We start from the raw sequence: 144,179 nt of genomic DNA, 5'->3' as shown, positions 1-144,179 counted from the left end.
GTTTTCTGGGATTCAAAGGGCATAATCCACATTGACTACCTTGAAAAAGGAAAAACAATCACGGGACAGTATTGTGCTAATTTATTAGACAGTTTTAATGCAAAATTAAGAGAAAAACGACCCCATTTGTCCAAGAAAAAAGTGCTGTTCCATCACGATAACGCTCCAGCTCACGCATCTGCAATTGCAACCATGAAATTGCTTGAATTAAGCTATGAATTGGTTTCTCATCCACCATGTTCCCCAGACTTGGCCCCCAGTGACTTTTTTCTGTTTCCAAATTTAAAAAAAGGGCTTAGTGGAAGGAGATTTTACTCAAATGATGAGATCATTAATGCCACAAATGAGTATTTTGATGACCTTCAGGCATCTTTTTTTTTTGACGGGTTAGAAAAGTTGGAACATTGTTAGAAAAAATGTATAGCTGTGAAAGGAGATTATGTGGAAAAATAAATTGCATTTTGGTTTTTATTTTGATTTTTTCATTTAAAAGTCACGGAATTATCAAACCACCCTCGTATATAATAATAATAATAATAAAAAAAGTGAAAAATATTGAAAAGACCACACCAAAAGCCCATAGATGCGCAACACAGCAAAACTAAAAAGCCAAGTAAATAAAAAATTAAGCAAACAGAATTTCAAACATTAAACAAATTCTATATAATTAATGATGATAAAAAGGAAAATTGCAAACAGCTATTAAATAGGAAAAGATAAAGTATGAATCCAGAGCTCATCAGCCGTGGAGGATTCATTAATTATGGTCAAAAGACCAAAAATTTAACTATGAACTAAAAGAGAATGTTTAAGCTCCAGTACATGCAATATAGAATAACATCGGGCAAAAGCACCACTTGCTAAACTAAAAACAATAAACTAAAGCTCAAACCTAAAACTAAAAGCAGGGGGTTTCGCCTCGACTAATTAGGAAAACAAGTTCCGATAATCAGCCATCCACGGGACAGTACCTGCCTATAACAAAATTATCTTACCTTGAAATCCATATAAAAGAGCCAATTCCATTGTTCAACATGATAAAAATCCTTTCCAGTTGTCAACGTAAAAATAAAATCATATCCAGAAGATCAATCCAGAGACATACCAGTCGCCTGTTTCCCACGTGTAAAATTCATCCACCCCGGTGATTCATAAAAAATGGTTTGTCACAGTTGTATCATACATTTACACAGTTAAACAGTTTCAAAAGAAGCGAAACGCTCATCAAAGGCTATACTTAAGCAAATGTTTTCAACCAGATTTTTAGGAAAGTTATTATTGAAAATATATATATATACACATAATGTGTGTGTGTTTAAACATCAATAAACAACAAGCAGAAAAGGTTACAAAACAGATAAATGACATAGATGAAGCCAGAACTCCTCAGCAGTGGAAGCTTCATACTACAGTCAAAAGACCAAAAAATTATACTGTAACGGATTCAGTGCGACTTCCACTTTCTTGAAATGAAGACACAGTTCTTGATAAAAACACAGGAAATTTATTTACACTATGTACAGGAAAGATCTTCAACAACTGCTAAATTATTCATCAGTAATTAAGCAATTATCACACAACACCGTAAACTCAACGTTTACACACGTATTTACTTCCAAATACGAAAACAACACAGCGAAATGCCTCGCTATAAACAGAGCAAATACACACTCAGCACAAATCTGAATCGAAACTCCACTGTTTATCCATCGCTAACGGCTTTTATACACCGAAAAGAATTTTCCACAACATTCTTACCTCTTCGCGAAATGCGTAGACCGTTATCAAAGTTTATCAACGAACAAAAAGGAAATAGAGGGGTCGTATACTTTAGCCATATGAAAAAGGGGTTGTATATTCATTACGGGAAACTATTTACAGGTTACGTTACTACAATAATTACTATTTACAGGATTTGTAACATTGCCCCCTTCCTAAGGACTGCACGTCCCGGGCAGTACAATCCCCGGAAAGGGTGTCGAACTTCTATCACAAGTTTACAAATATTCACATTAATAACTAACAGATACAGAAAACACAATAATAACAAGAAATATTACTAAACATTAAAAGCAAAAATTATCTACAACTTTTATGTTATCAACCATGGTTGTTTACGTAGTACTCATGAACTATGGCCATAGTATGGGGCTAACCGATCATAATGTACAACCCTAGGTTTTGCATTAGGTGATTTTTGGATCCTCACTACGACGTCATTTACTCGTTTAAGGACTTTGTAGGGTCCATCCCAATGCAACTGCAATTTGGGTGACAGACCTTTCCGTCGGATGGGATTCCATAACCAAACCTTGTCGCCTTCGTTGAATTCATGTCCAGTAGACCTTGTGTCGTATCGGGTCTTCATCTTCTCCGCCGCGATGTTGATTCGCTCTCGTGCGAAGTTATGAACGTCTTCCAACCGGGCCTGGAGATCCTGGATGTACTCCTCAGGCGATGCAGGCGCATCCGGAGGACGACCGAAGACGAGATCACAAGGTAGCCGAAGCTCTCGTCCGAAGAGCATCTGAGATGGGGCATATCCGATAGTCTCGTGGACAGCACTGCGGTAGGCCAGCAGGAACAAAGGTAGCTTCTTGTCCCAATCCTGTTGATTTCTGGATACCATAAGCGAGAGATTATTTAGGATCGTGCGGTTAAATCTCTCCACCATGCCGTCCGATTGTGGGTGTAGTGGTGTTGTCCTAGTTTTCTCAATTCCGAAAATTTGACATAGGCCCTTAAACACAGCAGAGATGAAATTCCTCCCTTGATCGGAATGAATCTGCAAAGGTGTTCCATATCTCGAGATCCAGTGTTGGACCAGAGTCTCTGCTACGGTGGTAGCCTCTTGATCTGGAATGGGATATGCTTCCGGCCATTTGGTGTAGTAGTCGATGGAAACAAGAATGTATTTGTTCCCATCAGCAGTACTTGGTAGAGGACCCAGGATGTCAATCCCAATTCGTTCGAAAGGAGCTCCAACGTTGTACAGATGTAGCTTCCCTCTGCTTCTCTTCTTCGGTCCTTTACGAGCAGCACAGGCGTCACAAGAATGGCACCACTTCTCCACGTCATCCTTCGCCTTACTCCAGAAGAAGCGCTCCCGAACTTTATTGAGGGTTTTCAAGACACCAAAATGTCCTCCAGTCGCACTACTATGTATTTCTTTCAGAACATCTGAAATCCTTGATCGGGGAAGTAGTAACTGCCACCTAGACGTTTAGCCGTCATCAGATTCCCATTTTCGGTGTAGCACGCCGTTCCGTAAATGGAGCGAGTTCCATAAAGCCCAGTATCTTTTTGTTGCAGGACTAAAGATGGAAACGTCCTGCCAGCTAGGGCATCGACTGTCACTTTCCATGAACTCCAAAATTGGTTTTATGTCAGGGTCTTCAAGTTGATCTTTTCGAACTTGGTCGTCACTCCATGAATCAGGTTCTGATGATATTGGAGTCACTGTCACCTGATAGGCGATAGGGCTAGTCGCTCCATACTGTTTCTCGATTCGGGAACAATAGTGGCAGTTCTCAGGACAGGGTCTCCTTGATAAAGCGTCAGCATTACCGTGAGATAACCCTTTTCGATGCTTGATCTCCATGTCATATTCCTGGAGCCGCTGTATCCATCTGGCTATCTGGCCTTCCAGATTTTTGAAGTTCAAAAGCCAAGTTAATGAGGCATGATCTGTCCGAAGCAGAAATTTTCGGCCGTAGAGGTAATGATGGAAGTGTTCTACAGCTTTCACTATGGCCAGTAACTCCTTTCTGGTGACGCAGTAATTTCACTCCGACTTTGATAAGCATTTGCTCCAATAAGCGATGACATGTTCATTTCCGTCAATTTCTTGGGATAAAACAGCTCCGATGCCCTCGTTGCTCGCATCAGTGTCCAGGATGAAGGATTTTTCAGGCTGAGGATAGGCGAGGATAGGCATTGATGTTAAAGCCTCCTTCAGTCGTAGAAATGCATCTTCGCATTCTTTGGACCATTCGAACTTCTGCTTGCTCTCCGTCAGCTTATGCAAAGGTCGTGCAATGTTGGAAAAACCCTTTACAAACTTCCTGTAGTAGGTGCAGAGCCCCAGGAAACTTCGCAGCTGATGGATGTTTTCGGGACGACTCCAACTCTTGACAGCAGATACCTTCTCTGGATCGGTTTGTACACCCTCAGAAGAGATGATGTGACCAAGGTAGTTCACTTCCCGGCGGAACAAATTACATTTGGACGGGCTTAACTTCAGATTGGTTTCCTTAAGCTTTTGCAGCACCTTCCTAAGATTTGCCAGATGTTCTTCGAAGCTGCGTCCCACGATGATGATATCGTCTAAGTAGACCAGACAGGATTCGTAAGAAAGTCCTCTTAACACCGTCTCCATAAGACGCTCGAACGTAGCTGGTGCATTGCAGAGGCCGAAGGGCATCACTTTAAACTGCCATAAGCCTTGTCCAGTTGCAAACGCTGTCTTCTCTCGGTCATCAGGGTGTATCTCAACCTGCCAGTAGCCGCTCTTCAAGTCCAGGGTCGAAAACCACTTGTGTCCGGACAGAGTGTCCAAGGTGTCGTCTATCCGTGGAAGAGGGTAACTGTCTTTCTTGGTGATTTCATTCAGCCGTCGGTAATCGACACAAAATCTGGTGGAGCCATCTTTCTTTCGGACCAAGACGATGGGAGACACCCAAGGACTGGATGAAGGTTCGATTACATCGTTCTCCTTCATCTCTTTCAGGAGGGTCTCAACCTCTTCCTTCTTGGCGAACGGTAGTCGTCTTGGATGCTGTTTAATAGGGGGGTGTTCTCCAGTGTAGATCCTATGCTGCGTTAAATTCGTACGGCCAACATCCTCCGATGTAGATGAAAACAGATGCTTGAAGTCGTCCACCAATTGTTCTGCAGCAGTTCTTTGATCCTTCGATAAGGGTGCACTCCCAATTAACTTCGATGTCAAGGACTCAGAAGACACAGTCTCGGGGGAATTGATTATTCTAATGATGCAGTTTACTGGAGTACAAGTTGCTAACACTTCACCTTTCCGGATATTCCTTGGCCTTTCACTCACGTTGGCGACTCTCACAGGAATTACACCCTTAGAAAGGTCCACAAGCGTAGATGCTACCAGCACTCCTTTTGGGCTATTGCTTAAGTTGGGGTATTCAATGAGTCCAAATCGAAAACTATTGCTTTCTTCAATGGAGCCAGGTATTAATGATTCTGACCTTGAGGGAATCGATAAATCTGTTTGGGCTATTATTTGATGAGCGGATTTTACATCACTTTCTGCGGGGAAAACGGCTATGTCTTCTCTCATCGAGTGCAGCTCATTTGTCTTGAAGTCGAGGTTGAAGTCATACTTCTTTAAAAAGTCCAATCCGAGAATGAAGGGGTCTGTGATAGCAGCAACGAATGCCGTATGATGGTAAGTGGCATTTCCAAACACAATTTCTAAGTTTACTTTACCTTCAATTTCGATCTTGTCACCTGTCACAGTTTGGAGGGTAACGCAGGGGGGCGTCCATAGAATGTTGAGTCCAAATTGACGAGCCACATCTGTTCTAATGATTGTAACATTGGCTCCAGTGTCAATAATCAGTTCGCAGGAAAACCCGTTTACGTATGCGTAAACAAACAGTCCATTACTGCCGCCACTCGTTGATGAAATCTGGAAAACTTTAAGATGGGGCTCATTCCAATTTGGCGACCTCCGCCCCGCGAGATTGCCATGGCTTAGTTTTCCTGGACCTGGGAGGGAGAGGTGCTCTTCCCTCTGGTTTCTTGGCGAGCTTCACAGTTTCTTCGTAAGTGACCCTCGCCGCCACATTTCCAGCACTTAAGTGATTGTCCATTTTGGTACTTGGGAGCCGAAGTCCTTTTGAGGATTCCTGCAATTTCTTTTATTTGCTTTTCCAGTTCAGCAAAGCGTGACGAAACCGGATCAGGCTCATCAGTTTTCACGCCGCGGATTGAATGGCGATCCTTGCGGGTTGCTTGCTGGGCGGCCTCCAACTTCATCGCATACACAACAGCAGAACTCAGGTCTTTGACATCCGCCATCCGTAGAGCTTTCTGGATTTCCGGATCTCGAACCCCGTCGATGTAGTAGTTGAGTGCCAGGTTGTCTCGAACATCCGCAGGACAGTCGCAAAAAGCAAGATGAGACAGTCTCTCGACGTCCGCCGCTAGCTCTTGCAGGGTTTCCCCGGTTTTCTAGAAACGGGACTTCAACTGGAGTCGGCTGAAATCTTTCTGGCACTTCTCACCGAAGCGAAGCTCCAACGCAGATGTGAGGGCGGCGAAATCCAGGCGCTGGCTGTCCGGAAGGGTCTGATGAATGTCCGCTGCGTCACCTCTCAGGGATGCTGCAAGATGACAGGCCTGGGTAGCAGAGTCCCATCCGTTCGCTTCCGCCACTATCATGAATTGGGTCTTGTATACCTGGCACGAACTTTTCCCATCAAATGTGGCCAGTTTAATGGACGGTCGAGCAACAGATGTGGGAGCGCCAAACTGTACAGAACTGCTTTCCGCGGTTGCCAATCTCCGTTCCATGTCTTTAATTATTTCTTCCTTAAATGAAGTAAATTTCTTGTCTTCTTCTTCCAACTTATTTTCCACATTCGCGATACGCTCTTCCACAGTATCAAATTTTTCTTCCAGAGCATCAACTTTATCTCCCATGGCGGTTAGTTGATTCTCCATCATGGTTTTCATCAACGTTAGGTCACTTTTTATTTCATTTTGACTTGTAGTAATTTTAGCAGTTAAATCACTATTTAACTGTTCTTGGTTAGTCGCCAATTCATTTTTTAATTGTTCTTGGTTAGTCGCCATATCATTTTTTACAGAGTTGATTGCGTCAAGAAGTTGTTTTAATTGTTCATCCATTGCGCGAGTAATCACCATAAAAATAAAGTCCAAATTCAAAAAGTCTTTATGAAAAAATGTCCGAAGTCACACTTACTCCAAGAAAGTCCAGAAGAAGCCCCACGTTGGGCGCCAAATTGTAACGGATTCAGTGCGACTTCCACTTTCTTGAAATGAAGACACAGTTCTTGATAAAAACACAGGAAATTGAAATTTATTTACACTTTGTACAATAAAGATCTTCAACAACTGCTAAATTATTCATCAGTAATTAAGCAATTATCACACAACACCGTAAACTCAACGTTTACACACGTATTTACTTCCAAATACGAAAACAACACAGCGAAATGCCTCGCTATAAACAGAGCAAATACACACTCAGCACAAATCTGAATCGAAACTCCACTGTTTATCCATCGCTAACGGCTTTTATACACCGAAAAGAATTTTCCACAACATTCTTACCTCTTTGCGAAATGCGTAGACCGTTATCAAAGTTTATCAACGAACAAAAAGGAAATAGAGGGGTCGTATACTTTAGCCATATGAAAAAGGGGTTGTATATTCATTACGGGAAACTATTTACAGGTTACGTTACTGCAATAATTACTATTTACAGGATTTGTAACAATACTAAAACTAAATGTAGGATGTCCAGTTCTATAAAAGATAGCATTCAGGAATACATTGGGCTAAATGCGCCACATGTGAAAAATGAATGCAGATTTCTGGAACTGAGACCTAAATCTATACACTGGGGGTCTCGTCTTGGTTATTAGAAGCAAAATTCTATGAATAATAACCCTCCACCGTACCGCCAACAAAAATCAAGTCTTACCTATGTGTTCAGTGCAAACTCAAATCCGTGATCGTCATGTCAATATTCGTGCCGGTCGATAAAAGTAAAACAAAACCATTCAAAATAAATAAAAAATAAGTAAGAAAGATAATTCGTTAAAAGCAGGTTCATAAATCATGCAGAGTCAACCTAAAAACAAATTTCAAAAGACATCATCAACTGAAGTCCACATGTGTGGTTATTTATTTATTTATTACTTATTTATTTACTTACTATTTATTTTTTTTATAGATTTTGAATGGTTTTGTTTTTCTTTAATCAACTTGCACGAATACTGACATAATGATCAAGGATTTGAGTTTGTACCGGACATCAAAATTTAAATTAAAAAAAAAAGTCTAGTATTGGTCACATTGTTGGGATTAGGATCACTTTAATTGTAACTCTTTTCAGGTTATCCAAAAATGCCCCAATTCATCAGATCTTGACTTTTGGGAATCTTTCCATATTTTGAGGAACAGTTCTAACTTAATTAATGATCTTAAAACAGTTCCGTATTTTTCCAATGTCTGGCTTCCATATCTTTAACGCTGTTCTTCTGCATTCATTTTTTCTATTTTGCATACTTCTTTATTTTTATTCTTCGATTCATTTTTATTTATCTTGCTTTGTTTATTTTTAACTTTATTGTCATCCGTTGACATTTCCCCCCTTTTCTTCTATTTAACTTTTTTTTTTCCTCTTCTGAAATTTTTTTTTTTTGTTTATTTCATTTCCTGATGTTTTTTCTTCCATTCAGCTTTTCCTTTCTTGTGGTTCACAGTTATTGACATTTCCTTTTTGTTTCAGCTTTGGCTTAATCTTTGTCCAATTGAATTCTTTCTTTCGGCTTCACTGTGCCTGTGAGAGATCTCCTGCCCCTTGTTTGCATTCCTATTGGTTATTTATTGGTTTATAATTTTTTCATTGGTTGATCTGCTATTTTTTTTATCTTTTAAGCTGTTTGATTACCTGCTCTTGGCTTTTGTTGGATGTCTTTTCATCCATAAGCTCATTACTTTTGCATTGAAAAAGGCGTTGCTTGTAACACTAAAACAGGTGTCTGCTGTAATTTGCAATTTGTGCTTTTTGACTTTGTTATTTCTAACTTTACTTTTCAGCACAAATGTATTTATATATCTTACACAGGTAAGACTTCTGATTTTTACTGTCCGTACGGCGGAGGGTTGTTATTATAAACTTTGGCTTCTAATAACAGAGACCCCCCCCCCACCCCCAGTGTATAGATTTAGGTCTCAGTTCCAGAAATCTGCATTCATTTTTCACATGTGGTGTGTTTAGCCCAATGTATTCCTGAAGCTAGCTTTTTCGAAACTGGAAATTCTACATTTAGTTTTAGTATAATTTTTTGGTCTTTTGACCATAGGATGAAGCTTCCACTGCTGAGGAGTTCTGGCTTCATCTATGTCATTTATCTGTTTTGTAACTTTAAGTTACAAAGTTAAACTTTGTCTGCTTATTGTTTATTGATGTTTATATTTATCTGGCTTATTTGTTTGACTGCTTTGCACATCTTTGGGCTTGTAATTTATTCTATTCTATTTTTTTCCTCAATATTATGTTTTTAATATATATATATATATTTATTATATATATATATATATATATATATATATATATATATATATATATATATATATATATATATATATATATACTTGTAATCTGACCAATCAACAAAATAGCTGGCCGTTTTGACCTTTTTTTGTTGAGTTTAGAAACAGCTTCAAGTAGGCAATTATGTTGGGTATTAATGCAGGGCCGAATTTAGCTTCATGCTGCCCCTAGGCAAATTTGAAATGATTTAAATCTTCCACCCCCTCCATTTGAGTAATTTTAATTTATCCAAGATCAATTTAAATGCTGAAAAGCATTTATTTTCAGGAGGCTTTCATTTTTATGAACCCATCTTAATCAAGAAAATTTAAGACTCACGAAATATATTCAAACACATTATAATCAAATTTTGATTCTGTTGATAGTAAATTCACAAAATATTCAAAATGCGAAATCACCAATAGCTTTATTTTCATGAAAACATATGTACTCTTTATACTTCTTATAGTCATGTAGTATGCACCCCATGTTTTTCCTTTTAAATATTGCAAGTATTTCCATTGCTATTAAAATTTGCAATCAGGAACTTTTTAGGCAATCTGTAAGGCATGTTGAATCTCCATGGAGCTTTAAATCAACACAAAATTAACACAAGACTTAGAGAGTTTTTTTTCATTCTTTTTAGTTCAATTCAAAAGCGTGATGAATTCAAAAACTATATTACAATTTTATTCTGCCTTTTAGTACTTGCGTGTCTGAAATTTTGCATTCAATTTTAAACACTTTCATAAAACAGTGCGGATGGCATTTAAATTGGCAAAAGCAGAATTTAGTTCATTTTTTCGTTAACAAAGTTACTAAACAAAATTAACTGAGCAATAAAAAACACCGTAATTTCAAAATAATTCGGTTTACTTCCTCTTTTTTTCAATATTCAAATACATACATTAAAATTATCAAATTGTGGCATTGTAAAGCGTCATTTATAGTAAATAAACAATGCATATTAAAAATTAAAAAAATATTTTGATTCATTCTACAAATAAATGATTTCTACAAATAAATGGACAAAACAGTATTTAAGCTTTGGAGTAGGTTTCAGCTTACTTACTGAACGGAAGTAATAATCCCAAGTTCAATTCTTAAAACATTCTTTTTCAATTCTTAAAACATTCAAGTAATGTTTTATGATGAACACTCCTAAGGGTAAAAGAGGAATTAAATGCTCATTTTGAATGCAGAAGGAGATAATGGTCACTCAGCCCTTCCAGTGCTACAAAAGTCAGAAAATTTTCTTCAATATGTTTAATTTGTCTCTTTAAACAGAAAGGGTACCTTCATATGTCTGAGTTAGAACATGTATATGGATTTGCAGATACCTGTCATGAAACAGACTTAACTGAAAAGAATTGCCTTGATACTACATTCATTCCCCCCCCCCCTCCTAACTTATCTACTTGAGTTATTGAATCTTTGCCAATTTCCTCTGTAACTGTTAACTTTAACATGAAATGAATGTATAAACATGTAAGGTCAAAAGAGTACCATCATTGCGTCACATAGGTTCATTTTTCCCTTAATGGAATTGTAGTTTGTTCTTTTTTACTCTAGAATTGCTTAACATGATTGGAAAAAAATGTATATACAGTCAAACCCCGCTATAGTGAACCCGATATAGCAGTGGCGCAGCCAGAAAATTTTCTGGGAGGGGTTTTCAAAATCAAAAATTGTTGCTTTCTTTCCCATTCATTTACAATGCATAATCAAGGGCGCCCATATAGGGGGTAGGGGGGCTCAAGCCCCCCTTAGAAATGAGAACTTCCTTGCTTTTAATACTTTTTTCTTTGCAAAAATGTATAAAAATTTCTTTTCCAGCCATTAATGACTAATATGAGCCAATAATGAATAAATTATAAAAAAAATGTCAAGTTTTAACATCTTTAATCTGTACTAAAATCGGTTTCCACAGGGAAAATATTCTGCTAAACCAATGGGAAAATTTTTGAGCCCCCCCCCCCCCCTTAAAAGTTTGCATATGGGTGCCCTTGTGCGTAATTATTCAATATCAAAGAATTTCTACAGATTAGTAATTATTCATTCTAAGTAACTTCTTAAAAACAATTAATAATTCGTATTGATGTCACTATGAAACGAAGAAAGTGGGAAAAACACAGAATATTTATTATTAGTTTTACTTTAATCTTATATTCATTTTTTGCGTGTTTTTCCTGAGATCACCTAAAAGCTCCTCCTAAAATACATTCATGTATTTTTGAATGTCAAATGCTAGCTAATAACGGTTTCGATCTTTCGATGAGAATTGGTTAAGAGCCTCAGAAAATCGGGTGCGGTAGGCTTCCTCTCACTAAATGTCCCTAAAAAGGAGTTGTGCAGAGATGGAAGTGCTGAGGGACCATGATACTCTGTAGAGCTTTATTGACACCATTTTAGCTATCTTATACCAGGGGGGACGTGGGGGTGCTTATCATGAAATACAACTTTTATATTTAAGAACTGAAAAGTAATTTCTGACTGCTTCCCGATTATTAAAAACAGTAAAATATTTTGTTGAAACCTATTCCGCTTGGAAAAGCTCAAATACTCTGCTTTTTCCCTTGATCTTAATGGAGGAAATGAATGTACTTTTCCCCAAATGTAGTTTTAACCCCAAAACCCCTCCCGTGGCTGCACCACTGCGATATAGCGATTCTCCGGTTGTAGCGCACCTTTTGAATGGTCCAAACTGAAGTCCTATTTCATTAATGGAATATCAAACACTTCTCAAATGCTAGAAAATCGGCTATAGCGATCCAAAATTTTCAAAAATTTCATGGTCTGGTAAAAAAAGTAACAAAGATATTTTATCATTCGTTAACTTACCTGACTTACAAAATGGGTTCACTTCAAACAAATTTTATTGGTCAGAATTTTTGACTTTGAACATGTGCGAAGAAGCTTTCTGGTTTCATGAGCTTCAGTATTTTCTGATCGATCCAAAACCTCTTCACAAGAACAACTTCACTGTGAATTCCATTTTTTAACCGACTTCAAAAAGGAGGCGGTTATCAATTCATACCGTATGTATGTTTTTTTTTTGTTTGTCCACTCATAGGGTCTCACCTAGTGAACCGATTTTGATGATTCTTTTTTTAATGGATAGGGGATGGCTCAACTTAGGTCCCATTACTTTGTTTGACCATATTTGTTTTTTAGAAAAAAAGTTATGGGCAAAAAACAGTAAATTTTATGCAATTTCCCTATTAAATGATTTTGTAGCGAAGTTCGCACTTTTCATCCGTGGATAACGGTGGCTCAGTGGTAGAATTCTCGCCTCCCACACGAGCGACCCGGGTTCAAATCCCGACTAGGACAAAGTGGATTTTACTAAAATTTTGTTTCTACTGTATCCCGTATTTTCTCGAATCTTCTATTAATTTCTGTATCTTTCCAAGTCTGGAAAGTTCCAGCACTTTCTCAAGTTGTATATCAGGAGATGTAACGTTCATTCGTGGTTCTGAATAAAGATCTCGAGTTGAGACTAACGAGTATTCGCTTCATTTGGCTTTCACATTGTCTTCGCTATCTTCATCTACGCGACAATAGGAAACTCATTGTTATAAAAGTTTGGTGCCATCTAACATTAATAGTAATTGTAATGATAATTTTGAATGAAGGCTTCTCTGAAGCAAGCATCAAATTTCTTCAAAGGATATTTCGATAATGGGGAATCTGGCGCTGTCGTCTCATTTTTGGCGTAAATAATTTTATTTTAGTAACCCTATGTGAATTATCAAAATCTTCCTTTCTTCAGTGCTATTGCTCCATAGTAGGGGTAAACCTAACCTGGAAGCGAGGTGATGCAGTGATTAGGATCTGCTTAGCCTTCACAATGCTACCATTAGGTTTGACTCAACTACTCTAGTATTTTTATCGTTATCATCTATGCCGATAACAGATGATCGGGACTGAGTAAGAAAATACAGGATTGCATCATGAACAACTTAGATGCTTTGGAACATAAATTAGTTAGGAAAAACGTAATACTTAAATGGTTATAATTAAATTAAATACGCATGATTTCCAGAGAGGAACAAAGATAAGTTTTTAGTGCCAATCGCTTAAAGTTTAACGCGTGTCAATAGTTTTTTTTTTTTAGTATGGAGCATTTTTAAGAAAAAAATAAGGCGAAGTTTCGTGATGGTAACTTCTTATTATTTCTGAAATACCTACATTTACACTAAAAAGAATGAAATAAAAAAATTTTGAAAAAAAAATAGAACCGACTTCAAAATTGCTCTAAAAAGTGAAAAAAAATTTTATTCTTTAAACACCATCGATAATGCTTTTAAACATAATTTTTGAAGTTGGCGCAAAAACGATAGATGAAATCATTCACAGCCATAACTCAAACACAACTATAAATTTAACCAGGACCAGTTTCTTCACTATCACATACATTATGCATTGATGACAACATATTTGAATAGCGGTATAAATGTTTCGTTCGTAACTTTGGATGCTTTTCTGAAAAAAAATATGAACGAAGCATGGTTACACTAGATTTTACGTTTTGTTTTTGCGCCAACTTCAAAAATTATGTTTAAAAGCATTATCGATGGTGTTTAAAGAATAAAATTATTTTTCACTTTTTAGAGCAATTTTGAAGTCGGTTCTATTTTGTTTTTCAAAATTTTTTTATTGATATTGATGAAGGAACAGAAGATCCTGAACCTTCAATTTCAGCTCCAAATGCAGCTGTCATTTTTTTTTTCTAATTTTATTTTTGCAACTATTTTTAGATCTACATGTTGTGGACTTGTTTTCAGTAGCTGAATAACAAATTGGCGAAATACATTTAAAATCAAAATGCTTGCAATCGAAAATAACATTTTTCTTCTATGTTATAGAATTCTTTTTCCAAAAAGGTAAATTTTTAGTTAGCTTATTATTGAGCACAGTATAATTAATTATTTTCACTTTATAGTATATTTTAAGTAGTAATAGATACATCATGTAATTAGAATGTCCATTATGCAAGTAATTGAGTGAATTCAGACTTTTGAAAAAGCGGATGTAGTGAACTATCGGCTATAGCGAACTTCCAAATCGGTCAGTTGATGGTTTGTTATAACGGGGCTTGAGTGTATTAATACTTACAACAGTTCTTTACCTCAGGGCCATACTAAGGTAAGTTCAAACATGTTGATTTTCAGATTATTAACTGTTGCTTTTCACTGTCTGCAGAATCTTATTCTGTTTTAAGCCATAACGGCGTAAATCTATAATAAATGTTCCTTTATAATTATTTACCTGTGTCATATGAGTGCAAGCCCCAACTTTTATATGCACCAGAAAAAACGTTTTTACATTGTCCTGTAAAGTAGTGATAATGAGACTTACATAAGTCTAATTTTGAGGTATGCATTTGTCAAAACACACCTTATCTTTAATAAACAATAGCATTGTGATATTGTTATTTTTCCCAATAGGTTTCAGAAGTAACTGACATTGTTGATGGCTCAGGCTTAAATATTTACAATTTGTATTCTGATTGTGCTCAATCATCTGAAAAAGTTTCCAGATACTCTACCGACAAAAGAAACTTACTTCGCATGTTACCTAAATCTGAAAATGTATGTTGCGTTTTATTTGTTTCTTTTCTTTTATAATGTATAAACAAAAGTTTGAAAATTAATACCTTAAAAAATGTAAATAAACTATTAAAAATGTAAGTAACAGGGTGGTTCAAAAAAAAAAAAACTTTTTTCGGCTCGAGTCCAGGACACCCCTCATTTTTTTAGACTTACTAATAGTATTATGCTGTAAAAGTTTTAGCTTCTTATGCAAATTTTAAGAAGGTGCTCCATGACCCCTCAATTTAACATTAGCCGTACCATAAAAAATGTCATACATTTAGAAAAATTTAATTTTCCAGCTGTTTTTGAGCAATCACGATTGCTTATTGTTCTCACTTGACAGTCCTTGATGTTCCGGTTCCTTTTTCAGCTTGGACCAGGCCTGCAGCACCACCGTCCACCGGCGGCGGCGCGGCTGGTCCTGAGCACATGCTCATACACAGTCGCCTACGCGCGCACGCCTTTACACACATATACACGCCTATGTGCACACACGTAAGCCTACACACACACGCACACAACTATATACACGTAAGCACCCAGGAGGAGGGACATGCTTGGGCGGGGAAGCCATTTCTAGAAACAATAACTCTAACCAGTAGAGTCTTGTCACAACTCGTGATTGCGAAAAACATAATTTGAATTCAAAGTTTCGGAATTCAAATTAGAGTTAATTTTTTTTTTGTAAATAATTATTTTATTTTCAATGTATTATGCGTATTACTAGTGTACGTTATAATAGGTAGCATTGTTTTTTCAGCTCAATGTATTTTTTTAACCTGCCCTCCCCATACTAATGAAGATTGGGGGAGGGGGTTGAGCACCCTTTTTCAGTTGAAATAGAAAGTATAAAATTCTTCCAGTATATTACTATTCACAAGTCTAAAAAAATTGAGAGGTGTCCTGTTATCTAGGAGAAACTTTTTTTTACATGTATTTTTGAACCACCCTAGTAAGTTAATAACTTGAATGAGTTTTTAAAAAATGCAATTATATGAACCTGATTTTCTCAAGAACTCAAAAACGATTTATATCCTGTCCGAGAAATTTCTTATTAACTTTATTTATTTTATGTCATGTGTAGAGCAGACATCTCAAACTTATTGCTTGTGAATAAGCTTATACTTTTTTTCTGATCTTATGGGGGTTAAGCAGATAATTATTTTCACACAGATTAAGAACAAAAGACACTTGTGATGAAGTTCAAAGCATGTGAAAATCGGTGAATTTGACTCACTTCCCATTTTTAAGCAATTTTAAAGTGACTGAAAAACTTTTAAATGAAAGGAAAAGTTGAGAGGATTGGGACAAATTTCACAACTTACTTTTTACTTAACTAGATTAGACTGCTGAAGGTAGTGTTTATGAAAATCTAAATAGATTTTATTGGACATTTAGAAATAAAAACTTTTTGTCCCTCACATCTTTTAGACAAGTAAGTGTGTTGTCATAAGATTGTAGGGAGCAGGGGCGGACTGGTCAGGTCGGCTAGTCGGGGATCCCCGACTGGGCCAACCGCCTAGTGGGCCACTTCAAGCAATTTTTTTTTTAACTTAATACATTTAAATTCAAGCCTAACATTTTTCAAAGTGTTAAAATGATTTAAAAAAAGCATGTAATTTGCTTACTCGATGTGAAAAAAGCGTTTGGAAACAGGTTTACTTTTTTTCCATCCTAAGCAGGGAAAAAGTAAAGAACCGAAGTCCACACGTGCGAATGCTTTCCTCTCTTATCAACTTTCTGTCTAGTTTTTAGAGATCTGGGGCCCATGGCTCCTACATTGAGGAAACGGGAAGGGGCCAGAGAAATTGGGGTCGGACGCAAAGGGTACAGGACGAAAAAAGAGCGTTAAAAAAATTATATTTGTACGTCTATTAACAGAAATTTAATGGGCCTGCACTATCAGACAAAGCGGCTCCGGCCCTGCTATAAATTATACATGAGCAAGGACGTGAACAAAGGGGGGAGGGAGAGGAGGGACACTTGTTGGCCCGGTTCCGAGCCTGAAGGGGGCCCGAGATTTTCAAATGAGGGATGAAATATATGTAGGGACGTAGGGGTAAATAATATGGAGTGGCCCCCCCTGTAAAAGTCATTCGTGACGGGCACAAAAATTTCTATGCACGCCCCTGTACATGAAATCCTTTGAATATCAAAAAACTGCCTGAAATGAGCAAAGCTTCTCTCCCTACTCTCTATCAATTTTCGTTAAACAAGCCAACTTCATAAGGGGCGTAATGTACTGAAATCCCCAATTAGAGACCCCAGCTGAAGAAGTGTTGAAATGTTACATGAACTGGCTTTGTCCCTCCAATTTTTTAAGTTCAAAATTAACGATAGATCAAAAAATCATATAATTGATTGATTCACATGTTTATTGAACAAAAAATTGATTTAATAAGAGTGGATTTTATGTTTTTCTCAAAGTTATCTATACTACTATTAGAAAGATGAAAGATTGTTTATATATATATATATATATATATGTATATATATATATATATATATATATATTTATATATATATTTATATATATTCACACAAACAGTCAAAATACAAATGAAAAACCAAATGAAAAAAGCGAGAACATCAAAATGGAAAATGGAAAAGGTGAACCCAGGACCAACAGTTTCTCAAGGGGGGGATTGGTCCTAAAGTTCACAAGGCCCTTTCTGTCTAGCAAGAGGGAAGGTCCCAATAGCTTGCTACCCTCCCCGAGAGCCTTAGAAGAGAAAGGAATCAGATAACATACCTTAAGATAAAAGAGCAGAAGAAAGTTCCGGAGTGCATCCAAACAGAATGAGCACATTGAAATCAAAATTGACCTGCACGTGCCAGGCAAAGATGCAGTTAGGACACGGCAGCAGCGGGACATGGAGTTGAAAACCGTGGAGTTGAAAAAACCTGGAGTATAGTAAAGCCGAGGAGAGAAAAAACAAAAATTGGATCGGAAATTACATCAGAAATATTCAGGATAGCTCCTGGCAGACCTTCATAGCTTAGGTGACCTTACTGCAATAATACAATTGCGCTATACTTCACTCTGCTAGGCAATTCCCTACTTTTCTAATGTAGCTTAAATAAAAAGATTGAGGGACTTTATTATAGTCTAAAATGCTTTTCATTAAATTAAGATTTTTAGAAACAAAATCATTTCTGTTGCAGATAGTTTTAATTCTGTTAATTTCATTAATCAAGGTATTACGAAAAACTTTAATAGAAATATTTGAATCCCATGAAATCAAACGATTAACATGAAATTGAAAGACATTCGTTTATCAAAAAGATCAATATGCACAGAATTATCCGAAAGAGAAATATTTAGATCCAGGAAATCAGATTGATTGATATTATTATTGGTGTGGATAAGTTCTAATTCGGGAGGATAAATACTTTTGGAATCATTAAAAAAGTTGTGATAATTGAAAATAATGAAGTCATTGACGTATCTGAAAGCCCTAGGAATGGATAAGGTGAAGTTTTTTTCAAAGTGGTGTAAGTACGGGTTGGCTAATACTGAAGAGAACTTAGATCCCTGAGGAATACCGTTGACTTGCAGAAAGCAATGTTCAGCGTGTTGCTGGAGTCATAAAAGTATGACAATCAGTACAAAAGTACCGTACATAACAACATTTGATCCCCGCTCAAATCATCTGAGTCTTGGCGCCACTGGCAAGAAGACGTTGAGGATTATCAAACTAATCAGTAAACTATTAAAGGAAAAGATGGTCGAATTTGTAGAAGACATATCTTATCTCCGTCCAGATAAATCACAACAGGATGTACACCAAAGATCAGTGGATGATTGTTATCCTTGGCTGAAAGAACAAATCATGCAGTATATGAAGGTCATTAAAGGTACGCGTGGAAAAATAGTTAATGAAACCAATGCTCAGCTAGAAAGCGAAATTATCGTTTAAATGTTTTCGTTCAAAAGATCGAACCGCTAATCGATCGGAGTTTGTTTCGCTCGTTATTCAACTGGGTTACGGTTATGTAGTCGTTTGGCGATAAACAATAGGGTTGTAGGATTATTATATTCAAAGCTACTGTTAACATACTTCAATGTATTTTTTGTTTATTTGGCTAAAAATTTTAAATTGCAAAGAATTGTTTATAAGTTTTTCTTTAAAGGGTGTTTTAGCATTTTAGTCGAAGAAAATGATTATTTTACACCAAGGGTTGGGTTTTCGTTTATTCAAGGGATATTGTTTCTTTTTCCAGTTTTCTAAACGATAGATTTTCGATAGTTAAATGGTGGATTTTCGTACTTTATCTAAATTTGCGTTTTCAAAACTGCAATATCAAAAAATTTCTAGGCGCAGCCTCCGAATCCTGATCTATCTCCTAACGTCCTTCAGGATAGCCTGAGATGCGTTTTTTGCCTTTCAGTTACGAATATTTTAAGGAACGTGTTGGTGTCCCCAAACCCCTAGCTCATCAATGTTACTACTCAAAATGACCTGAAATTGCATCTTTAAGATTTTAATTTCAAAAAACTTCGTGGGATTTCCGCAAATCTTCCCTTTTCCTCTCAGTTAGCGTCTCCAAGCTAGCACAAAAGTTACATTTCCAATTTTAAAAAGTTCATTGGAGAGGGCCTGAAAGCCCCAATTTCGAGCATTTTTGAAAGCCTCACCCCAAATTTGAAAAATTTTCTGAAGCGAGAATCTTGAGCCTTGTGTTTACTTTTGGGGCAGCAAGACTTCCCCCAAATCTGCAGTTCTGTTTTTCAAGCTTTAATGTAGAAAAATTTAAAGAAAGATCCCAAGAATTTTTCCTAATTCATTAATGTTACCAAAGGTTGACTGAAATTGCATTTTTGAAGAACTAAACTATGAAAATTTTGCAGAGAGAGTCCTCGTGACATCACCATTTCCTTAAATTCATTGCCCACTGATAGCTTACAATTTTGTCCCCCCCCCCCTCTTTCCTTTGTTGTAAGTATAGAAGTCCATCTTTCCTTCAAATTTATAAATAGCATTTAAAACAATCTCAGTATTTTTCTTATCTTACACTTTATAAATTCAACCTTTTTTTTTTTTTTTTTTTGAAATTAAAACTTGGAATGGCCAAAGTTAGCCATTCTACCCCTGGTAGGGAGTAAATAGCAGGAAAAAAACCGTCTAGAATGTTACAAAATTTTATGTAAAATATTAAGTGCACTTTTATATTTTCTCCTGAAATGCAATGAATGTAGTTTAATTATGGTAATGTTAATTGGATAGTAGACCCTCATTAATCTTTTAAGCACTGTTGTTTGCGGAGATCTTGTGGGAAACTCTTTTTGCTTGAAAATTTCTTGTAAAGAGGAACTTTTCTTTTGAGAGGAATGATTATTGCCATTGTTTAGAAGAACTTAAAATAAATAAAAATAATGATAGTTATCTTCATAAAATGTAAAGAAAAAAATACTGCTCTAACTGCCTTCAACAATTTTGGTATAGATTTTGGAAATTTACTTCCGATCTTTCATTTTATCTAACTACTAAAAATGCAAGGTTGGTATAAAAACCAGTGTTTTGGGGGGGGATGGTTTTTTGACCCCCCCCCAAAAAACCGTTTTCTAAAACCAGGTTTTTGGTTTAAACCTTTTTTTTTTGAGTTTTTTAACTACAGTGAAACCCCTCTATTATGGACACTAACGGGACAAACTTTTTTGTCCGTAAGAGAGGGGTGTCCGCTTTACAGAGGTTTTTTTAATTTAATTAACTTTAGTTATTTGTTTATGTTTTTTGAAATCTTAAATGAAATATGTGTGAATTCTACTCTTTCATATGCATAGATTTTTTTCAATTTACTAGTTTTTACCAACATATACATAATAAACAATTATTTTATCAGGTTAAATTCAAATATTACAGTTTTGCTCACTCAAAGAGATTTAAATAACAGGTTCGCATAAAAATTACATACCTAATTTGTACTTTTAAAAAATTGTTCGATTGATGTCTGTTGATATGTTTTGATCGATGAAAGTCTTTCATTTTCGAAATGTATCTTAAGTTCTTGTACCAAGTCTAGTCCTTTAGGATCGTTGTGTTTAATTGAAAATTCCCTGAGTCCATCTAATACGCTTAAAGCTTCGTTAACATTTTTAATTGTTTTAACGTCTTCTTTTACGGACAGTTCATCTTCATCGTCATCCTCAACTGTATGATCTTCGTTAATTTCGCGCACTATGCTTGCAATTTCTGTTTCGCTTTCTTCAGTGAAAACTTGGTCGTCGATGGGAGCATAGTCTTCAGCGGTCACATTTGTGAACCCTGCTTGTTGCATTAACGACTGCAAATCGAATCCATCATTGTCACAATCAACTTCGTTGTCAATTTCCTCTGTGGCAGATCCTTTTTTGAATCCAACGCGATTAAAGCAACTTACTATTGTTTCTTTTTTAACTTCCTTCCATGCGTGCTTAACCCAGCTGATTGCATCTAACACATCAATTGTTTTGGAAAGTTTGCTACTTGTTTTAGTTTCTTCCATTTTATTGATTAAATGCTTCATAACTAGTTATCTGTATTGAATTTTAAATGCTTGAATTATCCCAGCATCCATAGGTTGGCATTTCGATGTTGTGTTTGCTGGCAAGAAGACTATTTCTATATTTTTCAAGTGAAAGTCTTTGGGATGGGAGGGTGCGTTGTCCATAAAAATAACAATATGCCTTTTTTCTCTCCCCAACTTCTTATCAAAAGTTACAAGCCAATCAGATATGACACTGGTTGTCATCCACGCTCTTCTATTTGAATACCAGTCTACAGGTAATTTTTTTATATCCAGTCCTTTAAAACACCGAGATCTGGCTGCTTTTCCGATGACAACTGGTTTTAATTTTGTACCATCCATGCTGGCACCCAACAAAACTGTTAAGCGTTCTTTGGAGATTTTGCCTCCAGAGCAGTTTTCTTTCCGTAAAGTTAAGGTTTTATCTGGCAGAGCTCTATAAAACAAACCGGTCTCATCAATGTTATAAATGTCACATGGCTCGTAATTTTCAATCAAACTAGGCACTTTCTCAAACCATTTCTCGCAAACGTCAGCATCCACATCCATGGATTCACCACATATTTTTTTAAAAACAATATCATGTCTCGTTCGAAAACGATCTAACCATCCATTGGAAGCTTTGAAATTTTCTATACCCATTTCAGTAGCTGCTTCTTTCGCCTTTTCTTGTAAAATAGGGCCAGAAATCGGAATATTTTTGCTTCTTGCGGACACAAACCATTTAAACACAATTTCATCCACTGCAAGGGCATTACTTTTAGGAAAATCTTTTTTATTCTCTTGGTTTCCATTTATGAACCATTCTTTCTTAAACTTCTCTTTTCCTTTTAAAATACAGCAAATTTGTGTGCGTCCCACACCAAACTTTTCAGCAATGTTCCCTATTCCAATTTTATTTTTTTCTGCGAAATCTATAACTTCAATTTTTTCTTTAAGAGAAAGAGTACGACGCTGACGATGAGTATTCAGAGCCATTTCAATGAGAACGATGAAACAACTGAATGCTTTTACCCTTAAGTTTACTTTATGATATTGCATTGGCTTTACTTTTACTCTCTATAAAATATTTTTGTTAGATGGCGCGTCAACTCGGCTCCACTTAGACACAACACGCCTGCTTGTTAGTCATCTGAAAAGGAACAAGGCAACGGGGGAGGGTGGGGGTATACAGACAGAAACTTGCAGAATAATCATTTTCTCTTTTCTTTTCTTTTCTTTTTGACGATTTGATGATGTTTTTTGGAATGAAAAATGCATTTCGGTGTCAAGCTGAAATTTTTTTGCTACGCAGTAGATGCAAAGTAAAATTGCAAAGAAATATTTTTTTTATCTCCGTATAAGCTGGTCGACTTTGCATTAAATGAAGCCTTTCAATGGAGTAGCTATTTAATTCTCAAGTTTTAAATACTGTCCGCAAAAAAGGATATATCAATGTAAATGACTTCGAAAAGGGTGTCCGTGTCCGTATTTGAAGGTGTCCGTACGAGAGAGGTTCTTTATACATTAGGTTTAATGTCTCTCTGCCGGGGAATTAAAAACTGTCCGCATAAGAGGGGTGTCCGCATTAAAGGGGTGTCCGTTAGGAGGGGTTTCACTGTATTTGTAAGAAAAACAATTTTATTTTAGGAAAATCTTAAAGATTTTATGAATTAATTGTTACGGAATGTTTATTATTCATATTTGTACCTAATTTCTTTGTAATTAACCCATTAAGCGCCAAGTCTCCCATTTTGGGAACCTTCAATTAAGATTTTTTTCTTCATCAAGTAATTAAGATATCATTTTGAATTTTTTTACAATGAATGATAGAGAACCAAACTTTATTGGTATTTTTTTTTCAAAAAGGTTTGGAATGTGAATTCTTTTTTAAAAAAATTTTAAATTTTGCAAAAATTTCTTGTTTTTGCATTACACGAGAAAAAAAAATCCCTAAAAATAATTAATGTGAATGCAGGAAATTAGAAACATGGAATATAAAGCTCAATAGACCTTTTTTCAAATCACAACAAACAAGGGCCAAGGAAAATAATTTAAAGGAGTTTTATGGGACTTCATTTACTGAAGTCCCAAAATGGGAGACTTGGCGTGTTCTGATTAGCAGAGCAAGTCATGCTTAGTAGAAATTGTCTTCACCTATTTTGCATGAATGAACTCTACCCTTTTTTTCCTGTTGAAGCCACAGCCCCCTTTGTATTTTCTCATTGTAAGCACTCTTTTGTTGTTCAAGGTCAAGAGCAAGTGCTTTTATCAAAACAAGTGACATTCTTTTAGAAGAAAGTTCTGGAAAAACATGGGTGCCAATCCTCCCTAAGGAGGATGACGCATCTCTCTGAATTTCTACAGATCACAAAAGAGATTCCTGCAAAAGGAGCGCCATGCTCTCCTCCCCTTGAGGGCTCCCCTTTCGATAAGGGAAATTGAATTTCAACAGAGAAATTTCTTCACTTTTTTTTTTTTTAAATCAAAAATGTCGTTAGAGTTTTTGACTTTGCTACGAGCTTCAAGCAATATTAAAAGAATATATTTAAGCATAAAACAAGAAGATGAGTGCAGTATCAACTTATTTGTGAATTGCCAAATTTTGTTTAGTAGTTGAGAGAAAAAAACTTCAATGAAAATCGCTTAGATCACTGATAATGCGATAACTCTCAATTTATATTTTTACAATTTATTGTAATTTGTAGGATGAAATCGGAGAAATTATGACCGTTGATAATTCCTCAATGTGAAACATGCTGGACATTTATCTCTAGAAACATTATGATGATGCATAAATCATGTCATCAAAACATGCTGTGAAACAACTGAAATGTTGACTAAAAAAACCCTTGTCTATAATGACACAAATGCACCGTCAGGGAGCCCAAAAATATCTTAGTTCCATTTTATATAGTGCTTTGGGTCATTGTCATTTACCATTGCTCAATCTCAGACATTGTTAATAGAAAAACCTACCTCTTGTCTTTTTGTGTATGAAAATCCTAAGGCTTTTTGCTAAAAGGTAGTAAAATGTGTGGGAGAAGTTTCATTTTGTATAAAAATGTATAAGAAGAATGAAACAAGAAAACCCAGACGTTTAGGAGAAACAATGAAATTTTTCAAAAAAAAAACACATTTTTGGTTTAAGTCTCGGTTTAAACCAAACAACCCTGTAAAAATGTTTCAAGTAATGAATAAATGTGTATAGATAATTTGACTAAAATGATCTACAATTGTTAAAACTGCCATAGGTGTTTTTTAATTACTTTTCTTACAGCTACGAAAAGTAAAAGATGACCCACCTTGTATTGATTCTTCTAATTTAAGAAAGTATCTTAATCAGATGTCTGTACGCCAAGCTCTTCACATTCCGTCTAAAGTTCAAGATTGGGAGATTTGCAGGTTTTTATGTCTCTTTTTATTTCTTAATTATGGGCTATCATGTGCATAAGCATTAAGGTCATGCAAAAAACTGCTTACTGATTACTGATAAAAATGTTTTGCATTTTAGAATACCCACATATATCTGCTTATATTGCACACCTAATACTAACACAGCTTCTAGTCAAAAATTGTCGATTTTGAGTTGTGTACATATCCCTGGTGCTTTTTTGTTAGTTCTATTAAAATGCAAGACAACCACAAACAAAAAAATATTTTTTAACCTCATTTTTGAAATGTGTCAGTGTTACTATAAGAATTAAAGCTAAGGCACATTACATTTAAATAAATTTTTCTCGAAAAGTAGTTTTTGCAAATGTGGCTGCATTGTAGCATTTTTTACAATTGTGCCCCCCCCCAATAAGGTCGCACCCCCCTAAATTCTATAAAGACCCCCTAAATCTGGAACCTCCCCAAAAAAGCAAAAAAAAAAAAAAAAATACTCTTTAACCCTCCCCCTCTAAAAATTTTAATGGTGAAGTCTGCACCATGATCCCCTTAAGGTGGGCACTCCTGCTTTTCCAGTTATAAAACCATACATTAATTTATTTTGAAACTATAAGAATGAACTCATAAAATGTTTGAAGTGCTTAGAATCTGCAAAATGTAACTGAAATATTATTTCAAATAAATCAACAGTTACAGTGATTCCATTGTGTCTTGGTTTACAAGAAACAAGATACATTTTGTGTACTCAAGGACAAAGAAAATGATAAGACATTTTAAAATTTATTCTGAAAAATAAGTTTTTAAAAGACTTTATGAGTAATCATTTTGATTTTACTTTTACTGAATGTTTTTATATCATGTAATGAAATGATACCTATTTTTGCAGTACAGATGTTGAAATTGGATACAAACGATTGTATGATACAATGAGACCTCAAGTGTTGGAATTAATCGGGTCTGGTAAACTAAGGGGCCTTATTTACAATGGTGATGTAGATATGGCATGCAACTTTTTAGGCGATGAATGGTTTGCTAACAACCTTGGTTTGAAGGTAAATGATTTTTATTTATTTGTGTTTTGTTTCTTGACAAAATAAAACTACTTTTCATGTTTTTCCCTTTGTTAACACAAGGAATGTTGTATGAAAGTTGTCTCATGGGTAATCTCATGCGAATCATCTCATAACTGTACTACTATTAAATGTTGTAGCGGAAACAGCACTGCAATGAACAGAGTGTTGGGGAAATGGGTGCACCCCAACTTTATTTTCAACATTTAGTTATGATTGAATGTTTGCTGTACAATTACCTCAAAGCAGTTTTCAAAGCAGTTCGTTGGCAAATTTCTGCCCAGGCAGTTTAAACCACCGGTGGAAACCAGTTAAAACTGGCTTGGTAAAAACCACTTTCTGCAACATTTGCGGCAGAAACTGGAAAAAACTCACAAAATGACATAAAATAAATAATTGATGTACAGAAGAAAATGCATGGAAACAATAATCAATTGTTTACCAAAGCACAATTTAATTACAATATTATCAGAATTCAAAATCAAATGTTACAATGTTTTAACTCTGCAATAGCCTCTTTGAAAAGGTGGTTTCAAAAATTTAACAGTATCTTAATTTATTATGCACAAATGAGAAACTTTAGAATATTCTTGCAACAGAAGAGCTAGCAGGCAATGCATTAAGGAACAAGCAATATTTTCAAAACTTTCATCTATTGTAATTTTTTTAAAAACTGGTCTACCATGTAGTAATTGGGTTAGTGGGAAAAAAAATTTGACTGGAAAAACAAGTTTCAGGAAATAGGGATAGTTTGTTTTGCAAAGCTGTGATACTTGGTACAAAATCTAGGTTAATATTGGCAAGTAAAATTCTGCCACTTTCTTCTAGAAGTACATGATAATTTCAATCACAAGCAATTTAGATGAAACATATTAGCAAATTATAATCAGTAATGCCTGTTTAATTTTGTATGTCACTCCTCTTTCCTAAGAACCCATAAGATTTTCGTTCCATTATTAGATTAATCCAAATGTTACAAGCATCTGCATTCTGCAATTAAAAAGTTCTCTTCCTGAACTAAATCAAGAAAACTAGCAATGGATTTTATTTTTTCCCAATGATGAAATGAAGTTAATTTTTTAAGTTTACCTAAAGAAATATCATTTAGTAATTACTTGAATTATTAAAAGTGCTTTTTAGTTTTTGCCAATTTCTGCTGGTTTTTACCGATTGTAACCAGTTTTTGCCACTGGCAGGGGAAAAACTAGTTTCTGCCGGCAGAAAACCAACCCTGCCTCAAAGTCTTAGAAATTATTAAAATCAGTTATACACCATCTATACAGCTGAGGCATTTATCTTGTTGTTCATAACACAGCTGAGTTCATTTACCTTGAAGGCTGAGAAGTCATAAACATCAACAGAACACCATCCATGTTGTAACACAGCTGATTTCTATACTATGTTCTTGTTGATGTTTTGTGGCAAAACATCTTTGACTCCTTGAAACTTTACAAAACATCTGTGAGAACTAAGAGCAAAATTCAGCTGTGTTACAACATGAATGGTATTCTGCCAATGTTTATGACTTCAAGGTAACAGTGTATAACAAACATTCAACCATGACTAACATAACATTGAAAATAAAGCTGGAATACGCTTACTTCAGGGACCACTCCGTACGTCGCAGGTTCTTCAAAGTCTGCAGGCTATTTCTTAGTTGGGGTAAAAAGATAGCAAAAAATTTTGAAGGAAAAAATCTAATTTCAGCAAAGATTTATTCGTCATTTTCTGGAATAAAATCCAGAAACAGCTTGTACTTGTAGTTTTTGTTTAGCATCTTATTTTTAAGCTTTTCCCAACCTGATTTAGATTTTACGTTCAATTTTAACATCAGTTTATCTTACAGACTCTCTTTGGATTTTTTTATCTTTATGGCAGACTATTAAAAAACATTCTGCTGCTGAGAGCATGCATATAACCTTACACTGAACTTATGCTTGATGAAAATATTTGTTTTGAACAATATGATAATCTTGTATTCAAATCTTATTAATAGATTTTTGAATTTGGTTTGAAGATGTTTGCTAAACTGCATCACTGTTCGGTATTTTGTTAGAGCAAAAATGATCTTTTTTGTATGATACTATAAATATTTACATTCATTTTAATTTTTGTTTCTAGGTGAAACAGAAATATCAAATTTGGAAATTTAATAACCAAGTTGCTGGGTTTGTGAAGTATTATGATAAACTTTCCTTCCTAACTATTAGGGTAAGATCTTTTATTCAATAGACTATTAGCTTAACAGTTAAAAATGTAATTGAGGACTAGAATGCAGATTTTTCTGAAAAATCGGAAAAAATACGATTTTTTAAAATTTTTGGTCCCCAATTTCTTATTTTTTCTGTTTTTTCCTCTCAAAACTTCATCCTCGTAATATTTGCCAAAAACGTATGTTCTGGAATCATGCCAACAACGTCAAACACGTGCTGAGCCGAAAGTTGTATGCTTCGTTTGAGATTTCAATCTTTTTACATCTGCAAGTATTTCAATTATTTTTAATGTTGGATGGTTTTTTACTATATGCTACTTTATATCTGCTTATTTTATTCATCATTTTAATAATATTTTTATCACTTTAATTTATCTTGGAAAAAATGCAAAAGTTAATCAAAAAATGTGACTTAGCACCTTAGAATTTTATTGAAACTTGGCATGGTTACTTTTTTTGTGTATTTGAGAAAGTGTAAAAACTATTTATGGTGAATCTCAAATGGTTCAGGCTTTACAGCCTGTTAAACATTTTGAGATTTCATGATTAAATAAGGCAGCTGCAAGTCGTTCTTTTGATTTCGAAATCATATTAGGAAGTTTTTAACAACAAATTTTGGGTTCCAATGCAAGGAAAATTTTAACCAATCGTTTATGTACATATTTATTTATTTTCAATTCTTACTATGAAAAGTATGTTCTACCACATAAAGAAATTAGGTAATTCTCTCTGTTGTAAATTTTTATTTTACAAATAGACCTAATTTTAAAATTCATGTTCTCACTCATTTAGCACTATAAACTAAAATAATTTTCTCCAAAAAATATGAAAAGTTGACACTATTGTGTGATGCAGCCAAGATTGCCCTTTGGCTCCCCCAACCCTTTGTTCAAGAACTCAGGGGTTAGAAATTGTTGCCTCTTTTTCAAAATTCAGATTTGTTCAGGAATAAATACTCTTGCATGAAATGGTACAATGCAACAAATTGTACAAAATCATAACTTATACTTAATTAAATACATGTTACATTTAAAACTGGTAAATTAGCCATTTTATGTTGAATTTTTGAATATCATGGCTTCCAGGCTCTATTTTGATGCAGTTTTGTATATCATCCCTTATACGAAATTTTTTTGGATTCCCTCCTTTTTGCTCTCTGATCACTCTCATCCCTGATAAAGCTAGTTGATAAAATTAGAATTTTTTAGTAGCTTAATTTTTAGTGCTATTTGTTTTTAGAGGGAAATTTCAACAGAGTGGACTGAAAGTTTTTTTACCTCGTCACTTCCTCATCAGCCACTACTGAGTACCTATTTAAAAAATTTTATTGCTATTGATTTGTAAGTATTTAGATATAGTTGAAGTCTAATAAGCCTAATCTCAATTCTGATAATTGTATAAAAGTAAATGGCCAGTTTGGTAAAACACGTCACTCCCTCACAATCACTCTCTCTTATTCCATCATAAGTGAGAAAGAGCTGTAACTTATGAAGAAGTCATGAAATTAAGTTATTATTTATGGGATTAAAATAAATTGTTTCTGCTATAAAATAAATGCTAATCAACAGATCAACCTTGCAACCATTTTCACTTAGGTAAAGGTTATAGGCATCATATAATAGGTTTCATTCCCTCACTTATATATATATATATATATATATATATATATATATATATATATATATATATATATATATATATATATATATATATATATATATATATATATATATATATATATATATATATATAAGGGTGGTCCTTATTTTTGAAGTTGTAAATATTTTACATGATGCCCCTTCAATTTGTTCCATTATACAAATAAATGATCCATGCAAAATTTTAAGTCAATCCATGAATATTAACACGTGCCCCTAGGGCCCCCTTTTTTGAGTTTCAAAGAAAAAATTGCGGATTTTCTCATTTTTATGTAAAAATATTCCTAGGTTTCATGTTTAAAGTAATTTTGAACCTCAATAGATGTTGCTACTTCCAGATAAACCATTCTCTCACTTTCATTTGTCTGTAAAATTTTACATATTACATAGGGTACATGTACACCAATGGCTTTGGGACAGGCATACCGCTATTCGAGCTCGTTTCAAACCAAGAGGTGGGGGAACACTTCTTTCCACCAAGATGCACACAAGGGATTCTAAAGGCCATTAATGAATGATTTTTGACATCAAATTGCCTCCGCCAGGCTTTGGGGGTGTTCATTTGGAAAATTTTCTGTGTATGTAAAAGGTGTGGCAAATAGGGTCACTAGGTTTCCATGCTATAAATATAAGTAATGACAATTATATTTTAATTCGCTGTTCTTTAGTTATATACTTAAATATTTATACATTCTTATATATAATTCAAATTTTGAAAAATCCTCGATTACCCTACCATAAAGATAAATTTTATTTTCCATACCAAAAATATAAATTTAAAAAAAATTCCAGATCGGAATAATGTAAAAATCAATACTTTAAACTGTCTTCTATTTCAGTACATAGTCCTTTATTATCATCAAATTCCTCTTGCAATTCACAAGATTTAGAAACTGAAATGGGTATCTATCCTAATCTGTTGAACCTTTTTTCTATATCTGGTCTAACACAACGCAAAACAGCTTGACAACTATTGATATCTGCTCGCATTTCATAAATATTAGACAAATGCCATATTAGGGACAAAGACGCTGCTCATTTATTAACAGCCAATGTAGATGCAGTAAATTTAAATCCAAATAACCTTATGATCAATCGTACATCCCTTAAGAGAGCAAGAAAAAGTCTTCGAGAGGTAAAATCAGATTTCATGAATTTAAATTAAGATTTTTTAGTTATTCCCTGGGATACAGAGCTACATTCAGATGTAACTGAAAAAAAAAAAAAAAAACGCCGATAGGCTTAGCATGATAGCTTCTGATCCCAATGTTGAAGTTACTCAGAATTTTTGAGATATTTCTTCAGTTGTATATGATATCTTAGATGATTGCTCTTTATTGCTAACTGTTCAAGCTGTAGTGTTTTATATAGCGGCTTACAATACCGGTCGTATAAATTGTGCATGTAATTTTTTAGAGCAAAAGCTGAGCGGTGATATATTGCATTTGTATTGTATTATTTAAGCGCTTTAAAGCGCTTACCACTTAAATTCTAAAAGAAGAATTTGATGACATATTATTGTTCGTAGAAAGCGGAATTAAGAAATATTACAGAGAATTCTCATAACGTGTAATAATATTGCTTGGTTAAGTCCTCCCTCCTACAGGGATATGTTTTCGGCAACCTGGAGCTTATCTGTGAGCCAGATGGGTGGCAAAAGGAATTTATTGTTTGAATATTTATATATTTAGGAAACAATTTAAATTGACCTTACATGAAGAGAATGTCCGTAAATGCTGTTTTACAGTTAAATATTGTATGAAGATATAGTTTTTCGCAGCAACCCATTGTAGACCTTTTAAATTAATATAAAGTCTAGTGTCTAAAAACCTGCAGGGTACAAAATGATGACAAACATGCAGCAGAAGTAGTGATTGAAAAATTCATAAATCACTTATGGTACATAGGGGATGAACTAGTAGCTTTGTCCGTATTGGATGAAGGAATTAACTTTGAAGATAGCAAAAGAATACTTCAAAAAAAAAAAAAAAATGCTTGCTGAATAGGAAGACGTGTCTGATGACTGTATAAAAAATTTCAGATAACAGTAGATGATTTGGAATATTTTCTTAGTAAAGTTCTTCCTGTTTATAAAATCAATTACAAGTCAATAAAACTGTTTGATAAGTTACAAACACCAAAAGATGTTTTCTTATTTGATCCTGATTCATGGCAAAATGAAGGAAGCTATTTAAAGGGAAGAGATATCGTTAAAACGTTGAAAGTTGTGAATGATACAACTGAAAGAGGAACACAATTAATAGAAGAATTTCACAATCAATTTACCAAATATGAGTCACAAAAGCAATTTAGTATTTTACAGACAGTCCAAGACTATCGGGGAAAAAAATGCACACGATTGAGATACATTGAGAAAAGCGTACAATTAAGGTCAAGTTTCTAAAGCACTATTTCATTCTTATTCAATGTAAAATCTTTAGACGATATGAAGTAGTTAAAACGATTAATTTTAGTGCTACCTCGCTGTAAAAATATTTTGCAAACGTAGGAGAAACGATGTACAGGGTCTGAAGTAAAAACTCGAAGATTTGTGGGAAAATTATCAAAAGTGTTAAAGTTCAACGTCCTAGGGGCACGTGTTATTATTGACCGATCAAGTTCAAATTTTGCACCGATTACTTTTTATTATAGTGTCACAAAACTAGGGGGCGTCACTTGTTGAATTCCGAAATTTTTTTTTCCCATATAAATAAGGACCACCCTAATATATATATATATATATATATATATATATATATATATATAATAATGACTTTATTTTTGCTGGCGGTACGATGGAGGGACATTATTGATAGCCTTGGCTTCTAATGTCCAAGACGAAACTCCAGTGCTTAATTTTAAGTCTTAGTTTTAAAAATCTGCATTCATTTTTCACATGTGGTGCGTTTTGCCCGATGTAATCCTGAATGTTGATTTTTTCAGAACTGGACATCCTATTATCAGTTTTAGTATAATTTTTTTTGGTCTTTCGACCATAGGATGCAGCAGACGCCTTCAAATTGATGAAGCACACAATGAAACACCTGCAGCTGTTGACCACTGTGCTGCCAATTCAGCTTCACGAAGGTTGACGATTCTGCCCCATTCAAACTCCGAATCTTGCTCAAATTTCGCTTTCTTTCATCAAAGAGGCATAGTAAAGATTCAGTTAACATTTACTCTAGCATATAACCTCCAATAATCAAATAAGCCTCGCTACAGCCATCGATTTATATTCGGTTCGATCCGCCATTCAAAGGGCGCTGCTCAGGATACGCATGCACTACCGGTCTGCAACTCTAATCATTTGCATATCATGCCCTACTTTATATTTCCTGCAATTTTCACAAACAGGAGTGTATATATATATATTTATTTATTTATTTGAAAAAGTAGAGAGAGAGATAGAGAGGAAAAAATGTGCAAAAAATAAATATGATTGATCATGGCCAATAATTTCTCATAAAAAATAAATCATGTTTTTACAAAGTTGATAGAAATAATTTTCTTAACTCTTATTTGACCTATTTGGAGAAAACTATCCATATGCTTAATTAGGATTTGAAACCTGTACTTTGAAATGTTTACCCAAATTAGGTGAACTTTAGATATGCTGGTTTTTAAGAATAAAGATAAAAATGTGGAGAATATACGCCATTGAATGCAAAGGTTTTAATATGGGAGTGGGCAAAAGGTTAAAAATAATAAAATAATACTACTCCCTTTAAACATAAATCTGGGGGGGGGGGGGGGGGAATCTCCTTTCCACTCAAAAGTTCGAAATTTAGCACCTGAGTATGTTGTTCATGTTTGATGCTATAGTATGCAATTTAAAATTTTAATGAGAGTTTTATATTTTCTGCATTTCAAATATAGTTGTGTGAATTTGAATCATTAATCAATAACTTTCCAAAGTTATTCAGGTAATATTTCAATGTATGCATTTCATTATTTAATTAATTAATTTTTCAGGGATCTGGTCATATGGTACCGCAAGACAAACCAGGACCGGCCTTTAAAATGATTTCAAGTTTCTTGAGTAATACGCCCTTTTAAAATGTAAGATATAAGAAAATATTGCCTCTTAAAACTTTAATCCAAGTACAGTAATAACTATATGCTGGTTTTGTTTGTCATATATTTTACTGTCAGTGCAATATGAATGACTTAACATTTAAACATTTATGTTCTTGTTATTCTATGCTACATTTTGAATTTTTCTCTTTATAGCTGTCTGGAGTATAGATAGATTTTCTGCTACTTAAAAGATGCACATTGAAAAACCAGTGAGATTTCTGAAACTGAACCTTAATTTTAACTGTTATTGCTGTCTTTTTAATAAAAATATAATTTTATTGGCAAATCTTTTTTTTTTTTTGTGTTGTTTCATTATCTATCAGTGTACATTTAATACTGTGAATTTAGAACGTATGGCATACTTTCAGAATAAATAAATTTAAAAGAGAGAGAGAGAGAGAACAAGTCAAATTACCCATTGATAGTCACTTAAAAATAAGTGGCAAATGTAGTGCTTTTCTGTGATGAAGCTGAAATTCTCTACTAGCCCTTTTTAGGCAGATTATTCCAGGGTTGAGCGTGCATGGAAAAGCTGACATAGTATATATATATTTATAGATATTTTTTTGTTGCAAAAGCACTTGATCCTTCATACGCCTTCACGTATCGCAGATTTATGAGATAGGAGCTAAAAATTGAATTAAAGAAACTGATAACAAATTTTAAAATCTATAAAACTAAAATAATCAACACAAAAAAGAAATATACAATGATTCAAAAGAAAAAAACATTAAATGCAAAATAATTCAGTCACTAAATGTCGGCATCATCTCCCTAGAACGCCAATATGGGTGGCAAAGATTTTCTTTGTTCAGAGGAGAAAAATTGAGTAGATGTTCTTTGTCCATCTCTATATTTTCATTGCATAAAGTGAAGTTGGAACTATTATACATGCTAATGCAATGCAGTTGTTTAGCAAGGCAATTGTGACTAGTTTCCAAACGAAATGTTGCAACTGCAACAGATCTAGGAGAATCTGGAATTTTGAAAATAGTCTTCCTCTATTCCTTTTTTAAAATTTCTTCATAAAATTTGGTGTTGTAATTTTTCTCTGTAGTATTTTCAATTATTCTTTCCATTGATTTGAATGATACTTTGCAACGATTTGATTGCAAAATGTTTGTTCCTTTTTTTGCTATTTTATCAGCGCATTCATTTCCAGTACTTCCAACATGGGATGGAATCCATTGTAAGATTCCCTTTCAACTCAAGAGTCAAAGATTTTGTCTACATGATTCAATACGTTTCGGATCTGGTATATGAATGGCCGAAAAGGAGTCAGAAAGCATCACAATGTCTTTGAATTTAATCTCTCTTCTAAGTATTTGTTCAGTTGTAATTCTAATTGCCTTTGTCTCTCCATCAAAATTGGTTTGGAATTTACCGAGAGAAGTATAGAATGAAAATAATTTTGAATGCATACCAGCACACACACACACCAACCCCATCTATCGTCTAATGCAGCTGCTTTCATTTCACAATCCACTGATGATGACTTTATCATCTTATGCATCAAATTCTGTTCAATTCTGATTGATTCAAGTTGCATGGGGTTGGAAAGTTTCAGTAGTTTTTCTTTAGGTACATTCAGGAGAATATAGTCTGATTTCAATTTATAAGCCTTCTGTAACAAACTTTCCTGTGTGTGCTTCTAGGCTTTGTGATGTTATAGTTTCTCCATAGATCAGTTGATGGTAACCTGATTAGTTTTTCATACAATATTAAAGCTCTTTCCTGAATTATTACTTTTATCTTATTAAGGGTTTAACATATAAGTTGTATGTCTGATTTAAGGTATCTCGACCACATCCCCAATCTGCTCCTGCTAGTCTTTTAGCTATTGTTAATCTTGTTTGAGCTCTTTGAACTAAATCATCAATATATTTTTTGCAAAACAGCTTTTTATCAAATAAGTAGATTGCTTCACCTGTCTTGTTTATATTACTGCCATTGTATATTAAATTCATCTCGGTTGGCGACTTAAGGTAAAAGTCTGGTACACGATCTTCTCCAAATTGACTTCCATTTGATTATCTGTAGACTATATATATAAAGATTTTAGTGCTTTATTGATTCTATTTGTTATTTTGTTCATATTTTTTGCTGGAGCTTATGTTCATATAACTGGGTCATCAGCTTAAAGAGCACATTCTCTGCCCTCCATGCTTTTTATTGTTTCTGGGAGATCATTTTTATATGCATTAAAAAGACTTGTACTAGTTACACCTCCCTGCTGTAGACCACAATGAGTCTGTTTATATATAGATGTTTCTGATCCATAACAAACAGCATAAAATCAGGTGGTTAATGGTATTAACCACCTGAACATATTACCCCCGATTCCAAGATTTTTTAGTTTAAAAATCAAGTCTATAAAAACAGCGATTAAATTTTCACTTCCAAACTATTTTAAATTGTCTGCGATAGCCTTATGACTTGTTGCAGGGCCGGCTTTACAAATTCTGCCGCCCAAGGCAATATTGTCAAGTGCCGCCCCCTCCCCCATTAAATAATAAAAATAAAAACAATGTAAAATAATACAATAATAACATAAAAATAATAGTAATGGTTTCAAAATTAAAGTGAGCTCCCAGTTGAATTCCAAAGTGGGCTTTGCATATCTAAGCACTGGTACACACTTAAAATTATCTTTTTTAGCATTAAAGTAGTGCACCTTAAGACACTGAAACACATATTAATATTTTTAAAAGACTTAAATCACGCAATTTACTGCCTTTAAAGTTAAATTGAATTACTATATAAATTCCAAACAAGGTTTGCATATTCAAGCACTGGTACACACTCTATATTATTTTTTTAGCATTGAAGCAGTTAATTTTATGGCACTGAAACAGACATGTATTCATAAAAAAACCATTTCAATTTTGAAATTTGCCACCCCTAAAATCTGCCGCCCTAGGGGGCCGCCTAAGTGGTGTATCCCTAGGGCCGGGCCTGACTTGTTGATTAGTTGAATGGTGGTGGCACTATAGTGAAAGAAAGTTGTTTCAGTTAGTTTTTTTTTTTTAAAGATATTTGGAATGCAATTTAAACAGATTAAACATTTCAAAAAAAAAAAAAAAAAAAACTTAAATACTTACTGATAGTTAATTAACCTAAATCCGACAACCACAGACTTTGCCGAATTTCCTATCCCTGCCAAAAGTTTTTACATTGCGCATGAAAAAACCTTTGAACGATTGCCTTTATGGATGTTTAAAAAAGTTATGAACTTTGACATAATTACAGGATAAACTCGCTTAAATTTCAGCACCTTAGTCCAAAAAAACGATGCTTAATGCAGCAGATTCACACTTTACCGTGAAATAAGAATTCCACAAATTTTCCCGATCTGTACTCGAAAATTTGGACATTTTTCAGATTTTAGCTCAATCCTTTTAACTAAAAACTAAAGATGTAAAACACATTCTGGCATAATTTTATACTTTCTTCCCATTAGTTAAAAAAGACATAAATTACAGTAGAAGCTAAACTGTGCAAAAAAGGCGGGACAAGCCGATTATGAATTCATGAATTTTTTACATAGTTGATCTTTTGGGAAAAAAAAGCTTGTTTAATAATGCTACCAGAAATTCAAAAGGAAAATTTTGTTTCTATTCTAAACACATTTCCAATCATTTCAAAGAAAGTTCCAAGCATTTTATTTTCCTCCTTTTCAAAATAGTTTATTTTCTGTAAAATGTTGTAAAGTAAAAAAAAAAAACACACACACACACACACATACATACCCAGATACCTGCCAAGTCAGATAAAAATATAAAGTATTTGCGCACGCAACTCAAAAGTATCTGCAAGCTAATCATTGTCTATCATGTAAAAAAAAAACACCATATGCACAGCACTTGCTGTACCCAACGCATTGGCAATTTATGAACTTTTCTTCTCATAAGTGCCGTGGCGTTTACGTCCGAAAAAACGGTATAGTTTTGGAATCCTTCTGTGCATTGGGCTTTTAAGGGACCAAAAGCAGATGGGGGACTTGCTCCTAGTGGTATCTCTCATCTTCATAAATAACGCTTTTTCTACTAGATTTATTGCACTTGTTTTTGTCTCCTCCCTCAACAGAGCATTTCCAAGAAGCAGCGAGATGCTAATTTTTCCTTCATTCTCAGAAATTTGGGTATTCTATTAAAGTATTGATTTCTTGACTTAACAGCTTAAGAAATGAAAGGTCCCCCCAATTTATGATCTGCAGTGGAGATATAATTCCCAAAAATATGTCAGCTTATGAATGCAACAATAGCTGCTAAAAGAAGCTTAGTTTTTAAAATGTTGAAATTTAGCTTAGGTCTTTGCATCCATAAGCTCACATAATTGGCAGGAAAATTAGCTCCTTGTAACCTCAAAGCGTATACCTGCAAGCATTTATTTCTTATTAAAATTCTTTTTTAATTTAGAATTCGGACAATCCCCCCCCCTTTTTTTGAGCAATCACGATTGCTTATTGCTTTCATTTGACCGTCCTTGATGTCCGGTTCCTTCTTCAGAATGGACCAGGGGCCTCTGCAGCACCGCCGTCCGATGGAGGACGAAGCTGCTCCTCTGGTCCTAGCCTCCACTAACAACACTGTCCACCAGTCCACCAAAATCCCCTCCTCCTAGGTAGTGGCGTCCATGTCCTGCATACATACACACACGTCTACACACAAAGAAGTCCTTACACACTTACACACACATAACCGGCCAGGAGGAGGGGTAGGCTTGGGAGGACATGAGCCGTTTCTCGAAACAATAGCCTCCAATGAGTAGAGTTTTGTCGCAACTTGTGATTGCGAAAAACATAATTTGAATTCAAAGTGTCAGAATTCAAATTAGATGCACACACACACACACATATATATATATATAATTAATATGTATATATTTTTTTATGTGATAGACAATGATTAGCTTGCAGATGCTTTTGAGTTCCGTGCGCAGATACTTTATATTTTCATCTGACTCTGCAGGTATCTGGGTATGTGTGGTGGATCTGTTTGGCTATTTGACAGCGACAGGTATTTGTGCTTGTCAACTGTAATTAATCATTAATATGAAGTCAAACAGATTTTTTTTTCACGTAGTTTGAATTCAACTGTTAAAATCATTAGTTTGAATTTCAATTGAATAAGTTACAAAATGAGATACTTTTTTTACAGTACATTAGTAAGTTTTCTTCACCATAAAAATAAATTTTTGTTGCACACAATAAGTTATTAATTTTTCTTGAAATCAACATAAATAAATTTAGAACAATCTCCGGATAGAGTTACTTCTTCTTTTTTTTAAATAGTTCTATAAATCATTATTATTATTCAAAATCTTCCCAAAATAACTGGCAAACCGTAGTTCGTAAGCAAAATTATTCAATAGATGGCAGCACTAATGACTCCTTTTAGAAAGTTATGAAAATATTTATAAACGAAATTACATTTTTTTAGCAAGTGCTCTGTGTTAAAGAGCTATTCGCAACTCCAGAGCTCGAATACGCTACCTTGCGGTGATTAACAACACTAAAGAAAAAGGTAAAACATTCCATTTAACGTGTTTCCTTTGAGGTAAACTACAGGCTTCAGACAGCTTGAGGTGTAGAGTAATTTCAGAAGAATAGAAAAGAAAGCTTTCCACAAACACGATGAAAAATTACTGTCATTCACTAAGCGTCAAAGCAAGTTATAAGTTACAGCATTTGTTTGTTTTACCTGTTTCATCCGTTATTAGACAGTGGCTGCATCGCTCCCTATAGTTCATTGGAGTTGCGAATGGACTCCTTTTCAAAAGTCATTTATTGCTAGTAAAAATATCAAATTCCCCTCTTTAACGAAGGAAAGTTATCTTTCCTCCGTTAACAACAGTTACTTCGGTTGCGTTCGACGAAACTCACAGGTTTACCGGTAAGTAACTGGTTACTAACCGAAGCGTTCTATGATCAACCGGTTACCGCAGCGGCTACCATTCTAAGCAGTTGATTGGTTGATTGGAGCGCGTGATCATTAGCTGTCACGTGGTTAACTAACCGGTCGCTCTCGGTCGAGCTCGTCGAACGCAACCTTCGTAAGGATTTTAGAACAGTCTACGCTGAATATGTTTTTCTTTCACATTTAACATAGTTTGGCAACACCTTGTAGGTAAACCTAAATAAGTTAGGAAATCGGTCAATGCAGGAACGATTCTGACAGATAAACGAGAGGCAACCCTATATTTTGGCGCGAAATTATACCATTCTCAGACTTGGCGACAAGGATTCTTCCTGTACCTCGTGCGTGGTTTCACACAATTTTAAAACCATAACCCTATAAATAGATTTTTGGCGAACTTTTATTTTTTATTGTTCAAATTCTTAACGTTCTTTCTGGATTTTTCAATCTGTTCTGCGATAAATATTTTCAAGAAAATTTATTTGCATCCCAAGTAGCATTTTATCTTGGCTCAATATTGGCGTGAGATTGTTCACGTTGGCAACGTCTTGGCCAATATTGGCACGATTTTTGCAATATTAAGCCAATATTGGCTTCCCATTGTATTAACAATATTGTTCTTAGATTGGCAGATAATCTTGAACCAATATTGGCGTCTCATTGCATTAACAATATTGTACTTAGATTGGCACACAATCTTGTCCCAATATTGGCTTAACAATGCGCAACCATTATTGTATTTAGGCTGTGAGACAATATTGGCGAAAAATTGGTCGAATTATGGAAAGCCAATATTGGGCGGAAGATGGCTCTTTGATGTTCAACCGATTTTGAAACAAATCTGAAAAATGATTCATTTTCCTAAGTGAGCAATTAAACACTGAGTCTGATTACCTGAAACTCCACAAACTGTTTTTAAGCTAAGACAAATTTTGAACGTAGAGAGAGTCCTCAAAAATTGGAGCTATTTGAGTTCACTTTAAACGCTTTTGTAATTTTTTAAAACCCGGCGAAAAAGAAACTTCAACTTTGTCTGCTCTGCACATTTTGTGTTTTGTTGCTCTTCCTCGCCGCTGCACATGGTAAATGCTTTTGTCCGAATATCGGAGATATTTTCCTCAAAATTTTATTGTTGCCTTCATTTCTTAAATGATGTTTTATCATTTTCATCAGTGAATTTTTTTTTAACTATGTCTAATCCACTCTAAAATTTTAAAAAGCGAAAGAGAAAAGCGTTATTGGAGCAACTCAATGAGAAAGCTTTCTTTTGCAGTGATGAACTTTGTCTTCCAAAATAAAAGTAATGAAATAAGGCAAAAATTTTTTTGAAGAAATATTAAATACTGAATAAAATTCTGGATAGATATCCAACGTTGAAGAAATTGCTGAAACGATGTGAAGCAGTGAAAATTTTGGATCGACATTGTGTTTTCAAAACTCGAAATCATAATCGAACAGTGACATTCTAAATTGCGTCAAACATTGAGAATTCTGAACTAACATTTGAAACTGGAGTAAATTCTGGATCATATTTGACTTTGAAAACACTGGATCAATATATAAAGATTCCAGGAGTTTTATTTTCATGATTCTAAAGTGAGAATGTATCATGAGACAAACTTTCCGTGAAAATTCAAATTTCTACTGGAAAACTGCATTCCTTTTCACAGTGCTCTATAACACCTAAACTTATTGACAATAATCTAGTAAACTTTTAGAAGTCTGAATGCAAAATCTGAAAGAAGATTTTACGGACTAGTTTTATGCTACCAAGTTCATTTCTCTACACGGATTTGCGTTTTGATGATCATAAGACTTTTGCTCATTACGGAATGAGAATTATGTTCCATAGTCTATTTTCAGCTGAGCATGTACGATTAGATGGCAGTTAAGGTAGTGTAAACTATTTAGCGTCAAACATTGTTACGGAAATATTTGAAGTTCTATCTGATAAAGTTGTTCACGAAATGTATCCGAAATCGAATAAAACCAACATGCTTTGATTAACTATGATTTTACACCAGTGTTGAATTTTTTGTGCCAAACCCTTATTTTCTAATGACATGTCAGGAATCTCTTGAATATACGTTCAACACTATGACATTTTTCATATTTCAAGTTAGAACTTTTTTCTAGAAATTTCGTAGGTTTTTTAATTGTTTCTACATGCATAAGTATTGAGCAAAAAAAATGGCTCAATCATCTAGAAAATCTGAACTTTTATTGATAAATGTTGTGCAAGTAATACGTCCAACACCGTGGAATTGTCCATTTGCTTTACAAATAATTCTATTTATACTGTTGCCTGTAACAAACTGTTCTAGTGAATGTTCCTTTTCAACCTTATAAATTGTTTCACTTCATCTCTTTTGCACAAAAAAATTAAGTGTTCATACTCTTTCATCTATTAAAAGTAGATTAAAATTTAATAATGTTGAAGATTTTGGAAATTTAAAGGTGAGGGGAAAAACATGTAAAGTAAGCCATAAGTTCTTTTGCATTATGTATGGAATATTTTTTATTTGTTTAGAAATAAAAATGAATGTATTTATTTTTTATAAAAACTAAGACAATACAGGGCTAAAAAGTGATGTCAGAAGTTAAGCCAAAATGCAAAGGGTTTAATAATCATTTTCAACTTTTTAAATTTTCCTTTCATTATGGTAAATGGAAGTACTTTTTTATGTGTTTTAGTTTTCAAACATATGTACTAGACTGACTGCTTGTCCATAATTTCACTGAAATAAGTGCAACCTATATTTGCATCAATAATAAATGATTTTCAGATTATTCAGTGTTCATTGTCACCTACATTACATCCATTTTAAAAAAGAAAAACTTAACAACTTTGTTTGCAGTACACTCAAACCTGTTTGTGTGGGATCCTTTTTCTTTGTGGTACATGAAAATTTCAATCAAATTGTGACTCAATTGACTAACTTGTCTATAAAACAAGTGCTCGGTAGTATTTTTAAGTGATGAATCATTCTCTGATGTATATTTTAAAAGCGGATTTAAATGGTTGGCGAGATTCAAAGTAGTTGCAAATGCAGAGCTGTCTTCAGGGTCCCATCTAACTGGTTAAGCCACAAAAAGTGGTAGGTACGGGGGAACTCTGGAGTGAAAAGTGTCTTGAATTTGTTTAAAGAAGAAATTCCTACAGTTGTTTCGTAAGTTTTGGGTTATTTTCAAGTGAGACTGTGTTACGAAAGCATTTTTTTGTAGCTAATAGTGAAGTTTTGAGTGAATTTTTTTATGCGGTCCCTATCCACCACACAAAACTAGGTTTGAGTGTAGTTTGTTTCCACATTTATTATAATGAATGCCAATTTTGTGAAATAGATCTTATTATTTTTCTTTGACAATAATTGTTAGTTCATTATTGAATACTTTTTGTTTATGTGAAAATATTAGACATATGCTGGAGTATTTGATAAAGAAATTTTAAAGATCTACTTACTTTATTTACATAAACATGGTCAAACATTTTACTGGAGGAGTTAATTCTTGCAAAATTAAGTTGCTATTTCTGAACTATCCGAGTCACAGAAAAAGGTACTTAAAAATGATGTTCATATTTAATTTTTTTAAATAGGAATAAAAATTCCTACCATTAATTGTTCAATATTGCAAAATAACTTTACTAATCAGTTATTTCAAATTAAAAAGTTTATTATTATTTTGAATGACAATGAAAACGATCAAGCAAAGATTTTGAGCAACTTTTGCACTGTACTTCAATTACATTTACTTTCTGTGCAACCGTAGAATTGCAATGAAACCAAATGTGTACAAATTTTCTATTTGTTCGTCGAGGGAGAATTAACTCTAATCTGAATTCTGCTCAGGAACTTTTGTAACTAATATTTAGCAATGTTAGTAAGTTTTGAGCAGAATTCGGAAATATCCGATATTTTCAATTAGCACAAATTAAAGTCTTTAAAATAGTAAATGCTTCCTCAAATCACTCTTTATTTTCTTATGTTATTATTACAATATGTAGAATTAAAATTAAGTTTTCTTTTTATTATATTTCATTTTACATTTTCATCAATTTTTATGGAGTTAGCATTGACTGTTTCATTTTTCTTCTGTTAGCTACTTTTACAGTTATATGATTCAAAAATAAAATATACATTAATTGGTGCACAGTCATAAGAAATTCTCTTTTTTTTCTGACCAACATTTAATAACTAGGCACTTTTAGTATGAATTAAATTGATAATGTTGTGAGATTTTGGGCTGTTCTGCTGTGGTCTGAGTGTTGTTACCACAAACGTTTCAACTGCATCTGCGGCAGTCATCTTCAGTGTTTACGTGGTCGAAGCTTCCAGGAAAGCGACTTTTAATTCCTTCTTCCTTTTCGTTTGAAATTGTTGGAATCCTAACAATTTCAGTCCTGGTTAAACTTTAACAGCTACGTACACTGCTGGCCACACGAAATGCAACACCAAGAAGGATAGTAGTCAGAGTGAAATGAAATTTTATACACGTGATGGCAACCTTACTATCAGAAAGTGATTACAAAATGAGAACAAATTGATCATTTATTACTGGAAAAATCCCAAATGAATGGAGGTTTAAGTCTCCTGTCGAGCTACCTATTGCGTGAATGTACGAGGTAATACAGTCAAACATTGAAGCATATCAGTCTTGTAGGATATCCTACTACACAGGTACTAGAAATGTGCACCTAATTCCATCAAGCTCATAGCCTACGCAATTTACCATCTCAAGTGATCCCAGATATGCTCAATTTGTGACAAAATAGGGTGACGCACTGGACATAGAAAGTGGAAAAAGAAGTCCTCTCACACCCTTGCTGTGTGTGATCAAGCAGTGTCTTCCTGGGAGCCCCGCCATGAGTGCCAACACATGTGACTGAATAATGATATTAACGCAGTTTGGTGTCATGGGGACCGCAGGGTGACCTGTCGTAGTGCTGTGGATCAATATTAGAAGTGACTATGTTTTGTACATGATTGCAACCCATAAAGGCATCCCAGCTGTGGGTGGGGTATGCCGCTGAAAAGCAAAAGCATTATTTGGTAGTTCACAACGTGTTCTCCATAACCTTACAAAAATGTTTATTTTGCGAAATTCGATCTGGATTCATCGCTATGAGAGCAATCAGGAACCATTCAGTTGCTAGCAAATCGATTTGAACTCGAACCTACTCCAAGTGTATGCGACCCTAACAAAGCCTGCTTTTTAAGAGCACACCACATCGACAGCTGTAGTGATGCTATGGGGTGCTATATTGTGTGTGGGACAGGATCACCTCCAACATTGATTCACTGCACTATCACAACCTAATGGTATATTTTTGTCATGTGTTGAGACTCGTGTTCAATAGGGCAATGCACCGTCACACACAGCAGGGAGGGGGGGGGGGTTCCTCTCCCACATTATCACCTTTTCTGACCTGCGTGATGTTATGATTTGTCGCAAATTGAGCATATCTGGAATGACTTGACGGTAAATTGAACAATCTATGAGTTTGATTGAATTAGTAGTGCTTTACATTAACTGATAGGAATTGACCTATTACATCATATGAGACTAGTATACCTCAATGTTCGACTGTACAGTGTTGTACATTCAAGCTAGAGTTTATTCAACAGGGTACTTAAACCTTCAATCATTTGGGATTTTTCCAGTAATAAATGTTTATTTTCATTTTGTAATCAATGTTGCCATCAAGTGTAAAATTTTGTATCATTCTGACTGCACCTTCTTGATGTCGCATTTTATGTAGACAGTAGTGTATATAACAATAACAATAATGGAAGCCACTATTTAACCAATATTGGCTTAAAATCGGCATGCAATAATGGCTCAAGAGTGTGATTGCAATATTGGCCAATATTGTCAAAATGTATCCCCTCCGTGCTTCAGCCAATATTGTGAGCCACTATTTAGCCAACGTAACGCCAATATTGGCGTTAGATCGGCATGCAATAATGGCTTAAGATTGCAATAGCAATATTGGCCGATATTGTTAAAATGTATCCCCTACGAGCTTCAGCCAATATTGGGTGTAAATCGTACGCCAACATTCAGCCAACCAAGTACAATATTGCGCCAAGATTCAATGCTACTTGGGATATGTCTATTTCAGTAGGATACTGTAGTAACAAAGGTTATTTAAATCATTTATGTGGAATTAGGTTAAGGAAAAGTGTCCAGTCAATGTTGTTAAGTTCGTTTTTTTTCATCGAATTGAAAAACTGATATTTATTCAAATTCACTCACAGAACAAGATAAATAAAATGTGTACTCACAGTTTATATCAGATATTTTTGATGTTACGCTGTTGCGGATGACGATTCCAAATGATGAATTACGCAAATAAAAAAAATACACCTAACAAACTGTTTGTTTTGCCCAAAATGAACACATGGAACGCAATGTTTTAGTTTTGTCGGCAGTTTTGTAAATCTCCGCAAGGTAGCGTATTCGCGCGCTGGAGTTGCGAATAATAAGTGATTTGTTTTTATTATGATGAGATTTTTACAATTAAATAGCATGAAAGTAAGTGAAACATTTTCTTGGATGTGAATATATTAAGTTGTATCTTTTTTGTTTTGTTTTTTTTTTATTTTAAAAAAAGAGCATGTTCCTTTATTTATGCTTGCAACCGTCATGCAATTAAAAGCTTGTATTTGAAGATTTATTATGGCTAAGCCTTAGGTTTTTTTCTAGATTACCATCCTGTGCATCTGCACTTTCTATCCAGAGCATTTATATTTATTTATGCCGTAATTAGACGTTTTTCAGATATCTAATCTAATATTGGGAATTGTTGTTAGACGTTAGCTTGCATAGGTGTGCATTAAAGAAACGTTTCTCGTGTGCTTGCGATTTTTGCTTTTCTTCCCCCCTTAAATAATTGAAACTATTAAGCTTCTTTTATTTCCCGCCTAAATTAACGTTCATTTGTTTCAGGCGTCCTTAAGGATTCTTCCTGTAAGCGTGCATATATTCACATCTTTAAACGTTTATCCTTTGTGAAACATTTAGTTGTTTCCTTTTCCTTACAAAATTGATGCTACTGAGTTACTTAATTATCTTAAATTAACATTCATTTTTCTCAGACGTGTTGACTTTTGTCAGAATTGTTCCTGTCAGCCTTTAGCGTGTATAGATCTGCGTCAAAGAGAAATCTGTTATCGTGAGTAAATTGTTTAATTTCCTTGATTAAGTAAAACCATTTTGATATATAATTAATTTATTTACTGCCAGAATTAGATTTATTCCTGTCACCTATTCTTAAGGACAGATTCCTCCCGTTAGCGTGCAAAGATGTGCTTTTAATGAACGCTATTGTATATAGTAGTGTATAGCATTTTTGTTCCTTGAACAATTAGGAATATTTAGCAGCAAATTTAATTTTCTGCCAAAATTAACTTTCTTTCAGATAGATCTAGTCTTAAGTAAGGGTTCTTTCTGTCTCCTGTGGTTGAGCATCAAATGACTTCATTCTGACATTTATTTTCTTTTCCTATTGCATAGTTGAAACTATTTAGCTGTTCTATTTCCTGGCAAAATATTTCTTTCAAAAATTAACTCTAAAAGGATTCTTCCTGTTAAGATTACTTCTTCAGCCATCATATCTTTTCTTCTTGTTGAATATTCACCCTCTTAGCCTTCCTGGATGTGCTAAAAATGAACATTTATTAATTTTCATATTCTTGGTGTCAGAAATCAGTATGCTGTTTAATTTACTGTCAAAATTCATGCATTTTAGGTATTATTCTTATCCAGCATAATAGAGGTGTAACAAATGTTTATTATGAGCAAAATAATTATTTCCTAATCCTTAAATAATTGAAACTATTTAGCTGTTTAATTAATTACTTAAAATTATATGCCAGGTTTTTAATCTTTACTTAACTTTTAGCTTTGTCCAACAACAAATGAAAGATTTTTGTAGTTTTGCTAAGAGCTAAATTATTTAAGCATGAAACACTATTCTATTAAATTAGTAGAGTACCTGGTACCTTTGTCAATAACACCTGAAGTATAAGTTCACCTTTCAGTGAGCACCATTGTTGGAGCAATGAATGAAATCTTTGAGATTGTGGGTTTTTCACCGATCTGTCATCAGTTCCAAGTTCATCTGATGCACAAAATTCCTGTGGACATGTGGATAAAAATGTTTATTTCAGTGTGCCCAAAGTTTAATGTTCAATATGTATTGTGATTACCAAGATGTCAATTGTTTGATCCTGAATAGCAAGAAGATGGATGATTTCATGTAAACTTAAAGCACAATACTAGTTGAATTTAGACCTTGCATGACAGTTACTTTATTAAAGTCTGCTGCAAAGTCCTAATTTTGCTGGTAATAATGCTTTAACTGGACCTTTCAATGAGCAAGAACAACCATTATAATCTTTGAAATGGTGGGTCTATGCTTTGCAGACAGAAATCAGTTTTTAAGTTCATCTGAACCACAAACTTCCTGTGGATATAAGTATAAAAATAATTATTTCAATGTGCCCAAAGTTGAATGTCCAATTTGTATTGTGAATTATGAATGCATTTTTCGTTTATTAATGTATCTATTTTTTAGAAGGGTTCCATGTTAGTTTACCAAGATGTCAATTGTTTGATCCTGAATAGCGAGAAGATGGATGATTTCATGGAAACGTAAAGCACAACACTAGTTGAATTTGGACCTTGCATGACAGTTACTTTATTAAAGTCTGCTGCAAAGTCCTATTTTTGCTGGTAATAATGCTTTAACTGGACCTTTCAATGAGCAAGAACAACCATTAGAATCTTTGGAATGGTGGGTCTATGCTTTGCAGACAGAAATCAGTTTTTAAGTTCATCTGAACCACAAACTTCCTGTGGATATAAGTATAAAAATAATTATTTCAATGTGCCCAAAGTTGAATGTCCAATTTGTATTGTGAATTATGAATGCATTTTTCGTTTATTAATGTATCTATTTTTTAGAAGGGTTCCATGTTAGTTTACCAAGATGTCAATTGTTTGATCCTGAATAGCGAGAAGATGCAATGATTTCATGGAAACGTAAAGCACAACACTAGTTGAATTTGGACCTTGCATGACAGTTACTTTATTAAAGTCTGCTGCAAAGTCCTATTTTTGCTGGTAATAATGCTTTAACTGGACCTTTCAATGAGCAAGAACAACCATTAGAATCTTTGGAATGGTGGGTCTATGCTTTGCAGACAGAAATCAGTTTTTAAGTTCATCTGAACCACAAACTTCCTGTGGATATAAGTATAAAAATAATTATTTCAATGTGCCCAAAGTTGAATGTCCAATTTGTATTGTGAATTAGGAATGCATTTTTCGTTTATTAATGTATCTATTTTTTAGAAGGGTTCCATGTTAGTTTACCAAGATGTCAATTGTTTGATCCTGAATAGCAAGAAGATGGATGATTTCATGGAAACTGTTGTATCCTTCCTTATTCATCTTAGTTGGAAGGTGGTGTGTGGGTTTACTTAAGTAACGAACATCGAAACCGCTTACGAACTACACCTACTTTTACTGGCACAAGCACACAAAATTACATAAATCTTAACAAAAAGTGAAAGCACCCTTCATCCTCAGTTACAGTTAGATCGCGATCCAGTTTACATTCTCATACAGTCACAGTTAAAGTTAATAGCATTAAGACACTACATCCCTCCCCCCAAAGTCCTTATAACTACAGATCAAGTCTCTTTGGAGGCTTTCTGATTCGAGTTGACCGTCGAAGCACTGGAGTTAGTTCAGCAGCTGGCAAGGGCTTGGGATCTGGAGCAGCTGTAGGCATTATTGTCTTTCTGGACGGACTTTTTGGATCGGGGTACACCACAGGTGAGTTTGAACAAACATTGGAGCTAGCGGGTTCATCAGAATCTCGGGAAGCCTCGCAAACGGACTCCCTATTTGGCTCGGATTGAACCGTGGACGATTCCTGTACCCTGTATCTAGGGACTGTACTCTGTGACGTCTCGGACTCGGATACTGCAGTGTTGCGTATCTGGTCGATGTGTCTCTTCCATAACTGTCCGTTAACATCTATGGTGTAATGCAGGTGACCATCTCTACTGACGACTGTACCGAATTTCCACCTTCTATCTCCTTGGCGATAATTCCGTACAGCGACTCGATCACCGGTATTGAAAAATCGATCTCTGAAACAAATATCTTTTTTTCGTCTTAGATCTATCTGGTGTCGAACATCGGGTATGAGCAGATCAATTAATGTCCTTATCTCTCTCTTCATAAACATGAATGATGGGCTTTGTTGGGTAGTCATGTTTGGAGCTTTGCGATATTGCATTAAAAACGTGTTTATTTTTTGACGAAGGGAACCTGGGAAGTCAGACATCGCCCTTAGCGATTGTTTAACGGTATATACATACCTCTCTGCCTGACCATTACTAGATGGCTTATAAGGAGCACAAGTTTTATGTACAATACCATTGCCTTTCAGGAATTTTTCAAACTCTTCTGATTTAAGCTGCGGTCCATTATCACTGACAAGGGTAATGGGTAACCCATATCTCGAAAAACACTCTCTTAGGCATTCGTTGGTGTTTGCAGAAGTAATTTTCTTCATAGGAAATACTTCAAGCCATTTGGAGTACGCGTCCACTACGATAAATAACATGTGTTCGAAGATTGGGCCAGCAAAATCTATATGAATTCTCTAACAGGGTGCACTTGGATATTCCCAGTAGTGTGTTTTAACTTTTGGGGGATCAGCTTTATGCTTTGCACATTCTGTGCAGCTTCTTACCATCTCTTCAATATCCTTGTCAATATTCTTCCAATAGATGTATGAGCGGGCTATGCCCTTCATTTTCACCATACCCAGATGGCCTGTGTGGAGATCTTCAAGTACTCTTCTTTGGTAGCATTTTGGAATGCACACCCTGGATCCACGTAAGATGCATTCATCTTCTACAGCAAACTGGGCAGTGTCATCTCCCTTCCCTCTTACATGTTTCCCTGATTTTAAGGCATGATAGATGGGCTTTAGCTCTTCATCAAGCTTGGATTCTCCAGCAAGATCCTTTGAAGTAATTGGCAAAGTCTCAATTTGGCACATTTGAAACATAGATATTTCATCTCTCAGATCTAAATCTTCTGATTTTAAAGGAAGTCGTGATAAGAAGTCTGCATTACCATGCTCAGCAGTGTTCCGATATATAATGTCAAATTGGTACGCTTGTAAAAATAATGCATAATGCAATAATCTTGTTGCTGACAATACAGGAAGACCTTTTTTGCAACTAAATATGGCAACAAGAGGTTTATGATCAGTGACCAGAGTAAATCTTCTACCTTTTAAGTATAAATAAAATTTTTTTATTCCCCAAATAATTCCCAAGGCTTCCTTATCTATTTGAGAATATCGCTGCTCCGTTGGGGTCAATGTTCGAGATGCAAATGCAATAGGATGTTCAGATCCGTCGGGAAATTGGTGCGCAAGGACGGCGCCTAAGCCAACAGGTGAAGCATCTGTTGACAAGATAACTGGTAAGCTAGGATCGTAATGAGCAAGGACTCTGTCCGAACATATTTCTTTCTTGATTTTATCGAATGCTTCAGAACATTCCGCATCCCAATTCCATTGAACCCCCTTACGGGTCAATTGATGCAACGGATATGCCAATGTTGCAATATCTTTCGAGAATCGACCATAAAAATTTACAAGTCCCATAAACGACTGAATCTCTTGAACATTTTGGGGAGTTTTTGCCTTCATAATAGCTAAAATTTTGTCATCTGTTTTTGACAAGCCCTGAGCATTGATTTTGAACCCGAGGAATTGTATTTCACTTTGAAAAAATTTGCTTTTTTTATTATTTAACTTTAGGCCATGTAGTCGACATCTTTCAAAGAATTTTTCTAACTTTTCGCAATGGGTTTCTATATCGGGCGTAGCAATGCGAGCATCATCAAAAAATACTTTTACCCCATCTAAATCCTTAAATACAGATTCAATGTAGCGCTGCCATACCGCTGGTGCGGCATTCACCCCATACATTAAACGTTTACAAATGTAGAGGCCTTTGTGAGTGCTTATTGTGAGGAGTTTTTGACTCTCTTCGTGCATTTCCATCTGCAGATAAGCTTGACTAAAGTCAATTTTAGAAAAAACTCTACCCCCACTGAGTGATGAAAAAATTTCCTCTACTCGCGGCAAGGGGTATTGCTGGACTTTAAGATTTTTATTCAGCGTGACTGAATAATCAGCACATAATCGTATGCTGCCATCTGCCTTAACAATTGGTACTATTGGGGTCGCCCAGTCACTTGTTTCTGTTTTTTCTATAATGCCTTCCCTCTCAAGTCTATCGATTTCTTCTTCAAATTTATTCTTAAGAGCGAAAGGTACAACGCGTTGTCTGCAAAAAATAGGTTTTGCATCCGGCTGCAGCTCTAATTTGCATTTATAATTCTTTATTTTCCCAACACTCGAATCATCAAAAATATCTGCATACTTGTTAAAAAGTAATTTTAAACGATCATTTTCAGCTCCAGTTGTTTTGACATGTTTGATGCCTGCCCAGTCAATATTAATTTTGTGTAACCATTCTCGACCAAAGATTGTGTCTAAATCTTGTTCTACTAAGTAAAGATTTAATTCCTGTTGCTGATTATGATATTTAACATCTACTGTTACGTATCCCAGAGGTACAAGAGAATTTCCATTGTACGTCTTAAAAACTAAATTAGTAGGAGAAAGTTCCTTTCCAGAAATTTTCCGGAATTTTTTTATGCTCTTGACTGATACAGTTCCCCGTGTCCAGTTCCATCTGCACTGGTGTATCATCAATGGAAACCGAAATCATTATTGGAGGTTGTTTTGGTTCCTCCTTTAAGTTTGACTTTAGTGTCACTTCGTACATGGGTACGCTATTTATATTGTTTTCCCCCACTTGCTTCTGTTTTACAAAATTCTTTTTGGTTTTGGGTGTTCTCTGGGCAGCAAAACAAGCTACTTTAATATGCCCTGTTTTCCCACAAAAAAGACATTTTGCAGTCTTAAATTTGCATAAATTCGGAGAATGATCCTTCGAAAGGCATCTATAGCACGGTTTTTCAATTTTCACTGCCGAGTTTTGAACTTTCGTTTTGTTTACGGGCTGTTTCGTATAACTTTTATTTGAATGTATTACGTTCAATTTCGTACCAATAATAGCATTTGAGCTTTGAGAAGCTTTTTCCATAGCCGAAGCAATAGCTAATGTTTTAGATAATTCCAAATCATCTTCTTCGAACAGTCTATCTAAGGTTGTTCTATCCCGTAACCCACTTACGAAAACGTCTCGGAGCATTGTATTTAACATGTTTTTATCATAATTACAAGGTACCGCTAGCGATCTTAATTCCGCTATGTAAGCACTTATGCTTCCCCTTCCTGTTGTTTTCTGTTTAAGAACATATGTCTGCTTGGAATTATGAGCGGTTTAGGATTTAGATGTTCCTTAAGAATATCAATAAGAGTATCGAAATCTTTTTCAGCAGGATTTTCTGGAGCAAGCAAATTTTTTAGCAAATTATACAACTTAGCCGATAGGCTAGAAATCAAGGTTTTACCTCTTTTAATTTCCGCAACATTCTGAATATCTAAAAATGCTTTAAAGCGCTCAATAAATGAATCAAATGATTCTGACGTTTCGTCATATTTATCAAACTGAACACCAGTTACTTTCGATTTTGAATCTGGTTGTTCTTTCGTTTGTAAAGCTTCCATAATCATTTTATTTTGCTCAATTAATTGCTGAACTAGTTGCTCCATGACAGATTTTTCTCAATTAGAAATATATCAGAATTAATAATTCCTACCTTGAGCTGTCTTCAGTTTAATAAACCTAATCCTTACTTGATTTCGCACTCTTTATACTCTCAAACATCGTCGCCAGTTGTTGTATCCTTCCTTATTCATCTTAGTTGGAAGGTGGTGCGTGGGTTTACTTAAGTAACGAACATCGAAACCGCTTACGAACTACACCTACTTTTACTGGCACAAGAACACAAAATTACATACATCTTAACAAAAAGTGAAAGCACCCTTCATCCTCAGTTACAGTTAGATCTCGATCCAGTTTACATTCTCATACAGTCACAGTTAAAGTTAATAGCATTAAGACACTACAGAAACGTAAAGCACAACACTAGTTGAATTTGGACCTTGCATGACAGTTACTTTATTAAAGTCTGCTGTGAAGTCCTAATTTTGCTGGCAATAATGCTTTAAAACCGATTTGTTAAAATTCAAGTGCATTCAACATCATTCATATAGTGTACTGTAAATATATGATTCCTGTGGCTGAGGTAATAAAAAGCATTTACGGAATTAATATAAGGGGATATTGTCCCTTAATTTGTGACTAAAACCCTCTTTATGAATGCTAACATTTTTTTAGGCTAATTTTCCCTCAAGATAAAAAGTTTGGTTTGAACATATTTACTCTATCGCAGATATATTTTATTTCTGGTACAATTATTATGCTTAGAATTGTAACACAGCCGGCTTAAAAAAAAATCTGTGTATTCTATTTTAGAACAAATTCTTGCTGTTATCACACTAAGAATGAATACGCTTCTCTAAGTTATTCCTGTAGTTAGTTCAGTAGTAAAGTTTCATCAATGTCAAAAGAAAAATATTTACAAAACGTTCTTTGGCATGCTGGCATTAAAACTTGGAGATCACTATCTGTAATTTTATCGTGTAAGAAATTAGGGGTATGAGGAAAGTAGAAATTAAGCAAATGTTCAAGTTAGGGGAATCAAAAGAAAATGAGAATTGAATCAACATTGCATTTTAAATAAAAGGTATCAGCAAAACTGAAGTGTATATTAGTAGTGGTATATATGCTTATATGTTATTGATATGTTTCAAAAATCACATCAAAGCAATGACATATATAGTTCTTTCAATTATGTACTTAAATATTACATTTCAGAGCTATACTTAAAAGAGAAAATGATTATCTTTCTTTGGGTCAAATATATTTTTCTTGTACTTTAATTTATTGTTTTTTACAAAAGCACTATATTAGTACTAATGGTAAAAATAATATACACAGTTTGGTAACAAGTTTAGCACGATAGTCATTTCGGCATATATTTTCCGTGGGGATTTAAAAAATATCATTCTTTCAATTTAACAGAGGAGTTATTTTAAGCTATATTCATATTTCTATGTCAAGAACATTTGAGCAATAGCATTAAAAATATTCGCACCATGTTGAATGTAAGTGCTGAAAACAAATGTGGAGACATTCCTCAATTTATCATACTAACAAATTTTTACGAATGTTTTATTCTGGATTTGGTTACATGCTGTAATTGTAGGCTTTTTAATAATTGTTTTACAATGTGAGCTATATCCAGGGCTGATCCTAGGGTGTCGGCCGCCCGTGTGCAAAGACCTAATGTGCCGCCCCTGAAGAGCAATTTGCATGTTTTTGACTAATACTTATAAATATACGCCCATATAAATATTTCTTCAAATTTCTGTATCAAGTTCTAATTGAAAAAAAAAAAAAAAAAAACGCAGAAGAAGGATGAATTTATGTAAAAAGTTAGAAACTCCTTAGGAACAATTTATATCTTTGAAGAAAGTAATAGGTTCCGAAATTTACTAGTCGTAAAAACGTATTTTAGAGTCTGTCTTTGGTGACATCAGTTGAAGGGGGGGGGGGGATCGCCCCCAAAAAATATACAAAACTGGCGTATGAAAAATAGCTGTAATTAATCTTTGGTTGTGTTTGGTTGCAAGGACAAAAGAGTCGGGAACATTCAAGGTCCATGAAGAAATTTTCAATATTGACGTCAAAAATTGCAATTTTAGGAAATTTTTCGAGACTTGAGGGGAGAGTAATGTTGGAGGTCTTTCCTGAAATTCTTTCAAAATTGATCTCAAATTGCAGCTTTTTTTTTTTGGGACCTTAGTTTAGGAAGGATCGGCGCTCTTCCCGAAAATTTTCTGAAACAGAAGTTTTAAACATGCAATTTCAGATTATCATTGTTGAAATTGCTGGAGGGAGGAATAGTCGGTCGTCTAATATCGAAAGTTTTCGAAATTGAAGCTTAAAACTCAAATTTAGGCTGTCTTTGGTGACGTTAGGGGGTCTGGCATCTTTCCTCCGGTAATTTATCGGCACTATTGTTTCAAAATCACATTTTTTTTCTAGATTTGGACACGATAGGGGAAACAAGAAAGTATTCCGAAGTGAAATATTTTTTCGGAATTAAAATCAATTTTTCCCTATTTTTGTGAGTTAAGGGTTTTGGGGCTCTAAAAAGAGCAATTTTGTGCTATCTTTAGTGACGTTAAGGAAACCGGAAAGCTTCAGTCGATCTTTCTGAATATTATTCGATATTAATATCTGAAAAATACAACTAAAGACTTTTCTCCACCTCATACCTCGGCGATTGATGGGGGATGCCGGATGCCCAAGCGCCGTGAAAATTTACATAAGCCATCCTGAATTTTTTAGAAATGGAAGTTCCAAAATCATATTTTAGGCATTGTTTGATAACGATGGGACAAAGAGCGGCCGGGGGTTCAGTGTGCCCTCAAGAATTGTTTTTTGAAACTGAAGTTAATTTCAGGCTAGATTAGGCAGGAAGGGTTTGGTGACCCCTCGGAACCGTCTAAAATCAAATTTTGAGCTATAGTGATTACGTTGGAGAAAAGGGGGATCCGGGATATTTCCCCCAAAGTTCGTCGAAACTGATGATTGAAAAACGCAATTTTAGTTTGTTTTTGAATAAGTTAAGTGAGAAAGGGTGGGATTAGGGGCCTCTCTAGAGACGCTAATTCAGACTATCTTTGGTAGTAATGTTAGAGAATGGATTTCAAGGCACTCTACAGCAAAAATTTCGAAAAAGAAATTCGAAAAATGCTATTGATCAATTTTTGATGACGTTAGAGAGGGCTGTCTTCAGAAAAGACATTTTGGAGCCATCATTTTTAGGCTATGTTTGTTTACATTAAGGTAGAAAGGGTGAATAAGAGATTTAATTGGATCTTTAAAATAGGTGGTTCAACCAGCGAAATTTTCCGAAATTCAAGTCCTAAAAACGCAGTTTGAAGCCTTCTTTACAGGGTTGGCCGCATCGGACCCAATTGGGTTGGACCCAATGGGTTTTTTTTTTGAAAAAAAAAAAAACATTTAAAAAACCCATTGTTTAGCCCACTTTTGTTTTTTTTAAATTTCCGAGAAGTTTTTTAAAACTCTTAATTAATTTAAATACCTTCACGATTTAAATTTCTTTTTTATTTGTTCTTCACCACAGCCAATGGACATAAAAAATGAATTTTGAACTTTAATAGTATTTCTTAACTCTTTACAGCATTAAAAAAATACTTCAAAGATTTTAAATAAATATATTTAACTTTTTTCTTTAACCCCTGGTCAATAAATAACTCAAATTATCTTGACTAAGTCCTGTCACGTGTGATTTTCTCAATATTTGTAGATTGTACGGAGGAAACTACTGTAGCTAAAAGGCTTTCATGTGAATTATTTTCTGCAAACCAACAAGTCGCAAATCTCGAATAAACAAGATATATTTTTTAGAAATCAACAGGTTTCACAAACGACAGAAAACAGAATACGATGTACAGTATTTTCATTGTTTTCCGAAAAAGTTTAATATTTCTTACTCTGTACACAGAAATAGAAAAACAGGTAACATAAAATTCAAAGAAATGTCTTGATTAAGCTGAAATTCAGTAAAAAGGGATTTAAACTACTTGAGGTTCAACAGTAGTTTTACATAAAAAAATGAAATACAATACTTACGCTACTATATATACTTACGCTACAATATGCTACAAGTACCCCACATTTTCCCTAAAAAAAGACAAAAAACCCTCACTTCGTTTTTTTAAAAAAAAACCAGCTTTAGTTGGGTTTTTTTGGGTTTTATTTAAAAAAACCCAAAAAACACTGGGTCCGTGGGCTTAAAAAAAAATATAAAAAAAAACCCGGGTTTTACCAACCCTGCTTCTTTAGTCTCGTCAAGACATCCTTTTGATCTTCGTTTCGGAGCCACACTTAAAATTTGTAACCCGGGGCAAAGACCCTGTCCTCCTACCTGATCTGAAACTGGGCAGCTAATTCGTGATTTTGATTAGAAAAAATTGCTGTAATGGGAGGAAATTAAAAATTTTAGTTCGTTGATTATATATGTTTGACTCTCAGGGGAGTTGCAATTTTCCATTGTCCCCTCCAATCTCCACGCATCCACGACTGCTGAACACAGATCCATGCCTGATTACCAGTTCTGTCACAAATTTTGCAACCAAATGAAGCATGTGTGTAAAGAATTGATATTAATGGATAATGGAGCAACACAATGTGCTCTAACATTCCATTTTTCTTAATACGCTATGCTGTTCGAAAATTGGCACTTACTTTGATAATTGAACATTTGAAATTCAGCATATTTATTCGACTTATTATGTTATCTTGTGAGAAATTCTTGAGGAATTTTGCTTGATTAAAAGAACTGTATGATGCGGCCTGCGGCCGCCCCTTGCTTTGGCCGCCCTTGTGCAGTGGCGGATCCAGCCGATCATTTTGGGAGGGGCCATCCAAAATTTTTGAACAAGCTCTCGAGAAACTTTATTAAAATGAATGATTCTAAAGGGAGAGAGAGGGTGTGTGTTTGGAATCCCCCCTTTCCAGAAATATTTTACCTAAGAGGCTCTAAAAATCTAATTTTAAGCTATTTTCGCGAGGATTACAGAAAGCGATGGCGTATTCGTGAGCTCTCTCTTCGAAAAACTTCAAAATTTAAGCCATAAATACGCAAATTTAGGCTCTCATTGGTCTCGTGAGCAATAGGTGACTCTGAGGAAAACAGCATTTAGAGAACGTCCAAGCGTCTAAAGTTGGAATCAATATATGATGTAAACGAAGGAGCACTATTGGGAATAAAAGTTCTTTTTCGAGAAGAGAGAGATATAATTTCTCTCCTAATTAAGGCTGAAATTTCTTTTAATGTAAAAAACATGTCTTAAATTTTGTTATTTTCTCATAATATTTTCATTTTTTTCCTTTAAAAAAATCCTACAATCACAAGGCTTTGGGAGGGGCCATGGACCCCATGGCCCCCCTCTAGATCCGCCCCTGCCCTTGTGCGGTGCACACTCTGCACACCTGCTAGGATCGGCCCTGGCTATATCTTACATTAAAATAAATGAATTATTTCCTTTTTGCTTCTGTTTTTTAGTGTTAGCATTTTAACAACACACATTACAATTATAAGTGGGTAAATTTTGCTTCTAAATTAAAATAAAACCACAGTATTATATTTTGCATAAGCTTCACACTTAGCAGGGTTTATTTTATAATACAATCAAAAGTAATTGCCGTTCGAATTTAACAAATTTATTGTAGTGCATTCATCCCTCGCACAACACGGTTTCGATATTACACGGTACGAAACTTGAATTTAATACTTCATGGTTTTCATATAGCACGAATTATCTTTAATAAAGAAGAAATTTCTTTTTTGTTTAATACATTCTGTTAATGTTTGATAACTCTAATGAGGTTTTACTTTTTTTTTTTTTCATGAAACTTGGTTTCGATATAATATGGTAGACATCCCTTAATTTACATTATTTCTTAGTCTCGTCTAACATGGTTTGGATACGACACGATTCATATTGACATGATTTTTACTATGTGCATGATTAATTAGTGTAAAAAATAAGGTAATAAGTTTAAAAAAGACTCGTATAACACGATTTCGATACTACACGGAACGAATAAGAGAGACGCTTGTATATTTACAAGAACATTATTCAGCTTAATAAATTACATAGTTTTATTAAGAATCATTATTTAACTTTATGTTTCACATAGAGTTTCATTAAGAGTTGGTCAAATTTTAATCCATTCAGAATTCTTTTATGTATTATATAAAACACACTACTAGGAAAATTCATTTCTATTTTAAACAAGTGTTATGGTTTTTTTTTCTCCTTAATCCGTTTGCTATATGAACATTTTTCTGTATTAAACTTTTTTTTTTAATTACTTAAAAGTCATAATTTTTTCAATAAAGGCTGTTTTGAGTGTACAAACATCTGACAGGCTCGTCATTTCAAAAAGAACCAAAGGAACGATGGGAAAAATACTCAGTTTCTACTGCAGGAGAAAATCAAGAGTAGGGAATTTTTAAACGGGGAGGGGGGGGGGTGCACCCTCGGTCACGTTAATTTAATGTCTGTTAATCATAGAGTAGGAGAGGATAGGATTTTTTTTTTAGTTTGTCACTTTGAACATACATTTGCCATTTGTATACTTATATGCGCATGTTATATGAATTGGGCTAAGTAAATAACTTAATGAAGTAGTTACTTGCTCCTTGCCTTTTCGCTGCAATAAATTAATAAATACTAGTTTAACGTAACAAATTAGTGGGTAGCCTTAAGTCAGGTGGGTTTGCGTTTTCCCTGAAGTGGAAGGGAGGAAAAATTCCTAACATATTCTCTATTAGGGGAGAGCACAACCAGAAATATTTTTCTGCGGTTCTTCATTTTGAAATTTTACATGTAGGGGGGGGGGGATTGTACGCTCAAAAGGAATTGACTCGGGGGAAAACAACGAAAAACACTCCCGCTTGCCACTTATAACTAATAAAAAGCATTATTTTTCCAAAGCAAGGGGAACTTTCGACCTTCCCCCCTTTCGTCCACATGGGGGGGGGGGGGCAAGTAGGGTTCAATCCCCACCTTGGAAATTAAAACTTCTTTGCTTTTAGTACTTTTTTTCTAGCAAGAAAGTAAAAACATTTCTCCGTTCAATATATTGAATAAATCTTACTAATATTATATATGCGAAAGTTTGTCTGTATGGATGCATGGATGGATGTATGGATGTTTGTTACTCTTTCACGCAAAAACTACTGAACGGATTTTGATGAAACTTTACAATAATATAGCTTATGCATCAGAATAACACATAGGGTAGTTTTCGTCCCGTTATGGGGGGCAAAACCCCCTAAGGGGGCAATAAGACACAATTTTTGTATAAATTCTCTAATATTGGGATGAAAAAATACTTGCACATATTTACATTATATGTCCATCGAAAGCTCTGATTTTTCTGCTGAAGATGGCACCTGTTCGAAATTTCTAAGTAGAATAAAAAATGAGTTATGAGCGAGTTCTTTTTAGATCCATGTTCGAAGGCTTTCCTCAACTCAATACAGTATTTAGTGTATCATCTCAACTCCCAGTCGACAGCGACAATTGTTGTATTGTTGACTTTCTTTGCTTTTCGTGATTGTTCAAGGCTTTTCTCAAGTCAAATCTTGAAGTAAGAGTTTTGCACAAGATTGGCAAATAATACATGATTTGGCTGATGATTTTCCATTTAAACGGAACTTTAATGTAATTAATGGTTTTTATTATTATTTATGCTGATTGAACACTTACTCATTATCCAAACAACCAGCAGATCGCCAAAAGTTTTGCAGAAAGATTTCCGTAGCTGATGCATTTGGCAGTTTTTTCAACGTTGCTGTTTTTGAAGCCGAAGACTACGTCATAATGTTTCTCAGCTTTCACCATGTAAACAAAATATCGCCAATCAAAGAATTTTCAAAAGACTTTTTTTACTGTGTTAAATAATCCAGCAACTAAATTAGGCAAATCCATAAACAGCACAAAAACTTCCATTAATTTTCCTTTTAGCACAATTTCAAACAATCACCAAATTTTATTACTTATTTTGGTAACATTTCGGATGAAACCGTTTAGCGCCATTTTATGGTGACCAAAAATATCTCAGCATCTGGCGACGATATCTCTGTAACGAAAATTAATATCATATCGTTTTACAAACTAAGGAAAGAATGGGGGAGCATCATCGAAGGTACCCCGAAACGACTTTCGCAAATTCGGTAAAATCGCACCAAGAGCCACAATGATTGAAATTTCCCGAAATAACTAAAGCAATTATAAAGGGATTACGAGCGCAGCTACTTTTTTTTAATCACTTCGTACTTCATTAGCCATACAGAGAAGGTTTTAGACTCCATGTTAAAAAAAAAGTATCAACAGATTAATCTTTTTAAACATGAGAAGATTAATTTCATGTTTTTTAAATTTGTATATGCTTAAATATAGTGCTTTCGTTTCTAAATCAATACTACTTTGTTCTTTATACTTATTGCTATTTTAGTTTTATGGGTAAGGAAGAAACTCGATTTTTAATCACGTCAAAAAGATGTGTTTTAAATTCTTTCACTTAAAACAGAAAACAAAAGCAAGTAACGATTTTTTCTAATAATTATTACTGACCCAGGCAACGCCGGGTATTTTTGCTAGTTATTATTAAATGTCAAATTTTAATAACTCTAATCTGTACTGAAATCGGTTTCTATGCGGAAAATACTTTGCTAAACCATGAGGAAAATATCTGACCCCCTCCCCCTTAAAATTTTGCTTATGCGTGCCCATGCCCCGAACCCCCTAAATGACGGACTTACTTGCTCAAGGATTAGTGAGAATTGCTTGAGACTCAATAAAGGTGCCCCCCCCCCAGGCCCAACATCTAAGGTTGTGCTTCTGTTTTTGGGTGTCCACTGATGTCCTGTGAATTTCTTCATTTGCAAGGAAGTACTACTTTTGCTATTTGCTCAGTCATACATATCATTTTATTACCAACCTGTGAACTCTCAATATTTATTGCCACAGTATCCAATTATTTATTGCTGCTTTTTTTGAAGGTTATGTATAACGGCATGGGGTTGGAAAAGTGATATATAGTTCATTTTGACACAAAAGTTAATATTGTTTCTCTTGAAAGTTGCGTATACTGTATCTATGCATATAACTGAAAAACAACTCTATAACTAATATAATAAAAAACAGCATGCAAATGTTACAAAAAATAAATAAATAAATAAATAAATAAAATTTTTAATGAACCATTTCTAATGAGAAATGTTACAACTATTATTTTGCAGAAACAGTTTGCAAAACTACTGCATCTACGGGTTCCCCGCTCCCCTTAAGAGCAAAGGGTGCACCCCCTCCAAAAGAAGACCCCATAAAACAGGGAAAATACTACTTGAAACCCCCCCGCCCCCCGTAAAAATTTCCATGGTGCAGCGCGCCAGCATGACCTCCCCAAGGTGGGCACCCCTCTGCATCTACGTGGTTCGAAATTACCCCCCCCCCCAATCGGGAGCAGCACCCAGGATACCCCTTTTTTAGTATTTCTATACGGCGCGGTTCGTCCCATGATCCCTCTTGGGTGAGCACCCAAGGGGTCAATCAATATTTTATCAAAATTAAGGCAGTTAGTACAACGAGGGGGCCTCCGCAGCTCTGTGGTAGAAGCTTCGTCTTCCAAGCCGGAGATCGTGGGTTCGATTCCCGCCTGTGCCCTGAGTGTTATTTCCTTCTGTAGTGTTGTAAATCTTTCCTGTGTGTGTCCGGAGGCAAGGCGCTTGGTACGCAGTCCTCCATCTGTGTGAAGCTGTCTAGGTTCCAAATAAATAGATAAATAAAGTGCTGGGACTTCAGAGCAGACAGCGTGGTTGAAATTTTTAGGGAGAGGAGGGTTTGCTAAAAGGGGTCCTTGTCTTTTTTAGGGGATCTCATTTTGGGGATGCATCTGAGGGGAGGGGACGTTATTGTTCTTGAGGGGGAAGAAAAGCATCTCTGATTCAGGAATTTTTTTTTTGGTGCAAATGGAATTTCATAAAAAATGCGTAAAAACTGTGACGCGTTTAGTTTGTTTTCTTATAATTCAAAATATATAACTTTAGAATACAGAACGAACCAGTTTATTTTATTAAACTAATTTGCATTTAATGATGTTTACCATTCTTGAAAATACCAAATACATGAAAAAAAAAGTACACTTAAAATCGGAAAGAACATTCTCCTTCAGGAAGTGTTTCCAAACAGGAAAAATAAACTGCAACTGTATTGCTTATGGTATCGCATCTTTATTTCGTCATGTTGATAAGAACTCGCCATGATATAGATGAAGCCGCCAATATGGTAACCATGGACCCAAGATCGTTTCTGCATTGACCGACGTGTAATAAGTTACTCCTCAAACGTCAACAGAGCCGGCAATTTTCTGAAAATGTTATATAAAATCAATATTTACCAACAATATATAGTGCAATTTTCTACATACCAGGTGTTGAAAAAATTCTAAAATTCATAGTGTCGGAACTGACATTCATTTTTTAATCTCTGATCATTAGAGTATGGCGAGTTTGACGAAAAACAGACGGACGACACTAGAACGCATTGAAAAGTTCATTTCTCATCTGTATTTCACTGACATTAATTTGTACGGTAGACTGTATCCGCAAAAAACTTCCCTACCAACTTTATTACATTTTGATTCTAATGGACGAGTTCCTTTCAAAGAAGCGATGGAAATCGGTAATTTTACCCCAACTAAAGTAGGATCTTCATTTGGGCCAACATGGACTACTCATTGGTTTAAGGTTTGTTTTTGTAATAAAATTTCGAATAACTTTCTGCTCTTTATTTGTGTCCTACTTCTACGGGTATCACTGGGAGAAAAAAAAAATAGTAAAACCTTTTCTGATTGTTTATAAGGATATTTTCGCAAATGCTTCCAAGTATTAATATGAACTGTCCCAGCACAGCAATTGAGCTGTTTTTCATTTTTTTCTTTAAATTTCGGTAAGGCTATATTTTTCCACGTGATTTCAGAAATATCAATCTGAGAAGTTTCGAGATCTATGTTTTGCTGGATTTTCTGTTTTAAACTAAACAATTGTTTTAAGTTAATGTCTAAAAAAATCATGATTAGAAAAAAATATTTTTTTCATTTTTGCTAATCTCTTGATGATTTAATAAAACTTTTGTTTATCTCTTATCTCTTGTCTCATCTCTTATAATAATTATTTGATTATTTTCTAAGAGGTCTGTAGACATAGTGAAGTTTTTAAAGTCATAATTTATTTCCCTACAGAAAGCTGTATTTATGTAATAGTTGAACTATAAGATTTTATTGTTGTTCAATAAATGTTCTACCAAATAACATTTAAAAAAAAAAAAAAAAAAAAAAAAAAACTGTGAGAGATAAAATAATTATTCAAGGAGGGACAGTTATTTAGTGTGCAATTGCCCCCTGGCTTGGAGAAATTAATGTATTTGCACACAAGTTTTGTCATTTTTTGACATCATTTGCATTGAGTTCCCTTTGCCCCCTCTGCAAAAATTCAAAATGACAATTCTGGTTATTGACTGTTAATTATATTTAAAATCTTGATGACTTTTTAGATATAATTAACACCAGGGGTGTCCACCTAGGGGAGAGGGTGACTGCAAAATTGGAATTTTTAGAGGGGAGGGGGTGTTTTTTAGGAGTATTTTTCACTTTTAGGGGGGGGGGTGAACTCTTACTCTTTGGGGGGGGGGTACCCCTGATTAACACAGATGTAATGGTAAAATAGATTTTAAATCAAAAAAAGAAAAGCAGATTGATTTCAAAAGAAAGGAAGAAAAAAAAACAATTTGGTCTTGCTGACCATTGGTTTTGATTGTACTAATACATTCACTTCTTAAAGATTTCTGTATTTTATATATTTTTGCTAATTTTCACCTCTAATTTACTTTTGTATATGCATTCAATGGGAGTTTATGCATTATTATATTTTTCTTGATTTACTTTTGGTTTGAATACCATTTATAATTAAAAATTCCTTATGTGGAAATGAGAATGTGAACAAAATTAATCATCTGCATAAATGAAGTTCTGATTGCCAAAATGTGTGTTTTATCGTTGACTATTTGCTTTTTATTTGCTCATTTTATTCTGTTTTTGCATTATTGTTTTGGTACTTTTTAGGTACGTGTTGATATTCCTGAGAGCTGGTTGGGAAAAGAAGTCCATCTAAGATGGCATGCTGGGTGTGAAAGTATGTTATGGACTTCAGATGGAATACCATTACAGGGACTGAACGGTTAGTATATAAGAAATGCTAATAAGTTTCAAACTGTGTCAAAATGGTTTTATCTCTTATATTTGAATTTTTAATTGCTATCATGCTTCAAACCATAGATTCAGGCCTGTCATTTAGGGGTTCAGATGGGGGTTAATGCCCCCCAGACAGCCGTATTTACGTACGGGCTTACTGGGGTCTAGCCCAGGGTGGCATGATTGAAGGGGCGGCATTTTTTCACAGATCAAAATAAGGTAAAAACCTTTTTTTTTAGGTCATAAAGGCGGAACTGATGTGATATACCCCTTGGCGACTTTTTCCTGTTGGGACCAAGAAAGCGTCGCCAAGAAAACTATGTATGACAACATATGTCATACATTGTTCTTAGCGATGCTTTTTTAGTGCCAACAGGAAAAAAATCAGATAAAAAAACATGATCAAAGCACTTCAGAACACAATAAAACATAAAATCACAACAAAAAACATCATAAATATACGCTTCAAAAATACCAGAAACTAGAAAGTTTTTGTACACAAAGAACAATTACTAGAAAGTATTTAAAATGCTTAAATTGACAAATTACTATAACAGCTCACCAATGAAATATGTACCAATAGAAATAAAAACTATTTTCCAACATGCATTTCATCGAACAAAAACTTTTCTCATACTCTGCTAAAAAAGAGCAAAGCGATTCAAATTGCGATGTTTAAAGCGGAAAACATCCCCAAAATCAATAACTATTTCAGCCAAAAAAGCGCTTAGTTACTCAAATTTTGATATATGAAAAGTAGAACTATCTCAACAGAACATCCTAAGCATAAACAATACAAAAATACCATACATTCATTTGCTATCCAAACATGCTTTCAAAATATCTATTATATTTTACATAAAATAACACCTTTATATTTTTATAAAATGCTGGAGTCAACTTATTTTCAGAAATTCAGTACCTAATGGAGGCACGTTAATAGAATGTCTAAATAATTCGTACCATCGATAAGAATTAACTTTTAGAACAAAATAACCGTTTTTGTAAAATTAATTTACATACAGTAGAAATAAAGTTAGAAAGTGCAAGAACTCTTCAAGGATTTGTAAAAACAAAGAATTTCGGAAGTGAGAGGTTTTTTTTTGAATTCTAAAATAAAGAACTTACCTTTTTATGGTATAAATCCTCACACTCAGTCTAAAACAATACATCATATGACAATGGCACGTTACAGATACACACCACGTTGGAGTTAACTTTCAATTAACGTTCAAGTTTGAAGAAACTGGCATTTTCTAATGTTTTTATGGAATTGATGTCATATACCCCACCCTTGGCGACTTTTTCCTGTTGGCCCCAAAAAAGTGTCGCCAAGAGAACGATGTATGACAAGATATGTTGTTCATCGTTCCTGGCAATGCTTTTTTGGCACCAACAGGAATGATCAACAAATACTTTAAGACAATCATAAAAACAACATAAAGCAACAATAAACATCGCAATATATGTAACAAAGATATAAAAAACTAACTATCTAAGAACGCAATACTTAAAAGTAAGTGCACTTACTTTTTTTAGGATTCTTTTCCCTCTACCCCCCGCATCAGGCCGTGCAGATATGTCCCGCTCTTACGGAAATTATCCTCTTTTTTATTATTATTATTACGGTAAAATTATTAAACTGTGTTAGTTTTGACAAAAAAAAAAATCCTTATTTTTGCTTTATTTGATATTCTGCCCAATTAAAGCCACATACTATTTCCAAAAATTTTATAAACATGTCCTCATTTTTATATTCACAATTCTTTTTAAACAAATAATATGCCAAATAACACTGAAAATCCCCCCCCCCCTCTATTATATGCTGGGAGACTACTTTTTACGTGCCTCCATGTGGATTCAATAGTGTTTGTGTGGCAGCCAGTAACAGGATCAACAAAATGCAATTTGTGATAAACTGTTAAATGATTGTATCCCTCTTCCCCTAATGTATCATAAGCCCTCCAACAATCTGAGTAAACTGTTGCTCCTGGCAATATCCACTGTTTTATGGCTTGAAATCAAGTTTCCCTCCCCCTTTCCACAACAGCAACCAAAAAAATTCTACCCGAACCCCGTTCAACCTCCCCAAATACCCATTGTCCCTCAACTGCGTGATCCCGATTATATTTCCACTTTCCAAATTTTGATTCATCTACTTCAATAATTCCCCCCCCCCCCCTATTTTTTCGGATTTTAATTCTACATAATTTAAAATTTCTTCTTTTATATAATTTCTCCAATCTGCTAAAGTATGAGATGAAAAAAAATATTGCTTTACAATATCTGCACTCTTTGTTCCTACTATTATTTCATATGTCAAAAAAAAATATGTCTTCTAATTTTAATTTACTTAAACTGAACCATGAACCTCACCTAATTGTTGTTTCTTTACCACAAACTTTCCCCCCAATAACCTTTTTGCAAACAAACACAAACCCATCTGAACATCTTTTTGTTGCTTTAATTTTCATTACGGAATTACACCTAGAACATAACATTTCATTTTGAATTAACCCAATTTCTCTCAAAAATTCTAAAAAAACATTCTTATTTTCAATTAATTTGTAAATAAAAAATCTGTTTAGCACTAGGGTACGTTCAAAGGTTGGACGACCCGACGAAAAATTAAAAGGTGACTCAGTCATAAATTTCAATTGATATTTTTCAATAACACTGCAAACAGAACTCATTTCAAATTATAAAACACAACTAAATTAACAGAAAATAGTAACAATAAGAAGAATACTCTAAAATAAAGTTTAAATTGAAACTTTATTGTAGAGTATTCAACTTAAAATGACTTCAAATTAAAATCCCCTAAGAGCGGAACATATGTGCACCTACCTCCACGGACACATGTGCGAAAAGAATTAGTTCGCATCTGTACTTCCCAGGTGTATTCTGTAGGGTTACTAGGGGGGCTACCATAAAATGTTTTAGCGCCAACGGGTGCAATTTTCGAAATTAGCTAAAAATTCAATCCTCGCCAAGGGGGGGGGGGGGGGGTATATCACATCTGTACCGTTTTTACTTCAAATAACAACTACTGAATTTAAACTAACACAAAATAAGCTTTCCTGTAAGGTATATTGCCCGAAACAACACTTATCTCTCCGAGTAAACAACCCAAGTAAATAAGTTTGAAAAGATCTAAGATTGCCTTCGGATTACCAAACACAGGTTAGTTTCGACAGGGATGCCATGCTTAAAAAATTATCGCCTCATTGGTGAGAAAAATATTTCAATTTTGTGCAAAAAATCGGATGTTGCCAAATGGGGGGGGGGGGGGGGCTATATCACATTTGTACCATAAAGGCTGTAGGAGTGATCTTTCATGTGATGATTTATTAATAAAAGAATGGATCATCACTTTTCTGAGGTCTATACTCCTTGTCCTAATCAACACTCAATACAAGAGGTGTTATTTAGGATGTCATTGAAACCAAGAGATCACACATATGTCATGCTGTATTTACATTAATAAGGCACCATAATAGTGTTTGTAAGCAATTTTATAACTATTTCCGCTTGTAGGTAGAGGTGTAGACTGGTATTTTTCTTTGGTAGCCAGTGGCTACTAACACCAAAAACTTTGGTAGCCACAAGTTCTTCTATATCTTTCTTATAATTCTGATCCCGCCCCATGCTTAACGAGGAAGCAATATTCCCAACAAAAACAAAATTACACATGCCAAAACTTGACGACCATCCCAATTCCTAATTTATCTCCAAAGCAAAGAATGAAAATTAATTTTTTTTTAAAGCCATGCTTAAAGTAATTACAAACATTTATTTGTTAACAAACACAAGATGGCAACAGTTAAAATTTTTAAATCATTGTGATGATATTTCTGATCATTTCCATGCAATTACAGTCGGACCTCCATATATCGAACTTCCACATATCGAAATTTTCTATATATCGAAATCCCAGCACATTTCCATGTTCATTACATAGAAAATTTGTTTCTATATATCGAAAAAATCTCTATATATCGAAATTTTTTTCGAGACATTCGTAGATTTTTTTCCCACTTTAGACTTTGTCTCATGAAAAATGAAGGTTAGGGGAGAAAATGATGTTCACTAAAGGTTGCTAAGAAACTCATAAGAAATCTGGGTTTGAGGGGTGTGTAGATAGGTCGTTGTTCCGTCCTGGAGTTCTTAAATTACCCCAAGTTTATTTCAAATCTTAGTTTTAATCAGTAGCACTGTAAAATCAGTTTCAAGTTATCCCTTTTCTCTGTTGATTATCATTCCCAGTCTTTTCAGCTTCAGTAAAAATCATTCAAGTTAGGTAAAAAGATTTTTTACTTTTCTCTGGATTACATTGTCAAAACGAAAATCCCCCTTATGTTGCGCATCAAGTTGAATTGCCGAAGAATGAAGATGTATGAAAGCGCAAAAAATGTAATTTCTGTTAATTTTTTAATTCTTAACTTTCGTTTAATCCGATGCTCGTATAAATTAGAAATTGCGTTTCATACACGAAAATTAGCTTTAATTTTAATGTTTCAGGAGATTTTTGTGATAAAAACAGATTGTTTCTGTATATCGAAATTTCTATATATCGAATTTTTTTCCAGCAATTTGCTACTTCGATATATGGAGGTCCGACTGTATAATCATGAGATATACGCAGATGACAGTCTATTACAATTTATCATTCTTATTGTTGCAATTATAAAGCTATTTTTATTCACACAAATAAAAAGAAAGTCAGACCCCCATGGAGCAATTGACGCCAGAATTGAACCAAACGCCTGTTTACATATGGATTCATATTTATTCCAAATTTCATCTAGAACTTAGCATTACTTCTTGAGATATGGCACTCACAATGAAAAAAAAAAACGTTCAATTGCGCCAACCCCTTTTCAGACGCCAAAATAGAATCATTTCTTATACCCTCTAACGGCTAATTGTAGATAAATTTTTGTTTGATTACGTTCATTAAAATTGTTTTAAAAACTGACAAATATTTCTGATTTTTGGAATATGAATGATAACGTCAAATATACTGTTAGAAAGCATGTTTTCTTCTGATAAGAATCACTAATAATATATGTTAAAATCAAAACACAAATCCGAGTTACAGAGGAAAATATAGATTCGCATCACAAAACTTGGCAGCCATATTGATGATGTCATCAATATGGTTGCTAGAGGGCCAGAAAAAAATGTGTCCCGGGCTTTTTGGGATCCTCTACTAATGTACTATCTGAATTCAAAAGAACGTACTGGTAGCCAGCTGTGAAATATTTTGGCTTAACTTTCAGCTACTTCAACCCATTACTATCGTCAATACTTTTGCATGAATATTCATGCTTTGTATTTTCAAAGAAAAAAGAAAGAATGCTGTTCTTTTTTCAAAAAGCTAAATCTAGCTCTGATAAAAAAAAACAATAAAAAAAAAAAAAAAAAACAATATTCAAAATATGATTGAATAATGTAAAATATATGTTCAACAACTACACCATCTCGCTCTTTACTTAACAATTTCAAGCTTTATTATGTTGATTTAAAAAAAAATCTTTTACGGTTACATAGAGTTTACGCTGAAAGTTTTTTGAAAATGTCTTAAAATTTTTATTTTGCTCTTTCTAGCGCTATAATATTCATGTTCAAAATTGTAAAGAAGTCTTTTAAAGAAGCACATAGGCAATTTTGCTAAAAATCAGTTAAAAGGGATAATCCTTTTTTTTTTATTTCTTAACAAATTGTTTTTAGTCACCTTTTAGTTACTTTTCTGTCACCTTTTAGTCACCTTTCTCACTTTTCTCAAAGACCATCAGCATTCCTCGGCCTCTATACATTTAAAGCTTCTAAAATATCAATACAAATTAACTGGAATAATTACGTAACATCTTTTAAATTTCCATAAGAATAATACAAACACTGAATGAAAGTTACTTAATAATTATTACAAATCAATTAGAGAAATTTGTAAAATATTTTTAAGTTAATAACATTCAGTATAAGTCTACTTCTATAGAATACTAAGAGAAAATTTCTTCTAATGTGATAGATGTTGCAATAACTAATTAATAATGATGTTTTTCTCATAATTTTAAAGTAAACATCTATACATTTTAAAGGATATTTTAGGTTCAAATATGAAACATCAAAATAGGAAAAAAAAGCAAAGCATCGATGTTTTAACAAGCAGATCAATGTTTCAAAAACATCAACATCGATGTCACACCGCTAAGTGCAATCGCTGCATTTGTTGGACAAGAACAGTTTGTTTTATTATTATTTAGTTTAATTTATTTTAAATTGCAAATTGTTGATAAGGTTTCAAAACTTTTTTTTCATTCAAATCTTTAAATATGTTTTCGAAATGTTTTAAGTTATTTTTGAAACAATTTTTGTGTTATTCTTTTCAAAAACTGCATTTGCAAAATTATTTCTTAATTTGTTAGAAAAAAATGATTTATAAGTTTTTTTTAAGTGAAAGATGAGATTTGCTAACAGCCAATTTTTACCAATTGGTTGGCTGTTAATAACCAAACATAATTTATGTACAATCTGCACATGTAATTGCTTGTTTCGCATTTCAAATCGATTTTAAAAAGTAATTTGCTAAAGTACATTATTATTATTACATTACATTTAGCAATATCTAGAATTTCAGAAACTGTTAGTTTTAAAGTTTGACTCTTATAAATAAATAGTGTTAGGGAATTAAATAAATAAATTATGTTTAAATATCATTAATTAAAAAAAATAATTGAAGTATAATGAAGATTTCATTAAAAAAGCTGATTTAAGTACTTAAAAACAAAATCGTGATTTTTTTCCCTACACTCTAAATGAAAATCATTAGAGGGAGGCCAGTTTCAAAAGCCCAGGGTGGCTTCACATCCAAATACAGTTCTGCCCACAGACTGAGAAATCAATGTGCAGATCATTTTCTGTTTAATGACATTCCGTTTTATAACTTTCTTTGTTTAAAGACTCTTTTTCATGGTCCTACATCCTCCACTGTAGTTTTAGAAAAATTATGTTTAAGGATGCCTTCTACAACTGAACATTTTTTTTTTGGTTCACTTGGAAGTTATTAAATAGAGAATAGTCTGTATTGACATGTCCTTGCCTCAGAGCAACAGTAAGTTATTTCAGGGATTAGATATCTTACTATTGCTCTGAGGCTTTTATATATGTGGGCATTTTTCACTGTTTTTCAATATAATATGTATTCTGTGTGTGGGGGGGGGGGGAGGGGGATGATGCAAGTTGGTCCACCACTTTTCTATTTTTCTCTTTTTTATCTCATCAAAAAATTTAATGAGCAGTTTAATTTTCTGGATTCTCAACTTTTTTGAAAATAATGCATTCATTAATTTTTTTTAAACAACTTCAAAGCAAACAAATGTATCCCGAGCGCTGGTACGCTGATCTGCATTACAAAAACAATTTCTATGACAGTTGTAATGATAAATATTTCCCAATCTTGTAGTTAACCTATGTTCTCTTTTGTGTTTAGCATGAAAAAAAAAAGTTTAAAGATCAATAAAACATATTAAAATATTAAATTTACCAACTTCTAGTCGTGCATTATTTATGCCAGAACCATCTACATTTTCTCAAGAATCAGCACAACTTGAGTCTTCATCAACTTCTGTTTGCTAATATGTTGTATGTGTAGTATTCTAATTTGTTAATATTTATTTTCTGATTCTTGTAAAAGTGTTCGTTTTTTTGTGGGTTTTCTTTAAGTGGACTGAAGTACCCCACATTTTTGGTCTGAAGAAATGCTGTCATAATTTCTTCTTTATGACAAAAAATAAAGAAACTACTAATAATTATGAGCTAAAAGAACTTGCTTTAGGAGAGGAGCTCAATTTATTACTTCATTCTTCATTAAAACTTTGAAAAAAAAAAAAAAAAGTTGCAGACTTATGAAAATTGTTCAGCACTGAAAAAATAGCAGTAACATTTGCTTCTAATTTTAAATTTGTTCAATATAACTGCTGTGTGATTTTGCTATAGGATTTTTAGGACAATAGATGCTATTTGTTGGTCATAAATCAAAATAAATAAAATATTAATAGTATTAAAGTTATTGAGGCCGGTCCAATCCCCCCTTCTGGTGGGGAATTTTAAAATGACAGGCATTGATATTGTACCAGTAATTCTTTTAAATTTGTCTGTAGTAGATAAAGATGAAACAGTTCTCGGTAAAATGTGACTAGAATTAAGTGTTACATTTTAAGTTCAAGTTTAAGCATAAGATTGAATTTCAGATAACATTTGATTATGGATCAACAATAATATTGAAATATTCTCGTAGATCTTACCTCAAGCTGTGTATTTAGTGATAAGATTAGCTGGGTGTAATATCCTATAAACTGCTAAAACTTGAAACCATGATGAGATGCGGTTAACACAATTCTGTCCTGGGCAGGTAAATGCAGAAATGGGCATTGTAGATATTTGATGCAGCTCGTTTTCGATTTAATGCTAACAATAGGGAAGTGTCAGAATGAGACTTTTTTTTTGGCACTTATTTTTCAGCAGAAACCAAATGAGCAAGTTTGTACAACAAATGATAAAAAAAAAAAAAAAAAAAAAATGCTTTACCTGCTTACAACAGGAATCCTATTAGCTGATAATTAAAAAAAAAAAAGAAAGAAAACTGCCGCAATATTGACAAAGACAGAACAGAGGGATTTTCCAGCACAGTCAGTAAAAATGTATTTGGGAGCAGATTGCAATTATGGAAAAGTTGAAACAGAGTAAATAATGTGCTTTTTAAGTGCTGTATGTATTTATTTAAAAAGTAATATTTTTTTTAAGGAACTGATCGACAAAGTTTCATTATTTCATGCAATACAACTTTAGAAGATCTTCGTCAAACATTTTATGTGGAAATGGCATGCAACACACTATTGGGTAGTGGCTCTCCTACTATGATTTCACCACCTGATCGTAAACGCTACTTTACATTGGAGCTTGCAGACATAGCTGTTTTTGACCGGCAGGTAAAAATTACTGTTTTTCAATGTTTGTTTCTAACACACACACACACACACACATATATATATATAGAGACGTACCGAGTAGCACTTTGGCCGAGTAGCCGAGTACCGAGTACTCGGCCTTTCACTACTCGGCCGAGTACCGAGTTACCGAGTACTCGGCCTTTCACTACTCGGCCGAGTTACCGAGTACCAATTATGTTTTAAGAAGAACCACCGACACCCATGTGATGAATTTTGAACTTATTGGAATAGTAGTATAGACCTCCTAGTCCATATAATAGTTTTTAAAACTAAATTCCTGCTGAAATTTAATTACGCATTATATATACAATTTTGTTTGTGTCAAAAAATTTTACAAAAAAAATAATTTTTAAAATTAAAAATAAATAAAAAAAAGGTATGATTAACCAAGTTGGAATTAAAACAAATTACAGTAAAATCCCTCTAATGCGGACACTAACAGGACAAATTGTTTTGTCTGCAATATAGAGGTGTCCGCAGGACAGGGGTTTAATAATGTTATTTGCATTGGAACTGGGGAATTAAAAATTGTCCGCATAAGAGGGGTGTCCGTCAGGAGGGGTTTCACTGTATACCAACCAATTATAATTCTTGTCCGCCAAACGTAAATAATTTTTAAAAGCAGATAAAACAAATGTGCAGGAACACTCCAGACACGTGTTTCTGCCCCCCCCCCCCCCCCGTTACAAGGAACGTCTTTTTCAGTGCATAATATGTGAGCTAAAGAATGTAAAGACATTCAACAACAAAATCCAACTTTTGTCAGATGCCTTTAAATCTACGAGCCCCCCATTTTGTGCATTGAAAAAAGAATTCCTTGTAATGCCAAAACATGTGTCTGCAGAGTTCCTGCACTGTGCTTTTAAGGTTGTTTTATTTCCTTTTATTTTTTAAGCAAAGGCATTTTTACATTTTTTATAACTAACTTTTGTTTGTAGAAAAAATCCATTTTTAATGTAAAAATTCCATATTTTCTATACTTACCTTTTTTGCGTAATTTTTAATAAATAAGTTTTATTAACTTTGGGGACATTAAAATAAAGATTTATTCCATTAAAGCATTACAGACTTAATTATTCTCAAAATTCAAATTTGACTTATAAATTTTAATTGTAAATGATTGCAGAATATAATGCTTGCTCTTTTTTTATAAATTTTAGTATCTGTCTTAGACAATATTCAATTTTTTGCAACTACTCGGTATTGGCCGAGTATCTGATCAGAATTTGGCCGAGTACCGAGTACTCGGCAAATTGGCCGAGTAGGCCGAGTACCGAGTAGTTACCGAGTACTCGGTACGTCTCTATATATATATATATATATATATACTAGCTGACCCAGCCATGGTTGCTGTGGCGAAGTAGATGGATTAAAAATGATTTATAAGTTTTTTTTTAAGATCAAAATATAGAGCAAAATATTTGCTCTATATTTTGATAGAATCTATCTAATATTTTTAGTAAAGCTTAAAATAGTCTAGCAAATTTTAAAATATATGAGATTGATAATGGGTGTGTTAGACTGAATTAAGTACTTATTGAAATTAGTAAGTACTAACTAAATTTTCAATGCTAAAAGCACTATACTTACAGTTAGTAAATTTTGCAAGTGCGACTTTGGCCAAAAATAAAAGCAAAATAACTTGAAAGTGATAGTAAATATCGAAACTGATTGTTAAATATCGGAACGTAGAAATTAAGCGTAAACCAACATAAACTTTTAAAATGTACACTACACTTTATCTCAAATTTCTCTATAGTTTGTAATCAATAACTTCTTTACAAAATACATTAACTAAATTAAAAACATATAAAAATTTAACTTTATAAATGAAGTAGATAACATTGACTTCGATCTAATGTTTCTATTATTTGAAAACTGAAAATTATCTAAGCACTTAGTTGTGCACAATATTCTTGCTTAACTTGTCTATTGCTAACACGAATAGGTATGATAACTTTCTCCCTTGTGAGTACGTGATAGATAGTTGCCCATTACAGAAACAGGTATGTTTCAAGTCCAACACTGTAAAAACGATTCAGAAACGTTCCTGGAAAATAATAGGCAGCTGATGTGCCCAATTTCAACCAGTAACATATCTTACAAAAACCAGGAACGTTTTCCGATAAAAGTCAGTAACCTTTCTGAAATATTGCAAAATCTCCCCTGATAAAGCCAGTTCCTTCTAGATATATGAAACAGGCTTTATGTATTTGATTAGAGCCTTCATAATTTCCCAAGAAAGCTCCAGACGCATTCGAGCAATCTTCGCCGAAGCGACGAGAAAATCGCAAGCTAAGACCAAGCATTTCCTTGCCTGCAATTCCTGTCTCGCAAAACCGCAGCTATCCAGCGACTTTTTTTTTGCTCCCACTGGGAGATTTATCAACCTGGGCGGACCTTAAACAAATTGAAGCCGATACACTTAATAAACACTGTCAGTCAATCTTTAAACTGGTAGCAAAAAATATTTTTCACAGCAGTGAAAAGACTGCATTCGTGCATCTTTTAGCAATTCAGAAAACTTTTTTGCGAAGATACTTGATTTTGCGGGGAAATAGGTGAAAACCTCTGAAATCACGAAACGTTCCACGAAAATAACCAGTGATGTTTCGGAATTTTTTTAGAGTGAAACCGAAAGTAGACATTGTTTGGTTTTGAGATCTATTTATGGTCTTTTCAAAATCTAAACAAATCGGAAATTGAAGTCATCCGAATGTGTTTGAAAATTATGACGCTATTGATGGATTACGTGGCAGCACAAAAGTTCTCCTTTAAACCTTACCGTCAGAATCGTTTAAATTTTTATGAAAAAACGGGTACCGTTGCATAATCTGGGTGGGTTTAAACTGTCAAAAAGAATGATTGGTGAACCAATTTTCAACCGGAAATCATCAAGTGGCATTCCTGGTATATCCAGAGAATTTAAAAATTCAATTGGAATGTTAACGGCTTTGTTTTCATCGACAACTGTATAGCCTTGTTCAGGATCAATGTTCAGCACACTATAATTTTGATTTTTTTCAGCTGTCAGTAATGGCTCTTTATTTACAATAATTGTAGCTAAGACAAGGTATTGCAATGTTTTTTTTCTTATTGTAAATCAGTGTTAACTAAGTCGGTGACCAATCAATCAGGAAATATCATACCATAATGACTAAACAACAAAATTGAAATTGGAATGCATAAATCTTAAATCAACACTAAAGCTTATATAGTTTCCCCACAGAAATGATGATTGTGTTGGATATTATGTCATCAAAATTATCTTAAACTGTTGACGAATACTGCATTAGAAAATGCCACTCCCAATGATTGTCTGCTACCAATAATTACAGTTCGCGAAATGCATCGTGATATGTATTAAATCCTCAAATAGTAACAGTCCGCAAATATTCATGTCTTTTCGGGAATGTTTAACGAAAACAAATGCAAAAACAACATTCACTTTGTTTTGGATGGAGTTTTGGTTCAAATGTCTTGACTTTAATTTTTAATTATGCCCGAGATTGATGAATGTTGCGTTCTTTGTTTACGTGGCTTCCATAATATTTTTGATTTTATTCAACACTGTAAAAACAATTAAGAAACGTCCTGAAAAATAATGGATAGCTAACAGGCCCAATATCTGCCGTAACTTATCTTGCAAAAAAGTAGGAACGTATCCCACTAAAATTCTGAAACCTTCCTAAAATTATCCTGAAGTCTTTCTGAAGAGTTCCGAAACCTTTCCGATTCGAAACAATCATTTCTCTGAAACCTTTAGAGAGAACTGAAGTAAGATTAAAAGTAATAGCTTGGCACATTTTTCGACTTACTAAGAAAGTACCAAAAGCATTATCGCAACCGCAGCCACTGCTATGAAAGACTTTCAAGCATGCACGAAGAATTCTACTTGCTCGTTAATCTTGGAAAGTTACAACATCCAGAGACTCACTTGCTCCCATTCGGAGTTATGTCAAGTCTAGACGGGCCACGACAAAGGTAGTTAAGTCAATTCATTACTGAAATTCATTCTCCTTCCTGAAATTGTCCTGGAATCCATTTGAAGAGTTCAGTAACATACCTGGCTAAAAGCCAATTGTGTCGCCTGACCCCCCCCCCCCCTTCAGACACAACTTAGGTAATTTAAATACAAAGCTTAACACCTTTCTACTTTACCAAGAAAGCTCCAAAAGTATTACTGCAAGGATTGCGGAGGGTAGGACAGACTTGCAAGCAAGTACCGTGAGTCTAACTCCCCTGCGACTTCTGCAAAGCTACGGAATCCAGAAGCTCATTCACTTTCATTGTGAGCTAGTCAATGTAGACGGAGCGTAGCTTGTCCTGATATTCACTCATCAGTTATTTCGTCCCTATCTCGTACCTCAAATACGACCAAATAAGGACCTTTAATAACATCTTTGACACAGTCCGTAACGGAACTTAAAACTCGACATTTATATGAGCCTCATACGTTTTAAAATGCAGTGGTGAGTATGTAACTACCCGCTGCTTATCAATTTCAACTTGATTTGTAGAATTTGACTTTTACATTGAACAGTGAGGCCTTTATACTCCTCCTTTTTACGGAGATATTGTTGATAAATATTAATATCCGTAACATATCATCATTTGTAAATTTTAATTAACTTAAGAAAAAAAGTTTTAAGGCTGAATTAACTTACAACGCCATCTATTAGAAAATTACAGAACCAAACAAACGATACACACTATTAATGAATAATAAACATTTTATTTGCAATAAAAAATTATAAAAACTATCCTGTCTTTTAAGTTGAACCAAATTACAGATACGTATAAAATTTGATAAAAATCGGTTCAGTAGTTTCGGAGTTTACCGAGAACAAACATCGTGACACGAGATTTTTATATATATATATATATATATATATATATATATATTTTCATTTCTGCAAACATATTTACCAAGCTATTGAAAATTTTATCTTAGTGCGAATAGTACTTCTTTGTTTTCTGGATGAGTCATTCATCTGCTTGTTTATTTTCATGAATTTGTTGTTAGTGTTGAAATGTACGTCAGCAGATAGCCTTTTAAAGAGCCTTCTTATTTGCAATCACTGAAATATGTAATGTTCAACATGTGTGCATGGGAGTGTTATTTTTAAATTAGTGTCATAAAAAGCAGGGTTCAAAGTCGTGGATAAGTCATCCACCAGATAATTGGAAACTTAATGTATTTGACAACACTTCCTGTTCAGCTTCTTTTGTACTTTTGTAGAAACCATTTTACAAGCCAATGATAGAAATGATTAGTCTGTGAAACAATAGTGGAACACGTTTTTTTTTTTTTTTTTTTTTTTACAAAATTAGGTATTATAAAATTTCTAACATAAATATTGTTCATGAATTTTCTTGTATCGATAACTGTTTTAGTAAGTAGGTTTGTACTTTGATCCTCAGGTCTTCGATTTGGTGATGGATTTTGAAGTATTACATGGAATTGCAAAACATTTACCTAAAGAAAGTATAAGAAGCTACGATGCTCTTTATGCTGCTAATGAAATGATTAATATCATTCAAAAAGCGGAATAGTAAGCATGTAAAATAAGTTCCTTTTTTTCATTTAAGTGAAAAATTGTCAGTGTGTTTATCACTAAGCATCGTGATAATCATTTGCATTTTCAGCTCTAAAGACAGCTATGCCAGTGCCAAAGAAATTAGTAAAAAATTCTTCTCTCAGAGTAATGGGGAAAGCCAACATAAAATCATAGCTGTTGGAAATTGCCATATTGATTGTGCTTGGTTGTGGCCATATGAAGAAACTGTCAGAAAGTGTGCCAGGAGTTGGTCTTCAGTGGTGCAGTTAATGGAGAGATATCCCAATTTTCGTTTTGCTTGCTCACAGGTGAGAAATTCACTACCAATTTAATCTTGTTAATCTTTTTATTTTCTCATATCATTAGTTCTTGAATAAAAATAGTCTTACAAACACACCAAAACCTGTTTTTGTGCAGTGGATAGGGACCACAGTAAAAAAAAAAAACGCCTTAAAAAATCATTCTTTCTAAAGATATCATCGTCCATTTTAAAGATAACTTCGTCCATTTTAAAGATAACCTTGTCCGTTTTATAAATAATTTCGTCAATTGAGTCCCAATCTGTTTGAAATTTTCATTTACTGCAAAAAAAAAAAAAAAAGAAGTTTGGGTGTATAATAAACTACATCTTAACTATTAGATATGTTAATATGTGATCTATATCGCATTAACAAAGTGAAAAACCAATGTAGATTAAGCAATAATTTTCAATAAAAATACAGCGTTTAATTATTTCAAGGCTACAGTGGAGCCTCCTCTTCAGGACAAAAACAACAAAAAAGTCAAGAGAGAACTGAATGACACCACATGGACACTGCCGACGTTTAGTTCTCCCTTGACTTTCTTGTTGTGTGATGAGTTTTTCGCACTGATGAAGAGGCTCTATTGTAGGCTTGAAATAGCTATATGCTGTACTTTTGTTGGAAATTTGTGCTTTATCTATGTTGGATTTTCACTTTATTCACATTTTAGTACACAACGTATTTGATCATTTTTCATTTAATCTTTGTTGTAGTTCATAATCTTTGGGACTCTTATGTTTCATTAACAAAGGTTGCATTCAGTGAGTAAAGCGCAAAAACTGAGAATGTATATCTTTTGATTTACGTATTAAATGAATAAATTTGCAATAGAGTGTACACATTTATTTTATTTGAATGCATAAATCTGATGAAAAAAGTGGGTAAGTTTTTGCCATAGAGGTTATGGGGTGAAATAACATTCATTTCATCCAAATTATTCCACTCTATCTGATATTTTTGGCATACTTAGTCTCAAATAAGTGATTTAATTGATTAGATGCTAGTAATTTATGTTTTCTCTTGGGTGAAACCTCTATGATCAAATACAGAAAAGTTTTTTAACTAGTGAGAGGTTGCACAAACATGGGGCATTAAACTTTTTAACCCTTTTCAGTCCTATGTTGGACTCAGTTCAACATTCTGCATATTTTGTATAAAAAAATTAATTGACTTCCCATATTTAGGAACACTTAATATTATGAATTATCCTTCTTTATTTCTAGTTACTCTTTCAGTTTAAATGAGTTAGTAACATTAAATTTTATGAATCATGTCATAAGATTAAAAAAAAAAAAAAAAAAAAAAAAAATCAAAATTTGCCATCTGAGTGTTTTTCCTAACATTAAAGTTACTTTAAATGTGATAATATTAGTAAGTTACAATTTGAATTAATTTTGTGCTGCTACGCTGTCATATCACTATAACTTTCATTCATTGTGTAAAAATATGTTTATTTAGCAATCTTTGAATATTTCAATTTGTTTACTATTCGATTGCCAAATATTAAAATATGCGCCCTAACTGAATATTTGGTGCATCCCTAATTTTATGTTAGGGTGTTTGATCTTGATTAAAGATTTATTTAAAGTGTTCTGAGCTTTAAATTTGTGATCTTTGTAATAAATTTTAGAAGGAACTAATATTCACTAAATGTTGACACATAAGCTTTTACTTTCATTTTTTAGTTGAACTGCACGGTTGCTTGCGGACTCTAGCTGGTGTGCTAAATTAATTTTAGGTATCAGTTTGTAGGTAATCTCATCTTCAATGAGAGAACATTTGCTTCCAGTTTGGTTATAGACTATTCACGACTGATGAGTCCATAACAAGGACAAAACTGTAGTTAGAGTGTTGGTATCATGCATGTAGTTCTGCCTTAGGCTTGGCTTAAGGGTTGTAACTTACTGCTTAAAATTTCATAGTTTCAGAGTCTTCAAAATTCATTACAATGTCCATTTTGAAAATTATTTTGTAAATTAAGAAAATTTACGTAAAAGAAACAGTCAAAAACTTTTTACAATGAAATGAGTAAAAATATAACAACATGTATACATGTACAAATAAAAGCATTTAAAAAGAGTTTAAAAAGTCTGCAAACAGCACTTTCGGGGTTATGAAATCAAACCCTTTCTTCAGTGCATAAAAGAACGAGAAATAATTTTAAAACTCTTTCAAATGCTTTTATTTGTACATGTATACATGTTGTTGTATTTCTACTCAAAAGAAAATTTGTTTAAAATACTTATTTTTATACATTTGAAAGAAATTAACAAGCTGTAGTATGATCGTATGCAAAATAAATGCCAGTAAAATGTGTCTAGCAATTTTTTTAGATGCAGATGTGATTTCAGCTAACTGTCAAATCATGATAATTGTTGCTCAAAAATAATGTGCTTAGAAATTTATCTTCCCAAATCATATTTATATACTTAGATTTATAGTAAAAATAAGTTTGTTTCATTTCATAGATTTCATTTGATCATTTAAAAAGTAGTTAAATAATTCAGTAAAAAAGGGGAAGAGAATGATGTTTTATTATGTGCTTGTGCAAAAAAAAAAACCTTTTTTTCCCATTGTAGGCACAGCAGTTTATGTGGGTTAAAGAAAATTATCCAGCTTTGTATGAAAAAGTTAAATATTTTGTTGCTAAAGGTCAATTTGTTCCTGTTGGCGGTACGTGGGTAGAAATGGATGGAAATTTGCCTGGGTAAATATTACAGCAATGTTTGATAGTCTATGCTAAAATATTAATGTTAAAATATTTTTCAAACTCCTAATAATGAAAAACTTAAACTATGAATATTAGTGTATGAATGAAAAGGATTATTGATTGATTTTTGATGAAACTAAGTTGTTTAAATATATTTAGTCGTTTCAAATTTCATCTTGTAAAATAAAATTTCTGAAATTATTTTTTTTTGGATTCTACATTAGGTGGAGCAAAAACTCTTGAAAAATAGTTCATCTCAATTTATTAGCCTATATGTAGAAAAGTTGTCACCTGTAAGTGTTCTTATGCCTTCAAAATTTGCACTTCCTGCGACGTTATCTTTGGCTGCTAATTTGCTAAAGCTGAAAATTAACGGTCGCCACTCGCCACGTGGTGATTTAAGTTGCAAAAGTGGCGATTAAAAATGTGTCATCAATCGCTACCCCTGTTCAGCCCTACCTTCAATCAATGCCTAGTTATCGCCCTGCACCTTGGATCATTTGACAACAAACATTTATCATCAGAAAAATAAGTGTAAAATGCTTTTGAAACGTGCTTTCTAGGGCATGATAAGACGTTCAAAACCATCAGAGAGTTAAAGTTATTTTGTCAAAGATATTATTTGATTTAGCTTATATTTTGTATGATAAATCGGCTTTGTAAGACACCTTTTTTACCTATAGGTGTTGTACATTCAGGGCCGTATTTGAAAGTGTGGAGGCCCCGGGGCAACGAAGGAGAGGAGGCCCCAAATCAGGGTTCGAAATGATCATCATATTTTCGAAAATATCCAATACTTTCATACATATCCGAACATTTTAATGTATATGTATATATTCGATATTTTCAACCCGTGAAAGTTAGGATATTTTGTAAAAATTTTATTGTGTGGACCCCTTTGTTGTGGAGACCCCGGGGCAGTAGCCCCGCCTGCCCTCCACGAAATCCAGCCCTGTGCACATTTCTTTCATTTTTAACTCTACCTTGTGCTAAATGTTTCGCAAATGAGCAAAATGTTACGAAGGCTTTTTATCTTTTCAAGGTCCAATCAGTCATGAAATGAAAATTATGAAATTTGTTTTAATTTGAATATTTAAACATATGATACAACTGCTTCTTTACATAGACACCGTTCTAATTGAAACATTTGTCGTAGTGTTGCAGCCAGGGTTCGTACGGGTCATGGAAATCCTGGAAAGTCATGGAAAAAAAAAATAAACAAATTTCAGACCTGGAAAAGTCATGGAAAATTAATATTTTCATAAAAGTCATGGAAATTTATTTCAAGTCATGGAAAAATGTCTTAGGCAGTAAGAAAGCAACAATTGCTGAAAGAGTGCTAGAAATATTGAGTGATTTAGTAATATTGCATATAAATTGAACAATCTCAAAAACAAATCCGAGTTTTGGAATCCAATTTCATCCGCTTCTGTAACAGCCGCTCACCTTTTTTTGTGATGTGATTTTACTACTGAAGCATTACTAATTTTGAACCCACCATTATTTTCAGTACTTCTTATATTTTATATTGTAGTAGTGGACTCTCACTTTTTTGATTTTGCCATGCCCCACAGTGGAGTATTTGACTGAAAATCCTGGCCAAAAGTCCAAAATTAAAAATTTACCCGATTTTTATGAAAATTTATTTTATGATAGTTGACTAACTGGTGCATCGATCGGCACCTGTTTTGGAAACCTGAGTCACGTACAATTCCTCATAGCCTCGGTAAAACATGAGATTTCTAAAAGAATTTTCGCTTTTTTGTAACATTTCAGCTGAATTATTGCGTTTCAGTATAGATTTTTTTGTGACTTTATAAATGAATGGAATTGACCCAAATAAATTTTACGGGATAAAGAAATGTTGGGGCTTTGTGCTAATTATAAATTAAAGTAAATATTTTTATTTTCTCTTTGTAAAAAAAATAAAGAAAACTTGGTATGGAAGATTTTTAAAGGCTTTTCGCCTTAATTTATAACTAGAGAAAGCTTTTTAAATGGGTGTCGTGCTCGGTCGGGCTGTTTTGAAAGTTGCATCGTATTTGGCAAAGTCTCTAGTGCTAATTTCTGCAAAAAAATTTTCCGCCTACAACTGCCCTTTTTTTTAATGAATTTTTTTAAAAAAAGTGCATAATCCGATCGTTTTGTGACAAGTCATGATTTTAAACTGAATTTACCTACAAAGATTTAATAAAGTTGTAAAAAGTTTATCAAAAGTACTACTGAATGAAAAAATCAACATATTTAAGCGCACAAACATCAATAAAATTTCAGACACGAGTTTCATGGTTACAAGAAACTGCTTCATCAATGTGTAAAGATGTAAGTTATGGAATAAGAATCATTCAATTAATTTCGAAACGCTTACCTTTATGCATCGCTAAAGAGATTCATTGCATCCCTAAAACATGTGTTTGCGTTCAGTTATGTTAATTTTCTCATGTACGTTAATGAGTTAATAAATTATTTTATGATCTCGATAAGAAAATTTGCTCTTCCTTAAAATTGAGATAGATTTTAGATAAAATAAATAAATATTTATATTTTTTCAGATCATTGCTGCAAATAATGTGCCGGGGGAGGGGGTCTTTTCCCCCTTATACGTAGCAAAAGGAGGAAAATACCCCCCCTCCACTCTCTAGCGTTAGGAGACAATTGTAATTGTCTCCTAACGTTCCTACGCTAGCGAGCTATCCATATTTAAGACAGTTTACCTACTCATTGTGAAATTAAAGGTATATAAAATTTTAGTTCCAAGTTTGTTTGTACAATTTTTAGCGGGACACATCACGCGATGTAAAACTAAGGATCGACCCAAGGCACGAGTACAATATATACAATTCAAAAACAAAGAGCTTTTGAATATCCATTTTTGAGTGTTTTTACAGTTATAATATCCTAGTTCATTTATTTATTTTTTTTTCAATAGAAAAAAGGTTCTTTGTAACCCCGAAACCCTTGTCTTTAATTCTTTTTAATTTATTTTATGTCTGCATGATTAACTCAGGGTTTTAATGATTGAAACCAAACAAAAAGAATAAAATTAATTATTTTTTTGGTTTCAAATTAGTGTTTTGTACAGAATACTAGGATTTTTTAACCGCTTTTTGCTTTTTTTCCCCCTCAAACTGTGCACTTAATTACATATCTTCAAAGGAAAACAGCCATTCGCATCGAACATGTTTACTTATCACTTGTCTAAGCATTATTGGCAAAGAGCCAACCGTGGCATCCATTTCGGATCGAGTGAAAATTAGTGAAAATTTTTATTTCAACTCATTGAAAAAAAATTCATTATAAATCAGTGAAAGAATATAACTTCACCGTTTTTGCTGTAAATGAAGGTAAGGTGTTTACATTATTTCCTTAAAAAGTTTCAGAGCCATAACATTATTAGAATATTAGATGCAAGAATTTTAGTTTACATTGATTGAATAATTGAAAAAAGTCGAAAAAGTGACCTCCGTTTGTAAATTTTTAGAAATTCGGTTTATTACGTTAGAACTTCAAACAAACCATAATCTTGAAGAAAATTATTTTTCCTATCTAGTGATGTATTGGGTTTTTTTCTACGTTTACTAGGATCGTTTTTACGGTCGTAAACATGCAAAAGTCTAAACCGTGGATAAAATATTAAATATTTCATTTTCTAATTCAAATTTTAAAAATCGAGTTTCAAATTGTAACATCAGACATTTCAGACAACTTGTATACCAAGTTTCGTGTCTATAAGTAGGATAGCTTCGCCGTACAGCGCACAAACGCACATAAGGGTGTGGCCTTCAGAAGAGTGAAAATTTCAACTAGTTTTGGCCAGGATTTTCTGTCAAATACTGCACTCTGCTCCCCCTCAAAAAGTGTAATTCAATTGCATCCGAGTTCGTTTCAACTGCTTGCGAAAAGTTCGTTATTTCATTTATCAGAGTTTATCTTGATATGTTGAAGGTTTTAAAATGAAGACTTTAGTCAGGCTATAGAACATAGAAATAGGGGAATTCTAATACTCTAAAACAGTAGTACCCAGCATATAGCTTGCAAAACTGATCCTTTTAGCTAGCTGAAATATTTGGTTTGGAAAAATGAATTTACTGTAAAATGTGGCTTTACTTTAATGAACGAATATGCTGTCCACTTACATGAGTGATAAGATGCACTATTGACATCAAAGGGCAATGTTTTTGTGAAGTAAATTTATTATTTTAAACTTATTCAATTTTTATCCCATTCATTACTATTCTGCCCTATTTATTAAATATTTATTAGACATTTAAACAACACTGTAATGCGTTCATTATATTTTACTTGAATTTATGTGATGAAGACAAATAAGAATAATTTATTACTTTCAGCAGTATGTAGATATTTTTTCAGTCACAGGCAAGTGCTCCAATGAGTTAATGGCATTCATGTAAAAGTTTTTCTAATGCCCATTTCTGAAAGAATTGGTAAGTTTGACATTAAATAGTACTATGCTCTTCGTGTAACAAGGTCATGAAAAGTCTTGGAAAAGTCATGGAATTTTTTTTATCCAAATTGAGTATGAACCCTGTGCAGCAACTTTCTCAACTTCTGTGATAGAAAGCAGCCACCTGGTCTTACAATCAATTCTTTAAGCTTATCGGAGCTAAACTTTTGTCCTCTGAGCCAGATTTTTTAGTGAGCAAAAAGATGAAATCGAAACTGATGATCAGACAGCTTACGCTGTGAGCATCTGTGCATCTTACTTCAAAATTTCAACACGATTTTCTCACAATGTTGTTACTCATATTTACTGTGCTCTAATAACTGGCAAGCTCAACCTGATGTGATGGGAATATAAGACATTGTGCATCACATCTGTGCATAGCACTATCAAATATTTATGGTAGTTTTTATTTTGTGACCCTTAACATTTTGAAAAAAAAAAAGAAGCCCTCGTAACATATTTAACGCTTTTAAGTTCTTTTAATTGACATTTTAGTTATTAATGAGCTTTACTTTTCTAGTGGTGAGTCATTTGTACGTCAATTTTTATATGGTCAGCGTTTTTTCCAACAAGAATTTTGTAAACGATGTAAAGAATTCTGGTTGCCTGATACTTTTGGATATTCTGCACAGATACCACAAATAATGAAGTAAGATATTTCATTTTAGTTTTAAAATAGTGAAAGTCTAGGATGTAAATCAATTCCAACCTTTTTAATATTGTGAAGATAAAGGGTTATAGTTAAATTTAATTTTAAATTCTGTAATCAATTGCAAACTGACATTCTATTAATCCTTGTTGTGATCTGATAAACAGCAGTGATATTTTATAAAAATTAAACTTGTTATATTTTATTTAGTCTAAAGTTGCAATAAATTTAAATTTTCAAAACCACACCAAATGGTTGTATTTTGAAAGCATTGTACTTTTATTTTGTTTCATGTGTTTGTGAGTATATAATGTATGCATATCTTTATATATCTCTTTCTAACAGGCTGTGTAATATCGATAAGTTTCTTACTACAAAGTTGAGTTGGAGTTTAGTGAATTCTTTCCCACATGACAATTTTCTTTGGGAAGGAATTGATGGATCCAGTGTAATTGTTCACTTTCCTCCTGCAAAAACTTACACAGCTACAGTGTCTGTTGAGGAGGTGAGTTTTGTTGTTTTAAAGAAAGTAATTCTTTTTAAATAAACTAATTACAGGATTTCGCTTCTGAAATGTATACAGAATCTTTAGTAAGGACTTGCATCAATCAAAAAATGCATAAAATGGCATATTTTAATACTTGACCCCCGCCCCCCACACATTTTTTTATTGCCAGTTGGAGATTGCTGTGATGAGCATTCTTGTCAGGGGGGAAAAAATACATGCTCATTACTTTCATAATGCAACTTGTATATATATTAATGGTGAAAAAAGCCCTTATCGTTTATTTGATTTTTTAAAAACCTAATTTCTGTAACTCAGAGCCAGAGGGTGTAAGTCCAAAAATTGCAATTTTCTGTTCATTAGTGCATTGTATGTAGAAGCCTCTGCATTGAGCCATGTAAATGTAATTCTTTAGAAAAAAATCCTTTTCATTTTTTTACTAGGGTTAAATGAGCACACGTCCCATCCTTTGCTTCTCCAGAATTTTTTTTTTCCTCTCTTGTAAAATTATCATAGTGTGACTTACATCCTTCTGGCTTTGAGGTGCAGATTTTATGAAAATAACTTACTTTCCTATGAACTGAGCTTGAGATAATAAGACTTTTACATTCAGTGTTGTTGCTTAAAGCAGCTGTGCACAACCTTTTTTTAACCAAGGGCTGCACTCCCTATTAAGATGAATATTGTGGACCAAAACACAGATTATGTGTATTTCTTTCTGGATAACATGTGAAAACTTGGAAAAGAAAAGAAAACTACAAACCAAGTATTGTTGCTATCATTACAACATGCTTTTTAAAAACTTAATACAAAGTTTCCATATGTTTCTTTAGAAACCAATTTTTGTCTCTATATCTTCAAATTTGCTGCAATTTTTCTTAATGCTGAAGATGATCCACTTCTGGAAGGTTTCTATTCATAACATTGAACATAACAATGGATCAGTTGTATGGGCTGCAGGTTGAGCACCACTGGCTTAAATTAAAGAAAGTTGATTCATCTCTCTGTTATTTTTCCATTCTTATTTCTATGCACAATTTAAGGATATATTTTTGTTATGAAAACAAAATTCATCAAATTTGAGTGAAAGCTACTTATAGAATATAAATGCTAATTAAAAAATAAAAAAAACATTTTCTATATAAATTCATCCCCCCCCCCCTTCATCTGATGACAAATTGTTTGCCAAAGCAACTTCATAAGTAACGAAACTATTTTTTCTTTCAGTTAATGTTGTCTGTAAATAAATTTTTCAGGACCAATGAAAACACAACTACTATTATAATGTATCTATCAAATATGTTACATCATGTTCATATATATGTGATTGTAGATTTTCAAAGATGAAACATAATTTCTGTAACTTAACAAGGTATTTTTATATTTTGTGTCTACTATCGTGTTTCTGTTATACTAGGTTATTAAAACAGTTGAAAACCTCCAAGACAAAGGCAGGGTGTCATGTAGTATGATGCTTTATGGCCATGGTGATGGTGGCGGTGGTCCAACTGAAGAAATGATTGAAAGAGTTCAAAGACTTTGCAACGTGGATGGCTTGCCAAAGTAATAAAAGAATGTATTTTTATCCATTAAAAGTTCCATTTAATATGTATACCTTGTAGTAGAAATTTAAAAATAATTTGTACTTTATCTGGCTTATATTTCAGCATGCTATAGTCTGAAAGAACTATATCAAAATAATAGGTGTTACTTTGTAGACTTTAGCAAATATTTGGTGCTTGCATCTTAGGAAAGAAGGACTGGCTGCCTTGATACTACTTCAGCTTTTTTAGACTTTTTAATATATAACAACAATTTTATGACAGACAAATCATCCAATCAAATTTCTAAATGTATAGGAAGCAGGGATAGGCATTGAAAAAGAGTTGAAACGTAAAATTTTGCAAGAATGTTGTTCTTCCTTTAGAAACAGTTGGTAAACTTTCATATTAGAGAGAAGAGGTTTGTGAAAGGCTCATTTAAAATGTGCAAGTAATTTATACCCCTTTAATAGGCAATTTATGCGAAATTTGAGCTTAAAAAATTAATTACCAAAAAACTAAGTCAAAATGTAAAAAACAAAGCCCCAAGTGCAAGCCACCAGGGCTCAAAGTAATTTTGTGTGAAATTTCAAGGCTGTAGGTGCTATGGGGTCTCCTGAGCACAGCCCTGCCATAGACTTCCTTTCAGAATTTCTTTGAGCTTACTTTTTTTTAATATAAAGAGAAAATATACTTAAAGAGCCAATAGGAATACAATCAATGAGCTAGAGCTTTCTCACAGGTCCACAGCAAGTACTATAAAGAATTCAATTGGCGGAAAAATATGTTACAAAGCTAAAACCAAAAAGATAATTTCAAAATCATGAGCCATAGAAAAAGAAAAAGCTGAATGCAAGAAAATACACCAGGAAGTGAAATCAAACCCAAAGTAATTCGGAAAAATAAAGATAAATAGAAGAAAGGGAAAAATCCTCAACTGCATTACAAAAAACAAAAACAAGTAAAAAATAAAATAAGCAATAAGATAAAAATTAATGGAAAAAATAATCATTAAAGATATGCAAAATAGATAAAACGAATGTGGATAAAAAGGCACCGTTATAAAAATGGAAGCCAGACAGTAGAAAAATATAGAAGAGCTTTAAAATCTTTAATTAAGTAAGAATTGTCTCTCAAAATATGGAAAGATCCCCCAAAGTCAAGATCTGATGAATTGCGGCACTTTTGAATAATTTAATAAGAGTTAAGATCGAAAGTATTGTAACGGATCCGGCGAGCCTTCCAACTTTCTTGAAAGGATGACACAGTTCTTGATAAAAACACAGGAGTTTTATTTACACTATGTACAGGAGAAATTGTTAACAACTACTAAATTAATCATCAGCAATTAAACAAGCATCACACAACACCGTAAACTCAATGGTTACACATGTATTTACTTCCAAATACGAAAACAACACAGCGAAATGCCTCGCAATAAACAGAGCTAATACGCTCTCAGCACAAATTCTCAATCAAAACTGAACTTTTTATCACGCGGGACGCCTAAAGCATCGAAAGAAATCTCTCAAATATTCCAAACGCTTCTGGAAAATAGTAGATCGTTATCAAATTTTATCAATGAACAAAAAAGAAATAGGGGGGTCGTATACTTTAGCCGAATGAAAAGGGGTTGTATATTCATTACGGGAAACTATTTACATGTTACGTTACTACAATAATTACTATTTACAGAATTTGTAACATTGCCCCCTTCCTAAGGACTGCACGTCCCGGGCAGTACAATCCCCAGAAAGGGTGCAAACTTCTATCACAAGTTCACAAATACACACATTAAATAATAACCAATAATGCATAGGAAACACAATAGTAACAAGAAATTTTACTAAATATTAAAAGCAAAAAAAATTATCTACAACTTATATGTTATCAACCATGGTTGTTTACGTAATACTCATGAACTATGGCCATAGTATGGGGCTAACCGATCATAATGTAAAACCCTAGGTTTTGCACTAGGTGATTTTTGGATCCTCACTACGACGTCATTTAGTCAGTTAAGGACTTTGTAGGGTCCATCCCAATGCGACTGCAATTTGGGTGACAGACCTTTCCGTCGGATGGGATTCCATAACCAAACCTTGTCGCCTTCGTTGAATTCATGTCCAGTAGACCTTGTGTCGTATCGGGTCTTCATCTTCTCCGCCGCGATGTTGATTCGCTCTCGTGCGAAGTTATGAACGTCTTCCAACCTGGCCTGGAGATCCTGGATGTACTCCTCAGGCGATGCAGGCGCATCGGGAGGACGACCGAAGACGAGATCACAAGGTAGCCGAAGCTCTCGTCCGAAGAGCATCTGAGATGGGGCATATCCGGTAGTCTCATGGACAGCACTGCGGTAGGCCAGCAGGAACAAAGGTAGCTTCTTGTCTCAATCCTGTTAATTTCTGACCATAAGTGAGAGATTATTCAGGATTGTGCGGTTAAATCTCTCCACCATGCCGTCCGATTGTGGGTGTAGTGGTGTTGTCCTAGTTTTCTCAATTCCGAAAATTTGACGTAGGCCCTTAAACACAGCAGAGATGAAATTCCTCCCTTGATGGGAATGAATCTGCAAAGGTGTTCCATTTCTCGAGATCCAATGTTGGACTAGAGTCTCTGCTACGGTGGTAGCTTCTTGATCTGGAATGGGATACACTTCGGGCCATTTGGTGAAATAGTCGATGGAAACAAGAATGTATTTGTTCCCATCAGCAGTTCTTGGTAGAGGACCCAGGATATCGATCCCAATTCGTTCGAAAGGAGCTCCAACGTTGTACAGATGTAGCTTCCCTCTGCTTCTTTTCTTCGGTCCTTTACGAGCAGCACAGGCGTCACAAGAATGGCACCACTTCTCCACGTCATCCTTCGCCTTGCTCCAGAAGAAGCGCTCCCGAACTTTATTGAGGGTTTTCAAGACACCAAAATGTCCTCCAGTCGCACTTCTATGTATTTCTTTCAGAACATCTGAAATCCTTGATCGGGGAAGTAGTAACTGCCACCAAATGTTTTGCCGTCGTCAGATTCCCATTTTTGGTGTAGCACGCCGTTCCGTAAATGGAACGAGTTCCATAAAGCCCAGTATCTTTTTGTTGCAGGACTGAAGATGGAAACGTCCTGCCAGCTAGGTCGCCGACTGTCACTCTCCATGAACTCCAAAATTGGTTTTATGTCGGGGTCTTCAAGTTGATCTTTTCGAACTTGGTCGTCACTCCATGGATCAGGTTCTGATGATGTTGGAGTCCCTGTCACCTGATAGGCAGTAGGGCTAGTCGTTCCATACTGTTTCTCGATTCGGGAACAATAATTGCAGTTCTCAGGACAGGGTCTCCTTGATAAAGCGTCTGCATTACCGTGAGACAACCCTTTTCGGTGCTTGATCTCCATGTCATATTCCTGGAGCCGCTGTATCCACCTGGCTATCTGGCCTTCTGGATTCTTGAAGTTCAAAAGCCAAGTTAATGAGGCATGATCTGTCCGAAGCAGAAACTTTCGGCCGTAGAGGTAATGATGGAAGTGTTCTACAGCTTTCACTATGGCCAGTAACTCCTTTCTGGTGACGCAGTAATTTCGCTCCGACTTTGATAAGCATTTGCTCCAGTAAGCGATGACATGTTCATTGCCGTCAATTTCTTGGGATAAAACAGCTCCAATGCCCTCTTTGCTCGCATCAGTGTCCAGGATGAAGGATTATTCAGGTTGAGGATAGGCGAGGATAGTCGTTGATGTTAAAGCCTCTTTCAGTTGTAGAAATGCATCTTCGCATTCTTTGGACCATTCAAACTTTTGCTTGCTCTCCGTCAGCTTCTGCAAAGGTCGTGCAAGGTTGGAAAAACCCTTCACAAACTTCCTGTAGTACGTGCAGAGCCCCAGGAAACTTCGCAGCTGATGGATGTTTTCGGGACGACTCCAACTCTTGACCGCAGATACCTTCTCTGGATCGCTTTGTACACCCTCAGAGAGATGATGTGACCAAGGTAGTTCACTTCCCGGCGGAACAAATTACATTTGGACGGGCTTAACTTCAGATTGGCTTCCTTAAGCTTTTGCAGCACCTTCCTAAGATTTGCCAGATGTTCTTCGAAACTGCGTCCCACGATGATGATATCGTCTAAGTAGACCAGACAGGATTCGTAGGAAAGTCCTCTTAACACTGTCTCCGTAAGACGCTCGAACGTAGCTGGTGCATTGCAGAGGCCGAAGGGCATCACTTTAAACTGCCATAAGCCTTGCCCAGTTGTAAACGCTGTCTTCTCTCGGTCCTCAGGGTGTATCTCAACCTGCCAGTAGCCGCTCTTCAAGTCCAGGGTCGAAAACCACTTGTGTCCGGAAAGAGTGTCCAAGGTGTCGTCTATCCGTGGAAGGGGGTAACTGTCTTTCTTGGTGATTTCATTCAGCCACCGGTAATCGACACAAAATCTGGTGGAGCTATCTTTCTTTCGGACTAAGACGATGGGAGAAGCCCAAGGACTGGATGAAGGTTCGATTACATCATTCTCCTTCATCTCTTTCAGGAGGGTCTCAACTTCTTCCTTCTTGGTGAATGATAGTCGTCTTGGATGCTGTTTAATAGGGGGGTGTTCTCCAGTGTAGATCCTATGCTGCGTTAAATTCGTACGGCCAACATCCTCCGATGCTGATGAAAACAGATGCTTGAAGTCATCCACCAATTGTTCCGCAGCAGTTCTTTGATCTTTCGATAATGGCGCACTCCCAACTAACTTCGATGTCAAGGACTCAGGAGACACAGTCTCGGGGGAATTGATTTTTCTAATGATGCAGTTTACTGGATTACAAGTTGCTAACACTTCACCTTTCCGGATATTCCTTGGCCTTTCACTCACGTTGGCGACTCTCACAGGAATTACATCCTTAGAAAGGTCCACAAGCGTAGATGCTACCAGCACTCCTTTTAGGTTATTGCTTAGGTTAGGGTATTCAATGAGTCCAAATCGAAAACTATTGCTTTCTTCAATGGAGCCAGGTATTAATGATTCTGACCTTGAGGGAATCGATAAATCTGTTTGGGCTATTATTACATCATTTTCAGCGTTGGAGATGGCTATGTCTTCTCTCATCGAGTGCAGCTCATTAGTCTTGAAGTCGAGGTTGAAGTCATACTTCTTTAAAAAGTCCAGTCCGAGAATGAAGGGGTCTGTGATAGCAGCAACGAATGCCGTATGATGGTAAGTGGCATTTCCAAACACAATTTCTAAGTTCACTTTACCTTCAATCTCGATCTTGTCACCCGTCACAGTTTGGAGGGTAACACAGGGCGGCGTTCATTAAATGTTGAGTCCAAATTGACGAGCCACATCTGTTCTAATGATTGTAACATTGGCTCCAGTGTCAATAATCAGTTCGCAGGGAAACCCGTTTACATATGCGTAAACAAACAGTCCATTACTGCTGCCATTCGTCGATGAAATCTGGAAAACTTTAAGATGGGGCTCATTCCAATTTGGGGACCTCCGCCCCGCGAGATTGCCATGGCTTAGTTTTCCTGGACCTGTGAGGGAGAGATGCTCTTCCCTCAGGTTTCTTGGCGAGCTTCACAGTTTCTTCGTAAGTGATCCTCGCCGCCACATTTCCAGCACTTAAGTGATTGTCCATTTTGGTACTTGGGAGCCGAAGTCCTTTTGAGGATTCCTGCAAGTTCTTTTATTTGCTTTTCCAGTTCAGCAAAGCGTGACGAAACCGGATCAGGCTCATCAGTTTTCACACCGCGGATTGAATGGCGATCCTTGCGGGTTGCTTGCTGGGCGGCCTCCAACTTCATTGCATACACAACAGTAGAATTCAGGTCTTTGACATCCGCCATCCGTAGAGCTTTCTGGATTTCCGGATCTCGAACCCCGTCGATGTAGTAGTTGAGTGGCAGGTTGTCTGGAACATCCACAGGACAGTCGCAAAAAGCAAGATGAGACAGTCTCTCGACGTCCGCCGCTAGCTCTTGCAGGGTTTCCCCGGTTTTCTGGAAACGGGACTTCAACTGGAGTCAGCTGAAATCTTTCTGGCACTTCTCGCCGAAGCGAAGCTCCAACGCAGATGTGAGGGCGGCGAAATCCAGGCGCTGGCTGTCCGGAAGGGTCTGAAGAATGTCCGCTGCGTCACCTCTCAGGGATGCTGCAAGATGGCAGGCCTTGGTAGCAGCGTCCCATCCGTTTGCTTCTGCCACTATCATGAATTGAGTTTTGTAAACCTGCCACGAAGTTTTCCCATCAAATGTGGCAAGTTTAATGGAATGTCGAACAACCAATGTGGGGGCGCCAAACTGTACAGAGCTGCTTTCCACGGTCACCAATCTCCTTTCCACGTCCTTAAAGATCTCTTCTTTAAGTAGATGAAATCTTCTATCTTCTTCTTCAAATTCATTTTCTACAGCATTGAATCGGCTTTCAACGGTATCAAATTTTTCTTCAATAGCATCAACTCGATGCTCTATGTCATTAAATTTATTTTCCATCAGTCTTTACCGAAATAATGTCGTTTTTAATTTCTTCTTGGTTAGACGTTAAGTCCTTTTTCAGCACCGTTAAATCGCTTTTTAACTGGTCTTGATTTGCCAACATACTTGCAGTCAGATCACTTTTTAATTGTTCTTGATTAGCTGCCATATCATTTTTTAATTGTTCTTTATTAGCCGCCATATCATTTTTTAATTGTTCTTGATTAGCCGCCATATCACCCTTCACAGAGTTGATTGCGTCAAGAAGTTGTTTTAATTATTCATCCATTGCGCGAGTAATCACCATAAAAATAAAGTCCAAATTCAAAAAGTTTTTATGAAAAAAATGTCCAAAGTCACACTTATTCCAAGAAAGTCCAGAAGAAGCCCCACGTTGGGCGCCAATTGTAACGGATCCGGCGAGACTTCCAACTTTCTTGAAAGGATGACACAGTTCTTGATAAAAACACAGGAGTTTTATTTACACTATGTACAGGAGAAATCGTTAACAACTGCTAAATTAATCATCAGCAATTAAACAAGCATCACACAACACCGTAAACTCAACGGTTACACACGTATTTACTTCCAAATACGAAAACAACACAGCGAAATGCCTCGCAATAAACAAAGCTAATACACTCTCAGCATAAATTCTCAATCGAAACTGAACTTTTTATTACGCGGGATGCCTTTATAAACATCAAAAGAAATCTCTCAAATATTCCAAACGCTTCTGGAAAATAGTAGACCGTTATCAAATTTTATCAATGAACAAAAAAGAAATAGGGGGGTCGTATACTTTAGCCGAATGAAAAGGGGTTGTATATTGATTACGGGAAACTATTTACAGGTTACGTTACTACAATAATTACTATTTACAGAATTTGTAACAGTATGATTCGAATCCTAACAATGTTGGGCAATACTAGACTTCTTTAATTGTTGCTTTCCTGTATAACTTGGATGCTCTTTCACGCAAAATTTTAAACCATGCCGAGTTTGTCCAATGTAAGCAAGATTGCATTTACAAATCTAGAGTTTACTGTATTCTGTTATTTACAAAAAAAATTCTCTAAATTTCCCTCTTGTTTGGCCTTTTTTCCCAGTAAAAGTCAGAAAAAAAAGAAAAAAGCATGAAAGAAGGCTTAATGCATCTTAAAAATATCGCGAAAAACCAAAAAAAGTCAAAAATAAATAAAATAATTAAATAAATATTGAAAAATTAAAAATTGGAAAGTAAAGTATTGAGATGGGGGAAAATGTCTGTCGGTCTGTCTGTCCCCCCTAATAACTTTTGAATGAATAGTCTGATTCAAAAACACTTTTTTTTGTTTGAAAGATCTCGGCAAGGACATCTCATTCCCATATTTCACTTTTTGATTTGAACTATTTTTTGTTCAATTTTGAACAATTCAAAAAAACTTAATATTAGTGCCTACGGGAAATTCAAGGCAATTCCGAACTGTGAGGCGAATTTGCTTCAAACAAACTTTGTAGGAAAAAGCTTTTGATGAAAAACTTGTATATAAAATATCCTTTTGATTTGAACAATTTTCTGTTCAATTTTGAACAGTTCAAATCCCTTAATATTAGCGCCTACGGGGAAACTGAAAGTCAATGTAGATTCCGTACTTGAAGGCGGATTTACTTCAAACCAATTTTGTTGGAAATAGCTCGTGAAGCTAAACTTCAGACTTCGACTCCGAGAATTTTGGTGGCACTTTACTCCGACCCCGACTCCTGTGCCCGACAATTAATCAGACTCCGACTCCCCGACTTCGACTCTGACTTCGTAGCTTTGGCAAAAATTTATACACGGAGGACAAATGACTGACTCCGATTCTTAAATATTCGACTCTGACTCCGCAGCTATGGTTTTGACTGTGAAATAATTATTGTTGATTTGACTTGTTTTTATTTTTACGCTAAAGTTTTAATTTAGGTATTCAGTTTTCGGTGAATATACTCGAAGCCATTTATGTTTCGACATAAAGATATGCGCAAACGATTTTTTTTTTTTTTTGACAATAAATTTTTTTTCTTTAAGTTGACATTTTATTGTTTTTATTTATTTTGGTAAGTGCATTAATTAATTTAAAAATTGTTTTTGGCAACAGGAAAAAAGAAACGTTTTTTTTGATATGATGTATTTATTTTAATGAGCTTATTAATTTTAATTATTAATTTTTCGTTTTGAAAGCTGTTAAAAATTTTTTTATTGGAAAAATCTATTTTTGATATTGATCAGGTACTAGAAAGTAGTATGGGTATACGGGAAAGTAGGCTCGTCTAGTTCTAGCCAGAACTTCTTGTTTTATGCTAAATTGAATTTTTAAATTGAAGTAAAAATTGCATCTCTATTTCTCTAAATATGATTTTTTTTGTGGAATTCTTTGTGAGTTTACAAATGAAATATTGTGAATTAATATGGTTTTTAGCCTACTTTCCCAGTAAAAGTCAGAAAAAGAGGAAAAAAGCATCAAAGAAGGCTTAATGCATTTTAAAAATATCGCGAAAAACAAAAAAAAGTCAAAAATAAATAAAATAATTAAATAAATATTGAAAAATTTAAAATTGGAAAATAGGGTATTGAGATGGGGGAAAATGTCTGTCTGTCCCCCCCCCCCAATAACTTTTGAATGAATAGTCCGATTCAAAAAAAACCTTTTCTTTGTTCGAAAGATCTCGGCAAGGACATCTCATTCCCATATTTCACTTTTTGATTTGAACTATTTTTTATTCAATTTTGAACAATTCAAAAAAACTTAACATTAGTGCCTATGGGAAATTCAAGGCAATTCCGAACTGTGAGGCGAATTTGCTTCAAACAAACTTTGTAGGAAAAAGCTTTTGATGAAAAACTTGTATATAAAATATCTTTTTGGTTTGAACAATTTTCCGTTCAGTTTTGAACAGTTCAAATCCTTTAACATTAGCGCCTACAGGGAAACTGAAAGTCAATGTAGATTCCGTATTTGAAGGCAGATTTACTTCAAACAAATTTTGTTGGAAATAGCTCTTGAAGCCAAACTTCAGACTTCGACTCCGAAGTCTGAAAAACAACTTAGAGAAGAATTTTGGGGGCTCTTTACTCCGACTCCGACTCCTGTGCACGACAATTAATCGGACTCCGACTTCCCGACTTCGACTCTGACTTCGTAGCTTTGGCAAAAATTTATACACGGAGGACATAACATAACATAACACTCCAGGGTCCCCCGTACCTACCACTATGTGTGGTTTAAACGGTTGGATGGGGCCCTGGAGACAGCTGTGTTAATCGGTGAGTTGATACATTGTATATGTCGTACATAATGCATAAAATACATGAAATCATATTCCGACAGACAGGAATTTTGCTTACACAATTTTAAAATCACATAAAGATTAATAATAATAATAATAATAATAATAATAATAAAACATACACACACATATACAAACATACATATAGATATATATATATATATATATACACATTAAACAGGGTACACAGCTATACACCATTGAATAGTGGTAGCAAATCAACAAAGTGACACAAACAGACAATACACTCAGCTACATTCACCAAAAACAAAGCCAACAATCATTAGATTGTACAATGTAATAGAAGACATGCAGAAGGACAGAATGTCTAAAGAGGCAACCATTAGATACTAAAGCTGTGGGTGAATAAAAATGCATGAGTAAAAGAAATTAGATTGAGCTCTGGTACAGATAACCCTCAGTTGATAAAGAATGGAAGATTGTGTTAAGACGCGCGGTGCTATGCCGCAGTTTAAGTGCATGCTTCAGGCGTTGTTGATGGGATGTGCCCGAAGGACAGCGGAGATGGTGGGCTTCTGTCAGTGGGCAGTCAAAGATGTAATGGAGGCTGTCCCCTATTTCTCCGCAAGAGCAGAGAGGAGAGTCGATAATGTTAAATCTATTCAAATATGAAGGAAATGGGCCGTGACCTGTTGAGAAAATGGTGTGGCAACGGTGTGAGACGCGCGGGTAGAGCTTGATTGTTGGTAGCATATCGTGCAATCCTCTGCTCGTCTCCGCGTTGTCCCATCGGTATTGCCAATCCATACAAAGCTGAGTCGTTAATAGCCTCTTGAGGTGTGACGCGGGATATGGGACACTCGCGTCTTCCTGAAGTCCGGTAGTGTCTGCCGCTAATTTGGCAAGATGATCAGCTTCGTCATTCCCTCTGTTGTTTGAATGGCCTTTTACCCAAAAGATGTCAAAATTTTTAGTAGAGCTGAGTACCTGTTTTTGAATTGTTTGGACTAATTGATTTTTGCTAAAAGAATTTTTGAGGGCCAATAGAGATGATAGGCTGTCAGAGAAAATTTGGAACGAGTATTGAGGAAGGCTTTGCGTATAAGCAATTGCATTTTTGATGGCCAAAAGTTCTGCTTGGAAGACTGAGTTTCCCTCTCGAAGTCTCACCGAAGAGGAACTTGTAATTGTGTTACCCGAAAAGGAAACAAACGCGGAGCCCACACCAGTCATGGTTTTTGAACCATCTGTGTAAATTCTGCGGGGTAAAAGTTGGTTTGGATGGATCTCTTCAGTATGGATGAAGCTAGTGTCTACGAGTTGTTCGTAGGAGCATTTGAACCATTTTGGAGCGTCAGTTTCAAAGAGCGTACTTTGGAATTCGATTCCGTCAAGATGAATTGGTTTTTGTTTGATTAGAATGTTGAAGGACCACATATGTTGCCTTATTAGTAGTTCCAAAGGGGGGATCCCAGATAGTATGTAAAGGGCTTGATGTGAGGTTGTGGAATATGCACCTGTAAGAACAAGAAGGAAACGGCGTTGGATAGAATGGATTTTATTTACGAGGCGTACTCCTAGATAATTGCCCCATAGGCCAGCTGCATGCATGAGGGAGGATTCGACCACCGCCTTGTAAAGTAGACGTCTTTGATGAAAACTGATGCCCCAATTACCCCCCGCTAATCTTTGAAATTTGCTAAGAAGTGTTACTGATTTAGTTTTTAGGTAGTCGAGGTGAGCCGTCCATTTTAGGCAATTGTCGAGTACCACCCCCAAATATTTTAAGTTATTTTTTCTGATGATGTGGAAGTCTCCCATTAGAAGAGTGGGGGCTCTTTTGAGATTCCTTGGGACTTTAAGGTGCATATATGCTGATTTGGAATTGGAAGCAGTCAGGCCATGCTCGAGCAGCCAGGTGTTGACTAGTGAAAGAGTGTCGCGCGCAAAGGTTTGCAGATCATGCGTGCGCCTTGTTGAAACGCGAATTGCAATGTCGTCCGCAAAGGTCTGCACGTGGGTGTGATCCGGCCATGGAATTCGAAGTAGTGAAGCCACGACGAGATTCCACAGTTCCGGTCCGCTACAGGAACCTTGCGGACAACCTTTTTTCTGTTGGATAGAGCATGAACCTGTGCCTGTTTGAATGAAAATTTTTCTGTGAGAGAGGAAACTGCGATATATATTTAAAATGCCCTCATCGCAGTGGGAATCGGCGAGGTAATACATGATCTTATCCCATGGAAGATTGTCAAAAGCTGAAACAATGTCCAGGGAGATAAGCACCATTTGATGCCCTCTTGCAATTCCTTCCTCTATTTTTGCAAATAGTGCACCCAAGGCATGATTAACGGAACGCCGCGGGACGAAGCCAAATTGGTTTGGGTGGTGGAGGTTGTTAAGGGAAAGGTGGCTTTGGAGACGGAAAAGTAAGATTCTTTCAAAGATTTTTGAAAGCACTGGCAGAAGAATTATTGGCCTAAAGGAGGTAAAGAGGGAAGGATCCTTACCTGCTTTCAGGAAAAGTATCAATACGCCCTCTTTGAGAGGTTTTGGAAAAGCGCCTAGTGCTTGGCAGGCGTTGAAGTAGTCTTTAAGGAAATTGGGGAAGGTGCGATGAATAGCAGTCCATATAATGTAGTCCAGGCCATCTTTACCTGGTGCTTTCTTGCGAGGGAGGAGCTGAACTGCATGTTCAACCTCCTCCCTCGTAAAAGGAGTGTAGGTTGAGGGTGGGACAGGGGGATCGACTGGAGGATCTGGTTGGTCTTCTGGGTAAAAATGGTTCAGGATCTTTTGACAAAAAGAATCTTCGGTATCAGTAGTGGCGGATGATTGATGCATATAAGTTGGGGAGAAAGCTTTGCCGAAGCAGATTTTGTAGGGTTTGCCAAACACATTTTTGCTGTGTGTGCAGAAGGTTTTCCAGGAAGAGGTTTTAGCTTGGCGTATTGCTCATTTGTATTTGGCTAGTGCTTTTTTGTAAATGACTTTGAACTGATTCTCCAGTGAGGAACCCCTGTTGCGCTGGAGACGGCGTCTCGCAGCAGTGACACACTTTTTTAGAACAGTCAAACCTGTATGCCACCATTTTGCCGGTGAAGGTGTGGCGAAATTTTTCTTCTTGAAAGTTAGCTCTGCACAGTCCTGTATAGTGAGTGTGAGAGCTGTTGTGAATCGATCAAGGTCATCAAATGTGGTTAGGGTTGGAAGTAGGGCAATTATTGGTGGCAGTTTAACTTTGAGCAGTTTTTCAAATGGTATAGTAGTATATAAAGTTTTATAGCGGATGAACCGTGAGGTTGAAAAAGAGCTGTCGATATTAATAAAAATATATTTATGATCACTTGCTGATATGATATTGCTGACATCCCAGCTAATGTTGCTGCAAATATTTTTGGAAAAGGTTAGGTCTGGCCAACCATGACCATGTGCTGTTTGAAAGGTGGGAGGGGAGTTGGGAGAGTTCAACATGTTTAAATTCAAAGTAGCGGCAAAATCAAGGACGGCCTCTCCCCTTGCCCCGTCTCTGGAATAACCGAAAGTTCTAGAAGGGGCATTGAAGTCCCCTCCGATGAGGATGGGGATGAGATTTATTGAGTTAATGAAACTCGAAAGCTCGAGAAGAAGTTCTTCGATTGGTTCGGCCGGGGACGAGTATGCTGAAAGCAAAATGAAGGGGGAGGTGTCCATTGAGACCTTTACTGCCACAAAGTCATATGACTGGAAGGCACTTATAGTTTTAAGTTTATCTGTGGGTAGGAAAATTGCCGCACGACCACTGGTTGACAAGACTCGGCCCCAGGAGGAAGGGATATTGCAAATTTGTTTCTTGACCAAGTATGGTTCCTGAGCCAAGAATGCATGAATTTCTTGTTCTGATAATAATTGTTGAAGTAAGGATGTAGGTGCAGCCGCTCTTTGAAGGTTTATCTGAACAATCTTCAGAGAGGGAGTTTAGACTGAGGTGAATGAATTTGGGGAAACTGTTGAAAATTGTTTTAGATTTAAGTGGTTAAAAGATGAAGAATTTGCCAATCTAGTGGATGGAAGGGAAATCTCAGAGTTTGCATTTTGATACGTTTCATTCATATTTCGTTTGGGATCTAACTTTGTTAACAATATTCAAATAAAAAGGGCACTTAGAGTCGTTTGCTGCGTGATCGGTAAAGTAGTTTGTGCGTTTGCTTACATTGGAATTGATGCAATTCGTGCAAAATGATCGGGTTGCATTGCAAGGTTCATTGCCATGGTCCTCAGAGCAATAGCAGCAACTGCGTTGCTTGTTGCAGTCCGAGGCGACATGGCCAAAGCCCTGGCAGGCATAACATCGTCGAATTCCGAGGAATTCTCGGATGCTGATGACCCGCCAGGAAAGGCTTAGTTTGGGGGAGGACATAATAAAGTTGTAGGCGCTTGGGGAACACTGGAAAACCCAGTTATTAGTGCCGTTTTTCCCTGAAAGTTTAAAACACGGGGAGACCTCCTCGTGTTCGGGAATTTCAAAATCGTTGTAGAGAATATCTTGTAGGACTGGGCCGTCAAAGTCAGGTGTGACACCGTAGAGGATTATTCTTGGTAATCTGAGTCTCGGTGCTCGCACGCTAATTTTGTCCTTTAGGACTGGGACTTCTGCGAGGTTCTCCTGTAGAGAGGAATAATCATTTTGTGTTGGCAGGTCAATAGCCACTCCCCCTTTAGCCACGTACCTGACCCTTGAAACTTTGATACCGTCCTTCAATGGATCGAAGTTAGTCTCCAAGAGCTTCCTGAGGTTTTTAGATGATGTGCAATTGGGGTCGGTGGGGTACACTAACATGGTGTGCACATTTCTTTTGGCTGCCGAAGCATAGGACGGGGGGTCATTAAAGGGGGGGAGAGGCAGGATTTTTAACGGGTTGGAGAGGAGAAGGCGAAAGGATGGTGGGGGAATCAACTATTAGCTCTGTCTGTGTGCCAGCTGTGGTATATGTGATCTCTGGTTGGTCACACTGGGAATTACTCTCAGTCAAATTGAGCTCAGGGCGTAAGTTTATGACATTATTTGCATCGATGGGCAAAATTCCAGTGGGGGAAGAAGTTAATTGGTTCTGTTGGCTATCCTTAAGCTTAAATCGTAGTAGCGCAAGGGCAGATTTGACTTGCTCTCGTAATCCAATCTTCAAGAAGATGTGACGATTTCGATCCTTGCCCGAGATAATGGTGTCAAAGAAATCCAATATATCATCTACTGAGTTTTCATATGTTATGAAATTTATTGGAGGTTGGGTGGTCTTATGAAAATGGTCTTCAAAAGGACCAATGTAAATCTCACTAAAATCTGTGGAATTTGAAGATTGCAAGGAGAGTGAGGGTGTTGGTGGTGTACTGTTGGTGGGGGGTGGGGAGGTTGGGTGAGGAAGTTTACCCAAAGAGGTCATCTTAGAGTCCAGTTTCTATAACACCCAATGAGGGGGAGAATGCCTTTGTACGACCTCGTGTGTATTTTCCATCGTATTTAAACGATAAGTATTTAACGAATATTTCAGATGCTAATCAATGAAAAGAGGAGTGACTTCAAAAAAAAAAAAAAAAATGTTGTCTCGAAATCTGAGCTGAATGAATGTCTACTTGATAGGGTTCAAAGAGCTTCTAATTTTGTATACTAATTGGACAAGACTATTTAAGCTAGTAATTCCGGAAATTGTGATTTAGTCCAAGGAGAAAACTCTCTTAAATTCTGAGTAAAATGAATATTTCCATGACATTTCAACAGTTTTTGAATTTTTAAGACGCATAAAAATATAGCATAAAAAATTAGTTACGATAATTTAATTAACCAGGGAAATCCAGGCATAATGCATTTAAAATTTTTTTTAGCGTCGCTCTGCTTGAGGCACCTTAAATCCAAAAAAGGTAATTATATGGAGAAAATGTTAAAATATAGATATATATGTATAGTAAAACACATTGGTGAAAAGTAACTGTGTAAAATAAGTAAGATGTACGGAGATTATACTTTGGAGTATACAGCGAATGTTAAATTAAATATATATATATATATATATATATATATATATATATATATATATATATATATATATATATATATATATATATATATATATATATATATAAAAATTATATATATAAAAAAAAATAATAATAATAAATTCCAATAGTGAAAAATAATTACGTAAAACCAGTAAATTGTACATAGATATACTCTGCAGAATGCAGTGAATGTTAATAAACCGTAAAGCAATGTTGATAAATCACTATTAAAATTTTTATACATACAGTTCCTTGGATGGAGAGCAGTAATTAGCCAACATGTGAGCGACAGTTCAGGTGATGATAGCAGGAATGACGAATGGGGCTTATAGTGTAGCGGGGCAACTAGAGCACGTTCCCTAGTCAGTCGGAGAGGGAAAGTCCATAAAAGTCTGCTATGGTGACTCTGAAGTGTGAGATGGAGTAAACACTCTGGGCACATGAGAATACACAATGTTCACTGAAAGTAAATGATGCACTGTGAGGAAGATCCCTTGGATACGCAATGCAGAAATACTCTGTGGGTGGTCCCCTGGAAGGTGTTGGGTTCGCTGAGGCGTGAGCGTTCACTGTGGATGCTGGATGTTTACATTAAATGTTCCCCCTGGCATTCATCTCCTACGCTGTTGAGGGATCCCGCAGGAGCGGGGGTGCTTGCACGGCGGGGGTCGAAGGTCGCACGGGGTGTTTCTAGCGCTGCAAAAACCGGGTAGTCTCAGCGATAGTTTAAGGTGTCCTTCTGTTTAGGTCCCTGGCGCTAGGGCAAAATAACCAGTATCCTCTTGGAGCTTGCAAAATAAGCTTTTCATTGATAGGTCGTCCGTGGTGGTGCAATGGCAAGAAGTGGATCAAGGTGGCCCGCGATGTTTTCCAATTCTTTATTCAGTCAGACAATGTGCTTAAAACAGGGCGGGGACATGTTCAAAGATGAAATTAACTGATTGCAAATGAATGGATGATCCAAAATCCGTGTGCAGCTACTCTACGGGAAGAGTTCAACAAGATCTTTGAATTGGTATAAAATATGACTCTCTAGCTGCTATATTTCTGTAGCTATGGCAAATGGAATGCGGAGCGTGTGGAAGCACGTCTGATTCGGAGGAAGCCCCTCATTTTCTGATTATACACGGAGGACAAATGACTGACTCCGATTCTTAGATATTCGACTCCGACTCCTTTACCCCAAAATGAGATTGACTCCGACTCCGCAGCTATGGTTTTGACTGTGAAATAATTATTGTTGATCTGACTTGTTTTTTTATTTTTACGCTAAAGTTTTAATTTAGGTATTCAGTTTTTGGCGAATATACTCAAAGCCATTTATGTTTCTACATAAAGATATGCGCAGACGATTTTTTTTTTGACAATGAAAATTCTTTAAGTTGACATTTTATTGTTTTTATTAATTTTGGTAAGTGCATTAATTCATTTAAAAAATTATTTTTGGCTACAGAGGAAAAAGAAACGATTTTTTTTGATATGATGTATTTATTTTAATAAGCTTATTAATATTAATTATTATTTTTTCATTTTGAAAGCTGTTAAAGAATTTTTTTAATGGAAAAAAGTGTATTAGCTGCTTTGTTTAAAATGAGCGGCTATTTTAGTTGTTCAGTTTTTTTTACGCATATAATTTTTTTAGATGAGTGAGGAATATTTTATTATTTTTGAAATTTAGCTATTTTTGAGAATATTGATCAGGTACTAGAAAGTAGTATGGGTATACAGGAAAGTAGGCTCGTATAGTTCTAGATGGAACTTCTTGTTCGAAATTTTGATAGCTTTTTTTTTGCAATGGAGATTTCTAGTGATAGTTTTAAGCCATTAAAATCCGGCTCCTAATTATGAGTGCAAAAAGTAATGAATTTATTCTAAATTATTTTAAAAGATTACCAGTAAGAACCTTTATTTCAACTCACAATTTTGTTTTTCTTTTTCTGTGAATTACAATAATGAATTGATAGATTGTATACTGTTGGCTGATTAAAAATGTCCATAAATATCTGAAAACTCCCCATCCTCGATTATGATAAATTCAAAAGTTTTGATGCATACTATATTGATTTGTAATACACTGTTTTTCTTGTTCAATTAGAGTTCAACATGGCACACCTGATCAATTTTTTCGGATAATTGAAGATAAGCATGTTAAAGAGCTTTGCAAATGGTCTGGAGAACTGTATTTAGAGCTTCATAACGGAACCTATACTAGCCAAGCTAAAATGAAGTTTTTGAACCGTCAATGTGAGATTCTGCTGAGAGACACAGAGCTTCTGCATAGTGTCCTATTAGCTGCATGCAGGGATGAAGATAAGAAAGCATATCCTGAATTAGAACTGGAAAGGTTATGGAAAATTATGCTGTTAAATCAGTTTCATGATGTTTTGCCAGGTTCATCCATTGAAGATGTTCACAAAGAAGCTGCTTTTTACTATAAAGAGGTCATTAAAGGAGCCGCTGGCTTAATGGATACTGCTGTTCGTCGCTTATTTGGTGAGGACGATTAGTTGTTGCTCTTAGATTAAGTTCTTAAATTTTATTATTGTGAATGCTTAACGTTGTTGTTTTAGTAATCTTTGTGATCAATAATAATTCCTTTTTCCCATTTATTTGTTAAAAAAAAGGTTCTTCATTTATGTCTTAAACTTCAACTGCACCAAATCCAGCAAAACTTTCCCGTGAAAGGATGTTAATATCATGCTCTGAGAAAAAATCAAAATAGAATAAAATTCTTTTGTGTTTTTAAAATGTATACTTGGCTATATATTTTCAACTGTTTGATTGCATAAAAAAAAAAAAAAATAATGAAATATATATATATATATATATATATATATATATATATATATATTTATATATATATATATATATATATATATATATATATATATATATATATATATATATACTAGAGGACCCGACAGATGTTGTTCTGTTCAAACTTTATAAATTGAAAAGTAAAAAAATTCCAATAAACTATCAAGTGCTTGAACGGTTCTATTGAAAAAATAAGTTAGAAAAAATGTTTTAAGCTGCTATAGTGTCAGAATTCGTATATTTATTGCAACTTGATTTATCTAATGCCCACTGAGCAGTTGTTTTATTAACTATTTTTTCTCTTGTACTTGATGGTTTGTTCTTTCAGCCATACTCAAAAGATAAAAAGCGTCCTCAGATATTAAGTGTAAAAATTAACTACCCATCTGGAACAAATGGGAAATCCCGCTGCAACATCCCCCATATGAAAAAGATATCGTTTAGAACAATGATAAAGGTAAAAACAGTTCTCTGAATAAGCGAAAATCACTCATCCCCCCCCCTCCCGATGTAAAATAAACACATTCTTCAACTAAAATGACTAAAAACTCTTAAAAAACGAAAAACAATTCTTTGCAATTTGAAATATTTCGCCAAATAAACAAAAAATACAATAAATTACATTAACAGTATCTTTAAAATGTAAACAAACAATCACACAACTCTGTTGTTTATAACCAAAGTAGCCAAGCCACCACGTTACTGTAGTCCAGCCGATCAGTGAGAGAAGCCAACTCCGACCGATTAGTGGTTCGATCTTTTGAACCAAAACTTTTTAAGCATCATATATTGCCTATTTTGTTCTTTCCACTAAAGATAAAGATCTTCCACTTCACTGATCTTTTGTGTACAGAACTACCCTGTTGTAATTTATCTGGAAGAAAATAAAATTTGTTTCATCTTTAAATTCCATAATGTTTTCCTTTAATAATGTACTGATTAGTTAGATAATCCTTAAATTATTCTTGACATTGGTGCCAAAACTCAGATGGATTTCAGCCGAGAAACGAATGTTGCTAGGTGGGGTACTTTCTGATCATTTGGTTACGAAAACCTAAAGCACCGATCCGGTCACATGGTTCAACTACGACGACAGAATACTCGTTTTGCGTGAACCTTGCAGTATTTTATTTAAAAATATATCATGTGACCTAAAATCGTTACTTTTAAGAAATGAAGGCTTCACTCTCTCTCTCTACGTTTTATCTATTCTCAATTGACATATCACAGTAGGAAATTTCATTATAAAAGCAGAGCTAGCTTTCTTATTGTCCTTTGGCAATGGGTTAAATATTTATTTCAGTTCTCGCTCAACAATGGGTTAAAATAAATATTAATCATGTGAGAGATTTTACCATCCAATGTTTAAATTAATTAATTAACAAAACCGTTTCCGATTTGATCCATCTCGCTTCGAAACCATGCTTGCCGCAACTTAATTACATGCAAAAAATTTGATCAAAATCAGTCCAGCCGTTTAAAAGCCTTGTGGTGACAAACGTACGCACAGAAGATTTTTATATATTAAGATACATATAAATTTAAAAATGAAAAATATTATTGCTTTTAAAAAAAATGCATCTTGCATCATTGCCACTTATGTACATATAGGTGTTCCAGAAGGTAGAGGTGAAGAGGAAGAATTGGTCTTGGTTAATGTCCTTTCTTGGAACAGAACTGAGCTTATACGGGTGCCATGGTATAAAGATGAAATTTCTAGACGCATGTGGATTGAAGGTGTTGGAAAAGCTATGCAAAATATTAGCAATGAGGGTGGTGGTGGAACCCTGGTTCCTGTTGTTGTTGGACCAATGGGTTATCAACTGCTTCGAGGATTATCTGCAGTAAAAGCTTCTGTTCTTGTAGGTAAGTCTGAGCGTAATTAATTTTTGAGATGCAGTTGTAATTGGCGTAATCACAAACATCTTTTGTGATACTTTTTTTTTTATTGAACTCTCTGTGATGTTCTTCACTGCATGTTCTTCACTGTCCAATTTATAGTTCAAGAATGTAAAGGTGCTTAATATGATTTGCTGCCTATTTAGTACAATGAAATACTTTTTTTTAGATATAAAAGGTACCCTATGTTCTATCCTGATGATCGGTTGAGTAGTTATGACTTGAAAATGTTACAAACAAACAAACTGGCTTTTGCATTTATAACATTTGTTAGGATTTCATCATATTTTACTTTTTTTGAACATTGACTTGTGTAGACAGATGTATTTTTCTTTTTCTGAATTATACGTATTAAAACCTGACACCCACGAATATTGATTGCTTGAGCGAACCTATATTATACATGGTGCTATTAATTACACTTGCAGAAAAAATACCATTTTAATATTATTGCTAGCAATTGTTATTCTTTTTCTGATTTTAAAGCTAAATGTTCTCCAAATCTTATTCTTTGTAGGGGATAAGAGATCAATTTTGTATGGTATTTCTTTGGGTATTTTTAATTTTATAATTCTGTTTTTTTTTTAAAAACTTTATGCTGTATTTTCTCTCTCACAAATTATTGATGTTTCCTGCCTTGTTTAATGTTGTATATCATAGCATACAAGCATAATTTGAAATTTCAATTAAGTTTTTCTTTATGTACGTGTCTTTTGCTTTTTTTAGAGCAAAAAAAAGATGGAACTTTTTTCTTGAAAAATCAGTTCATCGAAGCCATTATTAATCAAGAAGGCTGTGTGTCATCACTAATATTATCCGAGTGTCGCAAGGAAGCCATTGCTGCCGACAGTGTTGGAAACAGATTTTTAATATATGATGACATCCCTCTATATTGGGATGCATGGGATGTTATGGACTATCATCTTGAAACTGGAAGAAATGCTATAAAAGAGGTGTAACTTTGTTCTTATTTTTATAGATATTTGATAAGTGGTAATAACTAAATGAAAGGCTGAGTAACTTTATTGAACTAAAGATTTTCTCAATTGCATCTTTTTGTACCATAGCTTTGAATTCTTAAGCTCTGTTTTGAAAGTGTATGTTATCTGAGAAATGTTGCTGTAAAACTATGGTTGTTAAACATGCCATTTCTCTAACATTATGTAAAATTGGTTTCATAAATTCACTGGGGAGCAGTAATTTCGCTGGCTTAGATCTGTGACTTGTTCAGACGTAGCAAATTTTGAAGCTACACAGGGCTCAAAGCGACCACTTTTACAAAATGTTGAACATTAAAAAAAAAAAAAAAAAAGATGTAGGACAGAAGAAAATACTTTTTAGGTGTGCAACAAGGGTGCCTATATGCAAAATGTAAAAGGGGAGGGGGGGGGGGCTGGGCTCAGATGCTTTTCTTATGGTTTAGCTGGATATTTTCCCCATAGAAACCTATTTCAGTACAGATTAGAGTTAGTAAAATTTGACATTTTTAATAACGTATTCATTGATTGCTGGAGAAGAATTTTTTTTACATTTTTGCAAAGAAAAAAGTACTAAAAGCAAGGAATTTCTAATTTCAAAGGGGGGGGGGGCTTGAGCCCCCACTTTCCCCCCTATATGGGTGCCCTTGGTGTGCAATAACTACATATATTGCATGTGCAATGCAAAAAAAGTAACCAATTGTGTTTCTGATAAACACAGAATCATTTTACAGTTCTCACTAAAAACTTATTATTATTATTATTATTATTATTATTTTGCTTTCACAATTAAGTGAATTGAAATTTCCTAAATATTCATAATAACTAGAATTCGCCCAGCGATCGAAATTCGACCATATTCATTACTGAATATTTGAGAAAACTTATATGAATTTCCCTACATTTGTTTAGTGTACATCTGGGAGCATATAATTTTTGCTTGGACTCACACTACCAAACAGTAATAATTTATTCCGATTTTATTTTCTGTATGCGGTGTAGCATAGCCTATTAATAACGCTTTTGTGCAAAAAAAAAAAAAAAAAAAAAAAAAAAAAAAACAATCAAACCTTTTTGTATGTTAATCTCAAGATGAATGAAAGGGGATATTTTGATGATTGGGAAATTGGCGCGGTCGTTAAATTCTTGACGTGAATAATTTCATTTCGGATAACATATGTTTCCTTGTGATAGCAGTGAGAAAATATATATTTCTCTAATCTTTGTTTATGATGCGAAGGGAAAGCATTTCTTGCTCTGGCATTGGTGCCAAAAAGATGACACCAATGGATAAAGATCGCCATTCGAAAAATTGTCCATTCGAAAACACTGGACGTTGCAGTAGTAGTACAATTTTTAAAAGTTTGCCTTTGTGATTTTTTTATGGTCAAGAGCTGTGCATAGCTAATGTCACACTTTTTTTTGACATATTTGACCGCCTTCTCTCTTTGTCACAAAGTTTCACACTTCACCATACCCATTCTCTTTTTGTTTATGAAAAACAGCTTGACAAATGCCATTTTCATTTAAAAAAAATCTTGCTATGTCATATTCTCCTCACTGTATACCTTTCTTATCATTAATTTCCTCCTCCTTGTCACAAACTTACAATTAAATGAATCCCACCTTAAAGCATGACTTCATTCTTGAACAGCACCCTGCTTTGCGATAACCCTGTGCAAATAGATATTTCCCTGCTATTTGTTTGTGTATGCAAAGGAAGAACAATTGTCGCGCTGGCATTGCTGCCAAAAATTTGATGCCAGTGGATAAAGATCGTCAAATTTCCAGAAAAACTAAAATCTTACTGAATGAAATGATACTGCAAAACTCAGTTTATACGTGAAACCTTTGTATAAGGGGCATTCCAAGGTATTTTTGACATTTATGTAGAGTCCGTAACGTGACCTTTTTTGCCATAACTTTTTAATTTACTGTTTGATTAGCATATTATTTTATTTTGATCTTTTCCTACCAATACACCAGCTCAAAATAAAACAATTTGCAAATCAAACGGTAAATTAAAAAGTTATGGCAAAAAAAGGTCACGTTATGGACTCTACATAATGTCAAAAATACCGTGGAATGTCCCATAAACTCAAACAAGAAATGGCAACACTTAATATTATCCAGCAATTTCTTCACGCTAACTATGTTGCGTCAAAAAGCAAATTAAAATGAATTGTCACCAACTTTTAATTGCTTCTAGTGCTTTTTCTAGCTCTTTTAGCGGGTTGGCGTTTTCACATGGTAAAACCGGGGTCCAACCATACCAAACTTAAAGCACTAAAATACATTTTTCGTGTAGAAAAAGCGGTTTAAAAACTGAATTAAAACTTAATGTTTCATGCTTCCAACAATGAACTTCAACAATGGAAAAGAGATAAAATCAAAATTTTTGATTTTATCTAACTAAAAAATGCTTATAACTTTTTTCTCGTGGTTTTAGGTTATTGGACCTTGGGCGCCCTGACAATTTCTTCGTTAGGAGTATTTTTTAAAAACCTTTTCAAACCATGAAAATGCATTTTTAATTAATATCTCCGTTAATTAGCTTTCAATTTCAAATATTTTTGTTGATGACACTAAAACTCGTCAATAGCTACTGAACAAAAAAAGAATGAAGGAAATCAGTTAATAAACAGAGGAGAAAGCAGTACAGAAAGAAAACAGCTTGCCTATTAATACACAAAGATGTTGAAAGGAAACACTTGATTTTAATTTAAAATGTTTGTATTAGCTAATGGAAGAGCAATAGTGCTTCCGGTGATATGCGCTCTCCCACAGAAAATGGTCACATTCACCTAAGATGTAGAGAGAAAACCTGATGTGATAGAAAAAAACTCAGTTCTGATATCAGCATGTTTTTTTTTAACTCTAAAACAGCTCAAAAATCTATCTTACCAGAAATTTGTTAAAAATTGTTCTGTGTCCCTTTCAAATGTATTTTTATGTTTATAATTTGTGAAGAAAAAGAATTACATTTTCCGGTGTTTAACTGGAGTTTAATCTTAAAATATTTGGGAACAAATATAACAGCCCTCACAATATAACTAGTTGAAAGTATTTAGCCTTTTTTTGGTTCAATATTTCTTTTTTATCTGAGAAGTTAATTTGGTTTTTAATATTATTTGACATTCTTTAAAATCATTTTTAATCGATTTTATCCATAGTTGTTTCATCTGGTATTTATAATTTTGGTCTATGTTATCTTTGCTATTGCATATTAATAGTTACTAGAAGCAAGAGTTTTACAACTTGTGTATAATGATTAAAATCAAAGTTTGATTTTAGAAGCTGATTTTATAACCTGTTGGATACACCAGATAAAATTCTAGTTATTTTCCAACATTTATGTTCCATAAGGGTTTAAGAATTTCCTGGTGGGAAACATATATTTTGTTTATTGATTCTGCTTTGTAGCGGAATTCGTTAATAATAAATTGTGTCACTGTGTTTACATATTCCTTACATGTTTCAGATTGTGGAGCCATTGAAAATCGTGGAACAAGGTCCTTTACGAGCATCTCTTTTATTTAGAGCAAAAATAGGCACAAACAGTGAAATGAAGCAAAAAAATCTCAATTGATGCTGTACATCCTTATTTATTATTTGAAACTACGATTTGTTGGGAAGAAAATCACAAGTTCTTGAAGGTAATAACGATGAAAAAAAATCATAATTTCATATTTTAGCATTCTTCAAAACATGTTTTCCTTGCATGAAAAAAATGAAAGTAAAAAAAAAGGAGGGAGGAGAACAAAGAATTCGAGTAATGGATGTAGACATTGCCCAATTTCCCAATAGGCAGAGTAGGCAGCTGCCTAGGCGGCAAATTTTGCTTCAATCTCATTTTTTAAATTATTATTCTTGAAAATAAAACATCAGTTTTTTTTAAATTTTTCTCCAAAACAGCGACATAACTGATCCTAACTTGTCAGCGGACTTAAATGTAATTGTCGTAACCACAGAAAATGCGGTGTGACAGACTTCCCTTAATAGGTAACCAGTTTCATTTTTAGCTTGCGGCAGGGATGGAGTACATCCCTTATATAGAAAATATACACTTTGATCAATACCTCCCAAAGCTTTCTTTCCCATGATACGGTCTTCCAAAGCACTTCAAGAAGAGAGCCTCAGGTAAAACATCTGGTTTCTCTTAAAAAGACTATGTGCAGCAATGGAAGTGCTGAGTGACCATTATCTCCTTCTGCATTTAAAAAGAGCGTTTTATTCTTCTTATGCCCTTAGACGTGTTCATCAGGAAACATTGCTTGAATGTTTTAAGAATTGGAAAGTAATTTGGGATTATTACTTCTGCTCAGTAAGTTAGTTAAAACCTACTTCGTTTGTAAAACCATTTATTTATGGAACGAATCAAAATATTTTTTTAATTTTTAATGTGTATTGTTTACATATTATAGGTGACGCTTTAAAACCCCACAATTTGATTTAATATACGTATTTGAATAGTGAAAAAAAAAGTAAGTAAACCAAATGATTTTGAAATTACGGTGTTTTTTATTTCTCATTTAATTTTGTTCAGTTATTTGTTTACAAAAAAATTAACTAAATTCTGTTTTTGTCAATTTAAATGTTGTTGTGTCTGTCTTAAGGAAATCGAATACAAAACTTCATACTCACAAATGTTAAATTTCCAAATGTAATTGTATTAAATAATTTTAGAATGAAATTGAAGGCTTTTGAAACAAACTAAAAAAAAATTAAAAAAATCTCTCTAAACCTTGTGCAGATAGAGATTCAACATGCCTTACAGATTTCCTGAAAAGTTTGTGATTGCCAATTTTTTAATCGCAATCAAAATACTTGCAATAATTATAAGAAAAACATGGGGCACATGCACTATGCACTACATGACTATAAGAAATATAAAGAGTACATACATACAAATATATATTTTCACAAAAATAAAGCTATAGGTGATTTCGCATTTTGAAAGTTTTGTGAATTTGCTATTAACAGTATAATATTTTGTGAGTCTTAAAGTTTCTCTATTACAATTGGCGTGTGAAAAAAAAGTGCTTTTCAGCATTTAAACTGACCTTGGAAAAATCACGTAAGTGGAGGGGGGGGGGCAGCAGATTTCAAATCTGCCTAGGGGCGGCATGATACTAAATTCGGCCCTGGATTTAGATATCAAACTTTTTAGTATAGAATTTTTAAAGAATTCTTAAGTTTAAATTTTTTTTTTTTTTTTTTGAGCAATCACGATTGCTAATTGTTTTTACTTGACCGTCCTTGACGTTCCGGCTCCTTTTTCAACCACACCGTCCTCTGCAGGCTCGGCTCCTCCAGTCCTGAGCAATGTCCCCCAGAACCCGCTTCTCCTGGTCCGTGGCGTCCATGTCCTACACACACACATGCTCATACACATACACTCACACGCACATGCCAACTTGCATACACACAGGTTTACGCACTCACACAAGCCTACACATACACAACTAGACACACGTAACCGCCCAAGAGGAGGGGCAAGCTTGGAGAGACAGGAGCTGTTTCTAATAACCGATGAGTAGAGTCTTGTCGCAACTTGTGATTGCGAAAAACATAATTTGAATTCAAAATTTCAGAATTCAAATTATTATTATTATTACTGAAAACATAAAGAAGCTTATACTATAGAGCTCTAATTTTTGTCTTATTGCAATTGGGATTAGGGATGTGACATGAATGACACAATTGATGTTTAATATTAAAATATCACTAAATGATAATGCATAGTTCTCATAACACTTATACTTTGAAATATTGATTTGATTGAAAAAAAAAAGTTATACATAGTAGCCTTCAGCAATAATTTTGAGGCATTCTCCTGTGAACATATTCAGCAATTCATATAGATGATCTAAAATAAAAAACAACTATAAATTTTTATTTGAAATTGAATAACTTCAAAAGATCAAAACCTATTAACTTATATTTGAACAAAAAGTTTTGAATTACTAAAAGAAATTAATAATTGTAATTAGGAAAATACTTAATGCATTTTGATGATAAATGATTCAAATATTTAAATTATTGCTTTTCAAATATTACTACAAATTAACAGGAACAATTCAGTTATAAAAATTTTTTAACTTTCTGAATAATAAAAAAATATTGAATATTTAAAAAATAGAAATTTAAAAGTCCAAATTTATGTTTTTTATTTTGATAGGGTAAAACACCTTTTTTTTTTTGATTGAACAATGAGAAAGTATATCAAGTATTTAAAGTGCTTACATTTGTAACATGAAGAAAAATGAAACAAGTGTTTGATAATTTATTATTTAAGTATTTAGTTGTTACGTTTCATGAAAGAAAAATTATTCTGAGCCCCATCAGTTACTTTTTAATGGTGTTCTTTAAAATGAAACATCTTCTCTAATTTTGAAATCATCACTATAAAAACATTGATGTTTTGATAGTACACATTTAACACCAACAATTAAAAAAGCCAACATTGAAGTGGGAAGCATTGGGTGCGAATGAAGTACTTTCATGGCCTTTAATAATTTTGAGTATACAGTCAGACCTCGATATAAGGTCACTCCACGGGACTTCACAAAACTGACCTTATAAGCGGAGTGACCTTATAACCGATTCATATATATATATATTTATTGATAAATAAGGATGTATTTACAAGAATGTATACATTAATTCTTTTCAAAATTTTACTACGTTCAAAAACATCAGTTTATTAAATTATAATAGTTGAATCGATTTGAACCAGTTGAAATTTTTGAAATTAATAAGAAATTTTGAAAGGCTTTTTAAGGATCGTATATCGCGGAAAATTCTTGGAAGTGAATCTATCAGGCAATGAAATCATTTAAAGAAATCAGGCTAAAGTGGCCTTATAAGCAATTAATGTATTATGATCTGACCATTAAATTGTGTAATTTTGTAATTAATACTAAATCAATAATATTTATTATGTAGAGAGAAGAGTATAAACTGCTTTCTTGAGGCATGTTTTACATGTAATGTAAACACAGACAGACTTTTTATATGACTTTTGTATTAAAATTTTAAAGGAAAACCTAATTTATCAAACAAGTAAATATGCAGTATTGATCTTTTATCAATCTTAGTTTTTTCTTTAAAACATGTTTAAGAAGTAGTATTTGAAAATGTATTTTAAGTTTTTAGTAATATTCTTCTTAGGTTGAATTTCCAGTAAATGTATTTTCCAAGTATGCCACTTATGAAATACAGTTTGGTAGCATTCAAAGGCCTACACATGCAAATACTTCTTGGGATTGGGCAAAATATGAGGTAAATTGACTCAGTTCCCATATTTATTTAAAAAAAAAAAAAAAAAAAAAAAAAAAAAAAAAAAAAACCTATTTTTTTTTTCTTTCTGTATTTGAAAATCTTTGAAACATTTTTATTATATTCTTTCTATTTATTTTTATGAATGAGATTTTGAGTGAATAGGGAGAGAATTTTGTATGAAATATTGAAAGTGTATTTTTGAAATGTGTATCAAATCATTTGTATTTTAATAAGGTTTGTAACATTTTTCTTTAATGATAGAAGTAACACCTCTTTATTCTACTCAGATTAACTCTTTTGAAATCTTCATGTTTGCTTATTCATCTATGATTTATCATTAGTCTTATAAATATATTTTTTTTCTTTTCCTTTTTAAATTTTTTAGATTTCATTAATTTTATAAAGTTGTAAAAATCACTTTATGTGTTAAAATTTCTAAAGTTGTAAAAGTTATTTCATGCAATTTTTTTGCAGGTCTGTGCCCATAAGTGGGTTGATTTGTCAGAATATGATTGGGGTGTTGCTATTTTAAACAAAAATAAGTATGGGCATTCTGTGCGGGAAAACAGAATGTTTTTGTCCCTTTTACGATCCCCCAAGTGTCCTGATCCGAAGACTGATATTGGAAAGCATTCCATAACTTACGCAATAATGCCACATGCCAGTAAGTAAATTCTGTTACTTGTATAGTTTATCTGCAATATTTTAAAGAAATATTTTTCTCTACTTTTACTAACTAATCTAGACTAACGAGTCCAGAGCAAGGGCAAAATTGCAGTCTGCGAATGTAGTCACAAGGATGTTAGTTCATGCTTATAGTTCTGCCTTAAACTCTGGTTTCCAAGACTACATTTTCCTTGCTGTGCTTCGCGTCAATGATGTCATAGTCTGATTCGACCGGGAGAAATGCGTCTCTCAGCGCAAGGGTGGTTTCCAAGATGTCTTCAATCTCACTCGGAAAATTGCCCAAACAAGGTTCTAATCCCAATACTAAGAGAATAATAATGGGCCCACAGTGGGGAAGCACAGAGCCTGTGCCCTTCCCTCCAGAATTCTGAGTTGAATGTTTGTAAAAAATGTTCTTTATTATTGAAGAGAATAAAAATACATCTTAAGTAAACAAAGTGATTTTAATAATACAAAAGTAATAACATTTGGAAAAATCTTAATTTCGTTAAAAAAGAAATCTTTGAATTAGAAATTTTCAATAGTTACAGGTTATTGATTAGCTAATTCCCCCTTCCCCTTCCTATTTCTCTTCCTTTTTATTTCTTTTCTCTAGATTGTCTGAAAATAAGAAAGTCTTCTAAATGCAACTCTTCCGAGTCTCGAAATCCTACAGCTAAAATCATTGCAGATTATCTTAAATTTTGCTCAATTTCCAGGCAAAAGACCCTGAGTACCTAACAACGTCGCTTAAAATTGGGTTTTTGGAGCTTCAATTTCGAAAAATTGCGAACTCTAATGTTACTAAATATTATCTTGCTATCACTTCTTTCATACAGACTTCAATTTCAGAAAATATTTAGGCTAGAGCTCCCGAACCACCTTCTTTAATACTATCGAAAATTCGTTTTTTAAATGGAATAACTCAATACTAAGTATCTCTAAGGTACAACCTCTGAACCATTCTTTCTAATATCATAGAACAGGGCTTCACAAACTTTGTAGCCAGCAGACCCCTTTCATGTACCAATGTTCAGTGCCAATCCCCATCATTAGAGTGTGTAGATACTTCTAGTTAGTGAATAAATGAACTTAATTAAATTAACTATTACTAATTAAAGTGAAATATCACTACTTAAAAAAAAGATGGGTAGTTTAACAATGTTTAACTCTATTTACAAATTCTGGAGTACAAAAATCAAGTTGAATAGACAGAAATCAATAGGTAACAAAATGATTAAAACTTAAAATTGTACATCAAATTAAAGGGAAAAGTGAAGTTGTTTTAACTGGATCATTCTTAATATATTGGATTTAATTGTTGATAGCTGGAGTCGAATGTTATGCTCAGCGTTTAGACAGCTTCGTCATTTAGTTTTGGTGGCTGCAAAGGTAGAAAATTCGGATTCGCATCGGCAAGTTTTGGCTATTGAAAAAACGGGCTTTGGTATTACAAAGATTAGTTTTTTTTTTTGTTTTCCAGCAAAAACTAAAAATAAAGGTAAACACATACTGCAAAAATTGTAAAATCTTAGGAGCGGAGTAAAATTTGTAGGCTGCAAACAAATTACTTTTTCAGAATTTGTGGGTTCTGAACGAACTAATTGCCAAGATAGTTCCTTTTTAATCAGACTTGTCCCACCTTCGATGTAAGTATCCTGAACAGTAATTTTCAAGGTGCAGTTTGAAATTATGTCAATCAAACATTCATATTCACATGACGACAGACTACGTGGTTCGGCTACCTATGCATGATCTTACAACATTGCACCTTGAGATGTCAGGGAATAGGGCTCAAACGACAACTCATTACTTCGATGGTGAAAACTCTTGTTTTCAAGTGCAAAATTGAAGCATTGTTAATCATTTAATGTTTTAAAACTTTTTTCCGAAGTTAGCATCAGACCCCTTTCTAATGTTCGACGGACCCCCAAGAGGTCCACCAACAGGGCTGCAAAAAAGCCGGCCTTTTCTAAAAGATGCCAGGCCGGCCGGTTTTTATTAAAAAAGCCGGTCTTTTTTGGCTTTTATAAATCATGTACTATATTCTTCATAATAATGATCTCTATACCTTTTAATAAGCTAACAAATGTCAATTTAAGTAATAAGACAAACGTTTGCTGAAAGTAAAATAATTATATATATATATATATATATATATATATATATATATATATATATATATATATATATATATATATATATATATATTTATTTATATATATATATATATATGTATATATATATATATATATATATATATATATACACAAAAAACTGCAAATCATTTCTCACGAACCTTTACACTTTTGTTGGATGATCCTATACCTAATCTGACGTCTTTTAATACTGAAAATAGCATCCATGTAACCTTAAAACACTTGTATGCAATAATTTGACCCTTTTCATGCCTTATCATTTTTTTTTTTTAAATATCAATCTTGATGTATTTATAATACAGAAGTAAATTCTGAATTCATTAAAGATCATATTTTAGATTTCTGCTGTTATAGGTTAGCACCTTAATGTGAAAACGAAAACTAAATGACATAATAAGTGGTTTAAACCAAAAAAATCTGTCTTCTTTTTTTTTTCTCCAGGTTAAAATCATACAGCCCTGTTTCAAGTACATGCCTCTTCTCTTAAACAAGTTTTTCCAAAACCCAGAAAATTTTAAACTCCCAGCTCCCGCTACTATACTGCCCAAAGTAAAAAAAAATAAAAGACTTATTACAGTAATCAGTTGCTCAGTTTCTAGCAGAGGCAATTATTTATGTTATGTTCCTATTAACAATTGTAGATCTATAGCATTCCGGCAGAATTTAAATTCATTCACCAGTATAGTATTGTTGTTTTTTTTTATATATTCTCATATAGGAAACTATTTTTTCTAAAAATGTTTTTCACTTTTGTTCAGAAAATAAGAAATGGTTTTGGTGATTAAAAGATAAGGTATAAGTGCATTGTTTTGTAAAGTCTGAACCAAATGACTGGAATGACAGTAGCATTGTCATGTAATCTTTTAAATTTAACTAAAATTTATTGAAAATCAATTAATTCTATTGAACTAGACTAATTCATTTAATATAGAGCACGTTTTTTTTTTGTACTGAAAGACGTTATTTCACAACTACCAATTTTTTATTCTTGTTTCATGATTTAATACAGTAGTAATTGAATTAAGGATACAAAGATAATTTTCATTTTATTAAATTATAATAAAAATAACCAAAAGAATTATTTTTCTTAAAAAAGCTGACTTTTTTAAAGTGGTTTAAACCAAAAAAAGCCGGCCGGCCTTTTTTGGCCTGGCTAAAATCGAACAGCCCTGTCCACCGACCACAGTTTGGGAAGCCTTTTCATAAACTTGCTTCAGTTTTTAAGGCTTAAACTTTTCAGAGAGAGCTCCAGAACCCCCTTCCTGTAATATCTTCAAAGTTTGTCTACAACTGTGCTTTTGGAACTTCAATTTAGAAAAATTGGAAATAGCAGAAGGAATTGATTTCGACCTAGTTTTCGAAAAAAAAAATGAATCGATGAGAGTCCCTGAGCTCCATTCCTTACTCGTAAATCACGTTTTTATAGGTTCAATTTCTACAAATTTCCGCTGAGCACCTTGTGCCCCCTTCCTCCCCATAGCACAAAAGACTCTCTAAAATTGTGTTTTCAAAGCTAAAGGTTTCTGAATTTTTCCGAGGGAGAATCTCTGGACCCCCTCCATTAAATTTTTTTTTCAATATGCCCCTTTCCCCAAAAGTTATTTTTTAGTTGCAACTCTATATTTTAGGTTAACTCCAGAATTCTTCAATTTTGTCCTTGTGATGAAATATCATCTGAGATTGCCAGTATATCCTACAACTGCAACATATATAAAAAACACATTTCCCTCACTGAAAAACTTGCTCTGACCTAAGGATGCACGGATAGGCAAATTGGCCGATAACCGATTAATCGGCTCTGACCAATTAATAATCATAGTGATTATTTTTAATGCTACCAACTCCCCCATCACTTTTTTTTTTGACTTTTGAAATAATTAACAGTTTATTTTTGGGAGACGATTTTTTTTCTGCTCTTTCCTAATTTTCCAAAGATAATTTCAAAATTTCATGCAATATCTTTTAGCCAATTTTCATATTAATGTTAATAAAATCACATAATGTTAATTAAACATGAAAATTTAAAAGTATTAAAGGGCAGCTTGTGGTCAGCAGTCAAATTTAGGAGCATTTTTCAATTTAAATTTATTTTAAAATTTTTAGTAACCCAAGTTTTTTATTCATTATAAAAAAAAATATAAGGTTATCTAAAAGCACTATTCTGAAGGGGAAAAGCATTTACTCATGAAACATTATGCAACTTTGTATATGTGTACATATTTGTTCAAAAGAAAAAAAAAAAATAAAAACATATTACCTCAACCATCAGTTTGTAAAAAAAGATAATAATGTACAGATTTTATTTTTACATCAATTAATATTTAAAAAAATATTTTTCTGTTTGGTGTTTTGTCCGTTTTGTAATCGGCAAGGTAGCCGATTAATCGGTACTGCCGATTTATCGAAGCATCCCTGCGGTCTGACCCTCAGGTAAAAACCTTTTTTTTCTTCATAATTTCAAGTAATATACATTTGTATCAGTTCAATAAAGAAATAAGAAGTATGATTAAAACTAGGGATGCACCCAAATACCATATTTTACTGGATAGCAAATTGCAGTGCTCCCAACTGGTCTCCTTTTTAATTATGTCTATTACTGACTTTAATTTATTACTGACAATTAATCAGTTAGTCATAATTTTTAACCTTTAAAACCAATGAGTTTTCTTCATCAATAAATTCACTCATTTGCATCTTGGTTTGACTCATCAGCAATGGCGCAGAGGACAAACCAAACAAGCATGAATCATGCCTCTCTGCGTCAAATAGCAGCAGACGCTATGGTGCACGCATGCGCAGTAGGATTTTCGCTACGAACAGCAGTGACGCATGCGAATCTGCTGGAAAGCGCAGCCTTGAAAGCCACCCTTTTAGCCCCGGCTTTGGGGCGGTAATTTACAGCTCATACTTAACATTTTACCTTCTGCTTACAAGTTGAGAACATCATTACTTGTGAACTCTTGCTGGTGTGCTAAATTAATGTTAGAGGAAATTAATTAAATCTTATTGGACCTCACAAATGTGTCTTGGTTGAGCCAAGTATGAAACAACTTTAGATGAATCATTAACATTTATTAGCACAAAAGATACAGATTAGAAAAATTTAAAGTTTCAAAAGGAATCCTGGAATCCTAGAAACACTCCTAGCAATATGACAAAATATTCCAGAAAAACCTAACATGAAAGTACAACAATAAAAATTATACCAATTATGTTCCTTTATTACTGTTGATGATAAGTTCCGTAGCATAACTCTGTCCTGACATTAGCATTTTGGGAACTTGGCCACTTGAAAAATAAACACTATCGGGAATACGGAAGGTCCCAGTGTCTAGGACCAGCCTAGTTTTGTTGCTAGATTTACCCAAAAAATAATAAATAAAATCAAATAAAATAAATAAATAAATGAATAAATAAAAAAGCTGTACATTTTTTGTTCCTTGGGATGATTATCAATTTCTTATACTTGAGTTAATTTAAAACCAGTTTATTTTCAGTTAAAAAAAATTGTTTTTATTTTTTGCATCATTTTTTCTTTTCCAGAAACATACCAACAATCTGGTGTTATACAACAGGCATATCAATTGAATTGTCCAATACACATTTTTCCAACAAGCCATTTAGCAAAACCAGGAGCTAGTCATTATGTAACAAATGCTCATCGGGTTCTTCCATTGGAGATGCATGAATGTTTAAGTTGGTTTCAAGTGAGTGTTTTTTAGATTTTACATATTGTAATAATGCATATCCTTTCTTTTTTTGTTGAATAATATATTATCTATTTGTTCCTAACTAAATCATATTTCAGAAGTATTAGATTGTTTTCAGTACTAATAGTACTTTTCAAGTATTCACCATTTTTACCTAGGACCTGCATTTTTGGCCAATTTTCTCTGATATTGTCCAATCTAATGTTAAATTTTAAAAATGAAAAAGAAAAAAAAAAAAAAAAAAGGTAGAGTAGAAGATTTTATGTCTTTCTACATTTCATTTCTAATTTTTGTGTAAGTATAACAGTCGGTACTAGCAATTAAAAAAAAAAAAAAAAAAAGTTACTTCTAAAGGTTTTTTGAATAGTGTTAATTATTTAATCTTAATTTTCATTCAAAATGCTGGGTCTTTTTGCCTCATGCAGGGTGTAAAGCTGGTCAGTGAAAGTCAGGACAAGTCAGTATTCTTCATCTTGGTCAGCATTTGTCAGTTTTTTCATAATTTAATCAGTATTGCACATTTGCCGAAGAATTCGTTTATAGATAAATATCAGCAGTGGTATTTTCCCTGTTTTTCTTATAAACTTTATAAAATGATTAAAAAGTAAGACATTGCCAATATTGCAACTTAATTTTGCCATCCTGGTACCATTAATTTATCTTTATATATTAATAGGCAAGCCGATTTCTCTCGGTACCATTTTCTTCTCTGTTTGTGAACCGATTTCTCCATTCTTTTTTTGTTCAATTAGCTCTTGCTGAGTTTTAGTGTCATCAATAAAAGTTTTTAAAATCAGAGGCTAATTAACGGAGATATTAATTAAAAACGCATTTTCGTCCTAAATGGCTCTTTCTACAGGAATGCATGATCCAATTTTTTCGAATTTGATACAGTTGAAAGGTCTTTAAAAAATACTCGAAACGATGAAATAGTCACTGCGTTCAAGGTCCAATAAACTAAATCCACTAGAAAAGAAGTTATAAGCGTTTTTTAGTTAGCGAAATTAAAGAACTTTAATTTTGACTCTTTTTCATTGTTGAAATTCATTGGAAGTATGAAACATTAAGTTTTAATTGATTTTTTAAACCACTCTTCCAAACAGTTTTACCGCCTGATACTTTCTGTTTAATTAAGTATATAAATGCTAGAGTAATTTTTGAAAATAGTAAAATAAAATGCTTTACATACTTAACAAAAATAAAGCTCAATTATTATAGAAAACTTACTGTATTTTTTATGCACTACAGTCCCATTGGTCATGCCCACAATATTTTTAAATGTATTGTGTATATGATAAATACACACTGTAGTGTGTATGATAAATACACACCAGAACACATTATATACTAGCCTTTGTGTATATAAACTAGTATTTTCCAATTTATTTGCAGAGTTACTAGAGTATATATGATCAGTTTTAATTGCATAAGAGCATTGCCTGGATGTTTTATCTATAAATGTATACAACCATTAATTATTCTTTACATTGTTGTAATACTCCCTGCATTTTATCATTATTGACAAAATCTCTTAGAAAAATGTTCCTATTTTTGTCCAAAGTGTAAGGTAAGATAAAGATAATATCAGAGCAATAAGGTATACATTTGTGAAAAATTTTGAGTTGAGAAAAAATGTGTTATGTTTAAATTGTTATCTTTTATTTGCTGCTTTTAACTTTCGTCATAATATCTTGCAGTACAAGTGAACCTAGTTTCGATAAATGCAAAAATATTTGCTGATTAGTAATTAAAACATTCTTCTGAATGTATTCTGAGTTTTACTAAAATATTTTTGAAACTAACAATTAACTGGGTTAAATGTATAACTTATAGACTCTTTTCACTTTGTATTTCCTGGTATCAGAATTTTTTCTTAAAGTTGCCTTTTCCAGTGAGTTTTTACAGAAAAAAATTGTGAATGAGACACTGCTCTTAATCTATAATAGTATTTTGATCAGATGCAAGGTTTTTTAATTTATTTTCCCAGTTTTTGAAAAGTTTTTTTCAATGTTTAATAAATATATGAATTAAAATCACAACTTTCAGTCAAAATTTGTACCAAATAAGATTTACATTATGTTGCTGCACATTACAATTAAAGCTAGCAACTATTTCACTAAGTATGATACTCTTTTTTTGTTACACTAAAGTTTATTAAGTTTTTAAAATTTAGTCAGTACTTGGACAGTATTTAGTCTCAGTATTGGTCAGTATGTTTTAAATTTTGGTCAGTAAATTCAGTTATTTTGTCCCTCCAAACAGTTTTACCTCCTGCTCATGTGTGGTAGTTCTGAACCTATTCATGCTTGTCCATTTAAGTAATAGTTCTGCTGCGCACTGAACTAAAAGATTCATCAAATTTTTCAATGCTTCAAATTATACTTATTATATGAATAGTATTCAATCACTGAGTGATATATGTTTTAATTTCTAGATTGACACTAAAATAGAATTGAAAGACTGAAATAAAAAAATCAATAAGCTTTTTGTTATGTTGGTAGATATAAACTTAGTTAAAGAATGAATTTACTCAATTGTTTTTGAATGACCTATTTTTTGAGCAAGAGATTTTAAATAATTTCCTTAAGAAAAATTCTTGTTCTTTGTAGGTCAGTGATCCAGCGATTGTGATCGAAACTGTGAAGAAAGCTGAAGATAGAGACGATTGTCTTGTTGTGAGGATGTATGAGTCCTTTGGCGGTCGGGTTCATGTGGTTTTAAAAAGCTGTCTTCCTATTCACAAAGCAGTTTTGTGCAACGCCTTGGAGGATGTTGCTGAATCGTCTAATCAGAAGGTGAAGTGGAAGGGCAATAATTTAGAACTTAGCTTTTTACCCTATCAAATTATATCAGTTTTGTTATATGTTGAAGTATAATGGAATTTGTATAAAAAAAGGGTACACTCAGTACATTATTTTGATATAATTAATAAGTACAATGAAGAAAGTACATAATGTGCCATAAAGTTGAAATTTTAAAATTGTTATATTTGTTAGCTTTTGTTCATTCATGATTCGGACTTTTTTAAAAATTAAAATGTTTACTGTTACGATAAAATATAGTTATATAGAAAAACTAATATATATTTTTTGCTTTTGTGTAATTTAGCCAAATGGTCAGTTAAGTGGCCAAATGTAAAAATTCAATTGATTTTTAAAAAGGTAATTTTTGGTGTTAATTTTAGTGAAAAGCAAATTTTAGAATAAATTTTCCCTTAAAATGTCAAGTGTCAGCTTTATATTATATTTTATAAAAGAAAGGTTTTTCAAATTTTGAAATTTATACACTCCATAGTTTCTGATTGCTTGAAGTTGTTTCAAAAAGGCATTGGTGTAATGCCTGCTGTTTTTCTTTTTTTGATTCAAAATAAGAATATTTTAGACCTACAAATGTCAAATTGAAGAGTACATACATTGGTTGTTATGAAGTGCGTCTTGTTATTGAACGTATTGATTTTTTGTCCAAAGCTAGTATACAATTTCAGAGAAAAAAAAATTATAATGATTGAGCATATTGAACTCTGAACTGTTAAGATCACCTTATTTTAATTTGCCAATAAATATCATTGTATTTTTTTTTTTTACCTATATGATCACATTGAGTAGAGATGATATAAGTATGTTAATGATTTAAAGTTGTAATATTCCCAACTATGTACATCAGTATTTTATAAATTTCATTGATTCAAATCTCAAAAATTAAGTCTAGTATCTGAATGATACTGGGCTAACCATTGAACAGCACTGTATGTGAAGTTTCTAAAAAAAATACTCTGTTGTAAATTTAATTTCCAATATTAGTATACAAGTGCCAAAAATTTTTTTTAGGAGTTAAACATTTGTGGAGTTTAAATTTGAAGTAATTGTTATTAATACATGTATATGTTTTTTTTTTTTTTTTTTCAAATTTGTTGTTAAGCATATGCACAATATTATTTGTTACGGATCATTGAACTCTGTATTAAATTTTACTATAGCAGTATTATATTTATATGTATGTTATCAATGTGGATATGTGGATATTTCTTGTATATTATTTTTTATTTTATGTGGTTTAAAGTTATTTTTCTATGCATCTGTGTAAAGTATATATTTAATGTATATTTTTGTTAAAAATAATTATTTAAGCAATGCATTTAAAAAAAAAAAAATTTGGTTGTTAAGTTTAAAATTTTTATTTTCTTTTATCAATTATTCTTTGAAAAAACTTTTAAAATCAAAGCCTACCGATGAGGTCAAAATATATTTTTTCTATTTATGTGTTCATTTTAGAGAAGTTATGTGCAGTTACAAATTTTTTTCATTTATTATCAAATGTGTAAGAAATTCAATAAAAACAGTCCTAAGTGTAATTTTAGAATTTTTTATGTTAAGGTTCAATCTTTATTATCCATATATGAATGGGGATTTCAAAAATCTGAAAAAAAAAAAAAAAAAAAAAAGTGTTTTAGTCTGCTTGTTACATTTTAATCTCACATAAATTTGTTCTTTTACTTGAACTTTATATAAAATGTATTTATAATTGCCATAAATCATTAACTTAGTAAATTACAAACTGTGTACTTAAAAATTACTTATTTTATGGAAATAGTAATTTTGAATGATGTTGAATTTATTTCAAAACAGTTTACTATTAAAAAAATAATATTTGTTCAGTTTTGAATTTTTAAATTATCATTCAGTTAAATTTTTCAACTGAAGTTTTTATTTAAAATTTTAACTTTTTTTTTCTTTTTTTCTGATTGGTGCAATTTTATTTTCCGCAAATTAATCGCTAATATAAAAATTAGGTTTTGCATACAGTTTTTTCTACCTTATAAAAGAATTTTAAAGTCATCTATATATCTATAATCTATATATATATAAATGGACTTTTGTAAATTTGTTCCCTAAGATCTCAGAAACTACCCGGCAGATTTGGCTGAAACTTTCACCGTTTGTTCTTTTTGTTACTGGGGAGGTTTGTGGACCAGTTCGATAAAAATCTGATTGATAGTTCCTTTTTTATTCTAATTTGTCCAAATTTTTGCATAAATGCCCCAATATGACGGTTAAAAAATACGTGCACATATTAAAATTATGTGTCCATCGAAAGCGCTTATTTTTCTGCTGAAGATGGCATCTGTTAGAAAGTTCTAAGTTGTATGAAAAACGAGTTAAGGGCTTTTTTTGTTCCATGTTCCAAGGCTTTCATCAACCCAATTCATTATTTGGTGTATCATCTCAACTCCCAGTTCATAGTTAGAATTGTTGAATGTTTTTGTGTTTCGTCTGACTGTTTGAGGCTTTTCTCAAGTCAAATCTTAAAGTAACGTTTTTTTCCCAAGATTGCCTAATAACCATAGATTTGGTTGATTATTTTCCATTCAAACGGAACTTTAGTGTAATTAATGGTTTTTTTTTTATTATTTGTGCTGATTGGATTTTTTAATCATTCTCCAATCTAACAGCAGAAGCCTCGCCAAAATTTATGCAGAAAGATTTCAGTAGCAGATGCATTTGGCAGTTTTTTCAACTGTCACGGTTTTTGAAGTCAAAGACTACGTAATAATGTTTGTCGGCTTTCACCATGTAAACAAAATATCGTCAATCAAAGAATCTTTAAAAACTTTTTTTTACTGTAAAATAATCCAGCAACTAAATTAGGCAAATCCATAAACAGCACAAAAACTTCCATTAATGTGACTTTGTGCACAAATTCAAACCATCGCCAAATTTTTATACTTGTTTTGGAAACATTACGGATGAAATTGTTTAGCGCCATTTTATGGTGACCAAAAGTATCTTAGCATATGGCGACACTATCTCTTTAACAAAAATTAGTAACATACCGTTTTACCAAGTAAGGAGGGGGAGCATTATCCAAGGTATCCCAAAACGATTCCTGCAAATTCGGTAAAATTTTAAACCGCACCAAGAACCCACAATAATTGAGATTTTCCAAAATAACTAAAGCAAGTTTAAGGGGATCACGGGCGCGCGGCTACATTTTTTTAAACAGTTCGTTCTTCAATAGACATACAGAGAAGGTAAGACTCAATGTAAAAAAAAAATAAGTATTAACTGATAAATCTTTTTAAGCATGTGAAGTTGAATTTCATATTTCGGAAATTCTTCAAATTTGTATACGCTTAAATTTCGTGTTTTCGTTTCTAAATGAATACTATTTTGCTCTTTTTACTTACTGCTACTTTAGTTTTATGAGTAAGGAAGAAGCTAGATTTTAAGTCACGTCAAAAAGGTGTGTTTTAAGTTCTTTCACTTAAAACAGAAAACAAATGCAAGTAACGATTGTTTCTGATGATTATTGCTAACCCAGGCAACGCCAGGTATTTTTGCTAGTTATATATATATATTTAGATTGCACCAATGATTGTTTAAGATATTTAACTCCATCAGACCTTTGCAACTTGGTTGGATCATTTGGAGATTATCGAGAATTTCAGGTAATTTTCATTAAATAAAATATTAACTGTAATAAACCCTTGTATTTTTATATACTGAGCGTAAAAGTATAACTTAATGGTAATCTGTAAATAGAATGTAGCATTTTCAGTGATTTGCACCTGCCAAATTGTATTATATTCAAAAGGAATGTTAAGTAAGATTAAGACTGTAGGAGTGGAATTTTATAACCTTTTGCAGTTAAATGAAAATTTTTAATGCTTTTGAATTCTTCGAGCTTATTCATCGTAAGTTACTAAAGTTATGCATTAAACCATCTGTATGCTACTAATATGTTGAGTATTTTAAGAGTGTAGCTTAATGTCTTAACCTTCATCAATGTAATATAAAGTGCTAGATCATATCATTAAAATATTTTCTTTGATATGTGAATATAACATATTTAATACTCAGTATTTTAAAATGTTTTATTTTTTTACTTTAAAAATAATATTTTGTGTTATAAATTTTCAAGAATGTTTTGTGGTGTCATAATGAATAATCTACTCTGCTTACTTAATGATATGTCACAGCAATAACTTAACGTTAATATCAGTTCAAGTTTATTTTCTGAAGAACATACTACAATTATATGTTAACTAGATGTTCAAAATTTTAATGGTATATTAATTATTGTTTAATTGTAGTCTTTACAGAAATCATAGAGAACTTTTGAATGAAGAATTGCAATCCTTAATGCTATTTGGTATTAAGAATGATTAAGACTGAAATAAATCTTTGTAACATAAAATAAATTTGATTGTTTAAAATTATTTTATGTAATTAGCAAATTGAGAAATAAATCAGATACCTTTTTTGTGATAAGTAATCTATATATATATATATATATATATATATATATATATATATATATATATATATATATATATATATATATATATATATACAGATGGGGGACAAAATAATATGAACACCTATGAAAAAGTATGCCGTATTTCACACCTATAGTACAGCTACGCAACCTGCAACAGAAGTCTGCCACCTGGTGACCGCGAAGAGGAACCTATCAGTGTCTCAACAGTAGTAACAAATGATGCGTGCTTGGTTCTAAATTTCTGTAATAAGTTGAGATGTCAGAACTTACAGAGTTCCAAAGAGGAATGATTGTTGGGACGCGTTTAAGTGGAGCATCGGTTACGGAAACAGCAAAGTTTTTGGGGTGTGAAAGAGGTGCGGTGTTAGAGGTTATGACAGCATACACGAAAGGAGGTAAGACGACGTCTTCAAAGCACCACAGTGGCCGAAAGTCAAAGCTTGCTGATAGGGATAGAAGAGCTTTGAAGCGCATAGTAGCCCGAAAGCGCAAGCAATCCTTATCCGAAATAACATCGGAAATGAACAGCCATCTCCAGGACCCCGTTTCAACAAAAACTGTCAAAAGAGAACTTCATGCTGCGAACATTTATGGCAGAGTGGCAATTCGAAAACCTTTGGTGACAGCAACTAATGCTTTCAAGCGACGCCAATGGTGCTGAGTCCACAAAGTTTGGTCCCCACAGATGTGGCAACAGGTAATATGGTCAGATGAATCATCATTTACCCTATTTCAGACTACCGGGCGCGTTTATGTCTGGCGAACGCCCTCAGAAGCCTTTAATCCTGAATGCCTCTTGCTGACTGGGGAGGAAGGGGGTGGCTCAATTATGGTATGGGGTTCGATATTTTGGCGTGGTCTTGGGCCACTTGTTATTCTGCATAGGCGTGTCAAATCTAATCACTATCTGAGCATTCTAGAGGGTCATGTCCATCCGTTTGTCCAGACTGTGTTCCCTGGAGAGCGACCGCTCTTTCAAGACGACAACGCCCCCATACACACTGCCAGCTGTGTCCAAGAATGGTTCGAAAAGCATGACAGTGAAATTGAACATCTCGCCTGGTCCACTCAGTCTCCGGACTTAAATATTATTGAACATTTATGGGGATATTTAGAATCCAAACTTCGTTCCCGATTTCCACCTCCATCCGGACTTTCGGAATTAGAGATTATTCTGCAGGAGGAATGGCTTAATATTCCTTTAAATGTTGTCCATGACCTTTATGCATCTATCCCCCGTCACATTCAATCTGTTCTTCAATCAAAGGGTGGTCCAACCTCCTATTAATAAAGATTTTTCCTTATTTCACAGGTGTTCATATTATTTTGTCCTCTATCTGTATGTATATATATATATATATATATATATATATATATATATATATATATATATATATATAAAGTAGTTTGTCCTGATAGATAATCAACTCACAGCTAAAACTATTAAGTCTAGAAAGCTAACATTTGGAACATAGGTTTTTTTTTTTTTTAACGTAGGCATGAGGTCAGAAGAGATTTTTGGAAATTTTGATTTTAAAGGAGGGGAGGGATTAGGGTGGGAACTTTGCAAACTTTTCACTATAGTTGATTGGGCTATAGTTCAGGGTCGAACCTGGTATTAAAAAATCCAAAATTTTATGAGGATTATGAATTTTCCTGTTTCATTCCTGTAGAATGCTAATTAACGGAGATATTTATAAAAAACTTAGTTTTTGCTTCCACCTGAGCATACATCTATGCTAAGAAATGGTTTAATCATCTCTATTTTTTAACCTTTATAAAGCTTGTAAACAATAAGCCCTTTGAAAATTTCTGCACCGCTTTGAACCTTTGAAGTCCCCAAGATAACTGCAAAAGAATTTATAAGCCTTTGAAGTAAAAATGAATTAATATCCAAAAAAAAAAAAAAAAAAAAACGATTCCTCAATCTTTTACATGAGTACAGATTTTCATTTGAAGAAAGTCTAAAAAATATTCTTTGTTACCATTTCTGACTTGAATGTCTAGAAATAAAATTTCTTGCATGGGACAATGCATTGGGCACTGTCGCTAATCAGGGCATTTTCATTATATTTCTTTTTTAATTAAGGTTTTTGAAAGTTAATATTTCTCTTTTAATTTGTTTATTTTTTGTGCAGCCATCAAGCACACATCAGTGTGTGGTAGTCAACAGACAATTGATCATTTCGTTTTTATTTTTAATGAATGTGTTGATTTAAGGACTTTTACAGGTATTTTGTTGAAAGATGGTTGATGCAATCAGGATTTTATGGTACTGATGGCCCTATTTTAGTGCCAATATTGGGGAATATTGTCGTTGTTTTAAAGGTTTTTTTTTTTTTTTTGCTATTTGACCTATTTTGATGAAGATTTTTGGAACTACTGCAGACAAGGATTTTCAGAGAGCAGCCAAAGTTAGTAAAAAATTTACCCTGGTAATATCTTGGAGTTTCAGGCACTAATGTTCTTATTCTAATGTGTATTTGAGATAATATTTTTCTGTTTTTGGTGTAGGATTTTCGGATGGGTATTTTTTTACGGAACTGTGGACGTGTTATTTAGAAACTGTTATTTTCCTTTTGATGAGAATTTTTAGGTACTGTTCTTTTCATTCCAATGCAACTTTCTAAGAACTGTATTCAAATGAGGATTTTTATGGCCCATTGACACTATTTTATCAATTGTTTTTTAACTAAAATGGCAGTTTTTGATACATTTTTCCTAATGTATTTAAAAGGTTATTAAGGTTGTTGCGGCACTTGACCTCTGTTCCTTTCTCTTCTGGAAAGCGATGCAACAATCAAGATAGCCCATACGATGCAGGGCACAATAAGAAACTCCTAACCCGCCACCTGGCACTGCAATGGGAGCTGCTTGTCCGATATACTGGTGAGGATTAGTTTCTACCAATTCTAGTTTCGCAGGCCGGGTCCCGGCTACAGAGCCAACACCACACCCTAGTCAAGGTGTTTACTTACGATGAAACCAAAGATATTTTTCGCGTGCCTGACCAGTGAGATGCTACAGAGCGATCTATATAAGCAGACTCGGGACAGGGCACAATAAGATGGGAATCGGGATTTTTAAGTGAAATCTTGATTTTTTTTAAGAACTGTTAATCTTTTTGGAATGGAAATTTTTAAGGGAAATCCCTTGCAGCGCAGGGCACAGTTTTCTGGGTCTGCTGTCTTAATTCTGATGTTTAATTAAACCCAAAATTTTCCCTCTATTAGTTAGGAGTGAGAAAGTTTATGCTTCAAACTTCAATCTAAGTTTATACTTGTTGCTATTGATCTTACTTTTTTAAATAAGTAAATTATGAAAGTAGTGACTGCAGCAACAATTGGCTTACTAATATCTCCATTCAAATTTTACCACAGGCAAAACCATGGTGGGTAACACAGGTATATCATAATTGTGTACTTAATAATTCATTTTGCCGTAAAAAATGTTGTGTTCTGTTTTTGCAACTTTATTAATGAATTGAAATTCCATGGCCAATAACATGGTTTGAGAAAGGGGTGGGGGTGGGAGGGGAGGAGGAATTTTGGAATGATCAGCAATAATACAGTATTAATTAGTACTTTAAATGAATTTTTTTTGAAGTTCTCAGGAAAATTTTAATTTTGTTTGAAAAAGCATCTTATCAATGCTAGTTAATGAAAACAATCAGAGCAATACTACAGGAGTATAATGAACGTTTACTCTTAAGCTTTGTGTTAAGGATTGCAGTTATTCTTCATTTACATTTTAGTAAATTGCCTCGTGTGTTATTTGCATTAGCAAATGCCAATTTGTTTGTAAAAAGTTAATTTTTACATGTAATTTATAAAAACATGAATTGTTTGTACACATTTTAGAAGAGTTTCATAGTAATTTTTAAAACAGTTTGCTTCTTTGAGCCATATGAAAACATATCATGCATGTTGTTCATTCTATTTTTGTGATTCATTTAAAAATCTAATTGAAAATGCACAAAGGTTTTCACTTACAGAAATTATTGTATCATGTTTAACGATTTAAATAACATTCAATCTTAAGAATATCTTGATATTTGTCCTTGTGAATAAATTGATATATAAGTGTAAAAGTATGTCATATTAAAGGCAAAAATTCAATGTTTTTACTATTTTGGTTACATAGTTTATTACAAAATTTTATAAGAATAAATGTTATTTTCAGGTATGCAAATATGACCTATTACTTTTATAAGGGACATTCACAAAGATACGTTTCTTCATTAAAAGAAGTTTGATTCCCATTAAATAAATTGTTTATTTGGTGTGTATCTCTTGTAGTTAAAGAAATCCAGCATTTTGAGACAAAAATTTGCAATCATAATTTTATGCGCATGCTTTGCAGTTACCGGAACCCCTTCATCTATTCAAGAAAAAAAAAGGGGGGGGGGGGGGCTCTAAAATTCACATATACAGCAAAACCTTGATTTAACGGTTGTCAAGGGACATGAAGAAGTTATTGTTAAATCAAGGAGCATAGACATTGAATGCATTCAAATCCGGACCAGTGAAATGTATCATTAAATTGAGGAAATCGTTAAATCGGGTATCGATAAATCGAAGATAAGCAATTAGGTTGGCTCTGGGTTGGTTGTTTTGGATTACAACTGAAGTGCAATGAATCTTTTAATTTTAATTTATTCAATTTTTAGTTTTGCTATTTGTTCACTTTTGCTGTGAGCACTGTAAAAGTGATTTCTTCAGTTCTTGGAATTCTCATACACCTGTGTGTAATTTTCGTTGCAATTGTGTGCCTTGTAAAGTTGGATTTCTTCCATTGTAAAAGACTAATTAATTCATTTTAGTATGAATTGCTTAATAAAACATTGGAATCCTTGCAGTTAGTTACTTTTTTTTTTTTTGATAAACGAGTTCAAAGTATTCTGTCATGTTAGCTGAAAAACAAAAAATATAAAACTCAAAAAATAAAAAATAAAATCAGCATTATTTTTATTATTTCAGGGTGTTAAGAAAATCACCAACCATGGGAAAATTTTTTTTTGTTTATTTAAATATGATTTTGAATTTTTTTGAAAGGATTGCTTCCAGTTAAAATGGAAAAATTAAATTGAATTTTGATAAAAATGCTTTGAGGTGCTCGACTCCCATGATCCAAACTAACTTAGTGCCGAATTTCCTGAAAATTGATCGTATGGTCTTGCCCATGTACGAAATATTTGTGACAAACATACACACTTTTGCTTGTATCATCTTTAGTAACGACTTCCTGCAATTAAAAGTTTTTATAAAGATATTAATGTGGTAAAATATGTTCAGGGTCCGGCTATTAATTTCCAGGACTGACATAACTGTAGGAGAACGAAAAGCCAGAAGATGGTACTAACGATTGCACATTGAAGAGCGTTTTCTTGCGCATTCGCAGTGCAAGTGGTTCTTGGGGAAAAGCGCATTATAACGTAGCTCTTTAATTCCTGTTGTCAACTTTTGAAATGCAAACTTTTTCAATTGCTTCCAGCGTGCATATGGACTGTGGCCGACTTGTGTGTGGATCATCGTGTAAGCTTTTGCGCCTGTCTTAAAAGTGTTGAAACCATTCAAAAGTTCAAGTGAACTTGTTTCAATATTTCGTATGTTTCTGCAGCTGTCTTACCCAATTTGAAGCAAAATTTAATGTTAATTCTTTGCTCCAGTTTTACTTGGACAATAGGAATTTGAAAGCTATATTTTAATCTGCTTTTACGAGAACCACTCACTTTAGAATGACGGCTATTGTACCGCACATGCACAAGAAAACGCGCTCCAATATGCAATCATTAGCGCCATCTTTCGGCTTTTCGTTCTCCTACAGTTACGTCAGTCCTGGAAATTAATAGCCGAACCTTGTATATGTAGCTTTGCTAAAGTTTCAGTTTTTTCAAACTTGTGTAACAATCACCCCATATAATTTTATAATTTGCATATCTATCAGTTGAAGTCTCTTTGTATACAAAATTCGATTACAGTATGATAAATCCTTTTCAGTAAGCCTACTATTTTGCCGTACAGTATTTTTTATGTGCACACACACATCATGAAAAATTTTTCTTTAAATTTACAGAGGTTAAGAGAACTTTGGCTAAACATAGCAATATGACGGCCAATGCCGTCTATTGCTATGAATTAATAAATATTTATTTATTGATTGTATAACACATATTCCTTTACAAATAGTAAAAAAAGAATGCAGATAGTAAATACGTTGAAACATGTTCAAATTTAAGTTAAAAAGTATGGTAAGTAAAAATCTAATATCTAATGTAACCTACAAAGTATATTTTAAAAGTTTTTTTCAAGTTGTTTGTAAACCATTGCTATTACACTTGCAGAAAGAGCAACAGGTATTTTAAGAAGTCACATTTGAACTTTTCCCTATCTGATAGGGGTATCCGGGGGTTCTCCCCCGGAGAAATTTTTGAAACTGTAGTCCTAAGAACGCAGGTTTTGAGTGACTCTGGTGATGTTATGGGAAGTAATTTTTCGTGAGGAATTGAGGAATTTTTAGAAACTGAGGTTTTAAAAACGTTATTATAGGCAATATTTATTGACGTTAGGGAAAAAGAGGGGACTTAGGGACTATTTCCAATCGATTTTTTTTTCTTGTTTTTTTTGAAAACTAGAGTGAAATCGATCATTCGTTCTCCCAATTTTTCGAAATTGAAGTTTCAAAACGCTGTTACAGACAAACTTTGATGATGTTAGGGAAGGTGCTCTAAAGCTCTCCACCCCCCCCCCAAAAAAAAATCGAAATAGAAGAAATAGAAGTCCTAAAAGACAAAGTTTTTAAGCAACATTTTGTGATACTAGAAAGAGGAGTTTAAAGCTCTCCCCTTTATTTATTTACTAGCAGTACACGCACAGCGATGCCCGTGGCAAAAATTTAATGGAAATCCCTTGAATAAAAAAAATTGACGCCCCCTTCCCCTCTAATGTGAAATGATCATTTTTCTTTGTATAAAATGCGTACACACCTTTTCAAAAAAAAAAAAAATCAAGTTTCTTTGGAATTTAAAACTTTTCGTCAAATCATTAAATTAGATTTGCAGTTGCTTTAAAACTCTATTTAGCGAGTGAAGCATTTTTTACTGCAATTTAAAATATTTCACCAAATAATTAAAAAAAAAACATGAAATAATATCTTTCATATGTAAAAATAATTCCGCAACTCTATTTATCACAAAACTTGCCCAGCAACCACACTATCATAATCGATCCGTCTAAAAAAAAAAAAAAAAAACCGTGAAACATTAAAAAATCGTCGTGTCGTACATTTCACTCGGATAAAAACAAATCAAAAGTTTCTTTTCTTTCAAAACATATCGCCAAAACAATGACTTAAATTAACGGTTGCCTTAAAACGATAATCCTAGACTGAACTGCTCATCGCCTAACGCGCCAAAAACTTCTTGCACCAATCTTGACAGATCTTGATATTATACTGACAGCGTCAATATTGACGTGTTTCATACTGCATAAAGCTTGCATAAAGATTAAAAAGCAATATTACAATAACAACACGTATGCAACATTGCATTCACCTTAAAATATCAATATTGATATTACCTTACAATAACAACATTGCATACATGTTGACACCGTCAAGATGTATTCACCAAATTCCAAGCCACGCTTACTCTTTTGAACACTAGGTGGCAGGGCTGCACGGGGTCACTCAAAACATCCGGCGGAAGTCTTATTTGTATTGCTTCTTACGACGAATTGCTCTGTTTACGTATCTGTAATTTGATTGAATTTTTAAAATTAATCATGAATTTCAAAGGCGCAAAATTTTCGTAAAAAGAGCAGATGTTGTTCTGCTTTCGGGTACAGCATGAGGACAGGAGCAAATAAGATGTCAGAAATAACGATGTTCAAATTTCTAAAGGTCCTGATCGTCGAATCAAAGCCAATGCTTTAAAGCGAAAGGATTGAATCTTAATGAATATTATGTAGTAAACACACTTTGTGCGAGGTATTTACGAGCTGGAAACATTCACCTTAATTTCATCAGCTTTGTATTTTTTCTGTAATGTGTGAAGATCTATATTGATCTATATTAAATTGATTATTAGAAAAACTCAACCTGAACAATTTTTTATTTGCTTCCTGCAAAGCTGAAAGTTTCCAGTGTTTTGACGGGTTTCAAACAGTTTGATTTGTGTGATTAAAATAAAGAACCACTATTCATTACCTCATGAGAAAAAAATTCCCGTAGCTCGAACTACCAATAACTCGAACCATTTAGCCCGTGTCTTGGGACTTCGAGTTATTGACGGTACTTTAATATTAGGCGCTCTAATTGTAAACAAATTTAGATATTCGACAATCGGTAAACACACACATTAATTAAAGTTATAGTATAGTATAGTATCATATTGGTATTACATTCAAAGCAATTTTAACGCAGGAGAAAGCACTCGAAGATTCAATTTAAATTTTGTTATCTTTCAATTTTTTTTATGCCTATCAATCTTGCTACAGAAGCAAGTTGATTAAACGAAAAAAAAAGTGATGAACAAATATGTAATAAAATATATTAAATATCAAACCTGAAAATTAGGTAGCAACTGTCTTTCTCATTTAATGCATTGAAATACGCTGAAGACATTCTGCTTTTTAAAGAAGCACAACAAAATCGCTTTCGCTATGAACACCTATCTCTAGCAATGGAGATTGGCGCTTAACCGGAAATAAGACTCGCTACTTCCGGTCTACGTCAGTGGTTTGTTTGTTTATTTAGGATATTTGGTGAATTGATTTCATGCTGTCGCCGTCAAGGTAATTAGTGCACAATAAAACAGATGGACCTTCGTTGATACTTGCGCATGCGCACAGTTCTTTCTACCCAGTGTCCCTCGCATTGCAGGCACATCTTCCTCCTTTGACCTACGATTCAGTCGGTTCAGAGGAGCTGCACGTGGCGTTGGCGTTGCGTTCTTTAGGCTTCGTTAAGTTGGTTGCTTAGTTATTAGTGTGGAATAGTATTGCTTTAGGAATAACTGATGAATGACTGATAATTGCATTTGTTTATTAATATAGTACTAAACAAGTCATATCGCAGACGATGTGCGATCAATGTTAGAAATTGCCGAAAATAACTTTTTTCGTCCCTAGACTTTGAAACAAAGGACATGAACCCCAGAATTTCGTATTATCACTTCAATCTCATGAGTAAGATTAATTTTATTCAATGGTCATTTATGTTATTCTTTAAGATAAATTCATGTGTTTTGTCCATGGGATATTTTCAATGCTGACATCCATTTGAAAATGTACTTCATTGTATTTATTTACTTATTTATTATTTTGCTTTCTTTACTCTTGAATGTGTTATAAAAACTTCCGCAGTTATTCCTAACTAGGCATTTTATGTCTTTATAATACAATTAGAAGCATGAATTTAAAAAAATAAGTCAAGTATTACGCAAAACGAAGAAACTTTCATTTTTTAAATTAAATTGCGAGTACTATTAATACCTTTATATGAATTTCCGATCAGATGTCAGCTTTAACGAAATATTCTTAGGCTAGAAAATTATCTTGCAGAATAACAGAAATAATTAAAGAATAAAATTTAATTCTCGAGTTTAAAGTGAAAATAATACAAATAAATAAATAGATAAAACACCTTGCAAACGTGCTGATTTCATACTGTCATGTCAATGTATCGTGACATTTTCCTGTCATATCAATAAGTATGCAATATTACAAAAGCAAGATCATCTCGCCTAGACCTTGATTTCATGCTGTCATGACAACATCTTGATATTATCCTGTCATATCAATACGTATGCAATATTACAAAAGCAACCTACCTTGATATTTTCCTGATATTATGCTGCATACACCTTGTCAGTCAATATTGTGGCAGCCTTCTGACAGCATAAATGGAGTAACATAACAACATTGAGGCAGTATTAGTGCAAGATGATTTTTCTTGCATGTCAACCTTTATGCAATACTGAGGCAAGATATTTTGCTTACTGGGAAGCGACCACGCTACCGGAACCCAGCCCTTTAGCGAGTGAAGTTGATGTTTTTTCTTTGGCAATAATAAATGTTTCGCCAAACAAACAAAAAGGTATAAAATCACATTGACAGTAGCTTTCAAATCTTTATATTTTAAGAGCTGCGTTTCCCGGCTTTGCCCGGTCTACCTTGAGAGTAAAAATTGTGTCAAGTGACATATATTCAACAATCAGGCTTAAATTAAAAAAAAAAAAAAAAAAAAAAACACTCTGCAAAATTACCCTTCCAAACAATGACGACAGATATTAAAATACTTTTAAGAAATTAAAATGCGAAAGATGGATTTTAAAAGCGTAACCATGGAAACATGAAATAAAATAAGTTTGAGAAATTAAATGCAGAATAAAGGAAATAAAAAATGGATTCAAAAAAGCGTAACCGTGGAAACGCGAAGATAAAATGGTTGACAACTTGAATCAAAATCACATATTTCGAAATTGATTTAAAAACGCTTGTAACTTTTTTCCCTTTGAAGATTGAAGCTAATATTTTCGACCAAAGGTCGAAAGAGATCTGGAGTAAAAATGTCGCTTTTTCCAATGGTGACAAAAAGAAAACTGTGGGACTATTTCTTCACTTTTTATCGATAGATTTAATGAAGAAAGTAGTGCGTAAATTTCAGCTAAGCCTAAAAAAAGTTCGAGCTAAAAACGCAAATTACTTCCGCCGTAATTAAGTTATAGCATTGAAACAAATTGTTTAGAATGCGGAAAATTCTACACTTTTCAACGATACATAATATTAATATGCGCAAGTAATTTTTCACCCCTATAATAGCCAATAATAGGCAATTTACGTGAAATTTGGGCCTAAATTGGAGTAAAAAAAAGAACTATTTATCGGATTTTTTTCGAATTATAGCCTATGTTACTCAGTAAGAAAGTACCTTCCATATAGTGAATGAATTTTTCAAATAGGTGCAGTGGTTCCGGAGATTACCTCGAACATATAAACACCCAAAAATCTGCCCTCTCTCTTTAAAATATTAGTATAGATTTATTTATTTTAATTTTAGTTTTTTCATTTTCTGATTTTACACGGGAGCATCAGCTCCCTCTATTTTAAGGGGACTGCGTGCTTAACGTCTCATACAATTGTCGTTTCAAAAAATCCAATTTTTGACGAAT

At 33.9% G+C, this 144,179-nt stretch overlaps 2 protein-coding genes across 2 annotated transcripts in view; both read left to right on the top strand.

Annotated features, from left to right (window-relative positions):
* LOC129216141 (lysosomal protective protein-like) overlaps positions 1-34,098 on the top strand; it is a 51,587-nt gene extending 17,489 nt beyond the window's left edge. Inside the window, exons 6-11 of the mRNA XM_054850339.1 lie at positions 14,770-14,913; positions 24,683-24,807; positions 25,682-25,847; positions 27,987-28,076; positions 33,708-33,794; positions 33,966-34,098. Coding sequence (XP_054706314.1) covers positions 14,770-14,913; positions 24,683-24,807; positions 25,682-25,847; positions 27,987-28,076; positions 33,708-33,791 — 609 coding nt within the window. The 3' untranslated portion in view covers positions 33,792-33,794; positions 33,966-34,098. The remainder of the gene's footprint in view (positions 1-14,769; positions 14,914-24,682; positions 24,808-25,681; positions 25,848-27,986; positions 28,077-33,707; positions 33,795-33,965) is intronic.
* A 29,744-nt stretch (positions 34,099-63,842) lies between these two features.
* LOC129216045 (alpha-mannosidase 2C1-like) lies at positions 63,843-128,665 on the top strand. The gene is given in 18 exon segments (XM_054850224.1): positions 63,843-64,222; positions 65,596-65,710; positions 74,530-74,714; positions 80,160-80,290; positions 80,385-80,604; positions 83,178-83,305; positions 88,294-88,422; positions 88,768-88,927; positions 90,345-90,490; positions 108,315-108,712; positions 110,648-110,902; positions 111,662-111,888; positions 115,394-115,486; positions 115,488-115,568; positions 119,086-119,196; positions 119,671-119,860; positions 125,565-125,728; positions 128,341-128,665. Coding segments are annotated over 18 exon segments (3,246 nt in total). The 5' UTR covers positions 63,843-63,976; the 3' UTR covers positions 128,608-128,665.
* Positions 128,666-144,179: the final 15,514 nt, after the last annotated feature.

Source organism: Uloborus diversus, chromosome 1 (assembly GCF_026930045.1).
Source record: "Uloborus diversus isolate 005 chromosome 1, Udiv.v.3.1, whole genome shotgun sequence".
Taxonomy (NCBI): domain Eukaryota; kingdom Metazoa; phylum Arthropoda; class Arachnida; order Araneae; family Uloboridae; genus Uloborus; species Uloborus diversus.
This window is presented reverse-complemented; position numbering and strand designations above follow the sequence as displayed.